The sequence below is a fragment of the Oncorhynchus kisutch genome, unplaced genomic scaffold (genome assembly GCF_002021735.2).
Source record: "Oncorhynchus kisutch isolate 150728-3 unplaced genomic scaffold, Okis_V2 scaffold996, whole genome shotgun sequence".
Taxonomy (NCBI): Eukaryota; Metazoa; Chordata; class Actinopteri; order Salmoniformes; family Salmonidae; genus Oncorhynchus; species Oncorhynchus kisutch.
In genome coordinates this window covers 1-107,349 of record NW_022262941.1, presented here as the reverse complement: position 1 = coordinate 107,349, position 107,349 = coordinate 1, and the positions used below count along the sequence as shown (strand labels likewise).

At 44.5% G+C, this 107,349-nt stretch overlaps 6 protein-coding genes across 13 annotated transcripts; 1 reads left to right on the top strand and 5 right to left on the bottom strand.

Annotated features, from left to right (window-relative positions):
• The first annotated feature begins 10,230 nt into the window (after positions 1–10,230).
• On the top strand, positions 10,231–18,913 carry LOC109882603 (CDC42 small effector protein 1-like). Its single transcript, XM_031817348.1, has 5 exons — positions 10,231–10,401; positions 11,763–12,103; positions 14,347–14,451; positions 15,626–15,708; positions 16,491–18,913. The coding sequence occupies exons 2-4, from the start codon at positions 12,050–12,052 to the stop codon at positions 15,692–15,694; spliced, it is 228 nt and encodes a 75-aa protein (XP_031673208.1). The 5' UTR covers positions 10,231–10,401; positions 11,763–12,049; the 3' UTR covers positions 15,695–15,708; positions 16,491–18,913.
• A 5,463-nt stretch (positions 18,914–24,376) lies between these two features.
• On the bottom strand, positions 24,377–38,237 carry LOC116352735 (BCL2/adenovirus E1B 19 kDa protein-interacting protein 2-like). Of its 5 annotated transcripts, none has more exons than XR_004207920.1 (10): positions 36,550–37,379; positions 33,891–33,971; positions 33,642–33,700; positions 33,293–33,550; positions 30,975–31,172; positions 29,682–29,784; positions 29,448–29,610; positions 26,527–26,613; positions 26,249–26,347; positions 24,377–26,142 (listed from the first exon to the last, which is right to left on the bottom strand). XR_004207920.1 is itself a non-coding variant. In XM_031817345.1 (10 exons), exons 1-10 carry the CDS (start codon positions 38,104–38,106, stop codon positions 26,118–26,120), a joined length of 1,086 nt encoding a protein of 361 aa, XP_031673205.1. In that variant the 5' UTR covers positions 38,107–38,237; the 3' UTR covers positions 24,377–26,117. The 5 variants fall into 5 exon arrangements, 4 of the variants coding, with proteins under 4 accessions (XP_031673205.1, XP_031673204.1, XP_031673207.1 ...); XM_031817345.1 differs by lacking the exon at positions 36,550–37,379 and adding an exon at positions 38,063–38,237 and having other exon boundaries at positions 29,448–29,579; XM_031817344.1 differs by having other exon boundaries at positions 29,448–29,579; positions 36,550–36,907.
• A 2,346-nt stretch (positions 38,238–40,583) lies between these two features.
• Positions 40,584–48,622, bottom strand: LOC109900261 (exopolyphosphatase PRUNE1). The gene is made up of 8 exons (XM_031817349.1): positions 48,432–48,622; positions 44,939–45,043; positions 44,635–44,837; positions 44,280–44,464; positions 44,009–44,167; positions 43,758–43,852; positions 42,709–42,867; positions 40,584–42,544 (listed from the first exon to the last, which is right to left on the bottom strand). Exons 1-8 carry the CDS (start codon positions 48,468–48,470, stop codon positions 42,113–42,115), a joined length of 1,377 nt encoding a protein of 458 aa, XP_031673209.1. The 5' UTR covers positions 48,471–48,622; the 3' UTR covers positions 40,584–42,112.
• A 1,051-nt stretch (positions 48,623–49,673) lies between these two features.
• Positions 49,674–71,362, bottom strand: LOC109887843 (unconventional myosin-Ie). Of its 2 annotated transcripts, none has more exons than XM_031817339.1 (27): positions 71,121–71,362; positions 67,976–68,113; positions 67,307–67,396; positions 66,467–66,561; positions 66,230–66,317; positions 66,034–66,123; positions 65,675–65,806; positions 65,458–65,592; positions 65,247–65,379; positions 64,919–65,115; positions 64,392–64,472; positions 59,063–59,149; positions 58,873–58,959; positions 58,565–58,732; positions 58,248–58,333; positions 58,066–58,147; positions 57,289–57,494; positions 56,916–57,060; positions 56,693–56,807; positions 53,612–53,781; positions 53,236–53,381; positions 52,985–53,131; positions 51,997–52,154; positions 51,812–51,886; positions 51,518–51,725; positions 51,179–51,354; positions 49,674–50,898 (listed from the first exon to the last, which is right to left on the bottom strand). In XM_031817339.1, the coding sequence occupies exons 1-27, from the start codon at positions 71,121–71,123 to the stop codon at positions 50,822–50,824; spliced, it is 3,315 nt and encodes a 1,104-aa protein (XP_031673199.1). In that variant the 5' UTR covers positions 71,124–71,362; the 3' UTR covers positions 49,674–50,821. The 2 variants fall into 2 exon arrangements, with proteins under 2 accessions (XP_031673199.1, XP_031673198.1); XM_031817338.1 differs by lacking the exon at positions 71,121–71,362 and adding an exon at positions 70,826–70,852.
• A 175-nt stretch (positions 71,363–71,537) lies between these two features.
• Positions 71,538–91,370, bottom strand: pi4kb (phosphatidylinositol 4-kinase, catalytic, beta). Of its 3 annotated transcripts, none has more exons than XM_031817340.1 (13): positions 91,244–91,370; positions 86,913–87,631; positions 86,435–86,803; positions 81,327–81,554; positions 81,012–81,239; positions 80,803–80,912; positions 80,579–80,683; positions 80,328–80,451; positions 80,063–80,176; positions 79,296–79,447; positions 78,905–79,037; positions 73,355–73,475; positions 71,538–73,131 (listed from the first exon to the last, which is right to left on the bottom strand). In XM_031817340.1, the coding sequence occupies exons 2-13, from the start codon at positions 87,606–87,608 to the stop codon at positions 72,950–72,952; spliced, it is 2,562 nt and encodes an 853-aa protein (XP_031673200.1). In that variant the 5' UTR covers positions 87,609–87,631; positions 91,244–91,370; the 3' UTR covers positions 71,538–72,949. The 3 variants fall into 3 exon arrangements, with proteins under 3 accessions (XP_031673200.1, XP_031673201.1, XP_031673202.1); XM_031817341.1 differs by lacking the exon at positions 91,244–91,370 and adding an exon at positions 88,423–88,590; XM_031817342.1 differs by lacking the exons at positions 86,913–87,631; positions 91,244–91,370 and having other exon boundaries at positions 86,422–86,535.
• A 2,065-nt stretch (positions 91,371–93,435) lies between these two features.
• Positions 93,436–102,011, bottom strand: LOC109905597 (methanethiol oxidase). Its single transcript, XM_031817343.1, has 12 exons — positions 101,368–102,011; positions 98,414–98,470; positions 97,804–97,916; positions 97,457–97,642; positions 97,002–97,122; positions 96,246–96,428; positions 95,978–96,159; positions 95,796–95,874; positions 95,497–95,618; positions 95,060–95,152; positions 94,800–94,918; positions 93,436–94,397 (listed from the first exon to the last, which is right to left on the bottom strand). Exons 1-12 carry the CDS (start codon positions 101,369–101,371, stop codon positions 94,235–94,237), a joined length of 1,422 nt encoding a protein of 473 aa, XP_031673203.1. The 5' UTR covers positions 101,372–102,011; the 3' UTR covers positions 93,436–94,234.
• Between the last annotated feature and the right edge of the window lie 5,338 nt (positions 102,012–107,349).

Below are 107,349 nucleotides of genomic sequence, written 5' to 3'. Positions count from 1 at the left end.
GGGGGAGAGGGGAGAGAGGGAGAGAAGCAAGAGGTGAGAGGGGAGAGAGGCGAGGGAGGAGGGGGAGAGGGGAGAGGAGGAGGGGAGAGGGGAGAGGGGAGGAGGGAGAGGCGAGAGGGAGGAGGGGAGGGGAGAGGGAGGAGGGGAGAGGGGAGAGGGGAGAGAGGGGAGAGAAGCAAGAGGTGAGAGGGGAGAGATGCGAGGGAATGTGTATATACAGTGTATATAATGATCTGTATGTGTATATACAGTATATATAATGATCTGTATGTGTATATACAGTATATATAATGATCTGTATGTGTATTTACAGTATATATAATGATCTGTATGTGTATATACAGTATATATAATGATCTGTATGTGTATATACAGTATATATAATGATCTGTATGTGTATATACAGTATATATAATGATCTGTATGTGTATATACAGTATATATAATGATCTGTATGTGTATTTACAGTATATATAATGATCTGTATGTGTATATACAGTATATATAATGATCTGTATGTGTATATACAGTATATATAATGATCTGTGTGTGTATATACAGTATATATAATGATCTGTATGTGTATATACAGTATATATAATGATCTGTATGTGTATATACAGTATATAATGATCTGTATGTGTATATACAGTATATATAATGATCTGTATGTGTATATACAGTATATATAATGATCTGTATGTGTATACAGATATAAAACAATGATATGGTAATAAATAGTAACTTGCAAGCTGGTAACTATAAGTCCATGACATAAGTTATACAAGAACTGGTGAACAGGAGTCAACTATTGGCATGGAAGCCCCTCCAGTAGGCCTTGCATAGCAATCAGCCAGACAAGACCTGCTCCATGTAAAGAACACCTGCATCACCCCTCTGTATCCATGTTCAGTAAAGATCTGAGACCTGACCATCTCTGATCCATCTGCCACACCACCACAAATACACCTGGAAGCAGGCAGGCAGTCAGTCAGTCAGTTAGTCAGTCAGTCAGTCACTCAGTCAGTCAGTCAGTCAGTCAGTCAGTCAGTCAGTCAGTCACTCAGTCAGTCAGTCAGTTAGTCAGTCAGTCAGTCAGTCACTCAGTCAGTCAGTCAGTCACTCAGTCAGTCAGTCAGTCAGTCAGTCAGTCAGTCAGTCAGTCACTCAGTCAGTCAGTCAGTTAGTCAGTCAGTCAGTCACTCAGTCAGTCAGTCACTCAGTCAGTCAGTCACTCAGTCACTCAGTCAGTCACTCAGTCAGTCAGTCACTCACTTCACTCACTCACTCACTCACTCAGTCAGTCAGTCAGTCACTCAGTCAGTCAGTTAGTCAATCAGTCAGTCAGTCAGTAGTCAGTCAGTCAGTTAGGTCAGTCAGTCACTCAGTCAGTCAGTTAGTCAGTCAGTCAGTCCAGTCAGTCAGTTAGTCAGTCAGTCAGTCAGTCAGTTAGTCAGTCACTCAGTCAGTCAGTTAGTCAGTCAGTCAGTTAGTAGTCAGTCAGTTAGTGTAGTCAGTCAGTCACTCAGTCAGTCAGTTAGTCAGTCAGTCAGTCAGGTCAGTCAGTTAGTCAGTCAGTCAGTCAGTCCCTAACATGAAACCAGGGCTTCTTTTTTCTGGATTTGATTTCTAATTCAATTTCATTTGTTGAGCCTTTAAAAACGTTCTATCCACATCAGTACCGTCTGTATATTGCTCTTTTCCAAGTGAAAGACCTCGTATTGCAGGGAAATGAGTGGTGGGATATTGCTAAATGGATGTGTGGTGGCGGGGCGAGGCGAGGAGAGTGTGAGAGGCGAGAGGCGAGAGGCATGCTGCCAACCACATCTATCCACAACCCAGAAGGAATATTACCAAGCTGTTGTCCTCACCTCCGTAATTCTTCCCAAAAGGTACAGAAGCACTTATTGAGCTAGCGGGTACCTAGCGGGTACCTAGCGGGTACCTAGCGGGTACACACAACTCAAGTATGCAGGGACAGAAACGTCAGCTGGTCGTCATTTAACTAGTGTGCTTGCTTCAGCAAGAAGTATCCCGCTATTGGCTGATACTTTATCTTGGCCAGGTCGCAGGTTGCAAATGAGAAACTTGTTCTCAACTAGCCTACCTGGTTAAATAAAGGTGAAATAAAAAAATAAATAGAAATGTACACATTGGAGATGGACTCCCAACAGCCTGCTGGTAGGTGCTGGTAATGAATTAGATATGTGTGCATTATACAATAATGATTTGGTACTGATTGCACATCAGCTGCGACTTTGTAATTAGTATAGTAAGCACACAATAAACCATCTAGACAAGACCATCATTGTTAGTAATGACTGTGTTTACAAACAACTCAATACACACGTTTTGGATGGGGAACATTTACAGTAACTGTTGACAGCTACGCTAACCGAAGGAGCAATTGTTATTTTCCCAGAATGCTGCACACACTAAGTGAATGGGTGGGGAAACTAAATGAATAAACAAACAAAGGGGAAACTATTTCTGACAATCCTTGGCTGCCTGTCACTCTTGTTTCCGAAACAGGCAGAAGAACACATCGCTCCTCATTCAGAGTTAATCATTTTATTGTTGGAATGAAACGATAAGGAGGAGATTGTTAATAAAGGGGAAGAAGACAAGGCCATTTGTCTTGGGCTGATGTGAAACAGCTGTATCCCCGAGGCAGCTCTCTCTGTTGTAGCCTTGAAGTCTGCTCTTTTTAAAGTCCAGTTTCTTCTTGTTCAAAGCCATCTACTGTATGTGATTACACAGTGGAATAGAGGTCAGCTTGATGGGCTTGTTGACCAGAGTAAGTCAATAACGTCACGAAGCACACTGTATGTGTACACTGTATGTGCACACTGTATGTGTACACTGTATGTGCACACTGTATGTGTACACTATATGTGTACACTGTATGTGCACACTGTATGTGTACACTGTATGTGTACACTGTATGTGCACACTGTATGTGTACACTATATGTGTACACTGTATGTGCACACTGTATGTGTACACTGTATGTGTACACTGTATGTGCACACTGTATGTGTACACTATATGTGTACACTGTATATGCACACTGTATGTGCACACTCTATGTGTACACTGTATGTGCACACTGTATGTGTACACTGTATGTGCACACTGTATGTGCACACTGTATGTGTATGACACATGTAATATCTTAGTAAAAAAGGTGCTATCTAGAGCCAAAAAGGGTTCTTCTACTGTTTCCACAGGATAACCCTTTGAAGAACCCCTTTTGGTTCCAGGTAGAACCCCTTTGGTTCCAAGTAGAACCAATTTGGTTCCAGGTAGAACCATTTTTGAACATTGAACCCAAAAGAGTTCTACCTGGAACCAAGAAGGGTTCTACCTGGAACCAAGAAGGGTTCTACCTGGAACCCTACTCTACTGTGCTCAACAAAACATCCATTTAAAAATCCTTTCTTGCTATGTGCATAACTACCTGCTTCAGTGCCAAGAAGGGAAGCAGAAACCAGAAGTCATGAGTGACTGGCTTCAGCAAGTCCAGGAGGAATTCTGGCTGGATATAATACATTAATACAGAACCCCCACACACACACACACACACACACACACACACACACACACACACACACACACACACACACACACACACACACACACACACACACACACACACACACACACACACACACACACACACACGAGTCATCATTGCATGTGATAGACAATAGCCTGACTGACACTGGTCTCACGTGGCGAGGAAAGGAAAGCTATCAGTCGTCTCTCAGTGTGGATGTGTCTGTCTGATGGACAGTCCAGGTAACAGAATCACATGTCAAACTCATTCCACGGAGGGCTGAGTTTCTGCACGTTTTTGTACTTGATTGTTGAATTCTGGTCACAAATTAGTGAGGAACTCCTCTCAGCTGGTTGTCTAGGCCTTAATTGAAAAGAAAAACCAAAAACCCACAGACACTAGGCCATCCATGGAATGAGTTTGACAACCTGCCCCAGGGGAACCAACATCAGACATTCAGAAACTCCTCTTGCTCAAAGCAGGTGTGATCCATGAGCAGAGTGATGACATTGATCATCATAGCAGATGACAATTTGATATGTATTTTTACAGCAGAGGGGGCTGGTGATGCCTGATGTCTTCAGTAAGGGAAAGGCTGTGGCTTCCAACACCAACCCACAATCTGCACTCATATGATCTGAGAAAAATGTGAGAAATTAATGTGTATACTGTATGTGAATGCACTGCTTTAAATGCATCCTTGGCACATATATCTCTATATATCTCAAATATAGCTTGAATACAGCTAACTGACACTCAGGTGTTGGAGGGCTCATTTGACTGCTGTTTAGCGGAGTCGTAATGAGTCAGAATAGAAATACCACAGCATCTGTTAAGCTGGAGCCATATGCTACAATGGGCAGAACAAAGCCAATTCAGGCAGTGACTCAGAAGTTCAAACTGCTTAAGAATACGTTCTGCACTCACACACACACACACATACACACACACACGCACACACACACACACACACACACACACACACACACACACACACACACACACACACACACACACACACACACACACACACACACACACACACACACACACACACACACACACTCACACACACACACACAGGAAGGGAGGAATTGTATGAAGCAGATGCTCTATGATCGGTCTATTAACTATACAGCTTTGTTATCCTAAATACAGCCCCTTGGCTAGCACTCTTATACATCTGGCTATAAAAGAGTTATGCTATTGTAATTATTCCCCCCAAAAAGATAGGGATTTCATTTCAGATGTTTAGTGGATTTCATCTGGACTACAAAAACCATTTAGAGAACTCTCCCTCCCTCCCTGGTAGTAGCTAAGTTGCTAATGTGTGCTGTGAGTGAGGTGAGCTGTCTGCCCTGTGAATGGCAGGGGTTTTGAGTGGCAGTGCTGTGCCAGTGTGTGGTGGGTCAGGGGGTCAGTGGGCACCCCTGGGCTGTGGTAACAAGTTGAAAGCCTTGCCCTGAGCCTGGAGCACGGGGGTAATGACCCGTGGCATGTTGTCTCTTGCCTCTAGGTGCCATAACTAATTGGTGCTGCATTCTCTGAAAAGGGTATGTCTCCCTCTTTCCCTATTTTACCTCACTATCTCCCTCCATTTCTGTCTTTCTTTACTCACTATCTCTCACTCCCTCTCTTTACTCTCTGGGTGGAAGGATGGTAGTCCCATTCCCTCCATTTCTGTCTTTCTTTACTCACTATCTCTCACTCCCTCTCTTTACTCTCTGGGTGGAAGGATGGTAGTCCCATTCCCTCCATTTCTGTCTTTCTTTACTCACTATCTCTCACTCCCTCTCTTTACTCTCTGGGTGGAAGGATGGTAGTCCCATTCCCTCCATTTCTGTCTTTCTTTACTCACTATCTCTCACTCCCTCTCTTTACTCTCTGGGTGGAAGGATGGTAGTCCCATTCCCTCCATTTCTGTCTTTCTTTACTCAATATCTCTCACTCCCTCTCTTTACTCTCTGGGTGGAAGGATGGTAGTCCCATTCCCTCCATTTCTGTCTTTCTTTACTCAATATCTCTCACTCCCTCTCTTTACTCTCTGGGTGGAAGGATGGTAGTCCCATTCCCTCCATTTCTGTCTTTCTTTACTCACTATCTCTCACTCCCTCTCTTTACTCTCTGGGTGGAAGGATGGTAGTCCCATTCCCTCCATTTCTGTCTTTCTTTACTCACTATCTCTCACTCCCTCTCTTTACTCTCTGGGTGGAAGGATGGTAGTCCCATTCCCTCCATTTCTGTCTTTCTTTACTCACTATCTCTCACTCCCTCTCTTTACTCTCTGGGTGGAAGGATGGTAGTCCCATTCCCTCCATTTCTGTCTTTCTTTACTCACTATCTCTCACTCCCTCTCTTTACTCTCTGGGTGGAAGGATGGTAGTCCCATTCCCTCCATTTCTTTGAAATCTAAAAGATGTGATGAGGTGTTGAGTGGGAAGGAGGGCATGTGTGTGTGTGTGTGTGTGTGTGTGTGTGTGTGTGTGTGTGTGTGTGTGTGTGTGTGTGTGTGTGTGTGTGTGTGTGTGTGTGTGTGTGTGTGTGTGTGTGTGTGTGTGTGTGTGTGTGTGTGTGTGTGTGTGTGTGTGTGTGTGTGTGTGTGTGTGTGTGTGGCAGAGAGACAGAGAATGAAAGTGAGGACTTTTTCCAATTCAAATCTGCCATCTGCAACGATTGGATTCTGGCCCATGATTAAAGATGGGCTACTGTCACGCTCTCCTTAATGACTGAGACCCTATGAATGCAGCACACTGCATGAAATGCCAAAGACCCTACTGTCTGGCACCTTGCAGGGGCTTGATACTTGCCCAGGAGCCAAGCGTACCTGCTGTGGCATCTGTGTGCACAGAGGCACGGGACTCTGGGCCCGACTCGCTGGACTGTGCCGGCAGGCATCATGCTTCAATGCTGGTTAGACAAGACCCAGTTTCATCATGTATGTCCTTTGTCGTGAGACCATTGTGTGCTTGCAGTGCTCATTTAGGCTTATCCAAACATGTGTATTTATAGACATAGTAGATGAACTCCTGGTGCTGTTTTGATTTGGGCGGTCAGTATTTGAGCAGTAAGCCAGGAGTTTGTTATGTGAAGGTCAGAAGGTAAACATGACTGGCACACACACACACACAGACACAAACACAGACCCATACACCCCCCCCCCCCCCCCCCCCCACACACACACACACCGTCACCGACACACACACACTGCTACATGTATGTACAGACTTGTGTGGGAAAAGCAGTCCATCAAAGCCTATTGGATTAATAGACATACGCTGATGTTGTAACTCTACAGTATATGTTCCAGACAGTGGATGAATATAGTTATTATAGTGGATTCAATTAAAGTCAGTTCAGAGTGCCAACTCTCTTCATGTTGAGTCTCTAGTTCATCCAGATAATGCCTTGGGTTCTGGTAGTTCAATGTAATGCAGTTACATTTTATAAGTCTGTCATGTCAACGTTAATGTTTTTAAATGTATGTCAACTGTAAAGTCTTTTTGTCCATAATGTCTTTCTCATTATGTATCAGACCCCAGGAAGACTAGCTGTCACCATGTGTGTCAGCTAATGGGGATCCTAATAAAATCTAAAATGTGTTTGATTAGCACAGAGCCAGCTGCTCAGAGCAAACATTCTCTCCCCCATACATAGGGATATGATGAGGGAGGGAGAGAGAGAGAGAAGAGAGAGGGGAAGAGAAGAGATGTGAGGTGCTCTCAGGCATCTGTATACCCAGGCTAATGCTGCCACCCAGAGGATGAACACAGAACTGCTGTTTTAATTGAGCACCATCGGTAGAGGAACCACCCCTACACTCCTAGTCATTGGTCTCGACCCCCAACACACTTATCTAAAAGGATTGGAGAGATGTAAGCAATATGAAAGATTTTACCCATTTCTAATAGAGGGCAAGGTGGGCACTGGGCAGTTGACATGTGAAGAGCAGCGGAGGACAACAGCAGGAGGCATACTCACAGTTTCTCCCCATCCCTTGCTCTAGTGTCTTGAACGAGGTAAACAGTGCTAAAACTCCCTCTGCCCAATCTCTGTAGGATGCTGTATCTTTTGGCAATCAGGTCGCTGGGGACAGGGGTTATAGGTGTGGAGGGGCAGTGGACACGGCAGGATGAATGGGCTTCCTGCTCCTCAAACTTGGGCATCTTGTTGCGGGATTCTTACAGGAGAATTAACTGCAAAATTCAGCAAAACACAGATGTTGCTTTTCCTTATTTTATGCACGTTTGCCCAATTCAGATGAAAATAAATAAATACATATTTTACAGGGGAGGCAGAGTCAGATAGCAGCACGTCGCACTTGTTACAGTGTAGGATTACTGAAAGCAGAGTCCTGGCTAGCTTATTCTATTTCATTATTGCCACTTTATCAAACAAACTCACCTATTTGCAGATAGGTGTTGGCTATTTCCACCAGTTTAAAACATCCATGGCCTACTGTATTAACTTCCGTGTTTACTCTTGTTCCTATGGTAATAGGAAACCTATTGTCTCCCTTTCATTATATCCTTTTATTTCACCAGGTGGCAGTGAAGAGCCTTCTGATGTGAAGGCCTGTTTGGGATAGGGAGTTTTAGTCTCAATTCTCATGACAATGCATTTGACCAGAAGACAACACGTATACTCTATTCTCTTCTAACGTGGAACGGAGTTGAGACATCTGTAGGCTGGCAAACTAACCTAAGTCATATTCTTCAAGAATATAGTCAATGACTTTTTCCACATTTTGTTATGTTACAGCCTTATTCTAAAATGTATTAAATAGTTTTTCCCCCCACAATCTGCACACAATACTCCATAATGACAAAGCAAAAACTGGCTTAGAATTGTTAGCAAATGTATTACAAATAAAACACGTAAATATCACATTTACATAAGTATTCAGACCCTTGTCTAAGTACTTTGTTGAAGCACCTTTGGCAGAGATTACAGCCTCGAGTCTTCTTAAGTATGACGCTACAAGCATGGCACACCTGTATTTGGGAAGTTTCTCCCATTCTTCTCTGCAAATCCTCTCAAGCTCTGCCAGGTTGGATGGGGAGCATTGCTGCACAATTATTTTCAGGTCTCTCCAGAGATCGGGTTCAAGTCCGGGTTCTGGCTGGGCCACTCAAGGACATTCAGAGACTTGTCCTGAAGCTCTCCTGCGTTGTCTTGGCTGTGTGCTTAGGGTCGTTGTCCTGTTGGAAGGTGAACCCACCATTTAATCAATTTTAGAATGTGGAAAAGGTCAAGGGGTCTGACTACTTTCCCGAATGCACTGCAGATAGACCTACTATTTTGAAATGAGCCTTGCATTGCAGTCTGGTCTCATAGACTAGACGTAACATAGTAAAAGTAAATCCGGGTAGCTCAGATTAGAATGATATATTATGTTTGGTATGGTTACATAAGACATATGGTTATTTAAAGTAGGATGGCTGTTAGGGATGGATGGATGGGTGGGTGTATAATGTGAAAGTCTAGCAACCCAAAGGTTGCGAGTTTGAATCTCATCACGGACAACTTTAGCATTTAGATAATTAGCTCATTTTAAACTACTAGCATCTACACCACGGGACCACCGAGTGTTGAAGCGCGTAAGCTTTAAAAATTGTCTGTCCTCAGTTGCAACACTCACTACTGAATTCCAAACTGCCTCTGGAAGCAATGTCAGCACAAGAACTGTTCGTAGAGAGCTTCACTAAATGGGTTTCCATGGCTGAACAGCTGCACACAAGCCTGAGATTACCATCTGCAATGCCAAGCGTCAGCTGGAGTAGTGTAAAGCTCAGAGCCATTGGACTCTGGAGCAGTGGAAATGCCTTCTCTGGAGTGATCACGTTTCATCACCTGGCAGTCCGACGGACAAATCTGGGTTTGGCGGATACCAGGAGAATGCTACCTTCCCCAATGCATAGTGACAACTGTAAAGTTTGACTGGCCTGCACAGAACTTGACTGGCCTGCACAGAGAGCTGACCTCAACCCCATCGAACACCTTTGGGATGAATTGGATGCCAATTGCGAGCCAGGCCTAATTTCCCAACATCAGTGCCTGACCTCACTAATGCTCTTGTGGATGAATGGAAGCAAGTCCCCGCAGCAATGTTCCAACATCTAATGGAAAGCCTTCCTAGAAGAGTGGAGGCTGTTATAGCAGCAAAGTGGGGATTGACTCCATATTAATGTCCATTATCTTGGAATGAGATGTTCGACAAGCAGGTGTCCACATAATTTTGGTAATGTAATGTACTTAGCATGTTAGCTAACCCTTACCCTTACCCTTACCCTAACCGTAGCTAACCTAACCCTAACCCTAACTCCTAAACTTAACCCCAACCCCTAACTCCTAGCCTAGCTAACGTTAGCCAGCTAGCCAGCTCGCCACCTGGCTAGAATTTGTAACATATCATACGTTTTACTAATTCTTAACATATAGTTTGTTTTGCAAATTCGTAACATATAATACGAATGTAATTCGTAACATATCATACGAAATGGGTGATGGACATCCACAAATTAATACATACCATACTGAAACATAACATATCATACTACATTAAGAGTCTCAGATTTATGTACAGAGTAATACGAAATGCTCTGAGACCAGGTTGCAGCGTAGCAGAAAATATCCCAGATTGTGCAATGCTTTCATTAGCCTGTTGATTTTCTTCCAGTTGTGGCGCTATAGTTCTGCCACCGTAAAAGCCTGAGAACGAGGAGTGTAGCCTACCGCAGAACATAGGAGACGTTTTACTTTACCACATCTCGACTCGTGAGCTGACCGTTTTAAAGATCTCATGTTCGTTTGAGGGAGAAAGCGGATTCCACACTGATGTTACGGTAAAGGCAAATTGGTTGAAATTGGTTGTTTAATTGTGGCAGGGATCTAGATGTAAATGTATTGCTATGCTAATTTCGGAGTGACTGGCTGGAGTGAACGGTTTTTGGGTTGAGAACTCGCGTCAGTGTTTTTCGTTAGTAAAATGTTAAATGCAGATGTTACTTACGTTGTTGCCTTACAGATGTTTCCGTCGAGACGGTGGCGTACTGGATGACAAAAATAATGCCTCAATAGAACATATTGAGAATGTTCATTTGAGAATTAGGCTACATTCAATGTCCCTACTCTTTTAAAAATCACATTAATACACGTTCAATGACCATCTCTCTTCAGGATATTCAATTGGATAGTCACTCAGTTTTATTTAACGTGCCTGTTGCCCTGTTGAATTGAGGCTATAACAGAACACTGTAAATCAATGGCCGGTGTTGTTCTCAGGCCAGGCATCTTTAAGTAGACCTACAGTTAAAAAGCTGGAGATCTACATATGCTACATATTTTCACCCCCCTCTCTCTCTCTCTCTCCCTCACTCTCTCACACACACTACCTTTACCTTGATCTCCTGGTTCAAAGTCGAGTTCGGTTTGTAAAGAGAAACAGTATACCCAAACCTCTTTCTTTCACCTCAAATTTGTTTGAGTTTTACAAAGATGCAAGGGGGTAGGTACTCGTTTGGGGAAAGAATGTCCTTGTCTGGTCATTTACCAGTATTTTACAAGACTGTGAACTAATATGATTACCAGTACATCAAAGCATAGTTGAGGTCTTACTCAACCTAGTTAAATTCAGTGCTAATACTGATGACTTGAATCAAAATAAAAGTGATTATTAATCAATCTCCTATTGAAACCATCATGTTGCACAGGGCTCTTAGGTCTTGTATGTCACAGTCCTAAATGTCTGTCTTTCAATCCTGAATCAAATCCGTTTGTAAGACTGACTGGTCAATGTAGCTTACATTAGATAAGGATTTGGTGACAGTTGAATAGTGTTAACGATGACTGGATGGAGGAGAGAATCCCCGTAGTATGCCTGCAACTCTTTTCTGAGGGACAGTTGACCCGGGTCCTGATCTTTCAGTGGGTGTTGCCATTATGACAGGAAGTCCCTTGCCACTGCAGCGTGAATCCCTTGTCTTGCATGACTGTCACAGACAGGAAGTGATGAGCAAGTGTGTGGGGGACGCATGTTGACTGACAGCAAATAGGCCTGTAGAGATGTAGGCCTATTTGGCATGGGGATGCTGAAATGTTGTAATATTGTATCTGAATTGATTGTGCTATTCTAGCAGGTGGAGATTGTTTCACTTCCTTTACCTTGTCAGCGTTCAGCTAATGGAATCTGGTTTTGACTCAACAGGCCCTACAGTACCTGAGGCAGTGGAAATCTGGGGAGACGAGCATCCACAGGATTCAGTGAGAGGGAAGAGATGACATTCTAAACGTTAAGAGAAAGGAATAGAACCGGACTTGGCACTGTGCCTTGGGGGACACCCATCTTTTTTGGGGACTGGACTGGTTGCAACGCCCTCACCATTCCACCCTAAGCGGCGTTCTTGTTCTCCAACACGTCCTCCTCTGCCTGCAGGGCGTCCAGAGAACCAGGGCCTCCGGACCCACTCAGAGAAAAGCAGCAGCACAGTAGGGATGAGCGAGTTCTGGCACAAGATTGGCTGCTGCGTGGTGGCCAAACCTCCACCGGTGAGTTTGTCCCTTCTGAGAAATTACTGGAACACAGTAACGTTTTAGCTGCCGTGCTAGCCCTGCTTTTACAGCTCCAAGGTCAATGGGTCAAGATGAAGGGTTTTCCTGATTTTAAGATGTTTACCTGCCTCCCAAGAGTTTGGATATTAGATTGACCACACCACCATATCTACAACTTCACTAGTTGAAGTTAGTTCAGCCATGCCAGCTGTGGATCCTCAAGATACATGACATGGGATGACATGGGTATCATTAGCTGATTCTTCAGCCAGTCAACAACACTAGTGAGAAGAGAGCCCTCTGCTCCTGTCAGTGGCCTGAGAAATAGGTCCGGTAGATGGTGAGGAAGTGGAAGAAGGAATGACTAAGGCCTTTTCTGTTGTTTTGAAGTGGGTGACCCACATAGTCCCGAAGGTCTGCCTATCTGGAGGGCTAGACTTCAGTCCAGACAAAGACTGCTCTGTCATTAGACATTACCTCTTGAATCATGATTAAGAAGATGTAGGTTAGGCCGGGTTCAACCTTAGTCTAGCTCATAGACGTGTAACTTCATAAAAAGAAACACTCCACTATTACCAGATCAGAAAATAGCAAGTCTGTCCCAAGCACCCATACACCTTGTGTTTAACCTGAAGGGGACTGTAAAACTATTGTTGTAGTAGTAGTCGTCATGTCAGTGTCGTCGTCGTAGAATTGGCATTAAGTCAAATAAGGAGATTGTATCCCTCCACAGCATGTCTCTATAGTAACTCCAGAACACTCCCCTAACAATTAATGGGGTCTCTGAGGGGAAGTGGGCTTCTGGCATGTGCTGCTATTGAGCTCATTCTTTTCCCTCCCTTCCTCCTCCCTCCTTTATTTTTAGGTCCTTGTTTATTCTATTGTTGGGACGAGAGAAGGCCAGACTAGAATGTGTGTATAGCGTGTGGTGGCATACTAACAAGTGTTACTTCCCAGAAAGGCTTGTTTTGTAAATAGTTTATTTCTGATAACAGTGCAATGACTACATGTCGTTGGACCTGTGTATAATTTAATTAACATTCTTTTTAGTTTTTATAAATCCCTAATTATTCTAATTAACAATTGCTATGTGGCATTTGCACTATACAGTCAGAATATTGATACTGGTCATGATCCTTAATGTGAAATGGCTCATTCATCCCTGTCAGTTCTGGGTCATCTCTGTCGGCACCCAGCATAGCCTGTTGTAACAAGTGGGGCTTATTCACAGCACTGCTGACAGGTGATGACATGCCCTTACACTGACAGGTGATGACATGCCCTTACACTGACAGGTGATGACATGCCCTTACACTGACAGGTGATGACATGCCCTTACACTGACAGGTGATGACATGCCCTTACACTGACAGGTGATGACATGCCCTTACACTGACAGGTGATGACATGTCCTTACACTGACAGGTGATGACATGCCCTTACACTGACAGGTGATGACATGCCCTCACACTGACAGAACTGAACAGGCTCTAATAAAACAACTATTAGAGAAGGGGATGTTCAACATTCCACTTACATTCATGTCATTTAGCAGACGCTCTTATCCAGAACAACTTACAGGAGAATTCATGTTAAGTGCCTTGCTCAAGGGCACATCGGGCAGATTTTTCACCTGGTTTGGGGGATTCAAACCAGCGACCTTTCAGTTACTAGCCCAAATCTTTTAACCGCCGCTAGACTGCCTGACCCGCCGCTAGGCTGCCTGACCCGCCGCTAGGCTGCCTGACCCGCCGCCAGGCTGCCTGACCCGCCGCTAGGCTGCCTGACCCGCCGCTAGGCTGCCTGACCCGCCGCTAGGCTGCCTGACCCGCCGTAAGGCGGCCTGACCCGCCGCTAGGCTGCCTGACCCGCCGCCAGGCGGCCTGACCCGCCGCTAGGCTGCCTGACCCGCCGCTAGGAGTCCTGACCTGCTGCCATTGAGTATGAAATAACAAGTAGAAGATCAAAACTCTTATCAAAGATCATCCCATTCAGGTTACAAAATGGTGTGTGTGTGTGTGTGTGTGTGTGTGTGTGTGTGTGTGTGTGTGTGTGTGTGTGTGTGTGTGTGTGTGTGTGTGTGTGTGTGTGTGTGTGTGTGTGTGTGTGTGTGTGTGTGTGTGTGTGTGTGTGTGTGTGTGTGTGTGTGTGTGTGTGTGTGTGTGTGTGTGTAAGGCTTTTCTTCCACTGGGCTTAATTGCATAATATCTGTCTAAGTCCCCATTTTCTATTATTTCCAGAGGAAGAAGCGCAGGAAAATCGACCGCAGCATGATCGGCGAGCCCACAAACTTTGTCCACTTGACACACATTGGCTCTGGGGAGATGGCAGAGGGCCGGGCCCCGGTAAGAGAGATGATACCTAAACTGACTGGGGCTGGTGTGTGTTGAGATATTGTGAAGGTAGTGTGTGTGTTACTCCTCAGAACATGGGCTGGGCTTTGCAGCTTCTAACCTGCCGCTAGGAATGTTGGCCTGGTTTCCTACGGAATACAGTCACGTTGGACAGGGAATGAGAGGAGGAAATGTAGAAACGCTGGGAATTGTTTCTCAATTCATTCACCTATTAGTAGAATATTAACTTTAGTTTGAAACCTGTTACGCTATGATTGATAAAGCTGTGTACAGTACTATCAAAAAACTAGCCAATCACTAGTCTGGTCACTGTTTAAATCACTGTATGGAAAGTGGTAGGTTAAACTGAGTGATAGTCCATTTCTGAATTTATTACATGATGTTGATGCTATCAGTACTAAAATGTATGGACTACTGTATGTCGCTCTGCTAAATGACTCAAATATATGGACTACTGTATGTTGCTCTGCTAAATGACTCCAATGTCACTAAACAACTGACTGTTCCGTTGTGATCATAACCTCCAATTGCGAAAGTCAATGAAAGTCAAATGAAATGATACATTTACACATTGTATCATGACGTGGTCTGAGAACAGTCAGGTGGAGGATGTTGCTGAAACATGTTTCTGCCCTCCGTGTTACAGAATTCCATTTCCTCAACTGCTGTTGCGTAACCCTCTAATGTCCATTGTTCTGTTATGACCCATAACTGTCAGACTGTAGTTATTCTAGTGCTCCTCAAGCACGTGCCATTTCTGCAATGCTTGACGTCAGAATGATTGATCCACACCTGTGCGTTCGTCCAATGTTAAAAAGTAAAGAAACAAACCCACAGCCTAAAGCAAGTCCCATTCCTCCTCACTCCATCCCATCATATGGTCACTATCATTATGGAAAGACGTAGGTGATGAGTAATGCTGCTGGCCAAATGGATCAAATGTTGTCAACAGTCCAAATGGGATCCTGTTTCATATGAACCCCACAGAAACACTGTTAAATATGTTACATACAATGATACAGTATAGAAACAGTTCTAATTCTGGCTTCGGATCCTGCCTCTCCATCCATATGTTATCATGAAGAGGTCATGACCTGCCTTCTTGATATGAAAATGACTAAGTATCTGTAGAAACTCTAACAGTCGTTATCTTCCTGTCCTGTAGTCGGGGCCGGTCCAGGATAAGATGAGGTCAAAAGGACCCAGTGCCAACGGCCGCAAGAGCATGTTATAGCTGCTGCCTACCAAGTAAGTACCCAGTTAATGAAGCTATCGCCATATCTGCAATGCAATAGCTTCTCTGGAACTGACCTTCACCACTAGAACTAACCACCTTCACTTCTCTGGAACTAACACCTTCACTTCTCTGGAACTAACCACCTTCACCTCTCTGGAACTAACCACCTTCACCTCTCTGGAACTAACCACCTTCACCTCTCTGGAACTAACCACCTTCACCTCTCTGGAACTAACCACCTTCACCTCTCTGGAACTAACCACCTTCACCTCTTTGGAACTAACCACCTTCACCTCTTTGGAACTAACCACCTTCACCTCTTTGGAACTAACCACCTTCACCTCTTTGGAACTAACCACCTTCACCTCTTTGGAACTAACCACCTTCACCTCTTTGGAACTAACCACCTTCACCTCTTTGGAACTAACCACCTTCACCTCTTTGGAACTAACCACCTTCACCTCTTTGGAACTAACCACCTTCACCTCTTTGGAACTAACCACCTTCACCTCTTTGGAACTAACCACCTTCACCTCTTTGGAACTAACCACCTTCACCTCTTTGGAACTAACCACCTTCACCTCTTTGGAACTAACCACCTTCACCTCTTTGGAACTAACCACCTTCACCTCTTTGGAACTAACCACCTTCACCTCTTTGGAACTAACCACCTTCACCTCTTTGGAACTAACCACCTTCACCTCTTTGGAACTAACCACCTTCACCTCTCTGGAACTAACCACCTTCACCTCTCTGGACTTGTAGAACTAACAGTTTTAATTTCTCTCTGTAGGCATGGAGAACCATTTCCATCCTCCGCTATGCGCCCCTCTCATCCCAAATCAAAAGCAGTCACTGCAGCGTAACCTGTTTCCAATGGAGCACTTGGCAAACCTGAGAGCGGACCCTAACAGAGAGCATAGAGGCTCTTCCTGACGTCTGCAGGATCTATTTAGCCAAACAGGACGATGGCCTTTCTGTGGTCACCACAAGAATCGCCCTGCTCAGAGGAGGATAGACTGACATGTTTTTATGCTTTTTAAAGAAAAGTATTTGTCTTTCTGATGGACTTTGGACTTCCACTGTATTTCAGCCAACAACGTTACTGTGTCTGTGCCAGCAAGTGTATGGGATGGAGCCGGTGAGAGTGTTTAGCTAAATTTGTTGACTAACATGGCTGATTCCATTTCAGGAAGTGAAGATTATGTTCTCAAGGATCACCTGAATGTTGCAAACCATTGACCTACTGCCAAACAAACTATTTTGTGTATCTGTCTAATGAATGAGGATGCACCTTTTATTTTCCTACAGTGCATAGTTAAAGGTGTCTTCGTGTGTGTTTATAAGTGCAAAATGCTATGTGATTTTGTTGCTGTTTAGATACCAGTACTGAGTAGTGTTATTTTGATTGTACCAGTTGCCATAGAGCTGCATTTGGACTGCTACCCAGTTGCCATAGAGCCCCATTTGGACTGCTACCCAGTTGCCATAGAGCCCCATTTGGACTGCTACCCAGTTGCCATAGAGCCCCATTTGGACTGCTACCCAGTTGCCATAGAGCCCCATTTGGACTGCTACCCAGTTGCCATAGAGCCCCATTTGGACTGCTACCCAGTTGCCATAGAGCCCCATTTGGACTGCTGCCAAAATAAAGGAAACCCCAACATAGTGTCTTTAATAGGGCACTGGGCACTACGAGCCAGAACAGCTTCAATGCACCTTGGTATAGATTCTACAAGTGTCTGAAACTCTTGGAGGGATGCGACACCATTCTTCCACCAGAAATTCCATCATTTGGTGTTTTGTTGATGGTGGTGGGAAACGCTGTCTCAGGCTCCGTTCCAGAATCTCCCATAAGTGTTCAATTGGGTTGAGATCTGGTGACTGAGACAGCCATGGCATATGGTTTACATAGTTTTCATACTCATCAAACCATTGTGACCACTCGTGCCCTGTGGATGGGTCATTGTCATCCTGGAAGAGACCATTCCCATCAAGGTAGATCTGTTTCACCCTACAGTAGGTAGTGGTTAGAGCGTTGGACTAATAACCGGAAGGTTGCGAGTTCAAACCCCCGAGCTGACAAGGTACAAATCTGTCGTTCTGCCCCTGAACAGGCAGTTAACCCACTGTTCCCAGGCCGTCATTGAAAATAAGAATATGTTCTTAACTGACTTGCCTGGTTAAATAAAGGTTAAAAAAAAAAAAAAAAAGTGATCACTCAGAATAGCTGTGTATTTACTGAAGTTGACCTTGTCCTCTATGGGGTTGAGTGGACCTAAACCATGCCAGGAAAATCCACCTCCACACCATAAGAGCTGCCAATAAGTACCCTCATTTACTGGTGTGTCCTTTTGAGCAGTTACCTGTAGCTGGTCACTGTGATACACAATTTACTAGCACCTACTCTGAAAACCCCTAACTATTAGTCAGCAGGAAGAGTCTGTTAGTAACAGGGGTTGTTGTTGTCGAAACACCCTGACCGTTACGGGGCTTTCCAGTGATCTATCCTGGAATTACTCGGGAATGCCACTCATTAAATCAACTTGAGCTTGTTGTAGGTGACGTGCACTCCAAGCTGGCTTGTGTCCTACATGACATCCACACGATTCTGAAACCAGGTGGGAGTTTTAAATATCTGTTATAAATCATGCAGTAGAAATGAAAGTTTGTTTCCTGTACACAACTGTATTTCTGACGTGCTTAGTATACACAATCTGTTGTGAATAACTCGTCACTCTGTAGTTGTTTTTGCTAAGTGTGTCCATATTGGGGAAAACTCTGAAATGGGATGTTTTTTAAATATGGTATCTTGTGTGATTTCCTAGGCTGTTATCCTATAGCAGAACATATGGAGTATAGATGGTGTTGTACCTGAACAGTATGTTGTCCCTTCACTAATACCTTATCTGTTTTATACACTGGGCTTAAAGTTGACTTGATGCTGAAGGTGGGACTTTGCATACTGCTTGGTGGCTTTCCTGTCTTTGGTAGAGCTTGTAATACTGAGTACATTCTCAGCCCAACAGAATGACTGCTGCCTTCAAGTTTCTGGGACAATGTACATTGGTAACGTCAGTAACTTGAGTCTGTTGGAATTTCAGTGTCTTTCCCATCTTTATCATGGTTGTTGTTAGACCAAAACTCAAGTTCATTAGAAATGATTTGTGCAATCTGTTGATTTGTCCTGAAATACAGTTCACATTCTGAATAGAATTCTGTGTGATTAATCTCTTCTGTTGCTGATGGTGAATGTTATCACCAAATGTGTTACTCAATTTTCACTGCCTGGTACAGAAATAATAGAATCTCAACCAACTGGTTTCAGTGGCCCCTTTGGGCTCTGCTGTGAACATTTCTGGGAGATTGTATCATTTTCATTGAAGTTAGTGGGAATCTGTAGTTGTTCCATTTTGGGATTTATAAATGATATTATATTATATATATTATATTATTATACCCATTGATTTATAAATGATATTATATTATATTATTATATTATTATACCCATTGATTTATAAATGATATTATATTATATTATTATATTATTATACCCATTGATTTATAAATGATATTATATTATTATACCCATTGATTTATAAATGATATTATATTATTATATTATTATACCCATTGATTCTTGAATATCTTATAAATGCCTCACGAGCTTAGTTGAACTATCATGTTGATATTAGTTAGTTGAACTATCATGTTGATATTAGTTAGTTGAACTATCATGTTGATATTAGTTAGTTGAACTATCATGTTGATATTAGTTAGTTGAACTATCATGTTGATATTAGTTAGTTGAACTATCATGTTGATATCATGGATGGTCAGTCCTTGCATCCACAGCGCTGTCTATGAATTTGAGAGCAGTTACATTTCTCCAGGCCCATCCTTCAGCTTTTTACCAAAACACAGTCGGGGTGACTGCTTTGTCATTGTTTCAATTAAGGATTCTAGTTTTAATCTCAAACTACAAATGCATATCTCACTGAAATCCATCTGGTATAGCACAAATATTGCAATCTAAACAAATGCCCTAAAATAAATGGAATGTACACTATAGTCTGTGTGTACGTCTCGCTTTAAAAAAAACATGCATAACAAAGATGTTAAATGATGCCACTAACAATGCAAATAGTTGGTATGGAAATCTTGTTCTAAGAGCAGCCCAGGGTTGAGTGAATAGATGGGTGCAAGGACCATGTTCCAGCAGCAAAACCCACTGGAACAGAAGATTACAATTTAACGGGAGTGGACTCCATGAACTGTCTAACCATGTGAAATACAGTCTTAAGTAGAGGACGTGTGAAGTCTACGGGGTGTTTAGTAGAGGACGTGTGAAGTCTACGGGGTGTTTAGTAGAGGACGTGTGAAGTCTACGGGGTGTCCAGTAGAGGACGTGTGAAGTCTACGGGGTGTCCAGTAGAGGACGTGTGAAGGCTACGGGGTGTTTAGTAGAGGACGTGTGAAGTCTACGGGGTGTTTAGAGGACGTGTGAAGTCTACGGGGTGTTTAGTAGAGGACGTGTGAAGTCTACGGGGTGTTTACTAGAGGACGTGTGAAGTCTACGGGGTGTTTACTAGAGGACGTGTGAAGTCTACGGGGTGTTTACTAGAGGACGTGTGAAGTCTACGGGGTGTTTAGTAGAGGACGTGTGAAGTCTACGGGGTGTTTAGTAGAGGACGTGTGAAGTCTACGGGGTGTCCAGTAGAGGACGTGTGAAGTCTACGGGGTGTCCAGTAGAGGACGTGTGAAGGCTACGGGGTGTTTAGTAGAGGACGTGTGAAGTCTACGGGGTGTTTAGTAGAGGACGTGTGAAGTCTACGGGGTGTTTACTAGAGGACGTGTGAAGTCTACGGGGTGTTTACTAGAGGACATGTGAAGTCTACGGGGTGTTTACTAGAGGACGTGTGAAGTCTACGGGGTGTTTAGTAGAGGACGTGTGAAGGCTACGGGGTGTTTAGTAGAGGACGTGTGAAGTCTACGGGGTGTTTAGTAGAGGACGTGTGAAGTCTACAGGGTGTGAAGTCTACGGGGTGTCCAGTAGAGGACGTGTGAAGTCTACGGGGTGTCCAGTAGAGGACGTGTGAAGGCTACGGGGTGTTTAGTAGAGGACGTGTGAAGTCTACGGGGTGTTTAGTAGAGGACGTGTGAAGTCTTAGTTGATATAGTTGATATTAGTTAGTTGAACTATCATGTTGATATTAGTTAGTTGAACTATCATGTTGATATTAGTTAGTTGAACTATCATGTTGATATTAGTTAGTTGAACTATCATGTTGATATTAGTTAGTTGAACTATCATGTTGATATTAGTTAGTTGAACTATCATGTTGATATCATGGATGGTCAGTCCTTGCATCCACAGCGCTGTCTATGAATTTGAGAGCAGTTACATTTCTCCAGGCCCATCCTTCAGCTTTTTACCAAAACACAGTCGGGGTGACTGCTTTGTCATTGTTTCAATTAAGGATTCTAGTTTTAATCTCAAACTACAAATGCATATCTCACTGAAATCCATCTGGTATAGCACAAATATTGCAATCTAAACAAATGCCCTAAAATAAATGGAATGTACACTATAGTCTGTGTGTACGTCTCGCTTTAAAAAAAAACATGCATAACAAAGATGTTAAATGATGCCACTAACAATGCAAATAGTTGGTATGGAAATCTTGTTCTAAGAGCAGCCCAGGGTTGAGTGAATAGATGGGTGCAAGGACCATGTTCCAGCAGCAAAACCCACTGGAACAGAAGATTACAATTTAACGGGAGTGGACTCCATGAACTGTCTAACCATGTGAAATACAGTCTTAAGTAGAGGACGTGTGAAGTCTACGGGGTGTTTAGTAGAGGACGTGTGAAGTCTACGGGGTGTTTAGTAGAGGACGTGTGAAGTCTACGGGGTGTTTAGTAGAGGACGTGTGAAGTCTACGGGGTGTTTAGTAGAGGACGTGTGAAGTCTACGGGGTGTTTAGTAGAGGACGTGTGAAGTCTACGGGGTGTTTAGTAGAGGACGTGTGAAGTCTACGGGGTGTTTAGTAGAGGACGTGTGAAGTCTACGGGGTGTTTAGTAGAGGACGTGTGAAGTCTACGGGGTGTTTAGTAGAGGACGTGTGAAGTCTACGGGGTGTTTACTAGAGGACGTGTGAAGTCTACGGGGTGTTTAGTAGAGGACGTGTGAAGTCTACGGGGTGTTTAGTAGAGGACGTGTGAAGTCTACGGGGTGTCCAGTAGAGGACGTGTGAAGTCTACGGGGTGTCCAGTAGAGGACGTGTGAAGTCTACGGGGTGTTTACTAGAGGACGTGTGAAGTCTATGGGGTGTTTACTAGAGGACGTGTGAAGTCTACGGGGTGTTTACTAGAGGACGTGTGAAGTCTACGGGGTGTTTACTAGAGGACGTGTGAAGTCTACGGGGTGTTTAGTAGAGGACGTGTGAAGTCTACGGGGTGTTTAGTAGAGGACGTGTGAAGTCTACGGGGTGTTTACTAGAGGACGTGTGAAGTCTACGGGGTGTTTACTAGAGGACGTGTGAAGTCTACGGGGTGTTTAGTAGAGGACGTGTGAAGTCTACGGGGTGTTTAGTAGAGGACGTGTGAAGTCTACGGGGTGTTTAGTAGAGGACGTGTGAAGTCTACGGGGTGTTTACTAGAGGACGTGTGAAGTCTACGGGGTGTTTACTAGAGGACGTGTGAAGTCTACGGGGTGTTTAGTAGAGGACGTGTGAAGTCTACGGGGTGTTTAGTAGAGGACGTGTGAAGTCTACGGGGTGTCCAGTAGAGGACGTGTGAAGTCTACGGGGTGTCCAGTAGAGGACGTGTGAAGTCTACGGGGTGTTTACTAGAGGACGTGTGAAGTCTATGGGGTGTTTACTAGAGGACGTGTGAAGTCTACGGGGTGTTTACTAGAGGACGTGTGAAGTCTACGGGGTGTTTACTAGAGGACGTGTGAAGTCTACGGGGTGTTTAGTAGAGGACGTGTGAAGTCTACGGGGTGTTTAGTAGAGGACGTGTGAAGTCTACGGGGTGTTTAGTAGAGGACGTGTGAAGTATACGGGGTGTTTAGTAGAGGACGTGTGAAGGCTACGGGGTGTTTAGTAGAGGACGTGTGAAGTCTACGGGGTGTTTAGTAGAGGACGTGTGAAGTCTACGGGGTGTTTAGTAGAGGACGTGTGAAGTCTACGGGGTGTTTAGTAGAGGACGTGTGAAGTCTACGGGGTGTTTAGTAGAGGACGTGTGAAGTCTACGGGGTGTTTAGTAGAGGACGTGTGAAGTCTACGGGGTGTTTACTAGAGGACTTGTGAAGTCTACGGGGTGTTTACTAGAGGACGTGTGAAGTCTACGGGGTGTTTAGTAGAGGATGTGTGAAGTCTACGGGGTGTTTAGTAGAGGACGTGTGAAGTCTACGGGGTGTTTAGTAGAGGACGTGTGAAGTCTACAGGGTGTGAAGTCTACGGGGTGTCCAGTAGAGGACGTGTGAAGGCTACGGGGTGTTTAGTAGAGGACGTGTGAAGTCTACGGGGTGTTTAGTAGAGGACGTGTGAAGGCTACGGGGTGTTTAGTAGAGGACGTGTGAAGGCTACGGGGTGTTTAGTAGAGGACGTGTGAAGTCTACGGGGTGTTTAGTAGAGGACGTGTGAAGTCTACGGGGTGTTTAGTAGAGGACGTGTGAAGGCTACGGGGTGTTTAGTAGAGGACGTGTGAAGGCTACGGGGTGTTTAGTAGAGGACGTGTGAAGTCTACGGGGTGTTTAGTAGAGGACGTGTGAAGGCTACGGGGTGTTTAGTAGAGGACGTGTGAAGTCTACGGGGTGTTTAGTAGAGGACGTGTGAAGTCTACGGGGTGTTTAGTAGAGGACGTGTGAAGGCTACGGGGTGTTTAGTAGAGGACGTGTGAAGTCTACGGGGTGTTTAGTAGAGGACGTGTGAAGTCTACGGGGTGTTTACTAGAGGACTTGTGAAGTCTACGGGGTGTTTACTAGAGGACGTGTGAAGTCTACGGGGTGTTTAGTAGAGGACGTGTGAAGGCTACGGGGTGTTTAGTAGAGGATGTGTGAAGTCTACGGGGTGTTTAGTAGAGGACGTGTGAAGTCTACGGGGTGTTTAGTAGAGGACGTGTGAAGTCTACAGGGTGTGAAGTCTACGGGGTGTCCAGTAGAGGACGTGTGAAGGCTACGGGGTGTTTAGTAGAGGACGTGTGAAGTCTACGGGGTGTTTAGTAGAGGACGTGTGAAGGCTACGGGGTGTTTAGTAGAGGACGTGTGAAGGCTACGGGGTGTTTAGTAGAGGACGTGTGAAGTCTACGGGGTGTTTAGTAGAGGACGTGTGAAGTCTACGGGGTGTTTAGTAGAGGACGTGTGAAGGCTACGGGGTGTTTAGTAGAGGACGTGTGAAGTCTACGGGGTGTTTAGTAGAGGACGTGTGAAGTCTACGGGGTGTTTAGTAGAGGACGTGTGAAGGCTACGGGGTGTGAAGGCTACAGGGTGTCCAGTGTTTTTGAATAGTAATACTGAATGTACTTTATATCATCACCTATAACTCCAGTCCTAGCTCTTCTCAGAATAACCAGAAGTCTTAATTTGATACCTGAAGATGAATGATTCCATCTTCACTTATTTACTTAAGCTTCTTCAACAGAAAAACAAAAAAAGGAAAAAAAGCCCAAGACGAGTCCCATGATGACAACTTTATTTACATGAACAACTGGCAAGCAGACAGACCACTGGGACAAAGATGTGAATGCAGAGGGGTACGAAATAATCCCTGAAAAACAAGCAGTCAGACTCCAGTCGTGTTAACGAAGGACACCATATCTGAGGCCATTCAGTTTCTTCCTCCACAATGCAATACAATTCAGAGTATTTCAGAACACCCAGCTGACATGAGCGATACCAACCACCACCATATAATCTTACTGAATACTAATCTGATTTAATACTGAATGCATCATCGTCTCATGTATTTAAGATCTGTTAACTACCACCAGTTTTTTAAAGGAGTCTTTTGAGGACTTCTGTAGATTTAAAAACATCCCCAATATGGTGTTATAATTCAGTAGCAGTAACATTGAAAAACCCACAATTTCCTGTGGTAGAATTGTCATTGGTTGCACTAATTGCACTATTTGTCTACATAACCTGTTTGAAGTACTCATGACATTACCCTGAAGAAGGCACAGTGAAGCCGAAACGTTGGTAAATACCCAATAAATTACTGGGAGTTTATATATGGAGTGTGCGGCTTTATTTTGATAGCTTATCATTTTTTCGTTGTTAGTCTGCACCTCCACACAAACATTTTTTTCTGGGTGTGCGCCAGCTCATGTTTTTTATTAGCATAAAAGTCTAACAAAACAATACATTCAATAGCTCCCTTTTTCAGAAAAATGTTTTTCATTTTCAGATGAATATTCTTCATCATCCCTAATTAATGGACATGTCACTGTTCCTGTGTACGAGTTACAGTAAATGCAGGCAGCAGTATTCTTCTTCCATAGCTACCTCACTTCCTGTGGCTGCCATGTCCTGAATGCCTGCAACGTTTCCATGGTGACACCACTTCCTTTAAAATGGTGTAAAAGCCCTTACACGTGGTAACCAGTGCTCTAAAACAAATGTCTTAAAGTGAGAAGATCATTCAGCTATAGAAAGTATGGTTAGAAAATGACAATTCTAAAAGTACAGGTTGTTCAAGAGTTCTCTTCCATAAATATTTGCTCTGAGGGTAGGCTATAAAAAGGCTTAGGTTTACAAGGTCAGAATAATACAGTAAAATACGTCAGAATTTATGTAAATTCTGATTTATTTGATTAAATAGACTGTCTCCATCTTAACCTAAAGTATTTGTTGTGCATCAATCACATTTGAGTAAACATTAAAAAGGTGACATCCCAAAGTGTTGTACTTGGCACTAGAGTGCAGTAAGCCCTAACAGATAAAGCAGCAGTAAATGTCAATGTGAGCTCCAGTGAAGGCAACTGTAACAGAAAACCATCTGGACCTTTCATCTAAGTGTTATGTTGTGTTCAAACTGACTGTAGGTTGCTCCTTGACGACAGGTCCCACAAATCACTCTGGCATCAATACATATGATAGGGTTGCATTCAAGTACCACAAAATAGGGGCAGTTATGAAACTGTTGCAAAGCCAGTGGCTTGGAGAAGTGATCTTCTTTAGTGACATTACATTCAACGATGAATAAATTAAAGGTGTGTCTGTACACACTAAAAGTCTTTCATTTTCTGTACAACAAAAGTGTTGCACGTCCAAGCATACCTGCAGGTTGACATTTGGACTAGTTAACTTTTGAACTTTGATGGTAATTCAGCCCATAGTTCCCAGTCATCTGCTGTCTTCCCCTCCTTCGCCTATCCACTCTCAATGTCCACTCTTTGGCTTCCCGCGATATGTCCCTCACCCGTTCATCCTCGCATCATACCTAGAGAAAAAAGCACTTTTAATACGGGAATAATTATCCTACAACGTAAAAGTAAAATTGTAATAACTTCCAGGCTTCCATAGCTCTCGAGAACCCAGTCACTCACTCTCGGATGCTGTCGGGAATCTGCAGGCGTTCCATGGGGATGTACTCAGACAGCTCCTGCAGGCTGGGAATGAAGCGGATCTTCCGGCTGAACTTCTCACTGTGGAGGGCACAGGTCAGAGGTCAGAGGTTTGAGAGAACATCAGCATGGTCAAGGCATATGCTGCAGCTGGATCTTCACAACAGATGGAGTGGGACTCACTGAATCAGTGTGACTCGTTGAATCATCTGAGGACTGATGTGGTTCAAATGAAATATGACTTTAATGGTTCTGCTCACCTGATGAAAGGCTTGACGACAGTGATGAGTGCTTTGATGTACCAGGCAGGGTGGACCACAAAGAGCCCCTTCAGATCCTTCCTCAACCTGCCAGGAGAACCATCACCATGACTCCACAGGCATTACATTTACATGACTCATTTAATCCACATTATTCAGGGCGAGTTACAATACGTGTCAAATACGTAGGCGGAAACAACCACATGATATGAGTAACATAGTGACTGAGGCAGATTCTCTGGATGGAACACGGCGAATGTCTGATTTCCTAAACAATCCCCTAGGCCTGGGCAGAAACAACCACATGATATGAGTAACATAGTGCCTGAGGCAGATTCTCTGGATGGAACACGGTGAATGTCTGATTTCCTAAACAATCCCCTAGGCCTGGGAAGAAACCTGACATCAATGTCTGTTTCTCTGAGTCACCTGAAGAAAATCATACACTTAAGATGCCTCAGTAAACACCAACCTTAGTTGAATAGAATAAGAATGTTCATCCTATGAATGTTCCTCCTCTTAATGCCCTGGGAAGAGTGCCATGATATACGGCGTTGAGACCTGATTCTGATGATATGACTCAAAAGCTCACGGTCGCATAGCAACCGCATTTGCCTCCCTCCAAATTGAGCGCGTGAGGTAACGTCTGAGGGCTGGTTTTCTCAAAGACACCAGTGTCTGGAAATAGGTCTGGTCTCGTCCAAGTTCACCAGAAGACATGCTACAGATGTAGGGTCTAAATTGGATCACCCTTTTGCAGGATAACGTTCCTGTAATGCAGGACATTTTTTACGTAGTGTATTTGAGGTTTAAAAAGGCTTCTGACGTTTTGACTTGATTTTCCCTTACGAAAAATAAATCAACCCTTACACAAATGTCCATCAATTAAATTCCACATAATAATTCACATTTCCGGTTGCTTCAAGATTGTTTTTGTATTGTAGCAAACTGGCTCAAATTAAGATCCTGCATCTGTACCTTTGGCACTATAATTCCCTAAGGCAGGGTTTCCCAAACTTGATCCCCCCCTCCCTGGGAGAACGTTTTGGTTTTTGCCCTTACATTACACAGCTGATTCAGATAATCAAAGCTGGTGATGAGTTGGTTATTTGAATCATCTGTGTAGTGCTATGTCAACAACCAAAACGTGCACCCGGGTTTGGGAAACCACACCCTAAGGTATATTAGGAGCAAGATAATGGTCAACCTGATGTTTGGGAGGCCACTGTGGTATGCACAGTGAATGTGGTGGTTTATGTATGGGAACGTTATGCTGTGGAGTGTGGCCAGTGGCCAGGCATGCAGAGACTGAGCACTGAGCTGCCTTTATAAGGGCTATGGAAACATCTCAATGATAAGGAGGACCACATTACAGTAGAACCAACAGCACAGATACAGTATGAGACAAATGGCAAATATACCGACACGTGGATATACTTTAGTACACTTATTTTTGATTGGACTTTGTATTATTGATATTGATAATTGTACTGCGATGTTGAGAGAGCCAGCACACAAGCATTTCACTGCACCTTTTATACCTGCTGGAAACTGTGTACGTGACGAATACAATTTGATTTTGATTTGGCACACGCACACAGTCAGGGATCAGAGGGTTATCTGAGGAATGTCCGGAGGGGGCACTTCCCTGTGGTAGAGATCCTCACAGCCCTGAATCATTATACTACCCTGTGGTAGAGATCCTCACAGCCCTGAATCATTATACTACCCTGTGGTAGAGATCCTCACAGCCCTGAATCATTACACTACCCTGTGGTAGAGATCCTCACAGCCCTGAATCATTATACTACCCTGTGGTAGAGATCCTCACAGCCCTGAATCATTACACTACCCTGTGGTAGAGATCCTCACAGCCCTGAATCATTACACTACCCTGTGGTAGAGATCCTCACAGCCCTGAATCATTACACTACCCTGTGGTAGATATCCTCACAGCCCTGAATCATTATACTACCCTGTGGTAGAGATCCTCACAGCCCTGAATCATTATACTACCCTGTGGTAGAGATCCTCACAGCCCTGAATCATTATACTACCCTGTGGTAGAGATCCTCACAGCCCTGAATCATTATACTACCCTGTGGTAGAGATCCTCACAGCCCTGAATCATTATACTACCCTGTGGTAGAGATCCTCACAGCCCTGAATCATTATACTACCCTGTGGTAGAGATCCTCACAGCCCTGAATCATTATACTACCCTGTGGTAGAGATCCTCACAGCCCTGAATCATTATACTACCCTGTGGTAGAGATCCTCACAGCCCTGAATCATTATACTACCCTGTGGTAGAGATCCTCACAGCCCTGAATCATTATACTACCCTGTGGTAGAGATCCTCACAGCCCTGAATCATTATACTACCCTGTGGTAGAGATCCTCACAGCCCTGAATCATTATACTACCCTGTGGTAGAGATCCTCACAGCCCTGAATCATTATACTACCCTGTGGTAGAGATCCTCACAGCCCTGAATCATTATACTACCCTGTGGTAGAGATCCTCACAGCCCTGAATCATTATACTACCCTGTGGTAGAGATCCTCACAGCCCTGAATCATTATACTACCCTGTGGTAGAGATCCTCACAGCCCTGAATCATTATACTACCCTGTGGTAGAGATCCTCACAACCCTGAATCATTATACTACCCTGTGGTAGAGATCCTCACAGCCCTGAATCATTATAGCATTCCTGTGACATTCCACACGCGGGGAGGAGAAGCAGAGATATGACAGGAATAAGAGCCCTCCCATTACGTCCTCCCATTCTGTCCAATACCTGGACCACAGCAGTGCTATACAGAGAACCATAGGGCCACTTGCCCCCTCCTCTGGACTCTTTCAGTACAACAGCAGAGGGATCCTTGTGAGAGAAAGAGCAAGAGGAACATACTGTACCTTCTGTCAATGGAGGTGTAACACTGTCGCAGCCATTTGATGGCGGGCATCTTATTCCTGGGAGCCATGCTGCACAGGTACACCATGACATAGCCTTCTGACACCATCAGGTCCAGCGTCCCCACTATGTACCTGCAGCGTACACACACACCCAAATAACAAACTAAAACTACTTTGATTGTCATCTTTCATTGAGACCTCAACACCAGAGGGTGTTTGTCTGTCTACACTGACCTGAAGAGATTGTCCATGACGTACTCATAGTTCTCCACAGTGTTCTCTGGTAGGTAACAGGAGGAGAACGTGATGATGGCGTTCATAGCCTCCCCGTAATAACCTAGGAAACACAGAGGCATACCTCATGAGATACGGCACATGTATATCACATAGAATTGCATAGTGAAGAAAGACAAGTTCCAACTGTGGGAGTATAGACGGAGTACATGTTGAACTGCTATAGTGTTAAGTACTGCTAATGGGGGTCCTAATAAAATACTGAAATATTTAAGGTAAATGTATTTCTGTTTGAACTCTGTTGTTGTTTGACATCATGATGAGGTAACTTGATTGGGCCCAGTAAGGCTATTTATAAAATAGATACAATCTTATAGTCAAAGGAAGCCATCCTCCTCAACTTAACATACTATTATTTTAGGGGTATATACAGTAATATATAGATGGGGGATGGACTCTATAAGGTGTTGAAGGCATTCCACAGGGACACTGGCCCATGTTGACTCCAATGCTTCCCACAGTTGTATCAAGTTGGTTGGATGTCCTTTGGGTGGTGGACCTGGGATACACATGGGAAACCGTTGAGCGTGAAAAACACAGCAGCGTTGTAATTCTTGACACAAACCGGTGCGCCTGGCACCTACTATTTAAAGATATAGATTTTTTAAATGTAACCTTTATTTAACTAGGCAAGTCAGTTAAGAACAAATTCTTATTTACAATGACAGTCTACCCCGGCCAAACCCAGACGACGCTGGGCCAATTGTGCGCCGCCCTATGGGAATCCCACTCACGGCCGGATGTGATGCAGCCTGGATTCGAACCAGGGATTGCAGTGCCTTAGATCGCTGCGCCACTCGGGAGCAACCATACCCCGTTCAAAGGCACTTAAATCATTCACCTTCTGAATGGCACACATACACAATCCATGTCTCAATTGTCTCATGGCTGGAAAATCCTACTTTAACCTGGCTCCTCCCCTTCATCTACACTGATTGAAGTGGATTTAACAAGTGACATCAATAAGGGATCATAGCTTTCACCTGGATTCACCTGGTTAGTCTATGTCATGGAAAGAGCAGTTCTTAATGTTTGGTATATCAGATAGAATTACATAGTGCAACTGAAAATCATTCCCTTTCACTGAGGCCTGTCATTTTCAGCAAATGCATATAGTGGGAGCTACACAACAGATGCTGTGTCATATGCACTCAGCTGGACTCAGTTATGGAAGCATTGATTTTACAGGCTGGTCAAGTAGCTACTTGACAGTCAGCTTCAGCTGTGTCTGACCTCCGTGAGAGAGCACCTGGAGGTATGGCTCCAGGACACTCATGTTGACGTGGTACTCCTGTCCTGCGACGCAGAACCTTCTCCAGCGACGCCCCCTGTTGTCCACCTGGTCTAGCTCCATCGAGCCCATCTCTGCCTGCTCCATCACCGTGGTGCCTGAGACACCATCCTCCCCCCGGCCCAGCCGTGGCAGGTCATCTGGAGGGTCATCAGAGGTCAGATGAAGGTCAAGAAAAGTGGGATTAGATTGTGCAAGCATCATACCATTCCATTTCAGAATGGAATTCAACATAGAAAATGGAATGGAATAGAAGAATACTATGTTCCAAATTGGAATTTCTCTCTGTCTCTCTCCTACTCTCTGTTTTTTGACCTCCCACTACAGTTCATTCTACCCCCACACCCCCTCAGTCTCTCTCCTACTCTCTGTTTTCTGACCTCCCACTACAGTTCATTCTACCCCCACACCCCCTCAGTCTCTCTCCTACTCTCTGTTTTCTGACCTCCCACTACAGTTCATTCTACCCCCACACCCCCTCAGTCTCTCTCCTACTCTCTGTTATCTGACCTCCCACTACAGTTCATTCTACCCCCCACACCCCCTCAGTCTCTCTCCTACTCTCTGTTTTCTGACCTCCCACTACAGTTCATTCTACCCCCACACCCTCTCAGTCTCTCTCCTACTCTCTGTTTTCTGACCTCCCACTACAGTTCATTCTACCCCCACACCCCCTCAGTCTCTCTCCTACTCTCTGTTTTCTGACCTCCCACTACAGTTCATTCTACCCCCACACCCCCTCAGTCTCTCTCCTACTCTCTGTTATCTGACCTCCCACTACAGTTCATTCTACCCCCACACCCCCTCAGTCTCTCTCCTACTCTCTGTTTTCTGACCTCCCACTACAGTTCATTCTACCCCCACACCCCCTCAGTCTCTCTCCTACTCTCCGTTTTCTGACCTCCCACTACAGTTCATTCTACCCCCACACCCCCTCAGTCTCTCTCCTACTCTCTGTTTTCTGACCTCCCACGACAGTTCATTCTACCCCCACACCCTCTCAGTCTCTCTCCCCACCCTCATACATCCCACTTTCACTTTTACCTTCCCACTCCAGTTCGTGCAAGCCGTCTTTCTCTCTCATCCTCCCACTCTAGTTCTCTCTCACCCTTCCACTCCAGTTCTTGTCTCCTCTCTCACCCTTCCACTCCAGTTCTTGTCTCCTCTCTCACCCTCCCACTCCAGTTCTTGTCTCCCCTCTCACCCACCCACTCCAGTTATTGTCTCCTCTCTCACCCTCCCACTCCAGTTCTTGTTTCTTCTCTCACCCTCCCACTCCAGTTCTTGTTTCTTCTCTCACCCTCCCACTCCAGTTCTTGTCTCCTCTCTCACCCTCCCACTCCAGTTCTTGTCTCCCCTCTCACCCACCCACTCCAGTTATTGTCTCCTCTCTCACCCTCCCACTCCAGTTATTGTTTCTTCTCTCACCCTCCCACTCCAGTTCTTGTCTCCTCTCTCACCCTCCCACTCCAGTTCTTGTCTCCCCTCTCACCCACCCACTCCAGTTCTTGTCTCCCCTCTCAATCACCCACTCCAGTTCTTGTCTCCCCTCTCACCCACCCACTCCAGTTATTGTCTCCTCTCTCACCCTCCCACTCCAGTTCTTGTTTCTTCTCTCACCCTCCCACTCCAGTTCTTGTCTCCTCTCTCACCCTCCCACTCCAGTTCTTGTCTCCTCTCTCACCCTCCCACTCCAGTTCTTGTCTCCCCTCTCACCCACCCACTCCAGTTCTTGTCTCCCCTCTCACCCTCCCACTCCAGTTATTATTTCTTCTCTCACCCTCCCACTCCAGTTCTTGTCTCCCCTCTCACCCTCCCACTTCAGTTCTTGTCTCCCCTCTCACCCTCCCACTCCAGTTCTTGTCTCCTCTCTCACCCTCCCACTCCAGTTCTTGTCTCCCCTCTCACCCTCCCACTCCAGTTCTTGTCTCCCCTCTCACCCTCCCACTCCAGTTCTTGTCTCCTCTCTCACCCTCCCACTCCAGTTCTTGTCTCCTCTCTCACCCTCCCACTCCAGTTCTTGTCTCCCCTCTCACCCTCCCACTCCAGTTCTTGTCTCCTCTCTCACCCTCCCACTCCAGTTCTTGTCTCCTCTCCCACCCTCCCACTCCAGTTCTTGTCTCCTCTCTCACCCTCCCACTCCAGTTCTCGTCTCCTCTCTCACCCTCCCACTCCAGTTCTCGTATCCTCTCTCACCCTCCCACTCCAGTTCTTGTCTCCCCTCTCACCCTCCCACTCCAGTTCTTGTTTCTTCTCTCACCCTCCCACTCCAGTTCGTGCATGCTGTCAGGGAAGTTGCAGGACTCGCTGTCCGAGGGCGTCTCCAGGGCCTCCAGGTTGATGTCCAGCTCCGTGTCATCTTCGTCGGGTGAGAGGGCGGCGGCAGAGTACCCGGTGTCCCCTGACTTCACACTGCGGTCCGCTGAGTCGGTACGGGACAGGGTCAGGCTGAGGGTGGGCGCCACCAGACGCTTCTTCCTTATGGGGTTTTCTGACAGGGCCAGGCTGGTGGGTGGAGCTGGGGGAGTAGCACACAAACAGGTATTGTGGGATATGGTGCAGTACTTTTGGAATTAGGCCTTTGCAGACATATGGTATTAGGGATATACCTGGTCTCTCTGCATTTTCTCCTTGGGTCTCAGGACTATGGGAATCTTCAGGAAGAGGTCTAGGGGGGAATACAAAATAGTTGAAAAAGCTTAGTACTGCTTTCTTACCCGGTCATAACCAAAAAGCATTCTTTGCAGGGACCTAAAATATAATTTAAGATTGTCATCGTGAACAGGCTGGGGTTTACAGTTCATGAGGTCAGGGGGTAGGGGGTAGGGTTAAAGGTCAGGATTAGGTTTGTCTCTGACCTGGGGAACTCCTCATCCTGCCATTCCTCCCTCAGCTCCATGTCCTGGATGTAGGAAGCAGCCTTCGCCCCCTCTGGACTCCTACAGAACAGACAGCATGTCACAGTACATTCAATAGTCTTGCTGTACATGCTGTAATAATCAAAATATTCAACAACAGTCTATAGTCCTTAAGAGCTCAAATAAGACACAGTCTGACAGACACTCTGATGAAGGCCACTGCCCAAACGCATGTACCATGTTTTTAATGTGATGATACCAAATTAATAAAGTCTTTGTAAAGTGCCTGTCAAACATTACGCATGAATCACAAGGTTGAATCATTGCAATATGTTCATTGGTTACCAGGGGAGAACGACTGCCCCCTCTCATTGAAACCAGGAAGTTCAAGGCTGACTGTGGTACTGCAGGCATTGTTGGCAGAAAACAGGATTATAGGGATGGGCATTTGACATTTTTTTATTGTTCTTGTACACACATAATGTGCATTTATCTATATGTCACCAGTGTGAAACAATACCTAATTTATCATAACCATTAGTGCTATTTAAGATGAATTTATTGAAAGTGTAAAATCAACTGGTTATATTATATTGTGGAACACAATCTTCTAAAAGGCAGTAACCTCAGCAGGGGCGCTTGCATAGAAGCCAATGGCTGTGCAACAGCATAGCATTGGTTTGTTCATTTAACAGACAAGCCACTCTTACTTGCCAAGCCCTTAGCCAGTCAAGACACACCTTGCAAACAAGCACCCGCCCCACACACACACACTGAGAAGAGTCCTCAAGTTCTCCCTCACCTCACTCCAGTGCTCAGAGTACACAGACACAATCACGTCCAAGTACAGAAGAGCGAGAGAAAAACTAACAATGTAGGCTTGCAACTTGTCTTACTCCATGTGTGTCCTCTGGCTGTCATTGGTCTAGACTGCCTCGTGTGTGTCCTCTGGCTGTCATTGGTCTAGACTGCCTCTGCCAGTGCACACACTTGAGAAGGTTTCAGGACCACTGCAAGAGTCAAACAGCACCCTCTGTGACTGTGCCTCCAGTACTCCATGGAAGAGTGGTTCACAAAGTGGCCAACACACCCTTAGACCCACCAGCTGCATGCATAATGCACCCTTGGCACATATGTTCAGTATGTCTGCTGATCACTTCCCTATATTGTGTTAACGTTTCATTAGTGCTCTCCTGTCATATGAATTAGACTTTACGCACCGTAAAGGGGAATTGGGCTGTTAAAGTAATGACATGCATATAGCATCACACTGTAAAGACATACAAATAAAGAGTATAGACTCATTTGTAAACTGTCATAAAGGGGAATAGTCTTGGTTTAGAAGACCACCAGCTGCCACTTAGAAGTTAAAACAGAGTAATAAGCAAATGCTAGATGCATTTGGCAAAGATAAAATAATTATAATATGTCCAACTGTAGGCCCTATGTAAAAACAAATGAAGAATCATGAAACTACAGTAAGTTTATCCATATAGTTTAAGCACTTTTAGTGTCATTGCACAGTATTAACATGTTGTAAACTAACTTTGCACAACTGTGTTCAAGCCGTCAACTGGATTATACATTGCTTCCACATCAGTTTCCCCGTCTCCAACAACTTAGTTCTACTGTAGTTACACAATGCCTTTGTAAATAAAGAGACACGCCGATACACAATGCATAGCCTACCTTTCACCCTTTCCTCTGTATAAACGCGCACTCATGCAGACATCATGATTAAAAGATGAGTAAAAAAAAAACGTTAAAAAAAAGTTTATCAAGAAGATAAGTCATTTAAAAGTCGTCAATTGGAAACACTCCGACGTTCGCACAAGTGCAGTGTTCTGACGACCCAACCACACAGCAAACAATAAATTAGCTTAGCCAATCAGAGGGCTTTGTACGTGCTCGGCTGGTGACACGTTCACCACACCTGAGTGAGTGAGAACTTTCTGATCTATCACTCATCGCAACTTGTAAACACATCAAAATGAGCAGATCCGTAGATAAATAGTTGAGTATCTCAATGCAGCAGTCTCAAACTCTTACCACACTGAAAGGAAACACATTTCGGCAACAATAACAGTTCCTGTTTACTCAACTATCATTAAAAAAACGGTATTGCCTTCTCCTGATTTTTTAAAACGAGAATGACACATCAATAGGTCCCTCCCGAGAGCCTGTATGTCAATGGTTTAATGAGTCAACCCAGCTGAACTCGTGACAGTAAGGTTTAGCTGCGTTGGTTTGTGAGATGTGGTCTGAGTATAAACTCATTATCTATTTAATTATTTAAAATGTGGGCGTCCCCTTATGACGTGATCGTTGTGGCACTGAACACCTGAACATCTTGTGAGATTGGAGCATAGGGGGTTTAAAGGGTGTGTATGTGTATGCGTTTGTGTGTTGCAACCAACCAGTGAACAGATCTCAACTCAATTGAACACTTAAGGGAGATTCTGAGCGGCTCGTGAGACAGCGTTTCCCACCACCATCTACAAAACACCAAATTATGCAATGTCTCGTTGAATAATGGTGTCGCATCCCTCCAATAGCGTTCCAGACACTTGCAGAATCTTTGCCACGGCGCATTGAAGCTGTTCTGGCTCGTGGTGCCCAACGCAATATTAAGACACGTTTTGTGTATTTTGGCAGTTACCTGTAGACGCGTGTAAAAAAATCTGTTAATAGCTGCTCGTGGTGGGAAGGGAAGACAACCTCTGTGCTCTTGCATTGTTCCCGATGAAGCATGCCTAGGGTGTATACTCTGTGTTAAGGAAACCTGATATTGTAATGGCCACGGCCTGTAGAGGCAGTTATTGAAGCCTCTGCCTATAAGAGGACAGGAGTAGATAGCAGGGATTACCCTAACGCAAAGAAAGCTCCGATTCAAACTCCCTTTCCGCCAGCATTATGTCAAAATATGTTCCTTGATCACCAAATATGGAGTTACGCTGAGCAACCATCTCATTTACTCCCGTTACAGCCCGCAGCTAGTCCCGTAGCCTACTTCCAAAAAGCAACGGAAAAAATGCCTCTTTAACGCCAATAATCTATCTATACCTCCAACTCCAATCTATCCACCTCCGGCAGATAGATTGATGACAATATACAGAAGGGATATGGAAGGAATTCGGAGGCAACAAATGATGACATCAGAGATGCAGTGGCTGTCTTTCTGTACCTCGCAGTACAAGTATCAGACAGAGACTAAGATCCGTATGTTTCTTTCCAATTACCGGTATATTAATTATAGGCCTAAATCAAATGTATATCTAGTGGCATTATTACATCACCCCAGACACTGTTCGTGAATCTTGTCAACAGCTCACAAAATGGAAGTTTAAAGGTGGAAGTTGCCCTTTAGTCCATGTAAATCTTAGTTATAAAACTAACTTTGGCAATTACTAAACCCATGCATGAATCAACGCTTTGTCAGCTTTGCAAAGCCAGCGATTCAGCACTGAGGAAGTCATTAAAGCAGAGACTCCCAGGACGGATGGCATCTTTATCGTCACTACTGGCCTGGTTAGTGTCAGAGTAGCTTGTGACTTCCCAGTTCTCCTTTTGTTAACCCCTGTCCATTGTTCAGAGAGTAGGTCATATGACATGGAGTCTAGAGGGGTGTAAATGAGATAGATACAACACTCACACTTCAATACTCCATATTTCCCTCTAGCAATTGAAATCCACTACATATTTCCCTCTAACAATTGAAATCCACTCCATATTTCCCTCTAGCAATTGAAATCCACTCCATCTTTCCCTCTAACAATTGAAATCCACTCCATATTTCCCTCTAGCAATTGAAATCCACTCCATATTTCCCTCGAGCAATTGAAATCCACTACATCTTTCCCTCTAACAATTGAACTCCACTCCATATTTCCCTCTAGCAATTGAAATCCACTCCATATTTCCCTCTAGCAATTGAAATCCACTCCATATTTCCCTCTAGCAATTGAAATCCACTCCATATTTCCCTCTAGCAATTGAAATCCACTACTCCATCTTTCCCTCTGGCAATTGAAATGAGCTGAAACACTGACACCACTGTTTTTGTTTCAGGAAACCCACACCGCTATGAGCGTCACTTCACATTTGCTACACACACTGGTTGTGAAACTATGGGTTTCCACAGAATAAACTAGCAAAGTGGTTTAATCACTTACCCATTTAGCATGTACTGGTCCCCCTGCTCTGTATAGGTCCCCATATCATCCACCCTGTGAGTGAGATCAGATGATTATTTCAGCACTGAATGGGTACCTCCAGGAACTAGTGTTTCTTGCAAAACAAGACAGCCTGCTGGCTCATCTGCCTTTCTCATGAGGAAGTCTGTTGATGTGGGTGGGTGTGTTTGTGTGGATGTGTGTCTATGTCAGTGAATTCACCCTCTTCCTGTCCCTACAGGTTTTTCTGCATTTCAGCAGGACCTGTTGTGGTTGCTTCCCTATTACCTAAGGCTAAGCTCACCTGGGCAGCTATGGTGCTTAGTCGGCAGATTGAAACATGTTTAGCTAGAGCCTCGCAGATAGAAATGCACTGCATAGAATAAACAGAAACATTTGTACTCTGCATAATGGAGGCTTGTCCAGTCTATACATTTCATTTCTATCTGCAGCGTTCTAAACATTGCATCCCATTGAATGTGCCTCAGTTCTCCCAGTCAGGGAGGAGTTAAGGACAATAGGGAGGTAGACTTGGGCGATATTCCGTTTATACCAGGGTATTTAGAAAAATACCAACGGATGATTTTCAATACCATTATTTGGGTTGGGGCCACCAGCGCCTCGCAGGGCCTGCCACATTGCAACTTAACTATAAGAAATACATGATATCCAGCTCAGGGCTCCAGCATTTGGTTTGCTAACTTGCTAAGTGGCTAGATGTCAAGATCAAGCTTCTTGGTTACAGTAGAAACATTCAATGCCCTCCTGGATCAAAACCCCTGTTGCCTAATTTATTTTGTGCGTAAAGAATAAGTGTGCAATTCCAGTACAACACAAACCCCAGTATGGTACAGAAACAGTATGAACATTTGGATACGGCCAAACTCTAGAGGAAGGTAGACAGTAGATACCACACTGGGAGGAACCTCCATGGTCCCAACATCACAACTACTGAGTTGAAATAACATGGACAAAACAGGATAAGAAACTTTAATACTATTAAATCCTTTTCAACATTTCAGGTGAAACCATTACATTTCTAACTGTAAAACTTTAGTCAGCTGGTTTCCAAATGAAAGGTCAAACTGACATTTTTCACTTGATCGTCCTTCATAACATCTGCTAATGGTCTAACCTTGACTGAAATCTACCCTACCTTTCAGTGCAGATTATGGCTACATCTCAAACACTGTTCTCATCCGTTTAGAGCATTTTATGAAATAAACAGTCATTTAATTAGACTACATCAGGCCTGGAAGTACCTTGGTTCTGGGGAGTCCTAGTTTCAGATAAGAGATCAAAGTATTATATTCAAATTAACATGACATCAGCAATATCATTGGTACCAAGTGTTTTAACACAATCCAACGGAAGTTACTGTATAATTGATACAATTGCATTTAATCAGATAAATTATGTTTACATACATTTGCAGTATACAAAATCGGGGAAGATACAGTATTATAATGGTGTTTTGAATCAGAAGAACATTCCAGAACTGATTTATTCTCAATAAAACAGTCAAGGAATAATGTCTAGCTATCTCTAGCAATAACTATTCAACACAAACACTTTACTTCAACGTCAAACTGCTTATCAATTATGTCAAATCAACACTGCATATCATGCAGAGTAAGACTTCATTTGGACAGTCCATTTGTAGATGCTCTACAGACTATCACATTTCAACTAACTATGTACTAAACACCAACCTTAACCAAACCCTAAACTTAACTCTGACCCTAACCCCAACTCTAACTATTAACCCTTACCCTAACCCCAACTCTAACTATTAACCCTAACCCCAACTCTAACTATTAACCCTAACCCCAACTAACTATTAACCCTAACCCCAACTCTAACTATTAACCCTTACCAACTCTTAACCCTAACCCTAGCTCTAACTATTAACCCTTACCCTAACCCCAACTCTAACTATTAACCCTAACCCCAACTATTAACCCTAACCCCAACTCTAACTATTAACCCTTACCCTAACCCAAACTCTAACTATTAACCCTTACCCTAACCCCAACTCTAACTATTAACCCTTACCATAACCCTAACCCCAACTAACTATTAACCCTAACCCTAACCCCAACTCTAACTATTAACCCTAACCCAAACTAACTATTAACCCTAACCCTAACCCCAACTCTAACTATTAACCCTTACCCTAACCCTAACCCCAACTCTAACTATTAACCCTAACCCTAACCCCAACTCTAACTATTAACCCTAACCCAAACTAACTATTAACCCTAACCCCAACTCTAACTATTAACCCTAACCCTAACCCCAACTCTAACTATTAACCCTTACCCTAACCCTAACCCCAACTCTAACTATTAACCCTAACCCAAACTAACTATTAACCCTAACCCTAACCCCAACTCTAACTATTAACCCTTACCCTAACCCTAACCCCAACTCTAACTATTAACCCTAACCCAAACTAACTATTAACCCTAACCCAAATTAACTATTAACCCTAACCCTAACCCCAACTCTAACTATTAACCCTAACCCAAACTAACTATTAACCCTAACCCAAACTAACTATTAACCCTAACCCTAACTCTAACTATTAACCCTTACCCTAACCCTAACCCCAACTCTAACTATTAACCCTAACCCTAACTATTAACCCTAACCAACTCTAACTATTAACCCTAACCCTAACCAACTCTAACTATTAACCCTAACCCTAACCAACTCTAACTATTAACCCTAACCCCAACCCCAACTCTAACTATTAACCCTTACCCTAAGCTTAGTAAGCAGTTGCTTATCAACAGATAGTTTGACCATCTACAGCTGGACTATCCAAATAAAGTGGGGCCACATATTGGTTTAGGCATCTATCACAAAGATCTTCCTATACACATTAGTATAGGGCACAGTGCCTAAAGGTCAAGATCAAGCTTCTTGGTTACAGTAGAGACATTCAATGCCCTCCTGGATCAAGATCCCTGTTGCCTTAGTAAGCAGACCACATATTGGTTTAGGAATCCATCACAAAGATCTTCCTATACACATTAGTATAGGGCACAGTGCCTAGAGGTCAAGATCAAGCTTCTTGGTTACAGTAGAGACATTCAATGCCATCCTGGATCAAGATCCCTGTTGCCTTAGTAAGCAGACCACATATTGGTTTAGGCATCTATCACAAAAATGTTCACATACACACTAGTCTAGGCTGCACACACACTCTTGGGGAGAAGAGAGAGTGGATCTATTTTCTCAAATCTACATTTCCTGGAAACATAACAACGGAGTATTTTTCCATGAACAGAGTTCCCAATTAAATGTCTTATTCCCATTCAAGGATGAAAGCATCGGTGTCACTAATATTTTTTTATTTAACCTTTATTTAACCAGGCAAGTCAGTTAAGAACAAATTCATATTACAATGATGGCCTACCCCGGCCAAACCTTAACCCGGACGACGCTGGGACAATGGACTCCCAATCACGGCCAGTTGTGATACAGCCAGGAATCAAACCAGGTTCTGTAGTGACGCCTCTAGCACTGAGATGCAGTGCCTTGGACCGCTACGCCACTCAGGAACCCCCTCCCCCCATATAAAGCACGGGTGTCACTAATGTAAAGCACAGGGTTCACTAACGTAAAGAACGGGTGTCACTAACGTAAAGCACAGGGTTCACTAACGTGAAGAACGGGTGTCACTAATGTAAAGCACAGGGTTCACTAACGTAAAGAACGGGTGTCACTAACGTAAAGCACAGGGTTCACTAACGTAAAGCACGGGTGTCACTAACGTAAAGCACGGGTGTCACTAACGTAAAGCACGGGTGTCACTAACGTAAAGCACGGGTGTCACTAATATTTTCAATGCATTTCCATCATCTCCAATATGATTGCCAGTGGATTGTTTACTCCTCTGGATTGGGAACAGTGTGCCTCCCAGTCCTCGTCCCAGCGGATCAATGTTGTGCCGAGCTCAACACCCTGCACAGTCACAAACAATCTGTACTGACTGGTCTGAATCCTGTTGCGAGAACTCTGGCCATCCAGCTGTTATACAGGTTAGTGAGCTTGGGTGCTCCGCTGACCACCAGGAGTGTGAGTGACATTAGAGTCCCCTGCGTTCTCCTCTTCGCTGGCCATCTTGCTGAACTTCTCCGTCAGAGCTTCAGCGCTGATCTTGGGCAGTCCGTTGTCAAGGGGACAGCCCTCCACCAGACTGTTCATAGGGGTGGGGGGGAAGTAGGAGTCCTCCTCTATCCCAGCGTCCTCAGTATATGCTCGTTGCTGTGGTACCTCGTAACTCTCCTCTAGGGTCCCACAATGCACCTCTCTTCGCTCCCTGTCCCTCAGGAAGTCCTTGATGATGGGCAGCACCTTCTTCCTGGAGGCCAACGTGTTGCCCTGGAGGTAAGCCCTGATGTCCGAGTAAGGGCTGCTCATTGGACTCAGGCTCAGACTGGGTCTCCGGGCTTGCTCCAAGGCTTGGCTCATCTGCAGGACAACAAAGACCATTCAGTTGATCATGTAAAAAAATACATTGTAAAAAACAACCCTGGCAACCCAAAGCTTACTATCAACTCTTCATAATGACTTACTTTAACTCTAGATAGTCAACTCTATGGGATCATGTCTGATTGGGGTGGTGTAGTTCCTACCTCCCCCCTGTAGAGGGTGCTCGAGCTGTAGACGGCCAGCTGCCTGAAGGGCTCCTTGTTATCGTTGAAGGAGATCGTCATGGCCACCACCAGGTTGTAGCTGTGCTTGTGGCAGAACTCACAGAGCTCTTGCTGTAAGCTTTGTCTCTGTAGAAAAGCCTGAGGGACAACATTTATAGATATTACAGTTTGTTTGTGAATCTCAGTATAAACTCAAGTGCAGCTGTTGAGTCCCTTTATAAGTTCACATGAAGAGACAGGCACAGGGTTAGTGCCTTTTTACTTGTGGGTGGTTCCACCTGATTGGACATGTGGGGGGGTGATCTTCATGAACTAGGTGAAACATCCCACCTTCACATTTGAGTGTCTGAAGGGTGCGTCAGGCAGTAACACAGGGAAGTGTCTGAAGGGTGCGTCAGGCAGTAACAACAGGGAAGTGTCTGAAGGGTGCGTCAGGCAGTAACACAGGGAAGTGTCTGAAGGGTGCGTCAGGCAGTAACACAGGGAAGTGTCTGAAGGGTGCGTCAGGCAATAACACAGGGAAGTGTCTGAAGGGTGTGTCAGGCAGTAACACAGGGAAGTGTCTGAAGGGTGTGTCAGGCAGTAACACAGGGAAGTGTCTGAAGGGTGTGTCAGGCAGTAACACAGGGAAGTGTCTGAAGGGTGTGTCAGGCAGTAACACAGGGAAGTGTCTGAAGGGTGTGTCAGGCAGTAACACAGGGAAGTGTCTGAAGGGTGTGTCAGGCAGTAACACAGGGCAGTGTCTGAAGGGTGTGTCAGGCAGTAGCACAGGGAAGTGTCTGAAGGGTGTGTCAGGCAGTAGCACAGGGAAATGCTCTGATAACTTGAGGACTGTGTTCAGTTTAGATCTGAAGTGAGATTCTGTAAAGAATTCATAGGTGAAATGTGCATTGTGAAATGTGCATTGTGAAATGGCATACTGCAGTCGAACTGGGTACATGATAGTATTTGAACCATGGTATTATCCACCAGTAGCAGGTGTAACCTTGTGTTGCATCACATTTTGAATAGTTAAGATGCACACCCACCTCCAGTGTCATATATATCACACTGACTGCCAGTTTTAAATCTCCTTCCGATGCCACCTTCATGTCTTTCAGAAGCATCTGTTCTGTGGTAAGACCTGGGCACAAGGGAATACGAGCAAAAAACATTGTAGGTCTCCCTCTCCTTCATACTTAAACATGGCATTGATATCATGGGATGCCCATCGTTCTAATCTGAGAAAAAAATCACATCCACAAGGCTGAGCTTCAGGTATTAATCCTGGGGTGTTTACCTGACACGTCAAATTTAGCATTCTGCAAGGACTGGAAGAGGACGCCCCTTGGTGGCAGGTTGGGGAAGTGCGTCTCCAGGAGGCCAGCGTACTGGCTGTCTTTAGGGGTGACTTTCCCTGCCTCTGGGGCCATGTTCACACAGTCTAACACTATGGTGCCTGTGATCACAAAGAACAGGATGTCAGTCTCATCACACAGTGACGCAGTTAAAGGCATAGTTCACTTAATACTGACATGATTTCCACATACATCAGTTATATTTATGGTTACCATATAAGAGCTGGGCCACCTGTTGGTCGAGGACTTCAGGGGCTTTCTGGATGATCCGTTCTGCCACCAGGGTGGAGCAGGAGCCTACCGTCTCCACGGTAACGGGACAGGAGGGAGAGGGCTTCCTCTCCAGGAGGTGATGGTCGATCACCTCCAACACCGCCTCTTCTAGATCACAGTCAGAGCTGCAACAGACAACCACACAGTCAGTAAGGGACTTTAGTCAAGCTATTTCAAGGAGTCTCTAGGTCAGTGTATCTTTTATAGAGATACAGGTGATGATCACATGGGGAAGTGTTTACGTCCTGGATGACTGTCAATGGACAGAGGTTAAGGTGTCACGGTTGACCCTGACCTGGGCAGCACGTTGTGGTCCACCAGTGTGAGGTCCAGCCGGCCGGCCCGGTGTAGACTCCCCAGGTCCACCTCGTCCCGGAACACCAGGTCATCCTGGGAGAGGCCACTCTCTCTCAGCAGGAAGGCATTGTCCGTGCGCAGCGGGAACTCTTGCCGGGGAATGTTCAGAACAGGAAGAGGAACTTTCCCAGAATCAAGTGTCTGGGAGGGGAGAGAGAGGTGTTATAACACCTGACGCTGGCTCTGTTGAACCATTCTCAACACATGGGTCGGGTCCAAATGATGGATTGGGTTACTCTCACCTTGGACAGGAAGTATGCGTAGGCCAGAGCTGACACCATGGAGTCCAGGTCACAGGCCTCATTCCCCAGGACCACATGGAACCCTGGGCTGCCCTCTGCGTTCCCCTGAGGGGAGAGTGGGATGAATACAGTCACAAGAATATCCAACTCCTATGAGGGGATTTACCATGAGAAAATACAGGTCAGTCTATCCATTACTCTTGTAATGAGCCTTCAAAGGCAATCAGATGCGTCTTAGTGAGTGGACAGTGCTATGTGGACAGATTGTGTGTGTGTGTGTGTTGTAATGTCAATGCACATCATGATGATGCTGATCACAGGAGATTAGGTACTCTCGGTTCTGCACAATGTCCCCCATCCTAGAGTAAAACCCTGGACACTGTTTGAATAGCCTTCTGAAGGGTCAATGGCAGATCCCAGTGTAGCCTAAAGTGGATGAGCTAAGGGCTGACTTCATTCCCCTGCCTGAAGGCTTTGGCTAGCTCTTTGTCAAATAGCCTTAGGCTAATTCCATTAATGACCTCAGTAGAGCAGACTGTGATGTAATGGCTAAGCTACATGACGGCCTGCTAACTCCACTACGTGTTTTTGTTGAATGTTTTTAATGTGGAGTTGAGAAACAAGTAGGGTGTTTCATTTTCCCAGAGCATGGCCGTCTGTGACAGCAGCACGAGTCATGGGTGCCAGAGCTAGGGGCTAACAGAGACAAAAGCCGGTCATGTGACAATTAGCCAGTCTACAGCCTGAAGCCTAGCAGCAGGTAGCCTAGCAGCAGGTAGCCTAGCAGCAGGTAGCCTAGCAGCAGGTAGCCTAGCAGCAGGTAGCCTAGCAGCAGGTAGCCTAGCAGCAGGTAGCCTAGCAGCAGGTAGTCTAGCAGCAGGTAGTCTAGCAGCAGGTAGTCTAGCAGCAGGTAGTCTAGCAGCAGGTAGTCTAGCAGCAGGTAGTCTAGCAGTTAAGAGCATTGGGCCAGTAATCGAAACGTTGCTGGTTCAAATCTACGAGCCTACTAGGTAAAAAAAAATATCGATGTGCCCTTAGAGCAAGGCACTTAATCCTAATTGGTCCTGTAAATCGCTCTGGATAAGAGTGTCTGCTAAAATGTTCCCAGTCAGTGAGAGGGGATCATTAACACCCCCCCAACACTCAGTAGTACTGTATGGAGGTATAGGGAAGGGACATCAGCCATCTGTTGCAGATCAAGAGTAAACAGAGTACTGAAGTAACTCAACTAGACAGGTGAAAGAAAATTCTCAGGGAACATCAATGATACAACCCAGTCTCATCTATCCACGATACAACCCAGTCTCATCTATCCACGGTACAACCCAGTCTCATCTATCCACGGTACAACCCAGTCTCATCTATCCACGGTACAACCCAGTCTCATCTATCCACGGTACAACCCAGTCTCATCTATCCACGGTATAATCCAGTCTCATCTATCCACGGTATAATCCAGTCTCATCTATCCACGGTATAATCCAGTCTCATCTATCCACGATATAACCCAGTCTCATCTATCCACGGTATAATCCAGTCTCATCTATCCACGATATAACCCAGTCTCATCTATCCACGGTATAATCCAGTCTCATCTATCCACGGTATAATCCAGTCTCATCTATCCACGATACAACCCAGTCTCATCTATCCACGGTACAATCCCAGTCTCATCTATCCACGATACAACCCAGTCTCATCTATCCACGATACAACCCAGTCTCATCTATCCACGGTATAATCCAGTCTCATCTATCCACGGTACAACCCAGTCTCATCTATCCACGGTATAATCCAGTCTCATCTATCCACGGTATAATCCAGTCTCATCTATCCACGATATAACCCAGTCTCATCTATCCACGGTATAATCCAGTCTCATCTATCCACGATATAACCCAGTCTCATCTATCCACGGTATAATCCAGTCTCATCTATCCACGGTATAATCCAGTCTCATCTATCCACGGTACAACCCAGTCTCATCTATCCACGGTATAACCCAGTCTCATCTATCACGGTATAATCCAGTCTCATCTATCCACGGTATAATCCAGTCTCATCTATCCACGGTATAATCCAGTCTCATCTATCCACGATATAACCCAGTCTCATCTATCCACGGTATAATCCAGTCTCATCTATCCACGATATAACCCAGTCTCATCTATCCACGGTATAATCCAGTCTCATCTATCCACGGTATAATCCAGTCTCATCTATCCACGGTATAATCCAGTCTCATCTATCCACGGTATAACCCAGTCTCATCTATCCACGGTATAATCCAGTCTCATCTATCCACGGTATAATCCAGTCTCATCTATCCACGGTACAACCCAGTCTCATCTATCCACGGTATAACCCAGTCTCATCTATCACGGTATAATCCAGTCTCATCTATCCACGGTATAATCCAGTCTCATCTATCCACGGTATAATCCAGTCTCATCTATCCACGGTATAATCCAGTCTCATCTATCCACGGTATAATCCAGTCTCATCTATCCACGATATAACCCAGTCTCATCTATCCACGGTATAATCCAGTCTCATCTATCCATGATGTTTTCAGATTGATACAGAAGGAGTGGAAGCCACTGTTACCTATTGAAATGCACCTCACCTGTCTTTCAGTTCCCATTAGACTTTTCTCTCAACCCAGCCTCCCCATGTACACACTGGATAGTACATCTGTGTTGGTGCGGACTTCTCTTCCCCCTCACTGAACACCGAGTAAATAAGGTGTGACGCTCTGAGGCGCTATAAACACCATCTGGTCTCACTAATCTTGATAGGGCTTGTTTTGAACCCAAACAGTACTCTTTTCACTTAAGGTCAAGAGCACGACATCAAGACCCTGAAATTAAAGCCATCGTGTAACTTTAAGTGTGGCAGACAATCAAAGCAAAAAAATACACCTGACAGGCACCTGACAGGCAGCTGACCCTACAAGAAATGTACTTTCATGGCCCATTACAATTGAACAATTATATTTGTTTGAATATCACAGAAATATATTAATGCAATATATCATGCAACATAATGAAGCAGTGTATGAGTTACATTTAACGCAATTATGTGATCACGTGACAATGCTAATTTGCCTGGCTAGCCAACTAGCTAGCTGTAATTACAGTCTATGTACAGTACAGTTCAAATGTAGTTAGTGTACGGTGACAACTGTCTGTCTGATCTAATTTGAGGCGCATGCACGAGCCCACAAGCAACACCGGGACCATACGGCAGGCTGCTGTCACATTGCTTTTCAATGACAAGTCTTTCGACTTGATCTAGTCGGAATTTAATGTCTAGCTAGCTTTCTCCTGATCTCTGAAAACCCCACTAATTTAATTTATCCATCAAATGTACATGTCGAAGTTATTTAGAAGACTACATAACTAGCTAACGTTAGCCGTAAAGACAAACTAAACATTGAAAATGGATAAAGCAAGCAAACGGCGCGACCACCAGAAACCGTCGATGTTCCTACCGTCAGCTCATTGCGACAGCTTTTTAAAAATATATCCATGGTTATTGGATGCACTACGTAAAGACAGTCTGAAATTAGAGTTTTCTAGTTGTCTTTGTTGCATAGAGCTCACGTTAGCTGTATCTGCACGTCTCAGGAATAAAAAGACTGCACTGTAAGTTTGAAATGTTTAATGTCCAAGAGTCGTGCGTGACTCGTCTTGGGCTGACGTGACGTTCAAAGACGGGACGTAGTATTATGGGTAGTGTAGTATCAAATATTGGTTTACAAACTTGTAGTTTCAAAGAGAACGTTTGTAGCAAAGATTTTTATAACTAAACCAAGATCGACCACGGTCTCTCGTTTCCAATGGGAACAAATGGGCCATAGTGGGCAGACCAAGCAAGAAGGGGGCAGAGCCAAATACGAGCTAGCGGGATCCTATTGGCCCGTTCTAGCGTTATCTTCATATTTCCGCCAGGGAACGCCTACTCTGAAGTGCGCGTGTGCAATAACTTACTTTGCGTTTGCACTTCTAGACCACGCGACTTTTGAAAACTTTTGCAAAAGGGTAAAGTCTACAAACCCTAGTCCACTCTGTTCATAACATATTCCAGTTTTGGGAACAGAAAACTGTATTGAGATCAAACGTTTCATTGGTGGTGATTGGAAACGCCAAGCGGATGCTTCACATTTAAACACCCAGCGAAATATCTGTCTCGTTGTTCTATCTGTGGTAATAGAGTTAGTTGTAAAAAACAATGGTAAGTAGTGTCGAGAGGTTTGTGATGGGATGCCGCTAATGTCAGAAGTGACTTTTAGTACCAGGTTAGGATAACTTACCCAGCAGGTTAGGATAACTTACCCAGCAGGTTAGGACAACTTACCCAGCAGGTTAGGACAACTTACCCAGCAGGTTAGGACAACTTACCCAGCAGGTTAGGACAACTTACCCAGCAGGTTAGGACAACTTACCCAGCAGGTTAGGACAACTTACCCAGCAGGTTAGGACAACTTACCCAGCAGGTTAGGACAACTTACCCAGCAGGTTAGGACAACTTATGCAGTTAGTTTAGGAGAATAGGTTAAGGTTATAAAAAGGGTTAGGGTGAAATTATCCTGATGCAACTCAAGTCACTTTGACCTCAGTGCCATCCCTTCTAGACATGACCAGTAGGCTGTAAAAAGAGTGTCATGGGACAATCTTTGGTGACACACACCACCCCCCCCCCCCACCCCCCCCAAAGAAACAACCCCTCAATATTTGATGGTTTACAATTATTTTAATTTTTTGTTCATTATGACCTTACGTCAACTGTCGACAAACAATCAACTTTTCTTTCTTTTTTAACAGACTATCTCTGGGTAATAACATGTACCATGTAGCCTATTATAAAACATGGGAAATGGTAGGCTCTGTTAATGTCTTATATGGTTCATCATCATCTTAGGTAGATATTTCACAATTCTATATCAGTGAAGATCGGTAAGGCTGGGTTTACACAGGCAGCCCAATTCTAATTATTTTCCCATTAATTGGTCTTTTGGCCGATAATTGGGTAAAACATCAGAATTGGGCTGCCTGTGTAAACTCAGCCTTACAAATCTTCACTAATATAGAATTGTGAAATATCTACCTAAGACATGGATAATCACATAAAATACACAACTAATATATATTTTACAATATATATATATCTTGTCAAAAATGTTTTGTAATTACCCATTCTATCCCAACTCCACCTGAACTGAGATTATTATGGGCATTTGGTCCTATGTATTAAACAAATGTGAAAGAGCAAATAAAACTAAGATTTATTTGAACACTCGAGGTAAATGGCTATAAAAAGATGCAGGATAAAACAAAACGTCTATTTGTTCAGTCTTTAAAAAAAGCTAACCCATGCTAAAACAATAGATAAAATCCATTGATAAAAATGAGTAGTATTTGCACTTCAAACCATCTTTGGCAGAAATCATGGCATTCCCTTGTCTCGGACTCAAAAGAGATGGTATGGAGAAATGCTTTAATTATGCTTTTTTGTTTTGTCTCTGTAGTAATGCACTTGGTATGGTTGTAATTCTACTGTTGCCACCTGACTCCTTGCTCTCATTGGACATGTCCCTCATCGCTCCAGTCTAGATCTTCTCTCATTGGACATGTCCCTCATCGCTCCAGTCTAGATCTTCTCTCATTGGACATGTCCCTCATCGCTCCAGTCTAGATCTTCTCTCATTAGACATGTCCCTCATCGCTCCAGTCTAGATCTTCTCTCATTAGACATGTCCCTCATCGCTCCAGTCTAGATCTTCTCTCATTGGACATGTCCCTCATCACTCCAATCTTGATCTTATGTCCCTTGATCCAGTCTAGATCTTCTACCTTTAGACAAGTCCCTCATCGCTGCAGCCTAAATCTTCTTTACATAATTCCCAGGAAACATGCCTTCCCTCCCGCGAAGACGACCGTACCACCAGCCTGATGGATCTGGAGGGAGGATGGGTGAGAAAACCGGTCAATCTAGCCATTATAGACTATATAGCCCTTTTCTATCCTCAGAGGGAATTACAGGTGAAGCACAGGAAGACTGCATCACAGTTGAACATGTGGTTATAGAATGCCTTTTATAATGCTACAATACTAGCAGTATATAATATGTAGCAGTACTTATAGTATATGACTAATAGCAGTTTTATACTACTGTAATTAATATACTCAGTTTATATAAATACAACTTCAGAGATGATCTACTGTAAGAGTTTAGTACCTTCAGTGAGGATTTCAATGACATCCTCCGCGTTGAAGCTCAGCTCATCAGTGTCCTGGGCGTCGTAAGCATACAGCGCTCGGCATTCTGGGGAGCGAGGCTTGGGCTTGGGGGCAGGCTTGGGGCGGCCCGCTCCTGGGGAAGGCTTGACCTCCTTCGAGCGTCTACGATGAACACTGAGCGAAATTGGGAGGAGAGACAGAGAGATTTAGAAAAAGTGCCTTTCTTGGTTTACAGTATATAATACCATTTGAGGTTTTTTTCGAAACACCAGCAACAACAGGAAGAATATCAATTTTAACAACCTAACAAGTATTCAAACAGGACCTGAGAACTCACCCAGCCACTCCCTGGTCAGGCACGTTCATGAAAGCGGTGTCTGCCTGGCTCTGGTTGTTGGAGCGGTTGTTGGTCTGCCGGGACCTCTGTTGTCGGGGTAGTGTAGGCTGCTCCATACTGGACTGCCGGCGGAGCAGAGAGACCCTGGACGAGGGTGGCCCACCCCGCTGACCACCACCCCCACCTCGGCCTCTGCCCCTGGGGGTGCCTGAGACAGATGAGGGAGATGTTGAGTCAGGTCAAAAGTGAAATGAGTGCCATCATTGGAGAGGCTCAGATATCTAGTTCTCTCACCTTGTGACTGCTGTCCTGAGCCTGGAGTCTGGTTTCCCATGTAGCGACTTTTCCTGTTGTCCCTGCGGGTCGGTCCTGGGGAACACATGACAAAAAGGTGTGATGTGTCTGAAATGCTATGGGACGGTTGCAGACTCAGATTAAGCCTACTAATAGAAGTCTCCATTCAAAGTGCTTGGACTCACTGGAGTTCTTTGGGAGCCCGGGTCCGATGGTGACTATGAGGACCTTGCTGCTGGGCTTCACAACCGCCTCTTCTCCTTGGCCTGGCTGAAACTGGATCTGCCTGGAGCCAGCAGCTGAGAACGGCCCCCAACCTCCCTTCTTCACCTTAAACTCCAGTCTAAACGAGGAACGGAGAGGGGAGAGAGAAGCGCAATGGGTTAAGATATGGCTTAAAAGACTCAAACTGGATAACTTTTGCGTTATGTATCTGAGATTATTCATGATCGTTGAGCAGTTGCAACATCCCTTTTTGGACTTATAAATTAATTATTTAATTGATTCTCTAAGAATATAATAATTTAGCTTGGGGGGCGTCTCCCGCCAAAATGTTTAAAGGCCCTCCTCTTGGCCGCAGGTCTTGCTGTTTTAAAGCAAATTTTCATGCCATTCTACACATTTCAATATGAGGTAGGGAGCATTTTTTTGTTTTAAAAGCAAATTTCGTACAATTCTCCACATTTTGCCAGGGCTTATGCATCTGGGTGACTCAAACATTATAACAAAATCACAGCGAGACCCATGACATGACATCTTTGGAATTTTAGATTCTCCCTGACTGTCTAGTTTTCATTTTGGTGGTTGTACATGATCTTATAAAGATATAGCTCCATCATCTTTTATACATACTTTATATGTGGTTTTAGTCATTTAAGTTGCTGATAAATCAATACACTGCCGTCAGAACCCAAAATATAGGCTTACTTTACTCCAATGTTTATATACAAAGTAAATGTAAAACTGTATAGCCTCAAAACATGGTTAAAGCTCTCTTTATGATATCATGGATGATCAGTCCTTGCATCCATATCGGTCTATGAGAGAGTGGTTTTATTTCTCCAGCCCCATCCCTCAGCTTTTTATAGAAAACCACTGTTATGGTTTCAACTGTTTAACAGTAAGACCCCACTGATTGGTCTAAGGCTAAGCTCAGAGTAAAGACTGACTGACAGGTTGTTGAACTTGAGCGGTAGCTTCCTCTGGGTCTTCTCATCATAACGTTTGTAGAGCAGACTGAGAAACTCCGTCTTGAAGATGCACTGAAGGACACTGTCGTAATGCTCCTCGTGGATGATGAAGAAGTCATCCTGCAGGGTGCTGAGGGAGGAAAGGAGACATCTTTTCAATGAAAAGCCCATTTCTACTACTGTGCATCATGACCATCAACTGGTATAACACTTCCAGAGTATCTAAACCGGCACCTGAGAGAGACTGACTGAATCTTCTCCACTTCTATCTGTCTCTTCAGAACCTCATGGATCTGTCCCTTATCTGGTCCCTGCTTCACCTTCTCCCGACCAATCAGATACAGGAACTTAGGGGTCAGGATGAGGTCACGCTTCACAGTCTGCAAGATGGAGAGAGGGAAATAAAATAACTTGTTGCTCTTATAGGCTTACTGACCAGGAACCACAATATATAGGGGGTTCATTGAGCAGACAAGCATTGGCAGTATCCACCAAACCATCGAGGGAGTAGAAACACTGTCTTGTCTATCTAACATGAATAACAATAGCATTATGCGTTCTGTGACAATGTCAAATTTGGTTTGTTACTGTGGTCATACTTGACTCTTACCCTAAACCTGCGGTCATATTTGGCAACCACATCTGCAAAATCGATCTTCTCCCGGCGGCCCACGAACTGCCGGATCTCGGGGTGGTTGTCGGTGCCGATGTAGTCGCCCACAAAGTTCCTGTTGAGGCTGTTCCTCCTCCTCTCTTTCTTATTCAGTAGGATGTCTGAGGCTACAGGATACGACACAGTGTGATACAGTACTGACCTGACAGGACACTACAGTGTGATACAGTACTGACCTGACAGGACACTACAGTGTGATACAGTACTGACCTGACAGGACACTACAGTGTGATACAGTACTGACCTGACAGGACACTACAGTGTGATACAGTACTGACCTGACAGGACACTACACAGTGTGATACAGTACTGACCTGACAGGACACTACACAGTGTGATACAGTACTGACCTGACAGGACACTACACAGTGTGATACAGTACTGACCTGACACTACACAGTGTGATACAGTACTGACCTGACAGGACACTACAGTGTGATACAGTACTGACCTGACAGGACACTACAGTGTGATACAGTACTGACCTGACAGGACACTACAGTGTGATACAGTACTGACCTGACAGGACACTACAGTGTGACACAGTACTGACCTGACAGGACACTACAGTGTGATACAGTACTGACCTGACAGGACACTACAGTGTGATACAGTACTGACCTGACAGGACACTACAGTGTGATACAGTACTGACCTGACAGGACACAACAGTGTGATACAGTACTGACCTGACAGGACACAACAGTGTGATACAGTACTGACCTGACAGGACACTACAGTGTGATACAGTACTGACCTGACAGGACACTACAGTGTGACACATTACTGACCTGACAGGACACTACAGTGTGATACAGTATTGACCTGACAGGACACAACAGTGTGATACAGTACTGACCTGACAGGACACAACAGTGTGATACAGTACTGACCTGACAGGACACTACAGTGTGACACAGTACTGACCTGACAGGACACTACAGTGTGACACAGTACTGACCTGACAGGACACTACAGTGTGACACATTACTGACCTGACAGGACACTACAGTGTGACACATTACTGACCTGACAGGACACTACAGTGTGATACAGTATTGACCTGACAGGACACAACAGTGTGATACAGTACTGACCTGACAGGACACAACAGTGTGATACAGTACTGACCTGACAGGACACAACAGTGTGATACAGTACTGACCTGACAGGACACAACAGTGTGATACAGTACTGACCTGACAGGACACTACAGTGTGACACATTACTGACCTGACAGGACACTACAGTGTGATACAGTACTGACCTGACAGGACACAACAGTGTGATACAGTACTGACCTGACAGGACACAACAGTGTGATACAGTACTGACCTGACAGGACACTACAGTGTGACACAGTACTGACCTGACAGGACACTACAGTGTGACACAGTACTGACCTGACAGGACACTACAGTGTGACACAGTACTGACCTGACAGGACACTACAGTGTGACACAGTACTGACCTGACAGGACACTACAGTGTGACACAGTACTGACCTGACAGGACACTACTGACCTGACAGGACACTACAGTGTGACACAGTACTGACCTGACAGGACACTACAGTGTGACACAGTACTGACCTGACAGGACACTACAGTGTGACACAGTACTGACCTGACAGGACACTACAGTGTGACACAGTACTGACCTGACAGGACACTACAGTGTGATACAGTACTGACCTGACAGGACACTACAGTGTGACACAGTACTGACCTGACAGGACACTACAGTGTGATACAGTACTGACCTGACAGGACACTACAGTGTGATACAGTACTGACCTGACAGGACACTACAGTGTGACACAGTACTGACCTGACAGGACACTACAGTGTGATACAGTACTGACCTGACAGGACACAACAGTGTGATACAGTACTGACCTGACAGGACACAACAGTGTGATACAGTACTGACCTGACAGGACACTACAGTGTGACACAGTACTGACCTGACAGGACACTACAGTGTGACACAGTACTGACCTGACAGGACACTACAGTGTGACACATTACTGACCTGACAGGACACTACAGTGTGACACATTACTGACCTGACAGGACACTACAGTGTGATACAGTATTGACCTGACAGGACACAACAGTGTGATACAGTACTGACCTGACAGGACACAACAGTGTGATACAGTACTGACCTGACAGGACACAACAGTGTGATACAGTACTGACCTGACAGGACACTACAGTGTGACACAGTACTGACCTGACAGGACACTACAGTGTGACACAGTACTGACCTGACAGGACACTACAGTGTGACACAGTACTGACCTGACAGGACACTACAGTGTGACACAGTACTGACCTGACAGGACACTACTGACCTGACAGGACACTACAGTGTGACACAGTACTGACCTGACAGGACACTACAGTGTGACACAGTACTGACCTGACAGGACACTACAGTGTGATACAGTACTGACCTGACAGGACACTACAGTGTGACACAGTACTGACCTGACAGGACACTACAGTGTGATACAGTACTGACCTGACAGGACACTACAGTGTGACACAGTACTGACCTGACAGGACACTACAGTGTGATACAGTATTGACCTGACAGGACACTACAGTGTGATACAGTACTGACCTGACAGGACACAGTGTGATACAGTACTGACCTGACAGGACACAGTGTGACACATTACTGACCTGACAGGACACAGTGTGATACAGTACTGACCTGACAGGACACAGTGTGATACAGTACTGACCTGACAGGACACAGTGTGATACAGTACTGAACTGACAGGACACAGTGTGATACAGTACTGACCTGACAGGACACAGTGTGATACAGTACTGAACTGACAGGACACAGTGTGACACATTACTGACCTGACAGGACACAGTGTGACACAGTACTGACCTGACAGGATACAGGGCTTAACATATACAGTAGATATAGTGCACTATTATGCAGTACTGACCGTACATGACAAAAAGCTGATTCCCACAGAGAGAAACCATACCTTACCTTCCTCTCTCATCTTGACGTACTTGCGGACGGCGATGTGTTTGCGCCAGGCCTTCTGGATGGCCCGAGCATATCCATTATATTTCCTTTCCCTCATCTCCTCCAGCAAGAACAACTACAGAAACATTTCACAATACTTCTATAAATGATCATCTTTATAGTAAGAAGAACCAGACTTATGTGTCAGTATAGAGGTGTTCTAGGTAACGAGAGAAAGACGTACTGATTCTGGGGCCTTGATGAAGATCTTAGTCTTTCCCAGCTGGTACTGGTCCTGGTCCATGTTGACAGAGTGGAGGAGGTGTAGAACCCCCTTCCTCTCCTCCCCAGTCCACCGGGGCCATGTCTCCCTGGTCAGGATGGCGTACCTGTAGGACCACACAAAGCCATTTTACTGGACTGGCAGAATGTCCTCAAGTCAAGCATACATGTTTTAAATAAATGGAAACAAAGTATTGGGAGCAATTCATTCAGATCAAGTCAAACGCTGATTAAAACAACATGAACAAATACATGTGTACTGCCGTTAGAAATCTGTGAAGTCAGCATGGGAATCCATCTCTTGGACCCCTGACCCCTATGACCTTAGGGCTCACCTCTGCAGGAACTTGGCGAAGGCTCGGCGGAATGCGTACCCGGCGCGGCGCACACGAATGTTCTCCCGCAGGCCCAGGTACTCCACCTGGTGTTTGGCCCGAGTGTCCTCCCAGTCCCGAGGCTTCTTGGTCTCGTTGGGCTTGATACAGCGGATGTAGTGGGGGGTGCACTTCATCAGGGTCTGGACCAGGTTGTTGGCTTGTTTCTGAAGGACATGGAGGTTCAATCACAGCTTGGTAGCACAGACCAGGCGCTCAGAGTAGTAAACAGACTGATGGAAGAAAATATATCCCCGTCCATGTCTGTTTCCATAGCAACAATAACACATTCAGTGACCCGTGGCTGGGATGTTATGGAAGACAGGGGGGTGGGGGAGTCACTCATCTGAGATTGGACTGGCATGTCTGTTTCCATAGCAACAATAATACTTAGTGGACAGATCTACATAAACATAACTGGTATGGTAGTATCTGTGGGGAAGGAATGGGATGGGTGGGATAATGAGCAGCAGTGCTTACAGTGTGTGGGTCTTTCCTCACTGCTTATTTGGACAAATCACAATTTCGCAGGTGTTAACATCTTTCGAATTTTGGGAGGGGACATTTGGCCCGTAGACAGAGGGTTCCGCTCCTCGTTCCTGTTCTGCTGCTTGTTCTACCATCTCTTCTCTTCACACGTATGGACCCAGAACTTAATCAAGCAGCTGACCAATTACGTGAGACTTTGTTCTGGGTCTACAGAGATTATAGTAGCACACAACCGTGTCAGATCCTTACCTTGATCTTGCTACTGGCGGTGGTAGGACGGCCCTTTTTCTCTGCCTCTAGGTTTTCTGGGAAAAGGGTTTTTATGAAGGCACTGCCCAAACACAGACAGACAGAGAGAGAGAGGCTGGTCAGTGGCAGACTATGTAATTATCATATAGTATACCTATTATAACACGTCTCACTACACTTACAATTCACTGCTCTGCATCAGCTCAATGATGTCGTTGAAGAGCACATCTCTGTTCCTCTCACAGAAGCCACTGACATCATAGGACACCTGAGAGAGAGAAGCTATCAGTCTTTCATTTCAGCATTTTAGCATTCTAACTTTCAGCATTCTAACACATTCGGATATTTAGGATATGTGGGCTCCATGTTCTTCAAACCCCCACTAGGGGGCAATGTACCAAATTAAATCAAAGAGCTGTAATCTTTGGAATGTTGGATCAGGTTGCAATGAGGATGCATTGTAAAAGGCCCATAGTGTTGAACTGTATGGTGTCCGTGCCTTGCCAGCGTAGTGGTGCACTATGAAGCCTTTATTCCAGCTGTTGAAGTGCTCATGGGAGCTGATTCCCGCTTGTAACTTCTGGATCAGGGTCTGGTCTGCGCCCTCCCCCTTAGCATGCATGGTGGCACACACATCGTCCAAGATACTCATGATGCCTGGGGGGTTCTGGGTAATAAGAACAGGGTGTATCAAGAACTGCACCACACACACAACATCTACTGGTACTGTAACTAGTTCGGCCATTTTGCCTGTAATTCAGGTGGTCAACTTCAGCACTACAGCAATGGCCAAATATGATCACTCACCAGTTTGGACTCAATGAGGTCACACACGATTTTGTTGTTAAAGTACTCGATCGGCGTCCACTTGATCCCTTCCTGCACATACTCCTCCTACAAGAAACAACGTCAGTATCTGGGAAAACAGGCCAACGACAACAACAAGACGTATCACAAGACGAAAGAGTGAAACAGGTCATGTAGAGTTATAACTTACCTGCTCAGCTTTTAACGTGAGCTCAATGAAAATCTGCTGCAGCTTCTCATTCACAAAGTTGATGCAGAACTGCTCAAAGCCGTTTCTCTATTGGTGGTAAATAGAGAAAATGTTATGTTTCTAATAACCAATTCAACTGGGTTGATGCAAGTTACTGATGGATCATGTCTGGGAGGAATCCTCACTATCAGTATAAGCAATGTGGCAGTACGCCCACAACCCTGTTACTGATGGATCATGTCTGGGAGGAATCCTCACTATCAGTATAAGCAATGTGGCAGTACGCCCACAACCCTGTTACTGATGGATCATGTCTGGGAGGAATCCTCACTATCAGTATAAGCAATGTGGCAGTACGCCCACAACCCTGTTACTGATGGATCATGTCTGGGAGGAATCCTCACTATCAGTATAAGCAATGTGGCAGTACGCCCACAACCCTGTTACTGATGGATCATGCCTGGGAGGAATCCTCACTATCAGTATAAGCAATGTGGCAGTACGCCCACAACCAAGTTATTGATGGATCATGCCTGGGAGGAATCCTCACTATCAGTATAAGCAATGTGGCAGTACGCCCACAACCAAGTTACTGATGGATCATGCCTGGGAGGAATCCTCACTATCAGTATAAGCAATGTGGCAGTACGCCCACAACCAAGTTATTGATGGATCATGCCTGGGAGGAATCCTCACTATCAGTATAAGCAATGTGGCAGTACGCCCACAACCAAGTTATTGATGGATCATGCCTGGGAGGAATCCTCACTATCAGTATAAGCAATGTGGCAGTACGCCCACAACCAAGTTACTGATGGATCATGCCTGGGAGGAATCCTCACTATCAGTATAAGCAATGTGGCAGTACGCCCACAACCAAGTTATTGATGGATCATGCCTGGGAGGAATCCTCACTATCAGTATAAGCAATGTGGCAGTACGCCCACAACCAAGTTACTGATGGATCATGTCTGGGAGGAATCCTCACTATCAGTATAAGCAATGTGGCAGTACGCCCACAACCCTGTTACTGATGGATCATGTCTGGGAGGAATCCTCACTATCAGTATAAGCAATGTGGCAGTACGCCCACAACCCTGTTACTGATGGATCATGTCTGGGAGGAATCCTCACTATCAGTATAAGCAATGTGGCAGTACGCCCACAACCCTGTTACTGATGGATCATGCCTGGGAGGAATCCTCACTATCAGTATAAGCAATGTGGCAGTACGCCCACAACCAAGTTATTGATGGATCATGCCTGGGAGGAATCCTCACTATCAGTATAAGCAATGTGGCAGTACGCCCACAACCAAGTTACTGATGGATCATGCCTGGGAGGAATCCTCACTATCAGTATAAGCAATGTGGCAGTACGCCCACAACCAAGTTATTGATGGATCATGCCTGGGAGGAATCCTCACTATCAGTATAAGCAATGTGGCAGTACGCCCACAACCAAGTTACTGATGGATCATGTCTGGGAGGAATCCTCACTATCAGTATAAGCAATGTGGCAGTACGCCCACAACCCTGTTACTGATGGATCATGCCTGGGAGGAATCCTCACTATCAGTATAAGCAATGTGGCAGTACGCCCACAACCAAGTTATTGATGGATCATGCCTGGGAGGAATCCTCACTATCAGTATAAGCAATGTGGCAGTACGCCCACAACCAAGTTACTGATGGATCATGCCTGGGAGGAATCCTCACTATCAGTATAAGCAATGTGGCAGTACGCCCACAACCAAGTTATTGATGGATCATGCCTGGGAGGAATCCTCACTATCAGTATAAGCAATGTGGCAGTACGCCCACAACCAAGTTACTGATGGATCATGTCTGGGAGGAATCCTCACTATCAGTATAAGCAATGTGGCAGTACGCCCACAACCCTGTTACTGATGGATCATGTCTGGGAGGAATCCTCACTATCAGTATAAGCAATGTGGCAGTACGCCCACAACCCTGTTACTGATGGATCATGTCTGGGAGGAATCCTCACTATCAGTATAAACAATGTGGCAGTACGCCCACAACCCTGTTACTGATGGATCATGCCTGGGAGGAATCCTCACTATCAGTATAAGCAATGTGGCAGTACGCCCACAACCAAGTTACTGATGGATCATGTCTGGGAGGAATCCTCACTATCAGTATAAGCAATGTGGCAGTACGCCCACAACCCTGTTACTGATGGATCATGTCTGGGAGGAATCCTCACTATCAGTATAAACAATGTGGCAGTACGCACAGAACCTTGTTACTGATGGATCATGCCTGGGAGGAATCCTCACTATCAGTATAAGCAATGTGGCAGTACGCCCACAACCAAGTTACTGATGGATCATGTCTGGGAGGAATCCTCACTATCAGTATAAGCAATGTGGCAGTACGCCCACAACCAAGTTACTGATGGATCATGTCTGGGAGGAATCCTCACTATCAGTATAAACAATGTGGCAGTACGCACAGAACCTTGTTACTGATGGATCATGCCTGGGAGGAATCCTCACTATCAGTATAAGCAATGTGGCAGTACGCCCACAACCAAGTTACTGATGGATCATGTCTGGGAGGAATCCTCACTATCAGTATAAACAATGTGGCAGTACGCACAGAACCTTGTTACTGATGGATCATGCCTGGGAGGAATCCTCACTATCAGTATAAGCAATGTGGCAGTACGCCCACAACCAAGTTATTGATGGATCATGCCTGGGAGGAATCCTCACTATCAGTATAAGCAATGTGGCAGTACGCCCACAACCAAGTTACTGATGGATCATGTCTGGGAGGAATCCTCACTATCAGTATAAGCAATGTGGCAGTACGCCCACAACCCTGTTACTGATGGATCATGTCTGGGAGGAATCCTCACTATCAGTATAAGCAATGTGGCAGTACGCCCACAACCAAGTTACTGATGGATCATGTCTGGGAGGAATCCTCACTATCAGTATAAGCAATGTGGCAGTACGCCCACAACCCTGTTACTGATGGATCATGTCTGGGAGGAATCCTCACTATCAGTATAAGCAATGTGGCAGTACGCCCACAACCAAGTTACTGATGGATCATGTCTGGGAGGAATCCTCACTATCAGTATAAGCAATGTGGCAGTACGCCCACAACCAAGTTACTGATGGATCATGTCTGGGAGGAATCCTCACTATCAGTATAAGCAATGTGGCAGTACGCCCACAACCAAGTTACTGATGGATCATGTCTGGGAGGAATCCTCACTATCAGTATAAGCAATGTGGCAGTACGCCCACAACCAAGTTACTGATGGATCATGTCTGGGAGGAATCCTCACTATCAGTATAAGCAATGTGGCAGTACGCCCACAACCCTGTTACTGATGGATCATGCCTGGGAGGAATCCTCACTATCAGTATAAGCAATGTGGCAGTATGCCCACAACCAAGTTACTGATGGATCATGCCTGGGAGGAATCCTCACTATCAGTATAAGCAATGTGGCAGTACGCACACAACCAAGTTACTGATGGATCATGTCTGGGAGGAATCCTCACTATCAGTATAAGCAATGTGGCAGTACGCACACAACCAAGTTACTGATGGATCATGCCTGGGAGGAATCCTCGCTATCAGTATAAACAATGTGGCAGTACGCCCACAACCAAGTTACTGATGGATCATGCCTGGGAGGAATCCTCACTATCAGTATAAGCAATGTGGCAGTACGCACACAACCAAGTTACTGATGGATCATGTCTGGGAGGAATCCTCACTATCAGTATAAACAATGTGGCAGTACGCCCACAACCAAGTTACTGATGGATCATGCCTGGGAGGAATCCTCACTATCAGTATAAGCAATGTGGCAGTACGCCCACAACCAAGTTACTGATGGATCATGCCTGGGAGGAATCCTCACTATCAGTATAAGCAATGTGGCAGTACGCCCACAACCAAGTTACTGATGGATCATGTCTGGGAGGAATCCTCACTATCAGTATAAGCAATGTGGCAGTACGCACAGAACCTTGTTTTGAGAAAGGAATATCTCAGTTTCAAGGTGTCAGCTTGGAGAGAAGAAGCCTTGTGAGGTATTGGTCGGTCACAAGCATGAACCAAAAGTTAATGATGAATGAATAATAAATAATGAATAAGCTAAATCATGGAAATATAACTTGACTGTGTAAGCAGTATATAAGAGACCCAACGGGACTGCCTCGGCAGAGATAATACTTGGTGCATTTGTGTGTTGGAACCTCTCCAGCTTGATGATAATAAAGAATCATTCATTTAAGGTTGACTTCAGGTGTCCCTGGTGGTCATTCCCACAACAGAGAGCATACGTAGCATTAGAGATTTTGTATGAATAAAAAGCAGTAACAATTCAACGTAACTGGAGGTGGCAATTAGGTGTGTAGGACACGTGTGATTAGGTGTGTAGGACACGTGTGATTAGGTGTGTAGGACACGTGTGATTAGGTGTGCAGGACACGTGTGATTAGGTGTGCAGGACACGTGTGGTTAGGTGTGCAGGACACGTGTGGTTAGGTGTGCAGGACACGTGTGGTTAGGTGTGCAGGACACGTGTGGTTAGGTGTGTAGGACACGTGTGGTTAGGTGTGTAGGACACGTGTGATTAGGTGTGCAGGACACGTGTGGTTAGGTGTGCAGGACACGTGTGATTAGGTGTGTAGGACACGTGTGATTAGGTGTGCAGGACACGTGTGGTTAGGTGTGCAGGACACGTGTGATTAGGTGTGTAGGACACGTGTGATTAGGTGTGCAGGACACGTGTGGTTAGGTGTGCAGGACACGTGTGGTTAGGTGTGCAGGACACGTGTGGTTAGGTGTGCAGGACACGTGTGGTTAGGTGTGCAGGACACGTGTGGTTAGGTGTGCAGGACACGTGTGGTTAGGTGTGCAGGACACGTGTGGTTAGGTGTGCAGGACACGTGTGGTTAGGTGTGCAGGACACGTGTGGTTAGGTGTGCAGGACACGTGTGGTTAGGTGTGCAGGACACGTGTGATTAGGTGTGCAGGACACGTGTGGTTAGGTGTGCAGGACACGTGTGGTTAGGTGTGCAGGACACGTGTGGTTAGGTGTGCAGGACACGTGTGGTTAGGTGTGTAGGACACGTGTGGTTAGGTGTGCAGGACACGTGTGGTTAGGTGTGCAGGACACATGTGATTCGGTGTGCAGGACACATGTGATCTTCAACTAAATGATATGGTCTAACAGCCTATAGGTGGAAATCTTTATGTATACAGTGTTAAAAGAAATGAAGCCTAGTCCAACAGAAGAAGTGGAACTCCTGTATGAGGAAGCACAGAAATATCCACCTGGAAGATTTCAAAGCCATAGATGTCCAGCACCCCGATGTTGAATTCCTCGTGGTCTTTCTGTATGGCTTTGTTGATAGACTGGGGGAGTGGAGAGAAGAAAGAAATCTATGAAGAAGTTGAATTGCTAGTCTATATTTTCATGGTACAGTACTACAATAAAATAACGTGTCATGGTCGTAGCAACAGTACTGCAGTAAACCTCTTGTGAGACAACAGGACAGAACATGTGTAAGCTGTGCTGCCTCCCTACTGCTCCCATCTCTAGACGTGTTCTGTCTTGTGTGGCTCCCAACCCAGCAGTCAAAAGACAAACAACTGGACAAGAATTCAGACAGCAAGTCCAATACATGTTCCGATAAGAGAGATGACTCTTTGTAGTAATTGTGAACATGTTTGGCCATGCTTTGCTGTTAAATGTTCCCTCTACTAGTTAATCAGTCAAAATATACTGTAGGTGAGCAAATTGATGAGGATAAAAGGAACCTCACTGACAGGTTCCTTCTGAAATTAAAATGGACACTTACATCCACAAGAAAGTCAAACAGGCGTGAGTAGAGGGCTTTGGAGAGGGCGTCCCGTGTGAAGGAGGCCTGCTCTGTGTTCAGAGTGACAGCGATGCTCTCCGTCTTGCCTCCCCACTTGCTGTCCATGATCCGGCTGGTCAGCTTGTTTTTCAGACCTTCCTGGGAGATTCCCAACAGGTAGGCCGGGAATGCCAGGACTGCCGGAACATGGAGGAAGGGAAGTGATATAGGACAGCGAGAGAGATCACAAGTGCAAAGAGGGTATAGGATAGGGGTTGGTTTGGTTTGGGATTGTGTGTGTGTGTATGTATGTATGTATGCAACTCACAGTCCTCACTCTCCACCACAGCGTAGTTTCCCTCCTCTCTGAAGGCGATGTTACCCAGATGCAGGATGCCTGCTACGATCTGCATCACCATGTCCTGATCATCTACAGACAGGCCCACCACTGACATGGCCTCCTAAAACACAGACACACAATGAAGACAAACTGCCTCTCTATACAAGTGAAAAGAGAGAGAGATAGAGAGAGAGCTCACCATGGTGTCAGAGAATTCCTTCTTATCGTTGACATCCTCCACGGTGTAGGTGCCAGACTGGTTCAGGTAGAGGTAGTAGTCAGGTGTGGTGACACCAAGGTTCTCCCTCATCTCTTTAGTGGCGCCCCCCAGGAGCTAAGGTTCAGAGGTCATTAGGTCAAAGGTTAATTAAGTGACGGAATTCTCTCCATAATTAGTTATTGTTATTCTGTCCCACCTGGTAGTAGATGTGGAAGTTCCTCTCTCCCTGGTTCTGTGACACCACCCTGGACTTCTCCAACAGGAAGTTGGAGATCTTCCCTCCGTCTGGCTCTCCTCCACGGCTGAACTGGATCTCAAAGTACTTCCCCTGTGGTAAAAACAGACAGTGATGAAGGTTCCTTGTCCAGATAAGGCCTAAACCAGGAATGCAACAACAAAGCTCCACCTACAATTCTCCCTATTGCTTCACCTATCTGGTCCCATCAGCTCTGCCAATGGGAGTGAATGGCAGAAGGCCAAAACATTTTGGAATGAAATGCACCCCTAATTCCTTATCCATTCTATCAGTATTCCCAGATTCCCGGTTCTACTCACAAAGCGACTAGAGTTATTGTTGCGCACAGTCTTGGCATTCCCAAAGGCCTCCAAGAGAGGGTTGGATTGGAGGATGATGTCTTTTACGTGCTGTGAAGAAGAAGAATAAAGGAGAACAGATGAACCCACTAATATGTGTCTGAGAAGAAGAAATGAGAGAATGGAAGGGAGCATTAGTCAAATGTATCCCCTATACCTGGACTTTGGGACCTCCGCCCGACACCTTGGAGATGTAACCCATTATGTATTTAGCTGCTACAGTCTTTCCTGCTCCACTCTCCCCACTGCAAAGACAACAGAAAGCTTTGGGAAACAGGGCAACACCCTAACTCATTGTGATGGTATCCCATTGACAGAATGCATGGTTTATGTGACAGTTCAGGTTACAAGAAGTATAAAGTTTGATCTCTAGGAGTGAGATGATTGGTCAGACCTGATGATGACACACTGGTTCTCACAGTCGATCATCATGTTGCGGTACATGTTGTCAGCCAGGGCATAGATGTGAGGGGGGTTCTCATACTGGGCCTGGAAAAGGAAGAGAAAGCATAGCGGTTAAGAGCATTGGGCCAATAATCAAAAGGTCGCTGGTTCGAATTCCCACGCCAACAATCTGTCGATGTGCCCTTGACCAAGGCACTTAACCCTATTTGTTCCTGTAAGTCACTCTGGATAAGAGCACCTGCTAAATGACTAATTCGAAGAAAATAAAAAATGTTTATATATGAGTGTCTTCTACAAGCCCTGGGTGACTTGCTATCAAACATCCAGCAGTTTACCTTCAACGTGTATTTTTATTGTATTTTGTCCAGCTCGGTAAACAGCATTCGCAATAGATGCTTCTTACTTACATGACTTTAGATAAATAGTGACAAATAAAAGGCATTTACAAAAACTTCTGCAGTAGAATACATTGTCACATATTTGTAACAGAAGTGGTTAATGGAGTGTCTACTGGTCCCTCAGACCCGAGTGAAACCAAAGAAATGAAGGAGGTGACTGAGAAACAGGAAGCCTTGGGGTTATTCATTAACTCTGTGATTATGAGGTGAGGTAAACAATGGACAACTGAATGGCATTGAACAGATCATTGACATGATAGTGGGAATGTGGGAGGGCACACTTTGCATCACCTATTGATAAGCAGCATTTTATACACTACAGTTTCACCGTCTAGATCGAGAGATGCAAACAAATCCTGAAACTGGTAGGTAGGTAGGTGCAGCCAGCCAGCAGCAAGCACAGAGGCTTTAGTAGTGTGTATATTACTCACAGCTCCCTGGTAGAGCTCCACCTCTCTGTCGGTGAAGTAGGGCAGCTGTTTAAAGGGGTTGACAGAGATCAGCACCGACCCTATGTAGGTCTGAGGAAGACACGTTAAGAAGAACTTGAATATCCATCTAGAAGACACCACCGCCAGGGACCACAACAACGTTGACGTGTGTAGCTGTGATCACAGTGTTACTCCCTAACGCTACATGGTGTAAATATGCTGGTTGAGACACAAACATATTATCCTTCCATGTTGTTCTACACTTTTTAAAGTATGTTATTAAGGCTAATCTCATAACAGGCTGATGTGGGTGAAGTGATCACACAGGTGTGCAGGTCCATAGGGCGTGTGTGTGTGTGTGTGTGACAGAGAGACCACGGTGTATGTACATCTACAAAGCCTCAGTGTATTTGCCACATATAGCAGTGTGTGACAGAGAGACCACGGTGTATGTACATCTACAAAGCCTCAGTGTATTTGCCACATATAGCAGTGTGTGTCAGAGAGACCACGGTGTATGTACATCTACAAAGCCTCAGTGTATTTGCCACATATAGCAGTGTGTGTCAGAGAGACCACGGTGTATGTACATCTCCAAAGCCTCAGTGTATTTGCCACATATAGCAGTGTGTGTCCTGGTTCTACTACTAAGTTGAAGCTGAAGGATACAAAGATGTAGTCGTCCATGTATCTCTTCTTGAGGTTGTCAGTGATGGCATCCTCGTTGATCTTGGAGAGCAGGACCATGTCGTCCACCCCGCTGATCTTAACATTCTGGGTCTGCCAGTGGTAGCGCTCCTTACTCCCCTGAGACAGAGAAACAGACAGAAAGAGAGGGAGATAGAAACTTATTGCAACCAGTCTGTGCAAATTCAAATTCGCTCTCTTTCCATTCCAACTCCTCATCCATTAAGGAACACTCATATGTCCTCATTAACTGACTGAGGAGTGGGAGTTGGAAAGATCAGTGATGGGCTGGTAGCAGGGGAAACTGAATATGCCAGAATCTGACATACCAACTACTTTACACAAGAGGCTGTGAGCTCTTCAAGATCGCATTGTGGAGTTCTGGAAATGTACAACGGTTTGTGTGGTGCAAATAGTAATGTCCGCACAGTGAACACCAGTGGTCACCAACCTTGTACACAATAAATGACATAAAAGTATCAATACACTTTTTAGACTGTGCTGGTTAGACTGTGCTGGTTAGACTGTGCTGGTTAGACTGTGCCTGCCACAAATAAGCTGAATGTGTTATGACCATACAGTAAAGAAACACAGTCTTCATACTCACCACACGACCATAAAGATGTTCCCACCATTACACATGTATTACACAATTACAGCAGCCTCTATTTCAAAAGAGGATGAGAACTATGATCATCCTCAAACAGCTAAAGAAATGTCTCAACCGTTGACGTGAATGTACTCACTCTTACCAAAATAACCTTGAATATTGCCATATTGACCACAAGTTGGTGAGGTAATGTCATAGCTGTGTGCATCACATCACATTATACAAGGTGCTGAATGAGAAACTCTGCATATAAAATAAACAGAAAGGCTAAGCAGCAATATAGTGTGTAGGTAGTAGGCTGTAGACCGTAGGCTGTAGGCTGTAGACCGTAGGCTGTAGGCTGTAGGCTGTAGACCGTAGGCTGTAGACCGTAGGCTGTAGGCCGTAGACCGTAGGCTGTAGACCGTAGGCTGTAGGCCGTAGACCGTAGGCTGTAGACCGTAGGCTGAGACCGTAGGCTGTAGGCTGTAGACCGTAGGCTGTAGACCGTAGACCGTAGGCTGTAGGCCATAGGCTATAGGCTGTAGGCTGTAGACCGTAGGCTATAGGCTGTAGGCTGTAGACCGTAGGCCGTAGACCGTAGACCGTAGGCTGTAGGCCGTAGACCGTAGACCGTAGGCTGTAGGCCATAGGCTATAGGCTGTAGGCTATAGGCTGTAGGCCATAGGCTGTTGGCTGTAGGCTGTAGGCTATAGGCTGTAGGCTGTAGACCGTAGGCTATAGGCTGTAGACCGTAGGCTGTAGACCGTAGGCTATAGGCTGTAGGCTGTAGACCGTAGGCTGTAGGCTGTAGGCCATAGGCTGTAGACCGTAGGCTGTAGGCTATAGGCTGTTGGCTATAGGCTGTTGGCTATAGGCTGTTGGCTATAGACTGTTGGCTATAGGCTATAGGCTGTTGGCTGTAGGCTGTAGGCTATAGGCTGTTGGCTGTAGGCTGTAGGCTATAGGCTATAGGCTGTAGGCTATAGGCTGTAGGCTGTAGGCTATAGGCTGTAGGCTATAGGCTGTTGGCTATAGGCTATAGGCTGTTGGCTATAGGCTGTAGGCCGTGTTGTTTCTTCATTCATTCACTGATGGTCAGATGGGCAAGAAGAGGCAATGCCACGAGAGAAATACCTTGTGATTTATCAGTCATGAATCACCATGACAGACAGATGGTTTGAGTATTGCAACAGACAGTCCAGTTCTTGTAGAACAGTCATGCGTCTGTGGAATTTCTAACAAGGAACCAAACAGGTCACAGGGTGAATACCAGCAGTGGTTTGTTCCCCTTTTCTCTAACTTGATCAGTACTGATAGAAACTAGATTGGGAGAGGAATAATATTCTGTCACGTTGTCCTCCTGAATGTGTCCAACCAATACAGAGTCCCGATGTTGAATCCCAAAGTTATGACCAGGTATCATTTTGTATGCATGACATCACAGGTGTCTGTCCCCCGTGGACCTCAAATCTTCCTATCCTGATTTGTCTACATTCCATTTCCCTCCCAGGGCCTGTTCAATGGGGATAACCCTGCCCAGACACGTTGCTCCTGGTTGATTCATTTGAATCAGCTTCAACTGCAGTTTGACAGGGAAACAATTTTGCTAGCTGAGTGCAGTAACATTTAGAGGCAAAACATTTACTATAGTAGCATAGCCACAGGAAGTAATTGTTTGTGGAGGTGGACAGGGTGGCAGCAGAGAAAACAATGTTTTGCATGCTCTAATTGGTCCACTAATACAGGATTATTAAAGGCCCAGCGCACTACTTTTGTGAGAGAAGAAAAAATAAAGAAACCATTATTTGTGATTTTTCAGTGGGTGCTGCAGCACCCTCAGCACCCCTACTCTCTGTGGCTATGTGTAGTAGACTACGGGTATGCCTAGGCTGTGATTTAGGTGTGTATGCAATGACCCCTGGGAGGGAAAAGTGTATGCCCAGGCTAGTCGTGCGTTTCCATCTGTGGGTAGGCCTAAACGTTGTGCCTATTCCAATGTTATTATATACTATAGCCCCCTTTCCTTGTCACCTTTCCTATAACCTAGCACCACTGATCATGACTTGACAGGTGGAAGCAGCACTAAGGTGAAAACCTGTCCATACTTTTCAGTTATTGGAAAGGAGTTCAAGGAGTACTGGGACATTTGAGGCAATAGTCTGCTGATTGAATCAAATGTAGACACTGTCTACCTGTTCACGACAAGGAAGTCTGTGCAAAAGATAAATGCGCAGACTTACTAATATTTGCATCGTGTGGATCCAACAGTGCCAGTTGTTTAAAGTTAGTGATTTATGAATCAAAGAACGGACAGCGCCTTTTCAAGCTCCGGTCTGTCATCCAAGGATATTTTCTCGACAATCCTCGTCATCCACCAGGTTTCTGTATCACAAACACTAGGCAATCGGACTTGTTGGCTCAAGGAAATATTCTCCAGTCGGGAGAACTTCACGAGTAGGCTAAACATTCGATGAATGATGTTTAAATTATTTTCGGTGTGTAGTTGGTGATTGAGAAAAAGTATTGGTTACTTACCATTTTAACTTGATATTACTTCCTGATTGAGAAATCCACCTTACACGGAAAGCGTGAGGAGCTAAGCAAGGAGTGTCACGAGCTCAGGTGAAACTCACACGTAATATCATACTTATAAATCTAAAGAGGGTTCATTTAATTGTCGGTATTATATGCTGTTTTCTATCAATGTAAAAACGTTCACCCGGTGCTTCAACGTTGATTGAATAGCCTAGCCTGACTTCTAAGGAGGTGTGGTCAGTTTGTAAGTAATTTAAACATTTGCTTAATGGCGGAAGTGTGGACAGGTAAGGGAATACCTCTGCAGATGGCATTATAGTGTTTTTTAAAGCCTATCACCCAAGTACAATGGTGTAAAGTAGTAGATAGTAACGTATTGAAATATCCAGACAGGTAAAAATGTCATTTTCAACAGCCTGACAGACAAATTAAATTTATTACAAAGAAAAATGTACAAGTTAAGGGAGGTCACGTGATCATAACAGCTGGTCCATTAAATAACAGTTCATAAAGAAATAAAAAGGTTTGACAAAAACACTAAAAGGTAGTAGAAAAACTATTTGGGAGAAATACATTTCATTAGGATTCTAGCTTGTAATTGGTTTGCCCTTACACATTCAGACATCTGGAACAGGGGTGAGAATCCAGATTCTATTGAAATGAATGTAGAGTGGTGGATGGACATAAATCATCTCTATCCTGCCCTAAAACACAGGAAATCAGCCATACAGTTCATAGACCCCATCTTTATCAACCTCCATCCAAAAGCATTCTGATTTAGAAATGTTGAAGTAACACTAAGTCAACCATTCATGAATTTACTATTTTACTCAATGTTCAAAGCCTTTGCTGCTTTTGTGAAATACTGGGTTCTTCTGAGGTACTTCAGTCACACTGGTTCTTGTAAAACTGCTTAGCTCTCCTTTTGTCTACTCAGACCCTCCCCACAAGTACCAGTTTCTTGTGGCTCAATACAGACAGCAGTAAGCTCTTCTTCTTTCAAAATTATACCAGGTAGAAATACAAGTCTTCACAGTTGAGTCATGTCCCTTCATACAAAGTGATGCACAAAAGCTTACAGAAGAAATTAGGTTGATAGAAGATACATCGGTAGCGTGGCGCTACCTCATTCCAACCCACTATTGTCGGATCATATTTTGAGGGAACTATGTGCATCTAGCAAACAATGTCACTCCTCAACAACCAAGAACAGTCATGAGTATGGCAGTCCAAAGACAATGGAATCAGAGCTGGTTCCTAAGCATTTCACTAAGTGTTCATTCCATGACTGAGAAAGTGTAGAGAAAACCACTGTAAGAGAGTTTGGAATGAGATGGTCAATATGGAGACTGAACACCATCACACACTGGGGTGAGACAGATTGATTTAAAGGGCTGGTGAGTGTCATGTATATCTGAGGCACAGGGAAACTGTACCATTACATACTGCAGACATGGGGAGAAACAGAACACATTCCTATTGGAGAAAACAAAGCACATGGAAAGATATAAGGGGGTAAAACAGACAGAGAAACAGAGTAAAGATGAATAAAGATGCAGGAAAAGATGAAAACCACAGCTGAAACCTCTCCAATCTCCAGTCTAAATCCTGTGAGGAAAGACATCAGTCCAAGGTTGAGGTGGTGTTAGAAACACAACTATAAATGTATTCTGTCTGTAGAGGTATGGGGACTTGTAGGGGGAGTGGTCTCTGCCCGTGGTGCGGCCTCTCCAGTCCAGTCCATGTATGTCCACTGCACATTTAGAAACACACACACACTCATGTATCCTTTCCATACACACGTCCTGTACACACACACACACACACGTTCACATGATGCCGTTGGTGAGGTACTGGAAGCCGTCATAGAGCTTGGTGGTGATGGAGCGCATGGATCCGTCCACCATCTGCTCCACCAGGACCTGCAGCTGTTCCTCCGTCAGGCTCATGTGGAAACGCTCCTTCAGGGTCCGGATGGTGCTGGAGCCGTGGAAGCAGGGCAGCTGGGAGCCTGGTAGGGAGAAGAGAGGGACACTGATGAAGTACAGTGTAGTACAGTTTGTTACTCATAACGACCAAGTGTACTTCTCCATAAAGCACTTTCCTTAAAGATAAAGCTACTTTACAGGACTAACTAAAGCAAACATGACTCTATACAGACTAGGACCAGAGAGACATGTCATGACTGATACACAGTTGTGGGTTAGGACAAGGTAAGTATGAAGAGTAATTACCTTGCTGCATGATCTCCACTATCTGGATGACTTTGTCCATGTGTTTACGTGCTGCTATCAGGCCCTGCAGCATGAGCATCTTATAGTAATTAAACATGTCTCCATCCAGACCTCCCATCACCTAGAGAGAGACAGAGCATCTTATAGTAATTAAACATGTCTCATCACCTAGAGACAGAGCATCTTATAGTAATTAAACATGTCTCATCACCTAGAGAGAGACAGAGCATCTTATAGTAATTAAACATGTCTCATCACCTAGAGAGAGACAGAGCATCTTATAGTAATTAAACATGTCTCATCACCTAGAGAGAGACAGAGCATCTTATAGTAATTAAACATGTCTCGTCACCTAGAGAGAGACAGAGCATCTTATAGTAATTAAACATGTCTCATCACCTAGAGAGAGACAGAGCATCTTATAGTAATTAAACATGTCTCATCACCTAGAGAGAGACAGAGCATCTTATAGTAATTAAACATGTCTCCATCACCTAGAGAGAGACAGAGCATCTTATAGTAATTAAACATGTCTCCATCACCTAGAGAGAGACAGAGCATCTTATAGTAATTAAACATGTCTCATCACCTAGAGAGAGACAGAGCATCTTATAGTAATTAAACATGTCTCCATCACCTAGAGACAGAGCATCTTATAGTAATTAAACATGTCTCGTCACCTAGAGACAGAGCATCTTATAGTAATTAAACATGTCTCGTCACCTAGAGAGAGACAGAGCATCTTATAGTAATTAAACATGTCTCATCACCTAGAGACAGAGCATCTTATAGTAATTAAACATGTCTCGTCACCTAGAGAGAGACAGAGCATCTTATAGTAATTAAACATGTCTCGTCACCTAGAGAGAGACAGAGCATCTTATAGTAATTAAACATGTCTCATCACCTAGAGACAGAGCATCTTATAGTAATTAAACATGTCTCCATCCAGACCTCCCATCACCTAGAGAGAGACAGAGCATCTTATAGTAATTAAACATGTCTCATCACCTAGAGACAGAGCATCTTATAGTAATTAAACATGTCTCATCACCTAGAGAGAGACAGAGCATCTTATAGTAATTAAACATGTCTCCATCACCTAGAGAGAGACAGAGCATCTTATAGTAATTAAACATGTCTCGTCACCTAGAGAGAGACAGAGCATCTTATAGTAATTAAACATGTCTCGTCACCTAGAGAGAGACAGAGCATCTTATAGTAATTAAACATGTCTCATCACCTAGAGACAGAGCATCTTATAGTAATTAAACATGTCTCCATCCAGACCTCCCATCACCTAGAGAGAGACAGAGCATCTTATAGTAATTAAACATGTCTCATCACCTAGAGAGAGACAGAGCATCTTATAGTAATTAAACATGTCTCCATCACCTAGAGAGAGACAGAGCATCTTATAGTAATTAAACATGTCTCGTCACCTAGAGAGAGACAGAGCATCTTATAGTAATTAAACATGTCTCATCACCTAGAGACAGAGCATCTTATAGTAATTAAACATGTCTCATCACCTAGAGAGAGACAGAGCATCTTATAGTAATTAAACATGTCTCATCACCTAGAGAGAGACAGAGCATCTTATAGTAATTAAACATGTCTCATCACCTAGAGAGAGAGAGAGCATCTTATAGTAATTAAACATGTCTCGTCACCTAGAGAGAGACAGAGCATCTTATAGTAATTAAACATGTCTCGTCACCTAGAGAGAGACAGAGCATCTTATAGTAATTAAACATGTCTCATCACCTAGAGAGAGACAGAGCATCTTATAGTAATTAAAAATGTCTCATCACCTAGAGAGAGACAGAGCATCTTATAGTAATTAAACATGTCTCCATCACCTAGAGAGAGACAGAGCATCTTATAGTAATTAAACATGTCTCCATCACCTAGAGACAGAGCATCTTATAGTAATTAAACATGTCTCGTCACCTAGAGACAGAGCATCTTATAGTAATTAAACATGTCTCGTCACCTAGAGAGAGACAGAGCATCTTATAGTAATTAAACATGTCTCATCACCTAGAGACAGAGCATCTTATAGTAATTAAACATGTCTCGTCACCTAGAGAGAGACAGAGCATCTTATAGTAATTAAACATGTCTCATCACCTAGAGACAGAGCATCTTATAGTAATTAAACATGTCTCATCACCTAGAGAGAGACAGAGCATCTTATAGTAATTAAACATGTCTCATCACCTAGAGAGAGACAGAGCATCTTATAGTAATTAAACATGTCTCCATCACCTAGAGAGAGACAGAGCATCTTATAGTAATTAAACATGTCTCGTCACCTAGAGAGAGACAGAGCATCTTATAGTAATTAAACATGTCTCATCACCTAGAGACAGAGCATCTTATAGTAATTAAACATGTCTCCATCCAGACCTCCCATCACCTAGAGAGAGACAGAGCATCTTATAGTAATTAAACATGTCTCATCACCTAGAGAGAGACAGAGCATCTTATAGTAATTAAACATGTCTCATCACCTAGAGACAGAGCATCTTATAGTAATTAAACATGTCTCATCACCTAGAGAGAGACAGAGCATCTTATAGTAATTAAACATGTCTCATCACCTAGAGACAGAGCATCTTATAGTAATTAAACATGTCTCGTCACCTAGAGAGAGACAGAGCATCTTATAGTAATTAAACATGTCTCATCACCTAGAGAGAGACAGAGCATCTTATAGTAATTAAACATGTCTCATCACCTAGAGACAGAGCATCTTATAGTAATTAAACATGTCTCGTCACCTAGAGAGAGACAGAGCATCTTATAGTAATTAAACATGTCTCCATCCAGACCTCCCATCACCTAGAGAGAGACAGAGCATCTTATAGTAATTAAACATGTCTCGTCACCTAGAGAGAGACAGAGCATCTTATAGTAATTAAACATGTCTCATCACCTAGAGAGAGACAGAGCATCTTATAGTAATTAAACATGTCTCGTCACCTAGAGAGAGACAGAGCATCTTATAGTAATTAAACATGTCTCATCACCTAGAGAGAGACAGAGCATCTTATAGTAATTAAACATGTCTCATCACCTAGAGAGAGACAGAGCATCTTATAGTAATTAAACATGTCTCCATCACCTAGAGAGAGACAGAGCATCTTATAGTAATTAAACATGTCTCGTCACCTAGAGAGAGACAGAGCATCTTATAGTAATTAAACATGTCTCCATCACCTAGAGAGAGACAGAGCATCTTATAGTAATTAAACATGTCTCGTCACCTAGAGAGAGACAGAGCATCTTATAGTAATTAAACATGTCTCATCACCTAGAGAGAGACAGAGCATCTTATAGTAATTAAACATGTCTCGTCACCTAGAGAGAGACAGAGCATCTTATAGTAATTAAACATGTCTCATCACCTAGAGAGAGACAGAGCATCTTATAGTAATTAAACATGTCTCATCACCTAGAGAGAGACAGAGCATCTTATAGTAATTAAACATGTCTCCATCACCTAGAGAGAGACAGAGCATCTTATAGTAATTAAACATGTCTCGTCACCTAGAGAGAGACAGAGCATCTTATAGTAATTAAACATGTCTCATCACCTAGAGACAGAGCATCTTATAGTAATTAAACATGTCTCCATCCAGACCTCCCATCACCTAGAGAGAGACAGAGCATCTTATAGTAATTAAACATGTCTCATCACCTAGAGACAGAGCATCTTATAGTAATTAAACATGTCTCATCACCTAGAGAGAGACAGAGCATCTTATAGTAATTAAACATGTCTCATCACCTAGAGACAGAGCATCTTATAGTAATTAAACATGTCTCGTCACCTAGAGAGAGACAGAGCATCTTATAGTAATTAAACATGTCTCATCACCTAGAGAGAGACAGAGCATCTTATAGTAATTAAACATGTCTCATCACCTAGAGACAGAGCATCTTATAGTAATTAAACATGTCTCGTCACCTAGAGACAGAGCATCTTATAGTAATTAAACATGTCTCGTCACCTAGAGAGAGACAGAGCATCTTATAGTAATTAAACATGTCTCATCACCTAGAGACAGAGCATCTTATAGTAATTAAACATGTCTCGTCACCTAGAGAGAGACAGAGCATCTTATAGTAATTAAACATGTCTCATCACCTAGAGACAGAGCATCTTATAGTAATTAAACATGTCTCCATCCAGACCTCCCATCACCTAGAGAGAGACAGAGCATCTTATAGTAATTAAACATGTCTCATCACCTAGAGAGAGACAGAGCATCTTATAGTAATTAAACATGTCTCATCACCTAGAGAGAGACAGAGCATCTTATAGTAATTAAACATGTCTCCATCACCTAGAGAGAGACAGAGCATCTTATAGTAATTAAACATGTCTCATCACCTAGAGACAGAGCATCTTATAGTAATTAAACATGTCTCCATCCAGACCTCCCATCACCTAGAGAGAGACAGAGCATCTTATAGTAATTAAACATGTCTCATCACCTAGAGACAGAGCATCTTATAGTAATTAAACATGTCTCGTCACCTAGAGAGAGACAGAGCATCTTATAGTAATTAAACATGTCTCATCACCTAGAGACAGAGCATCTTATAGTAATTAAACATGTCTCGTCACCTAGAGAGAGACAGAGCATCTTATAGTAATTAAACATGTCTCATCACCTAGAGAGAGACAGAGCATCTTATAGTAATTAAACATGTCTCGTCACCTAGAGAGAGACAGAGCATCTTATAGTAATTAAACATGTCTCATCACCTAGAGAGAGACAGAGCATCTTATAGTAATTAAACATGTCTCATCACCTAGAGAGAGACAGAGCATCTTATAGTAATTAAACATGTCTCATCACCTAGAGAGAGACAGAGCATCTTATAGTAATTAAACATGTCTCATCACCTAGAGAGAGACAGAGCATCTTATAGTAATTAAACATGTCTCATCACCTAGAGAGAGACAGAGCATCTTATAGTAATTAAACATGTCTCATCACCTAGAGAGAGACAGAGCATCTTATAGTAATTAAACATGTCTCATCACCTAGAGAGAGACAGAGCATCTTATAGTAATTAAACATGTCTCATCACCTAGAGAGAGACAGAGCATCTTATAGTAATTAAACATGTCTCATCACCTAGAGACAGAGCATCTTATACTAATTAAACATGTCTCGTCACCTAGAGAGAGACAGAGCATCTTATAGTAATTAAACATGTCTCGTCACCTAGAGAGAGACAGAGCATCTTATAGTAATTAAACATGTCTCCATCCAGACCTCCCATCACCTAGAGAGAGACAGAGCATCTTATAGTAATTAAACATGTCTCGTCACCTAGAGAGAGACAGAGCATCTTATAGTAATTAAACATGTCTCATCACCTAGAGAGACAGTCACAAGAAAGTGTTGTATGAGTCAATTAGCTTTGTTGAAGATGGCAAAGTGTTTCAAACCTCTGCTTTACTCCTGGTTCAACAGAGTGCAAATCTGAATAAGGATGTCGCATTAGCGTTCCTGTCAATTAACTCACGTCTACAAACTCATTGGTGAGCTTGAAAGCAGAGGTCTCGAAGCCCAGGTTGCGGGGCGAGCTGGACAGAATGAAGCCAAAATCTATGTGGATGATGTGGCCCTCAGCGTCCAACAGGATGTTGCCATTGTGTCTGGAGAGATGACAGGGAGGAGAGAGATGAGAAAACAGAAATGGTCAGAAAGAAAGAGGGAAAATAAGAGAGTGAACAGAATGTAAGTGATGAGAGAGAGAGAGAGAGAGAGATGACAGGGAGGAGAGATGAGAACAAAATGTAAGTGATTAGAGAGATGACAGGGAGGAGAGATGAGAACAAAATGTAAGTGATGAGAGAGAGAAAGAGGATATAGGAGTGAATGAGAGGAAGTATGTGTGTCTGGGTGAGTCTGACCTGTCTTTGACCTGCAGCAGGTAGCAGATGAGACAGTAGCCTGCACAGCTCTGGACAAAGTTGCGCTGGGCCGTGAGGAAGGCCTCGGTGGTGTGGGTACCGTGTTCCTGCAGGAAGTAGTCCAGCAGAGACATCTGGCTCTGTTTCTTCACCTGGCGGAGGGATATCAGAGAACTTTAACATTTAAAGTCCCACTCCAGTCTCCCTTTCAGATCATGTAACACCTTTTCTACTTAACAAAAGGCCCATCTTAATAGGTCGTCCAGTCATGACACAGCCCGGGGCAGATCCCATCAGACCAACTCATTGAAGTTTGTAGGACATATTTAATAATCATTTGCTGGGTACATATATTTGCCCTACTTCACACATGTACAAGTGTGTATTATATACATGTGTGAATTGAAAATGAAATGTTTTATTTATACATATCCCAACTCCCCCTGAGACACTCCCGGATAGTGGGGTCACGGTCAGGGCACTATCAACGGTGACCCAGGAGCAATTAGGTTTAAATGCCTTGCTCATGGGCACATCAAGAGATTTTTCGGCTTGGGGATTCGAACTAGTGACCTTTCGGTTACTGGCCCAACGCTCTAACGTCCTAGCCACTAGACTACCTGCCGTGTGCCGCTAGAAGCCTAATATCTGGGAGAAAAGGTATTGATCTAGCTGGCTGAGGGGCAACGGTAGTAATGTTAAATACTACTAATAGTAATGTTTGTTTTTGCGTGTGATTTTGTTGGAGCATTTCTGAGCCCACTCACCTGGTGGATGGACACTGCGTTGACTATGGGTTCAATCATTCCGCTGTCAGAGGAGATCACCAGGATCTTGTAGGGTTTGATCCAGATAGGCACGCGCTCCTGTTCCCAGATGATCTGGGAGAGGGAAGAGAGCGGTACATAATTAGTCCAGATAAAGTATATACAGGAGATTATACTGTCGTGTAAATGCTGGGTGTGGATATGTGGAAAGAGAGGTTCATCCTTGCTGTGTATGTGGAGCTAGAGAATCTCCATTCAGAATGACCTGGAGCTGCTGCAACACTTGAGAGGCCAGGAGCTCTTGCCGAAGGTCGTCGCCACACTTGACGATGACTGACAACAACCTCCAGGTAGGGATGTGTCCATATGGGGAGCCCTCCCTTATCCGCCTGTTCAGAACAACACAACAAGTACAGGCACATACAATTAGCAAAGTTCAAACCTTTCCTTTAGTCTTGAGGTTACCATCAAGGCATGCAACACCTCCACGGTCCACTGTGGGGATTGAGTACGCACTGAACCTTCTCCTGCCACGGCTCCTTGAGGGCCACTGCTGAAGGGTCCTCTGGGTCCCGTTTGAATGTGGTGGGTGTGTGAGCTAGCTGCTCTGAGAGACGCCGCCTGTGTAGTGGCGGAAACACACATTCACCGTCACTACTGAAGACGCATCATATACATCACAGTTTGAAAGACTACATTATACCACCCAAGCTAGCTCTCTCCCAGCTATTCCTCTGTACCTGATGTCTCCAGCAGCAATGAAGATGGGCTCCTTGCTGTCCAGGCTGGTGATGCTGTCCACTGAGAACTGGGAGATGTTGTCACAGCTGTTGGTGTGGAACTCTGGGAGCTGGGATAACAGAGGAGGGGAAAGAACGGGGGAGAGGGTGAGTCCACAGCCCACACTCCTTCGCTACCTGATAAGGGTAGGTGGGCTCCTGACCCCTACCTCCACCTGCAGATCCCCGATGTCGTCCACAGACCAGGCTTCGTTATCCTCATCGTAGTTGTGAACCGTTGAGAAGCCCCCGGCTCGCTGATCTGCCGTGATGCCGCAGTCCGGAAGGTTCTCCACTGAGCGCGTGCTGCGGATCCTGGTCTCGGAGATCCGCACCGGAACGTTGGACGTCTCAAAGTCCTCACACTCCAGAACCTCCACATAGATGAGGTACGGCGCCTGACCAGGTAGAGGTGATTGTTTACATGTTTGTGTTGGTGCGTCATCTCATTCTACACTGTGTGTGGGTGTGATCTCCCCCCCCACCTTGTCTTTGGAGTTGAGCACCACAGCCTGTGTGTGAGGGACGCGCACAACGTGGTGGTCGAAGGCGGCGGTGGGCAGCCAGACGCGGGCGGGCAGCTTGTGGTTGAGCAGCGAAAGCTCCGAGATGAGCCGGGACGTCTTCTGCTCCTTAGTGGGCAGCGTGGCCAGCCGCTTCCCAATGCCCATCAGGGACTTGATGAACTCTCTCTGCGGTGCCAGACGCGCCGGCTACAGAGGAGGAGGAAACATGGCAAGAGTAAATCAGATGTATGAACATAATGACCTTTGGAGTAATAGTGATTTGTAAGAATAGTTCAGTGTTGTGTTGGAACAAAATACTCTCTACAACAACACACCTTCTCGTGTTGACCCCCAGAGAACAGGGAGCACCACTCCCTTGTCAAATTACAACAGCAACTTAGATGTACAGCCATGAGCCGCTGGTCCATTTGTGTTAAGTTAGTTTGAAATGATTCAGAAGTCAAGGCCCATTATTGCAGCTGATTCAATTGAGCAAATGTGTATAATCGACTGTAGTCTCAAAATAGCCTTTTAAAAAGCCAAAACCCTTCAGCAACCAACTTGACACAAATGTCAGAAGATAAGACTAGTTGAAACATGAAAGACCAGAACTTGAAACCAATAGCAAATCATTCATTTGAGGCTAAATTATTGCAGCAGTGGTTTAAAGAAGTCCAAATTTATACAAAGCCCCAAAACATATACAAACATATTTTGGAAAAATAGAAAATTAAAGCAATAGAGTGGAGGTTTATAAGCATGTATCACAATCTGCACCCGTAACAACCATAGATACACAACTGAAATATTACCCCAAAAAACAATGACGAACAGATCCCACTGCTGCCAACAATGACCTGACCCCTGAAGGCTATTTATCTCTGGAGCCCAAAGTTACATATTGAGATACATGCTTACATGCTTACAACTCCTCACTTCGCATACAGAGAGTAGTCTACAACCCGGCTGCCAATGGAGACAGGCAGCCATCATCCCAGAATGCACCACAGAAGTCTGTGGTGATGGAGGCCGTTAACTTACTGTACCAGTCTTAGTCTAACAATTAAGACTTTCAGAGCTGGAGCTCAGATCCTGGGAAATGTGAGAGGTTAAAGTACAAAGTAAGGAAAGGAAAGGGGGGTGGAGGGAAAGAAAGTAAAAATTCTTATTTTTAAAATGTTTATACCAACAACAAGAATCATAATTAGGTAGTATCAGACTGTATGCCCCCAGTGAATGGGAGGAGGCTGCATTGTGTGCCTGTGTATTCCAGGGTCTTGTTGTGAGGAGTGACAAATCTGCAGCTCTACAATGATCCCGGTTATATGGGTGAACTACTACTAACACTCTCACATGATACTAAAGGTCACAGAGCATGGGGAATAGAAGAGGAAATAGAGACATGAGAGCTGTGTCTATAGAGCATGGGGAATAGAAGAGGAAATAGAGACATGAGAGCTGTGTCTATAGAGCATGGGGAATAGAATAGAGGAAATAGAGACATGAGAGCTGTGTCTATAGAGCATGGGGAAGCAAGGACAAGGAAAACATTGAGAGAGAGATGAGCAGTGAAAAGCTTCCTTTATGAAAGTCTAGTGACATCCAGTGTTTATGAATGGTTACTCACAACAGACAGTGTCTCACTACACATTAATCAGGGGGAGGAGGAATTATGGTGGGAAGAGTCCAAACTAGATACAGGCCTTCAGAAACGATTCACCCCCCTTGACTTTACAGCATTTTGTTGTATTACAGCCTGAATTTTAAATGATTTTGGGTCACTAGCCTACACACAATACCTCATAATGTCAAAGTGGAATTGTGTTTTTAGAAATGTGTACAAATTAATGAGAAATTAAGAGCTGAAATGACTTGAGTCAATAGGTAGAATATTCAATCCCTTTGTTATGGCATGCCTAAATCAATTCAGGAGTACAAATGTGCTGAACAAGTCACATAATACGTTGCTCTGTGTGCAATAATAGTGTTTAACATGATTTCTGAATGACTACCTCATCCCTGTACCCCACACAAACAATTATCTATAAGGTCACTCCTTCGAGCAGCGCATTTCAAACACAGATTCAACCACAAAGACCAGGGAGGTTTTTCAATGCCTCGCAAAGGCACCCATTGGTAGATAGGTACAAAAAAATTGAAAAGCAGACATTGAATATTCCTTTGAGCATGGTGAAGTTATTAATTACACTTTGGATGGTGTATCAATACACCCAGTCACTACAGAGATACAGGCGTCCTTCCTAACTCAATTGCCAGAAAGGAAGGAAACGGCTCAGGGATTTCCCCATGAGGCCAATGGTGATTTTAAAACACTTAGAGTTTAATGGCTGTGATAGGAGAGAAAACATAGTTACTCCACAATACTAACCTAAATAACAGACTGAAAAGAAGCCTGTACAGAATTTAAAAAATATTCCAAAACATGCAACCTGTTTGCAGTAAGGCACTAAAGTAAAACTACAAAACATGCAACCTGTTTGCAGTAAGGCACTAAAGTAAAACTACAAAACATGCAACCTGTTTGCAGTAAGGCACTAAAGTAAAACTACAAAACATGTTGTAAAGAAATGAACTTGTCCTGAATAGAAAGCATTAGGTTTGGGGCAAATTCTTGTAACACAACAAAATGTGGAAAAAGTCAAAGGGTGTGAATATTTTCTGAAGGTTCCACACAATCACTAGACACTTAACTCTCCTCCCAGTGTAACAGTGATGGTGCAACAGCAGTCTTTGTTCACACCATGTGTTTTACCAGCCTTTGCAGAAGGTCACGTGAGACTGAGCCAGCATTTTCTGCTGCACGATGACATGAAGTTGGCCCATCACATAACAGTATATTTAAATTCCCTTCCTGAATTGGCCTGGAATTGATTCTGACCTGGCGCCACAATGGGGTAGTATGTCTCTATAGTGGAGTCTCAATAAGAGAGTGGGGAGGTTGTGTTTTGGGTACCTCTATAACAATGATAAGGAAGTTGTGTCAATACCTCATCGATGACTAAAGGAACTGAACTGGTGTATCAGTGACTCATGAAGAGATTTACACCCCAATGTTCAATTGTGTATCCAACAACTAACTAAACAACTAAAAGTGTTCAAATGTTTGATAACAGACCCTTTCATGCATGAGAAGACTGCCTAATCCTAGATTATCGCCTATGTCAGGAGGGCACTTCCTTTTACATAATGACAGCTCTGCCGTTTCAGGGACAGTCCCTGAGCACCCTGCAGTGGTGATGACTGAGTACCTTTACATGCACACTAATAATTAGATAGTAAACTGATTATGGCAGTAGGCCAAGCACGGCAGGAGTCATGTAAACACATTACTCTGCATATCTCAATCGGCACACGGTCATAATCAAAGTAAACATGCACCAATTAAAACAGCTGGTTTTCTGCGCAATCTTTCAAAGGACTAGGACATGCAAAGACCTTAATCAGAGTTGTAGCAGTGTTACTGAGCACGAGCAGCGCACGCTTCCTCCTTTAGCGCCAGTGAAGTTAGTTCAGAAAAACTGAAAGTGTGCATCTTAGAAATAGTTCACATTCAAACTTTTATGTCCAAACTCAGACTCAAATATGGTTCACAAACGTTTATTTAGACTGGTGATTATCAAAGTCCCATCAGGTAGCCCGATTTCAGATGTGTCCATGTAAACTGGATTATTAGGGGAATCCTTCTTCTTGCGAAGCATGTAAATGTTTAAATCGAACTACTATAATAATCTGACTTTTTACAATAATTGTACTATTGTGTGCATGTAAACATTAGCTACCCATCTTCCTTCAACGATGACGACAAGAACTAACGGTCTTATCAGCGTAGCTAAATGAACCATTATGACAAATTCTTTACTCTGGTGTTTTTGTATCCAATAGCTACCAGGTTAATAGCCGAGTACTGATGATGTCGCCACATGGTCAGTCGCCATAGCGAACTAGTTTCTCCAAGATATCACCAGACTTCAATAGAGACCTCTGGGCATGGTGTTTCTAGAAGCACTGTGACCCTACAGTAACACTGTCTCCATGTTTGTAAAACATTGTCAGGGTGTCATGATGCCACCGTAAACCGAAGAGGGAGCAAAGAGAGAAAGGAGGAAGTGACCAGAGGGAAATCACTGAACTTGAAACTGAACTGCTGATTAAGTTTGGTGTGGTAGTCACATATGCGCACGCACGGACACACACATACAGAGCTTAATTGGTCAAAGATCCTCTCTTCAACATTTTTATATATTTGAGTCATTTAACAGACGCTCTTATCCAGAGCAACTTACAGTAGTGAGTGCACACATTTGTATACTTTATTCGTACTGGTCCAACGTGGGAATGGAACCCATAACCCTGGCCATGCTCTATCAACTGAGCTACATGGTCCCAAGTGGGAACGGAACCCATAACCCTGGCCATGCTCTATCAACTGAGCTACATGGTCCCAAGTGGGAACGGAACCCATAACCCTGGCCATGCTCTATCAACTGAGCTACATGGTCCCAAGTGGGAACGGAACCCATAACCCTGGCCATGCTCTACCAACTGAGCTACATGGTCCCAAGTGGGAACGGAACCCATAACCCTGGCCATGCTCTACCAACTGAGCTACACAGTCCCAAGTGGGAACGGAACCCATAACCCTGGCCATGCTCTACCAACTGAGCTACATGGTCCCAAGTGGGAACGGAACCCATAACCCTGGCCATGCTCTACCAACTGAGCTACATGGTCCCACGTGTGAGTTACATAACCATGACACCTTCTATACAGAGACAGAAGAGGAAGTATTATTCCCTGCTCTGTCTGGAATATGTGCATTCCACTGACCCCAAACCCCAATAGCATGTTATCTCCGGGCCTATTTTTCAGACAACTGGTGATAACAGCTACAGATTAAGAGTGCTGGACTGTGAACCTCTTTCTGTTCTTGTATAATGCCCCCCCATTGGACACCAAGCAGTTGCTTCCAAAGTTAGCTATCCCACTTTGTGAGATACCTGCCAAGATACAGAGAAACAAAGTGACTTAGTGGAAAATAAAAATGTGTATATACTCCCAGTGCACACCTCGTCCTGGTTGCTCTCCACCTTGGGGTTGCTCGCTGTCCTCTTCAGGTTGCTGCTCAGGCTGATGCTGACGGTGGCGTCCGACTTGGAGCGCTGATGCGTGCGCTTAGTAGGCGACAGACCGTGCTCTCCGCCCAAGCCGTGCCCGTGCAGGGATGGTGCAGCGGTCGGAAGTGGACAGAAAGGGGCCAACGTCAGTGGTTGGCGGGCACGGACCGCAGCTGGTTTGAGTTCGTCGGAGAAGATGAGTTTGCGTAGCTTGGTGCCGCGCGAGTGTCGCTGTGTGGAGATGTGCATGTCGGAGGAGTAGGCGCCCAGCAGCCAGGCGCACTGCAGCGAGAAGGAGATACTCTGACGGCAGCGGTGCACCTGTGGTGGAAAAAAATCATTTGATGTGAAAGGAGCTATAGAGAGAATGCATTTCTAACTCTGATGAGTAGCTAGCCACAGAGGTAGTTCAGGGAGGTAACATACGCACCACGTAGGGCTTGATGGCGTCTCCCACGTCCTCGTCCATGTGAATGTACATGTTGAGCAGCTGTGGCAGGTAGAAGTCCACTTCCTCGTGGCGGAAGCTGAACAGACGGTTGCCGATGTAGGCCTGCACACCCGGCTCCTTGGAGTTGTGTAGATAGGAGATGGCCATTGACACGTCGAAGAGTTTGGACTCAAACAGCCGCAGCAGCCACGACTGCTTGGAGGGGTTGTGGCGCTGGCGCCGCCGCGCGCTTTTCACCGAGCCTGGAGGCAGTGCCTCAGAGTCCTCCTCCCCGGGGATTTTTGGGGGCTTGATAGGCTCTGTATGTACAGTCCCGTTGACCAGTGTTTGGTCTGTACTATTGCCACCATCAGACCCAGGACCTGACCCCTCACTTTCGCCTTTGAGGAACTTCACCTTCTGCAGCACCTCCTGGCAGGCCATCTTGGCCACCTCGGGATCGATGACCAGGGTCAGCTCGCCCACGCCCTCTGAGATGACATCCAGGGGTGGGCTGGAGGCGGCTGGACCATCGCTGTGAGTGGGGCTGGGACTGGTGGTCTGCTGATGGTGGTAGGATCCAGAGGAAGGGGAGGAGGGCAGAGAGAGGGAGGGAGAGGAGGAGGCTGTGGAGGGGCTCTGCGGTTCTAGTTCCTCTGGCTGTACAGCAGACAGACCCAGCTCCGTGTCACCCATCACGGCCGCTCACCGCACTCCCACTGGGGCCACAGAGAGAGAGAGAGAGAGGTGGGGAGGAGAGGATGATGACGAGGGGGAGAAAGGGTGGGGGTGGTAGTGTGAGAGAGAATAGGAAACAGAAAGAGGTTTCATCATTGTTTTGGCCCTCAACGTGTGACAGACCTAGGTTTGACATTTTGTCAGCAGGTTATTGTCATGCAAAAGACTGCCGGTCTCACGGTAATTGACTGTTAATTAACAAACACGTTTAGCATATCCAGGCCTCCACGCATACAAGCCGCATAAAAGCCTTTGAAACATCTACATTAAAAAAAAAATTGAAAGTTAAATAAATCTATTTAATATACACAATCACAATGAATCCATTATGTATTTTATGCAGGTCTTAAGAAATATGATATGAAGAAAATGTATTTCAGAAGAACATGTTTCCTGGCTATGCGCCATGCCATTGGCTGTAGGCTTGTTAATTTAGCAGAAAATATATTCTTATATGTCCCGTGACATTATTTGATATGATTTTATAGTATGAAGAATATAATTGAACTTGAGCTGAATAAAATAGAAATGATATTTTTCCCCATTCCAGAGTGAGTGTGCATATGAAGTGGCTGTGTCGAGCATAAAAGTGAACATTTGAAACAGGTCCTATACACTAGATTTAGAGTTACTTGGCAACTTTAGCTGTGAATGATACAAACCTTAGAATGTCTTAGAAATCAAAACATATATGGGCTACATGATGTGACTATATAGGCTATGGATGACTTGAGAAAGTCACAAAAAAAACAGCAACTTGGAGGCCGCTTACCTGCCATTAAATGCTTCAATCATGCCAGGTAGGCTACTCCGGTTATTTCACTCCACACATCAACTACTGTTTGAGGAGCATGCAGCCAACAGCTGTGCTACAGGTGATATTCTGCCCAAACTCTGTATGCCATGGCCTCTCTAACCCCGTTCCTGCAGCTACCCAGTGCTTACATTTGGGAAACCAAGTGAAATCTGTTCATGAACATTGATAGTAAAGTTTTTACAACTAAACATATTTCATTTAACTGTTGCCAGACAGACCCTCTCCCTGCGGGCTGGAGAAAGGAATGAAGGAGAGAGAGGAGGGGATGGAAACAGACCATGGTGAGATATTCTGTAGCTAAAGGTAATGTGTCAACCTATTCATTATTAAAATATAAAACATGCACTATTACTAGGCTATTCAAAATCAAATACAAATTCACTATAATTGTAGGTTAACTCTGTAAGCTGCCCTGCACAATCAAGGGACCAACAGCATGGCCTAGGCCTATAGGTTCTCTCCCAGACTCATGGATAGAAATGTTGGAGTGTAGCATAAGGTAACCAGTCCATCCAGTATGCATAATAATAATAATGAAGCCCACACTGAAAGGCCATTACTATAATTAATTTAATTTTGGAGTATAGGCTAGACCAATTATGTACCAAAGACATCTTAAATCAGTTTGTTTTACGTTTTTCTGCCATGCGTAATATGTGGTAGGTTATGTATTGTATAACGGCACAATCATTATTTTAATTCCATTTGTTTTGGGCTTATATAATAGAAGCCTATAGGTATGTATAAGCTGCAATATGTGAATGGGTGTTTTGAATGAATCATCACCTTAGAAAGCGCTGTCCGTTTCGTTGTGTTAGTCTTTGAAACAACATCCACAACGATCATGTTTTACACTCAGTTTCAACCTGTTGTTGAACTTCTTTCTTCAAATTGATCAATCACCATTGAGATGAGTTTTAAAAACACTATACTGTTTTGAGAAGTTTTTGATGTGATTTTTGACTGCATTTTCATCGATATTAGAGTGGTTGGAGGGACAATAGAGCACTGAATACCAGGCCGTTAGCGACCTGATGGTCGTTAGCGAGTTGGGTACTATCAAAGCATGTCCAGAGTGCATAAACAGAGATTACCGTGACTAAGCGGTCACATGGAATTCTACTTTGGTCATGAATCATGACTGTCGGAGTAGCGGTAATATGGTCACCTCAACAGCCCTAGACAGACCGCAAGTCTCCAAAACACAGCCCATAGCTCCTTTGATTCTTCATATAGCATTTACATTGAACAGGAATCAGGTTTGGGCTAAGTGGAACAAAGTGCTCTGTGTGTAAAATGGATTTGACAATCTGTGTCCGTCTTCCCATCAGTCAACTAACATACTGTCTGTAAATGCAGGCCAATGACCTTTTCTATGAGTCACTGTCCATCCGTCTGTCCGCCTATGAACGTCTGACTGAGGTCACTGTGTTCCGGCAGGCCCTGCTATGTAATGCACATGGCCATACACACCTGCTAATTCTACTGAGCAGATTAGCACCACAGCAGCACTACCTAGTGCCATGCACTACAGACCCAAAGCAGGGAGGGGGAGGGTTGTCTCTCTGAAACCTCTGTTATCCATCAGGTGTCAATCTTCAACATGGTTAATAGCACCCCATCACAAGCCATCCATCGTAGAACACAGTGAACAAGGGATCTACCAGAAACTTCACGACTACGAAGATGAAACCAATACATTTTTCACATTGTTGAATCAACAATGTGGGCTAAGGGCCTCGATCTTTGAGAATTGGGTGCAGTAGAACACTGGTCCTGCTGTATAGGACTTGTGTGGGTGGTGGAGCAAAGTACTTCCTCATTGGACTAGTATCCATCAATCTTTTTCTTTGATCAATATGCTGAAAAATTAAAACTCAGAAAGGGCTGGTGGGTGTAGAACATAAGTGTCAGGTTTGTATACAGTGTTCAGCAGATGGAATATGAATTAACCCTTCGCTAGCTGGCTGCGGCAAGTTGTTGTTGAATTAGCCGTTTCAAGAAGCAGGGACAAGGCAGGGAATTACGCATAGCTAGCACCGTTATCCCAATCGTCCAAACAGAATCATACAGGTGTCTAGCCAGCCAACACCGTCTAGGCAAGGGGTGTGTCATGGAGATAGGTATACAAACATTTGACACGTGTGGTTAACGTTATAAATATGCTGCAGTTGCAATTAACTTTGCTCGCAACTAACGTTGGCAAAACATTTACTAGAACGCTAACGTTAGATAGAGATGACTAACTCGCTTCAGACGAGTAACGTTAAGTAGAAAATCAAACACTAGCTATCTAACTAACTATCAGTAGTTAGTTAACAGTTCACTAGCCAGCTAGTTGTCGAGCTTGCTGACTAGCTCAGAGCGTAACGTTATTTGCTAGGTAGCTAACATTAGTAAACTATTTATTCTAGTTAAGTTAGCTATAATTTAGCTATAGTTTAGCAGCTAGCTCCTTCTCATTCCTGGTCAGATTTAGCCATCGAACGTTAACTACATATCTTCCTTAAACGATAAGAAATACCGGTCTTATCATAGTAGCTAAATTAACCATTATGACAAATTCTTTACTCGGGTGTTGTTGTATCTAATTGCTAGCTACCAAGTTAATAGCCGACTAGCTGCTAACCTAAACCTGAGGATTAACGTTAGCTAGCTCGCTTGCTAGCACATAAGTAGCTAACGTTACACCAGCTAACTTGCGTATCAAACTCCTCGTTTTCTTTAAGGCCACGCCACTCTGAGTGCTGTAAACAATTAGAAACATAACTCCTACCTTAAAATTGTATTGGCTGGTTAGCTATTTAAGTGTTTTTAGCTCCAATATCTCTGCTCCATTTAGAATGCGTTCAGTCCCTCAAAGTGCCGAGTTCTCTGAACAACTTATTGGAGAGGTGACAGACAGACTAGGGCTGCCTGCTTAGTGCCTGTGTAAAATATATTTGTCCATTATGACAAACTACTCCACAATAAGTGTTATTGTTGTAAAACATGGACAATTGCTGAATGAAGAACGTGTACAATTTTAGCTACATCCAGAAGTGCCTAATAGGGTAGAGTAGGGTACACTTTGCTACCAGTGACAGGAGGTTGATGACACCTTAATTGGGGAGGACAGGCATATGGTAATGAGTGGAAAATAATAGGTGGAAAGAGATCAACATCAAACACATGGTTTCCATTCGCTCCATTCCAGTTATGACCAGTCATGCCCTCAGCAGCCTCCACTGACATAGCCATTTCTATTCCGCAACAAAGCCTCCTTCACTCACGCCGCCAAACTTACCCAAGTAAAACTGACTATCCTACCGATCCTCGACTTCGGCGATGTCATCTACAAAATAGCTTCCAATACTCTACTCAGCAAACTGGATGCAGTTTATCACAGTGCCATCCGTTTTGTTACTAAAGCACCTTATACCACCCACCACTGCGACCTGTATGCTCTAGTCGGCTGGCCCTCGCTACATATTCGTCGCCAGACCCACCGGCTCCAGCAGGTGTATCTCACTGATCATCCCTAAAGTCAACACCTCATTTGGCCGCCTTTCTTTCCAGTTCTCTGCTGCCTGTGACTGGAACGAATTGCAAAAATCGCTGAAGTTGGAGACTTTTATCTCCCTCACCAACTTCAAACATCTGCTATCTGAGCAGCTAACCGATCGCTGCAGCTGTACATGGTCTATTGGTAAATAGCCCACCCAATTTTACCTACCTCATCCCCATACTGTTTATATTTACTTACTTTTCTGCTATTTTGCTCACCAATATCTCTACCTGTACATGACCATCTGATCATTTATCACTCCAGTGTTAATCTGCAAAATTGTAATTATTCGCCTACCTCATGCCTTTTGCACACAATGTATATAGACTCTCTTTTTCTACTGTTATTGACTGGTTAATTGTTTACTCCATGTGTAACTCTGTTGTCTGTTCACACTGCTATGCTTTATCTTGGCCATGTCGCAGTTGCAAATGAGAACTTCTCAACTAGCCTACCTGGTTAAATAAAAGGTGAAATAAAATAAATAAAAATTAAAAAGCCTATCCTTTACCAGTGTATTGATAATATACCTTTCATTACTATACACTTGTTTAATGTGTCATAGCGGATGACTAAGTGTATCGCTGGAAGCTTCCAGAGATGTAGAAGTACTATTGCCACAGATATAAAAAAAATGCCTTTTATGGGTCAATAGTATGCTTGGTTTCCCCACTTTATCACAATGCTTTGACTTGGATCACACAGTTGTGCTCTGCCTGGCTGCTGTGGATGCAGGAGGATGTAGTGGTGCATCACTACTACTCTACTGAGACCTAGAAGTATTGTTGCCCCAGATCATGGTGTGTCTTGGGTGTGTTTGTGTGGAGTGTTTGTCCCCCTCTGGAATTTCCACTCTGTCACACACACACACGTATGGCCAAGCCTGGCATGAATATAGGATTGCCGTGCTGATAGCAATGATCTATTTGCATCATTTGACAATTTTATTTCCTCACTTCTGATGTTAATTAACCACCTCATTGGATCTGATAGTATGGTTTGATTCAGTTTAGGGATGTAGGAAAGTAGCTGCCCAAATCATGCCTGGAGTAAAATTGAGAAAAGTTTATAGGTCACCTGCACCTATGGGCAGTAGCAGGCACTGTTGAGCAAGTATAAATTATAAGGCTCACTACCCACTAAATCCAGCCAGCCAAAGGATCTTTGCTCCAGGTCACACAACCTGGCCACCAAGTTAGTTATTTTCCAATGCAAACCAGTATTGGCAATATGTTAAGTCCTTTAAAATAAATCCTTGCAGTGATACACTTTAGATAATATTTGGGCCAGTGGGTAACTGACTCACCCAAGCTTTTGATAGATTTGCTTAAGGGTCATGCGTCAAGGTCATTCCAGACATGTAGTGTAATGAACCATATCTATGAGACTCAGTGATCAATTATTATCATTCTATAAACTTGTAGGAATATGCAGTACATTTATTCAATGTATTATTTAAAACCATTAATATCTTGCAAATGAACATGTTGTCATTGAGTATTTAAATCAACTGAACTATATAATAAATTATGCAAACCATTATTAATGTAGCAGAATTGGTAGACTGGTGGTTAGAGGTAGTTAGCGTAGTAGTTAAGAGCGTTGGGCCAGTAACTAACTGAAAGGTTTCTGGTTTAAATACCTGCGCCGACAAAGTGAAAAACCTGTTGTGCATTTGAGCAAGTCACTTAACCCTAATTTACTATAGGGGCACTGTACTACTATGGCTAACCCTGTAAAACAACATGTTTCACTACACCCATCTATTTTACTATTAAATTAAGAGTAAACAATAATCCAGACATACAGATTCATTCAACCCTGCTGAACACACACTCAGGCCATTAAGGAATGATGAAAAATTATATCGTCTTCATGTTCTTAAAACAGTACGTCGCCATCAGATGTTAGTCTATGAATTCCATATGTTAGAAATTGTTTATTTTTTTTTAAACCTCAGTTTCACCACTGGCATTGGAAGTAACAAAGAACATTTGGTCTATGAGATAATGACTTAAGGCACAATTATGCATTTAAAGCAAAGCAGCATGGAATGAATAGGCAGCATTATCGGGCATGAGAATGAATAGGCAGCATTATCGGGCATGAGGCTCGAGTGTATGCCTCCTTCCCCACCCGTTCCCAACTAATATGAGTTACATGAAGTCTATGTAAAGTATGATGGGAATGAGAGGGAAAACTGGGGCCTCCTGCGTGACTTTACAGCCAGATGTCGGAGGTGCAGTCTCCCCCAGGGTATCGTAGCTCGTGGGCCAAGGCCGGGCCGTTGGGCTCTTTCCCAAAGTCGACCAGGAAGTTCTTATTCACCTTGAGGCCACCATTGGCTGTGTTCACGTCAATCTGCATCATAACAGAACCCTCCCTAGGGCAAAGAGAGAAACAGACAAGGGAAAATAAGAAATAGAGTCAAGTATTTCATTTGATAGTGTTTCTAGCTATTGGTGTTCAAAACATCTTATTGAAGCAGCCCATGATATTGAATAACACTAATAAGAGCGATAGCATACAAATCCATGTTTTGATAGCTTACAAAAAACCTGTTCCTGACATGTGTGCATTGACCACAAGTATGTAAAGTGGTGGGAAATTGTAATACTTGAGTAAAAAGATATATTCATAATAAAGTCACCAGAAAAATACTTGAGTCAAAGTATGATTTTAAATATACTTAAGTATCAAAAGACTATCTACTTAAGTAGTACTTTAAAAATACTTTACACCACTGAGTAATAGAAAAATCTAAGACCGATGAGCAGGTCCTCACTTGATCATTTCTGGGTAGAACTGCTTGTCCCAGCCACTGTAGAGAGAGGTGGTGACATACAGTCTCTTCCCATCCAGACTGAGCTGCAACATCTGGGGGCTCCCTGGGATCCTCTTCCCCTGATGTGGATCACATGTACACACAAGTCGTTGTCTGCACCTTAAAAACAACCTAAACACCTACTTTGACCTACTGCAGACATTCTGGCAGTGTGTGTGTGTGAAGAGTGAGTTTGGGCATAGATTGTTATTCTTACACACCTTAATTATGCGTGGGGGTGGTTGGCTCTGATTCTCTGGGTCCTCCAGTACTTTGACAGGGCCATCATTTAGGATGCTCCCTCCCAAGAAAAGCTGAATACACAGGGAGACGTGAACACAGTCAGTGGACAACTAACAATTTCAGGAGACTGTCCTACCTAGCCACCTTAAGTTGAATGAACTGAGTAAGTCGCTCTGGATAAGAGAGTCTGCTAGATGACCAACATGTAAATGTAGGAGGCCACTTGCTTGACACTAACACAGGTACGCATCACATAGGCAGACTGATGAAGATGATTCATTTAAGTATCCACATAAAAAAAGAACATATGCACTTGTCAGGTTTAATACTTCTCTGTCCAAGACCATTGCCTGTAAGATGAAACATTTTTGGTGGGTTTAAAATAATCAGCCATGTTGTAAACTTGTGATGTCACCTGGCCAGCCAGACGTGGGTTCCTCCTGTTTGTGATGTCATACTGTCGTATGTCTCCATGCAGCCAGTTACTGAAGTATAGGAAGCGGTCATCCAGAGAGATCAGAATATCTGTGATCAGACCTGAGATGAACAGATCACACATCAAATTCAGGAAAACCCATTTAATTAGGCATTTCCATTTGATTATGGAACGGGTAGCTACACCCAATTCCAATTGTTCAATATGTACTGGAAGTGTTAAACGTATCCCTAATCTGCAGTACTCTCCCATCAACATTTTCCCAGACACACACTCACTTGGCATCACTGGCAAAGCCCATCCCTCCACTTTCTTACTGGGGACGTGGATAACCTTCTCAGCAGCCCATTCTCCTTTCTGTTGAGACAGTACCATTTTGTAAGACACTCAGCCAAAAACAAATGCAAGAGAGATCAGACATGTTATTCTATTTTTTCCTATGCATGAATGTTTTGCTCACTGGTGTCCTGTAGAAACGGAAGACGGTTCCTTGGAGTGCACAGCCGACGTAGCCCTCCGTGGCGGCGGGATCATGGAGGAAGCGGATCTCCAGAGGAATGGCGCCCTCCTCCCCCAGGTCCAGGGACTGTAGCCGCTTGTGAGTGGTCCAGTCCCACACGTGGATCTTCGATCCATAGAGACCTGCAGACAGAACAGCAGCATTGAAACAATTTCTCTCTACTCAACAAGTGTAATACAAAACACATGTATCACCTCTATTTACACACCTTCTTTGACATGTTCCAGGTTGAAACCGTAGGCGAGGGCTTTGGGCGCTCCCCATTCGGTGCTCATCATGACGTTGTGTCGGGGCTGGTACCAGAAGTCATAACCAAAAGGTGCCGCCTCACCAGGCAGCTCCCAGTTACCAACCACCTCAAACGTTTTACCATCCAGCAAGATAAAGCCACCTGAGAGAAACACATCCTGCATCAGTCATCTAATCCAAATGAATATTAACTTGCCTAAATGACACTCCCTTGCCCCGCCCACTATTCTTTATCATTGTGGATTGTAGAGCCTTAGTCCCTTATTATAAAAACTGGGTGGTTCCATCCCTAAATGCTGACTGGCTGAAAGCTATGGTATATCAGACCGTATACCACGGGTATAACAAACCATTTATTTGTATTCTAATTACGTATGTAACCGGTTTATAATAGCAATTTGGCACCTCAGGGGTTTTTGGTATATGGCCAATATACCACGGCTAAGGGCTGTATCCAGGCACTCCACGTTGCGTCATGACTACGAATAGCCCTTAGCCGTGTTATACTGGCCATATACCACACCCCCTGGGGCTTATTGCTTAAATATAGGCGTGTTTTATTCATCCCTATCCTTATGATACAAAGTAACGTTTTTCAAGGTCACATACATTGTATGAGGCTGAGGACAAGGAGAGAAGCATCAGGTATTGTCTGCTTTCTTTTGCCCAGAACACACTGTCTGTCCCCCTACTGCAGCGTGTGGTCTCCTCCTACCTTTTCCATTGCCAGATGGATCTCCGATGCTGCTGATCATAATCTGGCCATTGCCCAGGCAGTGTGTGGTGTGGGGGTTGGCCAGGCCCGTCTTCCAGAAGATATCTGTGGGCTCCACAATCTGTGAGGAAGCAATCCTTTGGTTTAAATCAGATTACGACCTGCATGGGAAGGACACTTTCCTTTACAAAACAAATTATCCATATTGGGCTGTTGGTGAGAGATGGGTAGGAGGCTTGACCAAATCTGTACATTCAATTGTCTGTTTTTGATTCATTGCGTGGTGTTGACTGGATTTGTTGTGTCTGACTGTGTGGTGTTGACTGGATTTGATGTGTCTATTTCATTTGTTGAGGTTCTGAAAAAAAAATTAGCATTACAGCTGTGCAACATGGTCATCGAGTACTGTAGTATCACTATAATCAATCACCTGCTGTAGAAGGGTGACCCTTTACCTTGTGCATCTGTGGCGCGCGGGGGTCTGTCCCAGTGTCCACTATGTAGACCCGGGAGGAGATGAGCGAGGGCAGGATAAGTCGGTTGCGCTTCTTGGATGAGTCGCCAAAACAGCTGCTGCAGGCGTTCCAACCAGAGTGGTGTAGCTCGTCATTCAGGTTGGGCATGGGCAGTCTGTGGATGACCTGTAGGTGCAAACATTACAGGTCACTCTTTAATCCACAAGGTCAAAGGTCATATATAATACTGTCATCTCTTCAGTATTTAAACTAACGACCACTGACTAATGAAGACAGGTGTGAAATCAAAAGCAATGCAGTGGTTGTTTGATGTAGATCAGCAGTACCTGACAATAAGTAGGAGACTTGGGGTCCACATCGACAGTGGCAAGGTAGTCTGGTTTTTTGATTCCAGTGTTGCGATAAATGCAGGGCAAGTACACAATCTCCTCACGTGGACCTTCAAAAACAAGAGCCCCATTTCAGTCACTACTGTCATTCACTCCTCCTTGACCACAAGAACCATGACAAACACAAATCCCAAAGAGGGATTGATATTAAGGGTTGCACTATTTCCTAGTCAACTGACCAGTCAGGTAAGTTGAGTGCTCTGTGGTTTCCCCATCGGGGGAGGTGTTGTTTTTTTATTTGACTGAATATAACCAAACAAAGCGCAAAGAATCAAGCCAAAGAATTCCAGTAGCCTACAACTGAGGTCTGGTTCCTCCCAATGTTTTAGTAAAATAGACCATTTATGGCATTTGTGCATGTAAATATTTTCATGCAACTGACAAACTCAAGGAGCCAACAAAAAAAATAAAAAGTTTAAAAAAATAATCAATTATAAAATGGTCCCGACTTGTCCAATGGGCAAGTGCCCTGTAGACCTTAATGTCAATCCCTCCTAAAACACATGGGGGTGAGCTAAGCTTGTCTTTCCCAGAAAATGACACTCACCCTTCATGGCATCCAGTGGACTTTTGTAGCCAGGTCCACAGCCTGTGCATTTAGTTGCTGAAAAAACAAACAGCAAATGTATTTTTCATAGAGAGCTCAAAATAACTTTATTACCACACACAGCAATCTCTGTGTTTACTATTACTGCTGAACATCTATGGCAGGTAACCACAGAACTGTCAGACCTATAAGTCATATGCATTCGTCATACGTTTAAAATGACCTAGAAGTTTCATCACAGGTAAGTCATGTAGACACACTTTGTTGTAAAACTGCTGCAGAATGAGTGTCTGAAAGGAGACATTCATTTGTCCACTTTGTCTTCCTTTCCCAAGGATGCCGTTACTGGCAGCCATCAGAATCGTAGATAAATGCACACACAATGTTTGTGCCAATGTTTGACCCTAGGGTCAAAATAAATAAACAGAGCACTGTTGAGTATATCAGTGTGCAGATTCTGTTCATTAATGTCAGAATCATAACATTATATATCAAGGTCATATAGACATGTACAGATAAGTGTTAACTATTTTTAGGCCAATTGTGTGTGTAATATTTAACAAAAAAAAAGACATTCCCACTATGGTGTCAACACCCCACTGAGAGTTCCTGCTCCCTAATCATACGTCTTGATTGACAGAATAATAGCAATCCACTCAAGTCAACAGTGCAGACATCGATTCACAAGAGACTGACAGGGTCGGGTCAGTAACCATGATTTCTATTTTTATTTCACCTTTATTTAACCAGGTAGGCTAGTTGAGAACAAGTTCTCATTTACAACTGCGACCTGGCCAAGATAAAGCATAGCAGTGTGAACAGACAGAGTTACACATGGAGTAAACAATTAACAAGTCAATAACACAGTAGAAAAAGAAAAAAAGTCTATATACATTGTGTGCAAAAGGCATGAGGAGGTAGGTGAATAATTACAATTTAGCAGATTAACACTGGAGTGATAAATGATCAGATGGTCATGTACAGGTAGAGATACTGGTGTGCAAAAGAGCAGAAAAGTAAATAAATATAAACAGTATGGGGATGAGGTAGGTAAATTGGGTGGGCTATTTACTGATAGACTATGTACAGTTGCAGCGATCGGTTAGCTGCTCAGATAGCAGATGTTTGAAGTTGGTGAGGGAGATAAGTCTCCAACTTCAGCGATTTTTGCAATTCGTTCCAGTCACAGGCAGCAGAAAACTGGAACGAAAGGCGGCCAAATGAGATGTTGGCTTTAGGGTTGATCAGTGAGATCTACCCGTAGCACGCGCTCCAGCAGGTGTGTTGCCATAGTGACCAGTGAACTGAGATAAGGCGGAGCTTTATCTAGCATGGATTGTAGATGACCTGGAGCCAGTGGGTCTGGCAACGAATATGTAGCGAGGGCCAGCCGACTAGAGCATACAGGTCGCAGTGGTACAAGGTGCTTTAGTAACAAAACGGATGGCACTGTGATAAACTGCATCCAGTTTGCTGAGTACAGAACAACAGTGGTTAAAGCCCATCTCAGGGTCCTAAACTCTTATGGTGACTGGGTCTAGACAACAATGGTTCAGAGACTGTATAGATTTCAGATAAGCTTCATTAGCATGAATGGTAAGGCTACTGTTGCTAAAGCAAAGTGAGACAATGAAATCATCTCTATGTACATCTGTGGAATTTAGGACTCTGCTGATCCAGAGTGCTGGTTGTCTTTGGCATTGTACCAAACCCTGCCATAATTTAGTGCTGCCTTTACTTGGAATAAACCATTGCTTTTGTCATGATCAAAGCTGTGCCTTTTTCCTTCCACGTGGCAAACAATGGTTTTGGCCTAAACCATTGTTGCAGCTGAGAAACAATAGTGAAGAAAAACAACATGTGGAAACCACAGCAGATGTCAGATATCAAGCAGTCTTCCAGGAAACTAGTCTCCAGTCCAACATTTCCCAACACAATTCATTCTAAGATACACAAGCCTACAAGTTCAGCTTCCGTTCATTTAATGGGTTTGACTGTTGCAGGTCCAAAGAAACATGGATGAGCCTCTTGCGTCATTGATGGATCTACCAAATTCTCTGTTATGAAAATAGGCTAGTCTAACTGTCAAAGGGACATTTTCATTTAATTGTAAAAACTAAAATGTAATAATGCATAAAAGGTTGTTTGTGGTTCTGCTGAAGCATCATTATAAAGTGGATCATTTAAGATGAACAAGGCAACAAGCACAAGAGCAAGAAACCTTTCACACTGAACTCCAACCCCCCCCCCAATTTCCCGTCACTGCACACGAGAATAAACAGCTACTTACGCAATGTGAAGCAAGCAGTCTAGTGGCTGCATCATTTAGACCAGTGTTTCCCAACCAGGGGTACTAGGAACCACTGATTTAAACCACCAAACCTATGCAATTGTGTGACCAGGTGTTTAGGTCCATGCTGAAAACACTTTTTACTTTATTCATTCAAAATAGTGTGTGAAAGACAAAGTATCCTATAGTAAAACATAGCAAGCAGCTTAATAAGGGAAACATTACATGATTAAATCTAATTGAGACGTCGCTGTAACTTCCATTTCATCCAGTCCTTTTGCATTTGTAAGGCAATGCACGAGTGCCAATATGTAAACACATTTGTATACGTAATTGTCGGTTAAACTAACTGACTACTCAGCAATGGAATTCGGATTCACATATTTTCAACAAGAACTGCCGCACGGACGTGCGCAATTACTCACACTTATTTTCGTTTTGGACATATTTAATTGGTTGTCTTACTCAAATATGCATTTATAACACAATAACACATTCAGCTCCAAGTTAAATTACTAATGAAAAGTTGACACTATGGAGGTGGTTAGCATTATGTTCTAGTCCACGTTCAATCATTAACTTCGTCATTACCCATTTCAACGTGTTTTGACAGATCTCCTAAAAGCTACGAAAATGAGTGAAAAAGCATGAAGATTGGACAAACCCATCCTGCAGACTTTATTCGTCCAAGGTATCCACAGGGATCCGACCTCTATAAATTCTTTCAGCTGATATGAGAGTGTAGGAATGGTTGGGCAGGTTTTGTAGGGTAAATGACTTGAGGGAAAAAAAGGGAGTGTTTATGGCAGCATAACGTTGCACGTAGAAGTAAGTATTGAGTGCATTTCGTTTTGCATGGCCCGGTGCCCCGGCGGTGGAGATTCCGTTTTGCGACCAATAGACAATGGCATGATCTAAAATATGATCTAAAATATGTAACGAACTCATCCATTAATATATGAAAGAAGAGATACCCCCGCGCGATTGTCCTGCCCTCTGTTATAGTTTGATAAAACTTGCTTTGATGGCAACATAACATTTAGCTGACACGTTTCTGGCGCAAAGCAAGGTAACATGTTCTGCACTATAAAATAAATATGCAGTTTAAAGTGTTGTTTTAGTTTATTTCCTATGGTCCATACTGATTAGATATACGGTCTATAAAACTCGTGCTACCTTCATACTTAGACTGAGTCAAGGGGTCATCTCTTGCGTAACTCGCAATGAGGAAATGTGAGATTAAAGCCACAATCTGGAGTTTTACCAATATTGTGTTTCAGTCCGTAGACAAAAACAACCTATTTCAAATGAGACGCAGCTATGAATGTAAGGACTTAAACTATAAAAGAGTGACTGCTTTTTTAATCATATTTTGAAGATGTCATTTCAGTCTGTAATGTATTTAAAAACGTATATTTTGAATTAGACCGTATGATATGATAGATAATTGTACAAACTCATAAAACATTTTTTAAGTTCTATTTGATCAAGAATTGTAAGGGTAGGCTATGTCATTAATCAAAATGACCACTGAGCTGCAGGAAATATCTCAGATTGTGCCTCTCACGCCTAATCAAATGCAGGAAATGTTTTTCTTACAAGAGATTCAGAATCTTCAGGACTGAGGTTGTCACGATTTCAATATCCCCCATGTCCCTTTGGAAGTATTGAGCAGACCAAAGACAAGTCGAAAAGAAAGGATGAATTTAATTTCATCTCTGTGTGTCCATGACTGTGACAAATGAGGTACAGTTCAGATACTTGTTAAAGAACATATTGGACATCTGCAAAATGCATTCGATATTATGTAACTCCATAAGGAATTCAACATTCCCAACATTTCTGAAGCTTGTCAACCCTTCCTCAGTACTACAATCTGACAGACACAGGCAAGAGAACATGGTAGTTCACCCAAATCACATTTGTTTATAAGTCCTTAAGATAAATAGAATACTCTATATAGCTGTAGGCCATCATTACTAGCCTTCTAGCAATATGGCTGAGTCTCTCTAGCCCATCGTTTAGGCTACTTTCAAGGTAAGGAAAGAATGTATGTAAAGTCATTTGAGTGCAATAAGGGATAGGGAAGAAAAAGTTGGGGGCAAATTTGTAAACCAACACCAATCTGTCAAAAAGGCATTGAACTTTTAGAAAATACTAAACAATGCATAGCAAATATTCTCAAACTGAATTAAGAATGCATTAATGTACAGTATAGCACCTTAAAATGTTTTGTGTTCAGTTGATGATCTGTTTAGATTTGATTTCTAACACCACAAGAACATGCCTTACGGTTGATGGAGTTTGGATCCAGTCTGTTGTGCGTCATAGTGTTCATTAAAGCAAAACATAGAACCTGTCAAGTCAAACAAGGGATCCCCACTCAGTTTCCCCACACTGATGACATAAAAAAAAGGTTAAAAAAGGTTGACCAATTGTACTTTAACAGTATGCACTGTAATCTTCTGTGGCCATTTTTGCAGGGAAGACCCACAGGCTGTGTGGCCTAAGGCAACACGGCAGATGTTCTTGAGTAGGACCGAAGTATTCAACTCAGAGTTTGTGAAAGGGAAGGACTAAGAGGGGGAGACCTCCTCATGGGACCCTCCTGGCTCTCTGGCAGCGGCTCCATATCTTCTTCTCCCTTTTCCAAGATGTTATCCTTTGTTGTGTCCATTTCTATAGCTACCTTGTGATTCTCATCTAATGTCCCTTCTTCACTTTCCTGCTCTTCATCTACCTTCCCTTCTTTATTAACCTCTTGCTCCTCATCTACCCTCTCTTCTCCAGCCTCTTGCTCCTCATCTACCCTCTCTTCTCCAGTCTCTTGCTTCTCATCTACCCTCTCTTCTCCAGCCTCCATGTCCTCTGTACCCCTGCTGTCTTCCTGCACGAGCTCTGCTGGTGACTCTGGCTCCAGAACCTCAGGACCTAGCAGGGCCTCTCTGAGAGTACTCATCAGCTCTGACTGGGTCTCTGCCAGAGTCTTGGTCATTTCCTGGTCCCGCTGCCCAGGGACCAAGTCAGTAAGGTGAAAGGACTGTCGCAGCAGATCAGGCTGTTCCTCTAGGTAGGACAAGGCCTCCACTAGCCAGGCCACTAGCAGCTGCACTAGGTCTTTGTGTGTGGCCCCTGCTGCCCCACCCTCGGCAGCCAGCCGGGCCCAGCGGGCCAGCAAGAAACTCTGCAGCACGGGCCGCAGGCACATCTCCAGGGGCTGGAGGCGGCAGGTGCAGCCAGCGGGGACCACGGCCGGAAGGGTGCCAGTGGCACCAAGGGTGGTCAAGAAGTCCTTAGACACGTGTCCACGGTGGCCGTCCAGGATCAGCATGCCTTTGGTACTCCTGTTCTGGTCCAGCATATGTTGGCGCCACACCTGAGACTCCCACAGTGCCAACTCCTCGTCCCTGGTGAATCCCTCCACCTTGGCCTCCAGCAGGACAGAGTTGGGGAGGCATGTGCCCTGCATCTTGGGGAGCTGCCCCTTGATTAGGACCAGGGTGCGTAGCATGGTGCCATCGGCCAGCGCTGAAAGATAGATGGTGACCAGAGGTTCCCTGGTTCCCACCAGCTGGAGAGCCTCTTCTTTATCCACTTTGGCTGGATCTGCAAGCGCCTCAATGTCTACAAAGACAGACAGCTCGTCCATGGCAGCTATGCCTGTGTGGGGCAGATCGTGGGCCTGGATGTGCTTGCGGGTGAACTTGGTGAAGGAGTTAGCGTTGTCCTCCATGGAGCGTGGCAAGCGGCAGCTGACCGTGGCAGTCCGCCCAACAGCCTGCCAGCCAAGGCTATGCTGCAGCATGAAGCTCACAGCCCAGTCGTAAGATATGCGGAAGGCGCTGCTGTGACCGTCCTGGCTGTGGATCTCAGAAGCCCTCTGAAAAAGGTTCTTCTCGTTGAGTGGCAGCTGCTGCTCTCGCTGGGCCATGACCCACTCCACCATGCGCTCCACCGCCTCTCCCTTGCCGGGTCCCCGGCCATCACGTTCCAGCTGCTTCTCCTTGTTCTTCAGCCAGGTCCGGATGAGATTAGACTGGGTGGATAGCTGCTTGGCGGCTTGACGTTCCCCGCAGCACAGAGCGAACAGCACTATCCTCAGCAGACGCACAGAGAGGGTGTCCTCTCGTTCTTTTACCACCGGGCGTACTGTCGGAGGGGTGACGGGAGGATCAGATACGGCAGGCTGCTGTTTAGACTCCCCTTCATTAACAATTTCATCAACGTCTTTGCCAAGACCTTCAACCTCCATTTCTTCATTGTCTGTGTCTGAGCCCATGTCCTCCACTGGGGCCATTGCCTCGTCCAGGTCACTCTCCGGCCCTAAGGGACCCCACTCGCTGCTGTCGTCAAAGCGGTCTGCTCCCGTGGTGTTTCTGCAGGAAAGAAAGATGAGTGGTATTTGAGGCATGACAGATAAAACATCTCAATTAATCACAATATTTTGGGGGAGTAAATTGTGTGAAACGGCTGGAGTGTGTCTCGTAAAGTACCTCATGTCCTCCATGATGAATCCAACATTAGGGGAGCCTGTTAAAAAAAAAAAGAGAGAGAGGATAAGAGATTTAGATTTGAAAAGAAAGAGCACGCAGCTAAATGTAAGTGTTACAACAAACATTTCTTTCAGGTTTCAGGTTGAACTATGTAGACTTTGTTTTCCCTGTCATAATGTATTATTAATATCATCCTTCACAGTTCCCCTGTCAAGCAGTCACAGACAATGTCTTTGACGCTTGTATACTCATAGAGATGAAGCTAGTCTTGAATTGATTATATACTGTATGTGTTTTGGTATCACAAGAGATGATATTATTGTGTGTGCATCTACAAAACATCAAATAAATGATTGACCTGAGTGGTGGGGTGAGAAGCCATGATACTCCCAGAAGCAGCTGGGCTGCTTGCACAGGTTGGCTTTGCAAACGATGCATCCAAACACGCTCTCATGGCGCAGGTTCTTCAGATTGCAGTTCTTGCATCTCTTGGTCTTGGCGGTGAGTTTAACCAATCTGTGCCTTAGTTTATTTGGATTGCCTTGCAGGGCAACTTCTCGCACACTCGCTAGTCCCTCTTTATTCTCAGAGTGGATGCGTGCTTGTCTCTCTGCACACTTGGCTAGCTGGTGCCCTAAGCGCTTTCGAAAGTTTGCCTGGGTAAAGAGTCCGCCCTGCACCCATGACGGTGGGTTCTCTTTGCGGCTCTCCCGCAGCACTATGAAGGCGTTGACTATGCTCAGGTTGACCAGGAACCAGAAGAGACTGCGCCAGTGCTTGTCTAGTGGCAGCCCTCCTAGAGGGTTGCAGGCAAGCAGCTGTTTGCAGATGTCCACTCCTCGCATATTCGCCTGCAGAAGTCGGAAGGCTAAGGGCCGCTCGATTGGGCTGAGTTCGCCCACTTTGGTTTGAGACTTCCTCACACTGTGTCTGGCTGCCCGGCCTGGCGTTGGTGGACAGGCAGCCCATCTCCTGGTGTCTTTCCAGCGGGTGGCCAGCAGGGGACCCAACTGCCTCTGCAGGAAGTCCCCAGGCTTCTCCAGCTGACCCTGCTCCCACAGCTCCCTGGGGAGGATGGGACTTGGTGGAGGAAAGGAGCTGGAGCGTAAAATGCCCTGGTCCAGAAAGCTTCTGCATGAAGAGGGGCAGAGGCCAGTGGAGCTTACCCAGGAAGAGCTGTGGTGTTTCTGCTGGAGTCCGCTCCACTAAGGGGGGAACTACACTGACCCCAGCTCAATCTCTTCCTTCTCTTCCCTCCCCATGTGGATGACGACAGTACGGTGGCAGTAGCCAGACTTGGAGTCAGCACTAGGCAGCCACAGCCCCCATGGTTGGGCCTTGGGTTCCCTTTGGCTTGGCCGGCCTCCGTCTCCAGGCTGGGCAGCAGGCCCGGTCGATGCCAGGCACGGTTTGGTTGGTAGCTTTCCCACATGGGTCGCCAAGGATGCTCAGCATAGGTCTGAAGAGACGCAGCCTGTCGCTGCCACTGCCCTCCCCCTCCTCCTCCTCCTCCATGGAGGTGAGCAGACTACCCATCCAGATTTTGTTGGAGATCTGCTGGAAGCGCTTGATGGACATGGCCCTGAAGAAGGTGTGGCAGTTGTCGTAGTGCTGCCAGGACCAGTAGTTGGCAGCTCTGGGAGGCTCTGAAGGCCCATGAGGATACTGAGACCTATGAAGCCCTTGATCTCGTGAGCGGCAACAGGGACCCAGTCCGGGTCACGCTGCCCCAAGAAACTGGCAGGTCTTGGCCTGGCGTTGGTCTCGTTGGCGATGAGCTCCATGAGCGAGTACGGGAAGAGCAGGTTGAAGTAGTCGACAGCGTCACTGTTTTTGTTTAAGGACTGGCGAGGACCGCAGCTCTCTGTGAAGTCGAGGATGGTTGCGGCGTTGGTGCCTCTCAGCAGAGGCTCTCTCCAGTTCTCCATTAACGCCCATTCAGACCTCCCCCTTCCACACCCCCCCTGGATTTGTCCTCCTCCTCTTGGCAGAACTCAATGTCAGACTCCAGAGACTCTGTGGGGGAGGAAGGGGATCATAGGACAACAGTTAGTCTTCTGCTCCACAGAGCCAAGTTGACAACTTTTCTTCATAACACCCGGGCCATTTCTTATGTCAGCGCAAGTCCACTTTTACAACACCATGTGTATAGA

What these genes read in the sequence shown, in the direction of transcription:
- LOC109882603 (XM_031817348.1), top strand. Translation starts at nt 12,050, where the DNA reads ATGAGCGAGTTCTGGCACAAGATTGGCTGCTGCGTGGTGGCCAAACCT. An exon ending in TGGTGGCCAAACCTCCACCG is followed by an intron (nt 12,104 to 14,346) that starts GTGAGTTTGTCC and finishes TATTATTTCCAG; the next exon opens with AGGAAGAAGCGCAGGAAAAT. An exon ending in TGGCAGAGGGCCGGGCCCCG is followed by an intron (nt 14,452 to 15,625) that starts GTAAGAGAGATG and finishes CCTGTCCTGTAG; the next exon opens with TCGGGGCCGGTCCAGGATAA.
- LOC116352735 (XM_031817344.1), bottom strand. Translation starts at nt 36,641, where the DNA reads ATGCTTCATCGGGAACAATGCAAGAGCACAGAGGTTGTCTTCCCTTCC. An exon ending in TACACCTCCATTGACAGAAG is followed by an intron (nt 26,614 to 29,447) that starts GTACAGTATGTT and finishes TTCTCCTGGCAG; the next exon opens with GTTGAGGAAGGATCTGAAGG. An exon ending in ATTCCCGACAGCATCCGAGA is followed by an intron (nt 26,143 to 26,248) that starts GTGAGTGACTGG and finishes TTTTTTCTCTAG; the next exon opens with GTATGATGCGAGGATGAACG.
- LOC109900261 (XM_031817349.1), bottom strand. Translation starts at nt 48,470, where the DNA reads ATGGATATATTTTTAAAAAGCTGTCGCAATGAGCTGACG. An exon ending in GACCACAACGTGCTGCCCAG is followed by an intron (nt 44,465 to 44,634) that starts GTCAGGGTCAAC and finishes TGTCTGTTGCAG; the next exon opens with CTCTGACTGTGATCTAGAAG. An exon ending in GCACCCTCTACAGGGGGGAG is followed by an intron (nt 42,545 to 42,708) that starts GTAGGAACTACA and finishes GTTGTCCTGCAG; the next exon opens with ATGAGCCAAGCCTTGGAGCA.
- LOC109887843 (XM_031817338.1), bottom strand. An exon ending in TGTGGTGGAGAGTGAGGACT is followed by an intron (nt 65,116 to 65,246) that starts GTGAGTTGCATA and finishes ATGTTCCGGCAG; the next exon opens with TCCTGGCATTCCCGGCCTAC. An exon ending in CGTCAAGATGAGAGAGGAAG is followed by an intron (nt 53,782 to 56,692) that starts GTAAGGTATGGT and finishes CGTATCCTGTAG; the next exon opens with CCTCAGACATCCTACTGAAT.
- pi4kb (XM_031817340.1), bottom strand. Translation starts at nt 87,608, where the DNA reads ATGGGTGACACGGAGCTGGGTCTGTCTGCTGTACAGCCAGAGGAACTA. An exon ending in ACGCCATCAAGCCCTACGTG is followed by an intron (nt 86,804 to 86,912) that starts GTGCGTATGTTA and finishes TTTCCACCACAG; the next exon opens with GTGCACCGCTGCCGTCAGAG. An exon ending in TCACCAATGAGTTTGTAGAC is followed by an intron (nt 73,476 to 78,904) that starts GTGAGTTAATTG and finishes GTCTCTCTCTAG; the next exon opens with GTGATGGGAGGTCTGGATGG.
- LOC109905597 (XM_031817343.1), bottom strand. An exon ending in TCCATCTGGCAATGGAAAAG is followed by an intron (nt 96,429 to 97,001) that starts GTAGGAGGAGAC and finishes TGTTTCTCTCAG; the next exon opens with GTGGCTTTATCTTGCTGGAT. An exon ending in TCCGTTTCTACAGGACACCA is followed by an intron (nt 95,875 to 95,977) that starts GTGAGCAAAACA and finishes CTGTCTCAACAG; the next exon opens with AAAGGAGAATGGGCTGCTGA.